Source organism: Leucoraja erinacea, chromosome 39, assembly GCF_028641065.1.
Source record: "Leucoraja erinacea ecotype New England chromosome 39, Leri_hhj_1, whole genome shotgun sequence".
Classification (NCBI taxonomy): domain Eukaryota; kingdom Metazoa; phylum Chordata; class Chondrichthyes; order Rajiformes; family Rajidae; genus Leucoraja; species Leucoraja erinaceus.
In genome coordinates this window covers 8,384,992-8,508,240 of record NC_073415.1, presented here as the reverse complement: position 1 = coordinate 8,508,240, position 123,249 = coordinate 8,384,992, and the positions used below count along the sequence as shown (strand labels likewise).

General features: G+C 44.2%; 4 protein-coding genes and 1 long non-coding RNA gene across 5 annotated transcripts; 2 read left to right on the top strand and 3 right to left on the bottom strand.

Annotated features, from left to right (window-relative positions):
- The first annotated feature begins 3,433 nt into the window (after window positions 1-3,433).
- On the top strand, window positions 3,434-37,185 carry ppan (peter pan homolog). The gene is made up of 13 exons (XM_055664005.1): window positions 3,434-3,522; window positions 4,679-4,849; window positions 5,960-6,067; window positions 7,014-7,076; window positions 8,424-8,615; window positions 9,635-9,711; window positions 12,113-12,220; window positions 13,405-13,528; window positions 14,719-14,797; window positions 15,184-15,313; window positions 16,478-16,650; window positions 18,964-19,566; window positions 34,892-37,185. Exons 1-13 carry the CDS (start codon window positions 3,505-3,507, stop codon window positions 35,881-35,883), a joined length of 2,838 nt encoding a protein of 945 aa, XP_055519980.1. The 5' UTR covers window positions 3,434-3,504; the 3' UTR covers window positions 35,884-37,185.
- Window positions 37,186-39,888: 2,703 nt separating this feature from the next.
- On the bottom strand, window positions 39,889-40,681 carry LOC129714530 (uncharacterized). Its single transcript, XR_008726360.1, has 2 exons — window positions 40,459-40,681; window positions 39,889-40,253 (listed from the first exon to the last, which is right to left on the bottom strand). It is a non-coding gene; the product is annotated as an uncharacterized LOC129714530 (long non-coding RNA).
- A 507-nt stretch (window positions 40,682-41,188) lies between these two features.
- eif3g (eukaryotic translation initiation factor 3, subunit G) lies at window positions 41,189-55,393 on the top strand. The gene is made up of 12 exons (XM_055664197.1): window positions 41,189-41,334; window positions 41,442-41,491; window positions 43,336-43,389; window positions 45,694-45,738; window positions 46,356-46,444; window positions 47,704-47,763; window positions 49,274-49,378; window positions 50,417-50,603; window positions 53,195-53,302; window positions 54,035-54,171; window positions 54,282-54,388; window positions 55,307-55,393. Exons 1-12 carry the CDS (start codon window positions 41,324-41,326, stop codon window positions 55,320-55,322), a joined length of 969 nt encoding a protein of 322 aa, XP_055520172.1. The 5' UTR covers window positions 41,189-41,323; the 3' UTR covers window positions 55,323-55,393.
- A 468-nt stretch (window positions 55,394-55,861) lies between these two features.
- dnmt1 (DNA (cytosine-5-)-methyltransferase 1) lies at window positions 55,862-99,956 on the bottom strand. The gene is made up of 34 exons (XM_055664187.1): window positions 99,800-99,956; window positions 92,813-92,852; window positions 92,001-92,108; window positions 90,912-91,164; window positions 90,420-90,495; window positions 89,314-89,392; window positions 88,349-88,389; window positions 87,184-87,241; window positions 86,415-86,498; window positions 85,864-85,976; window positions 85,509-85,627; window positions 83,217-83,309; window positions 81,605-81,756; window positions 80,841-81,028; window positions 79,876-80,053; window positions 78,852-78,949; window positions 78,181-78,334; window positions 76,634-76,749; window positions 75,500-75,701; window positions 74,805-74,944; window positions 72,864-73,040; window positions 72,238-72,462; window positions 71,042-71,234; window positions 69,667-69,757; window positions 67,982-68,113; window positions 66,865-67,147; window positions 65,574-65,715; window positions 63,372-63,538; window positions 62,165-62,342; window positions 60,821-61,016; window positions 59,495-59,658; window positions 58,562-58,678; window positions 57,428-57,515; window positions 55,862-56,255 (listed from the first exon to the last, which is right to left on the bottom strand). Exons 1-34 carry the CDS (start codon window positions 99,844-99,846, stop codon window positions 56,218-56,220), a joined length of 4,530 nt encoding a protein of 1,509 aa, XP_055520162.1. The 5' UTR covers window positions 99,847-99,956; the 3' UTR covers window positions 55,862-56,217.
- A 6,064-nt stretch (window positions 99,957-106,020) lies between these two features.
- LOC129714527 (surfeit locus protein 4-like) lies at window positions 106,021-117,943 on the bottom strand. The gene is made up of 6 exons (XM_055664201.1): window positions 117,786-117,943; window positions 112,646-112,832; window positions 111,549-111,625; window positions 110,434-110,477; window positions 109,989-110,175; window positions 106,021-107,855 (listed from the first exon to the last, which is right to left on the bottom strand). Exons 1-6 carry the CDS (start codon window positions 117,834-117,836, stop codon window positions 107,592-107,594), a joined length of 810 nt encoding a protein of 269 aa, XP_055520176.1. The 5' UTR covers window positions 117,837-117,943; the 3' UTR covers window positions 106,021-107,591.
- Window positions 117,944-123,249: the final 5,306 nt, after the last annotated feature.

Below are 123,249 nucleotides of genomic sequence, written 5' to 3'. Positions count from 1 at the left end.
GAGTTTATATGTTTTCAATGATCATGTGGCTTTCCTCTGTATTCATCCCCTGTTTGGGTTAGTTGGCTCTTGCAAGTTGCCTCGGTGTAGGTGGGTGATAGAAGAATCGGGGGAGAGTTGAGTATGTGAGAGAATAGGTCTGTGGAAAAACAAGTGTGGGAATGGGATTACTCTGACAACAATCTCTCATCAATCCAATAGGCTAAATGGCCTATGTTCTGAGAATGTGGGAATTGGAGTGTGCCTTGTAGCCTGTGCTTATCCCTCCACCAATGTCATTGCTAAAGCAGGTTATCTGGCCATTATCTCTCACTGACTTTAAAAAGACAAAGTACTGCAGTAGCTTAACGGGTCGGGTCCAATGCTGGAGAATATGAATAGGTGACCTTTCAGATGTGGACCTTTCTTCAGACTGACGGGTCCAGTCCCAAATCATCACCTATCCATGTTCTTTGGAGATGCTGTCTGACCTGATTTACTCCAGCACTTTTTTCTAAACCAGCATTTGTAATTCCTGTTTCTGTCTTGCTAGCAGCTGTGTTTCGTACATTACAAGAGCCTACACTTCAAAGTGCTGTTGACTGCTTTGGAATGACATGAAAGGTGTTATACTAATGCATGTTCTTTACTTTCCCCCGTAAGAACCAATTGCAAAATTATCAGTGCTGCTTTGGACAAGCAAATGTTTTAGCAGGCAGATCATAAAACGTGAGGCAAAATGGCTTGATGAATTCCTATTGCGGTTGATTGGCAGGCCAGTCATAGAGTACAGCATAGAAACAGGCCCTTCGGCCAAACTTGCCCACTTTGACAAAGATGCCCCGTCTACACCAGTACCAACTGCTTGCGTTTGGTCCATATCCCTCTAAAACCTATCCTATCCATGTACCTGAGTGACTGTTGGTGGAGTGGGATAATTCTGGGACTGTCTTAAAAAGATCTGCAACTAATGCTTCACTGAATATCTAAACATATCTGCTTATGAATAATTAACTTATTGTTCATTCTGTAATCAGATATGAAAATCAATATCCCCTGGAGACATCAGATGTTGTTAATGGTATTAATAAAATGAAGCCTCTACCTCCCTCTTCTGGCACAATGGTAGACTTCAGCCAAATAAATTATTTACTCATTATTAGGGCCTTGAAAATTTAATGAAAAAAAAACAGTTGAATATGTTAAGATTTTTTTTGTCTTGGTCTCATTTGACGTGTGGAATTTGGTCTGTGATCTGTTTAATTTAGTTTGGTCATAAATGCTCCTCAAAAGGTTTCCCCTGATTTCACAAGGTAGACAAAAATGCTGGAGAAACTCAGTGGGTGAGGCAGCATCCATGGAGCGAAGGAATATGTGATGTTTCGGGTTGAGACCCTTCTTCAGACACATTTCATAAGTTCAGTGTCAACTACGGCTCTGGGTGGGTGGATGGTCACGATCTCAACGGAATACAAAGGTTGGCTCTGCAGTGAGCGACACTCTACATGTGAGAGTCAAGAGTGTTTAATTGTCATGTACTGAAGTGGAGCAATTCAAATCTTACTTCCAAAAGCATAACAGGTCTGCAAACACAATATTCAATAGATAACACAATAAAACAAATCAATTAAAAAAACTAATATTAGTGTAAAACAAAACCCCCAAATCCCTAGTGCAATCAAGACAATTTATCGTTCAAATTTTCATAGGTGTTTGTAGTGTTCAAAACGGTTGTTGGGAAGATGTTGCTCCTGAACCTGGAGAACACATCTATATGTTCCTGCTCTTTTAGAAGCATTTCAAGTCTCTCGTGTAGCTCAGCTGCAAAAACTATTTGATGTGATGCCTCTGCTGGATTCCTGAATAGCAAATCAGGATAACAAGCAGGGAGTGTAGTTTGCAGTAGTGTCTTACAAAATGCTGTATGTTTCAGAAAGGTCCTGCAAATATAATGCTCCAAATCCAAGAAAGGAGGGAGCCAGAAATCGTGGAAGATAGACAGTTAATGCCTTATTTGCCATTGGCAAAATATTGGAATGCTTTATAAAGGAAACATCTGAATGTATGAATTATACTGTATTATCACATGTGACGTGTCAGAGTGCAATGCTTTGTTTTGGATACCATACACAAAGTAGGCAAAGAGTTGCCATGACAAAGTGTTCAATCTAGTCCCAATGGTCCCTCTGTTCTCGGCAACCCGCCCCCTTGCAGCCGGGTTCCACTTTGTTCTGTAGTTCAGATCTATGCTAATTAACTAATTCTAACTGATCTAAAATTAACCACAATTCTGCAGCTCATTAACCTACCAGTACAATTTGGAAATCTCAAGTGACATTGATCTCTATTGACATTGAAACATTGGATCATGAATAGTTGTCTGTGACTCAGAGGGAGTTGAGTAAGACACCCCCTCCAAGCTGATCCCATTTGCCTGAGTTTGGCCCATATCCCTCCAGTATAATCTATATATTCTAGGCAGGTAATTAGACAAAGGCCAGAAATGGGGGGGGAAATGAGACAAAAGGATAACATAGAAAATAGGTGCAGGAGTAGGCCATTCGGCCCTTCGAGACAACGATTGAAATAAACTAGGATCTTGTTGAATGGGCGAGTAGATTTGATGGGTTGCATGGCCTCTTAATAACTTATAATTGTACTTTCACACTGCTAGCTATGGGATCTTGTGCACATTTTGTCTAGAAATTGCATTTCCAGTAATGTTTATGTTCCAAATAGTAGTTTAACTATATAATAGACTGGAGAAACAAGGAACTGCAGATGCTGGTTTACAAACAAAAACCTCAATGTTTGTTGGAGCACCTGTGTGTGGGGGGGAATGGACAGGCGTCGGGACAGCGGGTGGGAAATGCTGATGTGGGATAGGAACTCGTGTCGGGGCCGGAACGTTTTTCCGATGCGGTGGCGCCGCGGCCGGAGCGTGAGATGGGTGCGCGGTTGGACACGTGGTTGAGGGGCTGGTAATGGCGGCGCCCAGGAGCGGCGTGTGAGGGCGGAGAGACCAGAGGCCAGAGGCCGGAGACCAGGGTCCAGGGGCCGGGGCCGCGGGTTACGAGAGGCCGAGGCCTGAGACCAGAGACCAGGGGCCGCAGACCCGGGACCGGAGCCGCGGCGGGGGGCCGAGCCCGGAGACCAGAGACCGGGGCCGCGAGTTACCAGAGACCGAGGCCGGAGACCAGGGTCCAGGGGCCGGGGCCGCGGGTTACGAGAGGCCGAGGCCTGAGACCAGAGACCAGGGGCCGCAGACCCGGGACCGGAGCCGCGGCGGGGGGCCGAGCCCGGAGACCAGAGACCAGAGGCCGCAGACCCGGGACCGGAGACCAGGGACCGGGGCCGCGGGTTACGAGAGGCCGAGGCCGGAGACCAGAGACCAGGGGCCGGGGCCGCGGGTTACGAGAGGACCGGGCCGCGGCGAGGACCGGGGCCGGGGCCGAGCCCGGAGACCAGGGGCCGGGGCCGCGGGTTACGAGAGGCCGGGGCCGAGGACCAGGCGGAGTCGGCGCCATGGGGAAACACAGCCGGGTGAGCGCGGCCGCCGACACCGCTGCGGACTCCACGCCCCGATCTACAGCGGGTGTCAGGGGTTATGGGGGAGAAGGCAGGAGAATGGGTTAGGAGGGGGAGATGGATCAGCCATGGTGGAGTAAACTAGATGGGCCGAATGGCCTAAATCTGCTCCACTCACTCACAGACCCGGGTTCGATCCTGACCTCGGGTGATCTCTCTCCCTCTCTCTCTCTGTGGGTGTAGTTTGTACATTCTCCCTGTGACCGCGTGGGTTTCATAGAAACATAGAAAATAGGTGCAGGAGTAGAGGCCATTCGGCCCTTCGAGCCTGCACCGCCATTCAATATGATCATGGCTAATCATCCAACTCAGTATCCCATCCCTGCCTTCTCTCCATACCCCCTGATCCCTTTAGCCACAAGGGCCACAGCTAACTCCCTCTTAAATATAGCCAATGAACTGTGTGGCCTCAACTACCTTCTGTGGCAGAGAATTCCACAGATTCACCACTCTCCGTGTGAAAAAAAAAAATTCTCATCTCGGTCCTAAAAGACTTCCCCCTTATCCTGAAACTGTGACCCCTTGTTCTGGACTTCCCCAACATCAGGATCAATCTTCCTGCATCTAGCCTGTCCAACCCCTTAAGAATTTTGTAAGTTTCTGTAAGATCCCCCCCTAAATCTTCCAAATTCTAGCGAGTACAAGCCGAGTCTATCCAGTCATTCTTCATATGAAAGAAATGGATGAGAAAGTGGGATTACATTGAACTAGTGTGAACAAGTGATCAGTGGTCGGCGTGGACTCGGTGGGCCGAAGGGTCTGTTTCCATGTGTAAAAAGGAACTGCAGATGCTGGTTTATTCTGACGATAGACACAGTGGGGCAGGCAGCATCTCTGGAGAGAAGTGTAGATAGATATTTTGGGTCAGTCTGAAGAAGGGTCTCGACCCATTGCTTCTCTCCAGATCTGTTTCCATGTGTCTTTAAACTAATCTCCAGTCTCCGTGTCTCCTGATTATAAAGTATTCTGATGGTGATTTTGTAGTTCTGGAAAAGTTCAGTGGAAGCTTTGCTAATTCCCCGATGATGGTAAATGCCAGCCTTTGTTGGGTGTTATTTTAAATGATTTGAACTTCTGTGTTAAAGATACGTTTCTTTGAATCTCTCTTCAGTCTAAGAACCAGAAGAAAGCCCGGGGGAATGCAATTCACCTCGCACAGGAGGAGTACACCAGCGTTCCGCATTCCTTTGTCTTCCACCGAGGTCAGATTGGACATAATGTGCTGCAGTTGATCGCAGACCTGAGACGGCTGTTGGAGCCCTTCACTGCTCGTTCACTGACGGTGAGTCTCAGCCTCCGAAGTCTCGTTACTGGGACACAGAGTCACAGACTCATACAGCACGAAAACAGGTCCGTCGGCCAAACTCGTTCATGCTAATCAAGATGCCCCATCCAAGCTAGTCTCATGTTCCTGCATTTACCCCTTATCGCTCTAAACCATTCCTATCCATGTACCATTCCAAATGTCTTTTAACTGTTGTTTTAAAAACTACAACTACCCCCTCTGGCAGCTCGTTCCATATACCCACTACCCTCGGCAAAAGTTGCCCATTGGATTGCTCTTAAATGTCCCCCCACCCCCATCTCAAACCTATTTCCTCAGGTTCTTGATTCCCCTACCTTGGAGAAAAGACTCTCTGCATTCACCCTATCAATTGTCCTCATGATTCTATCTCTATAATGTCACCCGTCAGCCTCCTACGTTCCAAGGAATAAAGTCCTAACTTCCATGAGGAAGAAACGAGTTATCGGCTTCCAACATAGCCTGAAGTGGATGGAGTAAAGGGAATTGCCTTAGGATATTTCAGAATGAAGTAAGAGGGAAGGCTTTGCCCTGTGGACAGAGCCCAAACCATCACGCAAACCACCCTCCCTTTCATGGACGCAATCTACACTTCACGCTGCCTCAACAAGGAGAGCAGCACACTCAAGGGCCAGTCTCACCCCGGTCACTCCCTCTTCTCCCCTCTAGCATGCACTCTACACTTTCACTGTACTTCTGTATAGAAACATAGAAAATAGGTGCAGGAGGAGGCCATTCGGCCCTTCGAGCCAGCACCGCCATTCATAGTGATCATGGCTGATCGTCCCCAATCAATAACCCGTGCCTGCATTCTCCCCATATCCCTCGATTCCACCAGCCCCTAGAGCTCTATCTAACTCTCTCTAAAATCCATCCAATGATTTGGCCTCCACTGCCCTCTGTGGCAGGGAATTCCATAAATTCACAACTCACTGGGTGAAAACGTTTTTTTCACACCTCAGTCTTAAATGACCTCCCCTTTATTTTAAGACTGTGGCCCCTGGTTGATATATGTATATGATAATAATAAACTTAACAAAAGTAAACAACAACTCAGGACTCATCTTTTGATATTAAATGATTTTTCAGGTGCGGAAGAAGAACATGCTGAAAGATTTTGTCTCGGTGGCCGGACCGCTAGGGGTGACGCATTTCTTAATCTTTACAAAATCATCGAACTGTGTCAATTTAGTAAGTAGATGAAGCTTCAAATCAATTTTCTGCGTGTCGATTCTTTTTGCAAACGTTACGCCCATTCTTTCTATCACCAGGAAAGTGACCTGACACGAGTCCGCTGGAGAGGCGGGCTTGTGAAGGTTTCTACAGTCCTGCGTTGTCCTCTGTTCTGCTTGCGCCGCGCCGCTGAATAGTTCCACTTGCCTTTACCCCTTGCACTCACACAGCACTGCGGATTGCAGCAACATCACTGCAATAGCTGTTATACATTGGGCATACAGTGTGGAAACAGGCCCTTCAGCCTAACGTGCCCACACCGACCAACATAGAAACATAGAAACATAGAAATTAGATGCAGGAGTAGGCCATTCGGCCCTTCGAGCCTGCACCGCCATTCAATATGTTCATGGTTCAAGATCATCCAACTCAGCTTGTTCCATATACCTACCATCCTTTGTATAAGAGAAAACCCTATTATCCCTTGCCTCCCCACTTAAACCTAGGGCCTCTGATCTAACTCCCTCTTAAAAGGCTCTAGACCCTATCATAGTCCTCCATCTTATGCACCTCTAAGATCACTAATCCTGCCTGCGTTTGGCCCATAAATCCACTCTCAACCTGTACCTATGGCTCAGGCCCTCGAGTCTGTCCCCATAATGTTCTTCACCCTTTCCAAACATAGTTCTATGAAAGAACTGCAGATCTTGGATAAAATCGCTTGTAGACCAAATATGGAGCCTACCATCCTTTGAGAGAAGGAATGGGTGAAGAAGGGACTCGACCAGAAACGTCACCTATTCCTTCTCTCCGGAGATGCTGCCTGTGCCGCTGAGTTACTCCAGCATTTTGTGTCTAACATCTTTCCTATAACAGAGTGACCAAAACTAAACACAATACTCTATGTGTCCTCATGACGTCTTATAGCACTGTAACAAGACTCACTCATACTCCTGTGACCTCCACCAAGAATAAAGCCGGCCCAGACCTGCTCAACCTCTACCTAGGAAGTCTCAGGCACCTCGAGGTCCTGGCAAGTTGTCTCTCCCTGTTTCATTGTAACTGGGAGCTTTACTGATAAACGAATACTATTGTTTTCAAAGCACATTTACATCTTTTTTATGAAAGAACTGCAGATTGGCTCGTTTAAAACCGGCCCCAGACTTTCAGAATTTGCCAGTGGAGTAACTCTGCATCTATGGAGAGCAGTGGAATGGGATTTGAAGATAGGGACTCGACCAGTTCAGAACGTCACCTATGCCACAATCTCTCCGGAGATGCTCATCGATGCCGCTGAGTTAGGATCCAACATTTTGTGTCTATACATCTTTCCAAAATAACAAACAGAAAAAACTGGAAACAACACAATACTCAGGAATGGGGCTTCGAACCCTTCGTCTTGTACAACTATTAACATGACCTCCCAACTTCTAAACTCAATACTCTGACTGATGAAGACCAAGATGAAAGCTGGCTTGAACACCCTGTCTACCTGTGACGCCACTTTCTAGGAAGTCACAGTACACGATTAGTGGAGGTCCTGGGATCAAGTTGTCTCTCACCTGTTTCATTGTAAGGGTTTGCTAGGAGCTAATAAACGAATACATTATTGTTTTCAAAGCTGCCCGCTCATTTTCTCCAGCAATTTTGTCTACCTTCGAGTTTCCAACATCCGCAGTTCCTTCTTGAACAGAGAAACAGGTGACGTTTCTTCAGACCTTTATTCAGAGCAAACTGTGTTTCTTTATCAGTTGTGAACAAAGGCTGACTTTCTGAATATTGCCAGGTGAGTGTTGCTGCTGTCCTTATTTCATGTGACAGTGAGATGCTTGGCTACAACATCTCAGTTGTAACAGGTTAAAAGTGCCAGTTTCTAAAGCAACATTGACAGATTGATGATAGGTCATAAAGGGATCAGAAACTGGAATTTTGAGCAAAAGTGCTTTTGACATAATAGACAGGAAATCCACAAATAGAAAACAGAAAAAACTGGTGACCACAAGAAGGTGCAGGAGTGGGCGCTGTGAACCCAGCAGCTCCACCTGCTGCGCCATTGTGCCGTTCCGTTTCCATGCTGTATGACGCCATGGTTCAAAATTAAAGGACATTCATTTAGGAAGGAGAAGAGGATGAATTTCTTCAGTCGGAGGGTGGTGAATCTGTGGAATCATTTGCCACAGAAGGCGGTGGAGGCCACGTTATTGGATATATTTAAGGCAGAGATAGATGGATTCTTAATTAGTTTGGGTGTCAGAGGCTATGGGGAGAAGGCAGGAGAATGGGGTTTGGACGGGGAGATAGATCAGCCATGATTGAATGGAATAGACTTGATGGGCTGAACGGCCTAATTCCGCTTCTTATGGCTCATTGGGAATGATCTTTCTGCCCGTGTGATTCCCAGTATTCCCTGGTGAAGGACATCGTCTCGTCGCTGAAGAGGCACCGGATGCATGAGAGCCAGTTCACCCACCACCCCCTGCTGGTGCTGAACAACTTTGGAGGGGACGGCATGCATGTCAAGCTCATGGCCACTATGTTCCAGAACCTGTTCCCGACAATCAACGTCTACAAGGTAGGTTCAGTTCAGTTTAGTGATACAGCGCGGAAACAGGCCCTTCAGCCCACCGAGTCCACGCCGACCAGCGATCCCCGCACACAAACACTATCCTACACACACACACACACACTAGGGACAATTTACACTTATGCCAAGCCAATTTTTACTCACATACCTGTATGTCTTTGGAGTGTGGGAGGAAACCGAAGATCTCTGAGAAAATCCACGCAGGTCACGGGGAGAACGTACAAACTCGGTCCAGACAGCACCCGTAGTCAGGATCGAACCCTGGTCTCCGATGCTGTGCCATCGTACCACACTGTAGGTGTTCGTGGAAAGGGTTGAGGAGGGGCTGGGGTTAGTTATGAGAGAGGTAGGGATTGGGGTTGGTTTTAATTTTTTTTTAGTTTAGAGATACAGCGCGGAAACAGGCCCTTCGGCCCATTGGGTCCGTGGCGACTAGCGATCCCCACACGTTAATACTATCCTACGCTGCAGGGACAATTTACAATTCTAACGAAGCCAATTAACCGACAAACCTGTACGATTTTGGAGTGTGGGAGGAAACCAGAGCACCCGGAGAAAACCCACACAGGTCACGGGGGGAGAACATACAAACTCCATACAGACAGCACCCGTAGTCAGGATGGAACCTGGGTCTTGCCATGCGGTGAGAACGGAGAGGTTGAGAAGGAGTTTCTTCCCAGGGGCCATTCGGACTGCAAACGCCTATCTCACCAGGGACTAACTCTACTGAACGTTTTTCCTTCCATTATTTATTATGTAAAATAATATGTGTGTTATGATTGTGTTTATAGTTTGTTTTGTTGTTTGTCTTTTGCACAAAAGTCCGCGAGCATTGCCACTTTTATTTCACTGCACATCTCGTATGTGTATGTGACAAATAAACTTGACTTGACTTGTCTTTGCCACTGTAGGCAGCAACTCTACCACCGTGCTGCCCAAGAGCGACTACTTTCTGCGTTTGCCGCTGCCATATCTTTTACGCTGCTGTTTTGCTCTTTCACTTCTAGGTTGGCCTGAACACCATCAAGCGCTGTGTCCTGATCAACTATAGCCCAGCCAGTCAGACCCTTGAGGTCCGCCACTAGTAAGTGAGCCCCCAGTGTCCGCACCCTGCAGATTGGTCGCGGGTTGTGAACAAGTGTGGGGGTGGGGTGGTTAGGGGCTGTATACCTCTCCAAACTCCAGAGCGTTTCGGCGACTTGGTCGGCCCAGTCAGCTGGCCAAGCAGTGACCGCTGCATCATCATCGCTGCACCAGTCATCGCTCGTGAGGTTAGGAACGATGGAGAGATCGGCGGGAGCGAGGGAGGCAGTGAGCAGTGATCTAGGGTTGTTGGAGGAGGCACCATGAGAAAAGTGAAGCAAAAGCAGCCACTATATTCAAAGATCTCTCCCACCCTGGTCATCCCTCCTCCCTGCACTGGTCAGACCGACGATAGAGAAGATAGCCAGAGAAAATAAAGATAGCCAGAGAAGATAGCAAAGCTTGAAAGCAAGCACCAGCAGATGTACAAACACCTTCCCCTTTGTGATCAGTCTTCTGGACGGTCCTGCTATAAGCTTGGGTATTGCCCTATTCACCTCTACCCCATCACAGACATTGGACCTTGTCTATGGAACTGTAACACTATAACGCTGAGAACTGTTCTGCACTCTGCATCTCCCCTTCACCCTAGCGATTGTACTTGAGTTGAGTATTTATGTATAGTATTATACCTTGATGAGATAGCATGAATGGAAAAACAGAGTTTTTCACTGTGGAAACAAGGAACAAGAAATGTTGACCTGTCGTGCTTTGCCCTGCTCCTCCACCCCCTAGCCCCTGCAATCATTCTGAAGAAGGTTCCCAACCAAAAACATCATCCATCCATGATCTCCAGAGATGCTGCCTGACCTGCTGAGTTACTCCAGCATTCAGTGTCAAAGTTTTTCAATGAACCTCAGCACACATGACAATAATAAAGATTGGTGACGTGATAATCCTGGGGGAGGAATGGGAATCAACTGGACAAGGGAGTGAGGTGATGTTGAGGGAGGATGGAACAGCTCCTGGCCGTCTCCACTCATTTGGCCTCTCCCTCTCCTCTCGGATTAATGAGAGTAGTTTGGGGATCTGATGCCTCTCAAAGAATCATAGAGAGCCCTACAGTGGCATAGAACCCACTGCTCTTGCTCTGCTGATGAAGATTGCAGGCTTGAAAGGTGATGTTGAAGTAGCTAATAATTAGGGATGGCGCAGCGGTAGAGTTGCTGCCCTACAGCGCCAGTGACCCGTGTTCCATCCCGACCTCGGGTGCTGTCTGTACGGAGTCTGTACGCTCTCCCTGTGACCGTGTAGGTTTTCTCCATTTCCTTCCACATACCAAAGATGTGCGGGTTTGTAGGTTAATTGGCTTCTGCAAATTGTCCCTAGCGTTGGGGATAGAACTCATGTGAACGGGATGATCACTGGTCGGCATGGAGTCAGTGGGCCGAAGGGCCTGTTTCCGCGCTGTATCTCAAAACTAATCTAAAGTCAAACATCACGGAAAAAGGCCCTTTGGCCCAATTCGTCCATGCCGACCGAGATTCCCATCTACGCTAGTTGTAATTCCTGAGCAAATCAGCAATCCCATCGACTCCCTGCATCCCCTGCATTGTACAGCAGAGGGTGCCACTGAGCCGCTCAGCGTGGGGTTGAAGGCTTGGTTAGTTAGGGTATGTTTAGATACAGCGTGAAAACAGGCCCTTCGGCCCATCAGGTCCACGCTGACCAGCGTTCCCCACACATTAGCGCAAGCCTACACACACACACACACACACACACACACACACACACACACACACACACACACACACACACACACACACACACACACACACACACACACACACACACACACACACACGGGACAATTTGCACTCATACCAAGTGTACAAACAAACCTGTACGTCTTTGGAGAAGGGTCCCAACCCGATACGTCACCTACCCATGTTCTCCAGAGATGCTGCCTCACCCGCTGAGTTTCTCCAGCCTGTACGGCTTTGGAGTGTGGGAGGAAACTAAAGATCTTGGAGAAAACCCACGCAGGTCACGGGGAGAACGTACAAACTCCGTACAGACAGCACCCGTAGTCGGGATCGAACCCGGGTCTCTGACGCTGTGAGGCAACAACTCTACCACTACGCCACCTTGCCGCCCTTATCTGAATAGTAATGATAAGTAAATGGAGAAACAACGAACTGCAGATGCTGGTCAATACACAAAAGCGGACACACAGAGTGCTGGAGTAACTCAGTGGGTCAGGCAGAATCTGTGGAGAACATAGATAGGTGACGTATCGGGTTGGGATCCTTCTTCAGACGGAGTGGTGCTAATGATCATTGCTGGTAAAGGAGTGGGTGGAAGGGCTGGATAATGTCCCTGGGTGGCGGGCTCAAGGGGTTGAATAGCCCCTTGCTGCTCTCCATGTGTAACGGAAGCAATAACGGCATTCTCCTCTCCAGCTCCATCAAGGTGGTTCCTGTCGGGATGAGCCGGGGGATAAAGAAGCTGCTGCAGGAAAAGTTCCCCAACATGAACAGGTTTGAAGACATCAGTGAGCTCCTGCAGAAGTAAGTCCTGCCTTTGCATTCCAGCGCCAGTCTGGCCCAGGGCATCAGTGTGCTTGGATTAGGGAGGAGTAGCTGCAAAGAGCAGTTGGACAAACTTGCTCCCACCCAGGAGCAGCTTTGTTGTGAAAGATTTGCACTGGGTCAGGGTGTTCCCTCATTGCCTTTATTTTACAAAGGACAGAGTGCTGGAGTAACTCAGCAGGTCAGGCAGCATCTGTGGAGAACATGGATAGGTGACGTTTCACAGAGTGCTGGAGTAACTCAGCAGGTCAGGCAGCATCTGTGGAGAACATGGTAAGGTGACGATTCACAAAGAGCTGGCGTGAACTCAGCAGGTCAGGCAGCATCTGTGGAGAACATGGATAGGTGACGTTTCACAGAGTGCTGGAGTAACTCAGTGGGTCAGGCAGCATCTGTGGAGAACATGGATAGGTGACGTTTCACAGAGTGCTGGAGTAACTCAGCAGGTCAGGCAGCATCTGTGAGAACATGGATAGGTGACGTTTCACATGGATAGGTGATAGGTGACGTTTCACAGAGTGCTGGAGTAACTCAGTGGGTCAGGCAGCATCTATGGAGAACATGGATAGGTGACATTTCGGGTTGGGACCCTTGTTTAGACTGACTGGAGGGGGGTGGTGGAGAAAGCTGGGAGAGGGATGGGCTGGGTCAAAGCTTGCAGAATGATGAATAGGTGGAGATAAGGTGTGTGAGGGGGGGGGGGGTTGACAGGCAAATGGTTTGACAAAGGCGAGAGATGTAAAGCCAAAAGGTGTGAGATAAGGGCTGAAGAAATTGTGAAGCTAGATGGAGGAATGTAGGTGAAGGAGAGGGGAGGAATGGGTGCGAGTCCAGGTGGGCTGAGGGAAGAGTGAGGGGTGCAAAATAAGTTAGTTACCAACAGTTGGAGAATTCTATGTTTATACTGCCCTGAAATGGGGGGGGGCTCTGTCTAAACACTGCTGTAATTTCTGCATAGTGAAACCAAAATGTATAAAAATGGCCTTTATCAAAATCTGACGTGATTTTTTTTCTATTACAAATCTCAAATTTTGGAGTATAAAGGCAAATAAATAAATGATGGGCCTTTGTCCCAAACATTATGAAGGGCACTGTATAAAGATGGAACCATCTTCCTCTCTGCGCACTAATGATCCTGTGTCGCTGCTTGCGTCTGTTTTCAGAGGAGCCAACCTGTCGGACAGTGAGGCTGAACAGGATGGAGACCACAACATAACCGAGCTGCCGCAGAACTACGCCGGCCGCGGCAACCTGAAGGCCCAGCAGAGTGCAATTCGGCTGACGGAGGTCAGTAGGTTCTAGACTCTAGAGAGACAGCGCTGAAACCACACCATCACCGCGCCCACCAGCGATCACCCTGTATACTAGCTGTTGAAACATATCAGATTGTTAAGGGCTTGGACACGCTAGAGGCAGGAAACATGTTCCCGATGTTTGGTGGAGTCCAGAGCCAGGGGCCACACACAGTTTAAGAATAAGGAGTAAGCCATTTAGAACGGAGACGAGGAAACACTTTTTCTCACAGAGAGTTGTGAGTCTGTGGAATTCTCTGCCTCAGAGGGCGGTGGAGGCAGGTTCTCTGGATGCTTTCAAGAGAGAGCTAGATAGGGCTCTTAAAAATAGCGGAGTCAGAGGATGTGGGGAGAAGGCAGGAACGGGGTACTGATTGGGGATGATCAGCGGTGCTGGTTCGAAGGGCCGAATGGCCTCCTCCTGCACCTATTGTCTATTGTCTATCCTACACACCAGGGATAATTTACAATCTTTACCGAAGCCAAGTAACCTGCACGTCTTTGGAGTGTGGGAGGAAACCCACGTCGTCACAGGGAGACTGTACAAACTCGACAGATAGTGTCTGTAGTCAGGATCGAACCCGGGTCTCTGGCGCTGTGCGGCAGCGGCTTCACCAGTTGCGCAACCTTGTCACCGTTTGGAAGATCACAAGCGATGCAACAAATGCTGAAGACCGTATATCGCTAGCCGTGGTGTCCCTGTGACCTGCCAGCCCCCAGCTTGCCCCTGTACCCACCCACATTGATCATGATTGTCTAGAAGATTACTGAGGTCTCGGAAGTTGAGTACCCTGATATCCCCCTCGAGAAGAAACAGACAGTGCCCGGTGGAAGAGGGCTCTACCTGAGCCGACTGCCCGCCCCTTTTCTGGTTTATGTCCGTGCCCGGGTGGTGTAGAGGGGGACTATGCGCTGTCTACGGGCACCCTGGGGATTTCTGTGAGTGTGGGGTGTGAAATCCATCTTTAATAAGGATGGAGATATAGTTGTTTTAGTGTATTTGACAATTAAGAATATTTGTTTAGATAATTGTGTGACTTTGTTTTATGGTGGTGTGTTTCTTTGGTGTTGTTTTGTATTTAATATTATTCTTGTAATAATTGATTACATTTATTTTTGTTAAAGAAAAACCCAGATGTTGCCATTAATCCCCGTGTGTCTATCTGTGTAATCCTCTTCTCACAGATTGGACCCCGCTTAACGCTGGAGTTGGTGAAGATTGAGGAAGGAATGTGCGATGGACAAGTGATGTATCATACATTTGGTGAGTGGAAGAATCTTTGTTATTGGCCATGATACGAGGGATGGTCTGACTTGTCTCTGTCTTCTTATTGAGTCAATTAGAAGTTGTCCAGCCAGAGCTGAACACATTTCTTGGCATCTGCACACAATGGTGTGTGCCTTGTAGCTTCTTGTGCATGGTGGTGGAAAGACTGGTGGAAACAGGGCCGCGATGTGAACACTCTTTCTTTTCTCTTTATCTCTGTAAAAGCCTCAAAATACTCGCAGTGAAAGAAGGCCAATAAGTAGTTGCGCCTTTGACAACCTCCCGTTGTCCAGCCAAAAGTCCAGTGAGAGTAATTTGGTGCTTTCAGTGACAATATATTAATTTTAGGAAAGTGGCATTGAGTGTCTGATCCTTCATTCCAGTTAAAAAGACAGCGGAGGAACTCCAGGAGTGGCTTGAGCATAAAGAGAAGCAACAGGCGCTGAAGAAGGAGAGACGGAAAAAGCAAGACGAAAATATTCGTCGCAAGACAAGACAAAGGAGCGGGAGCTGAACAAGTGAGTGTGTGATAGCATGCAACATGCATTACCTGCACGGGAGCTGAACAAGTGAGTGATAGCATGCAGCGTGCATTACCTGCACGGGGGCTGAACAAGTGAGTGTGATAGCATGCAGCGTGCATTACCTGCACGGGAGCTGAACAAACGAGTGCATGCAGCTTGCTTTATCTGCGCTCCCCTCCGCTCGCCGTTGTACATCCTCCTGTCTCATCCAGAGACACGGTGTGACTCTGCACAACAACGCCAACCCTGCCTGGGGCACTGAGGGGGTGACACGGTGGCGCAGCGGGTAGAGCAGCTTCCTCACAGCATCGGACACACTGGTTCGATCCCTGACCTCGGATGTGGAGTGGAGTTTGCACGTTCTCCCTGTGACCACGTGGGTTTCCTCCGGGTGCTCCAGTTTGCTTCCACATGCCAAAGACATGCGGGTTTGCAACTTAATCAGCCAGTGTAAAAATGTTCCTAGTGTGCAGGGAGTGGATGAGAAAGTGGGATAACATAGGACTAGTGTGAATGGGTGATGGACCTGTTTCCATGCTGGCCTCTGGAAAAAACGGAATTACACCAAACGCACATAGAACTGGGAAGGAAGAACAATTACAATGGTGGAGAGAGGAAGTTAGTTGTGCCGTTCACAGGGAAGGCGTGTATGTTTTTGAATATAGTAATATTAAGGAACTTGTTCATGTGTAGGGTTGTCCCAAATAAGGCATAAGCAACCTGGGCACGGCCTTGATACAAATGCAAACCTTTTAGAAGGCTTCACAGAGAATATTTCAGGGAAACATGGACCAGAATGTTACAACTTAGGCCAGGCAGCATCTCTGGAGATCTTGGAAAGGTGACGTTTCAGGTCTGGATCCTTCAGAGTGTATCTTTCAACCAGAATGAATGATACCTCATTGTCACACCACACGTGATATTCTTTGTTTTACATACCCAAGGTATGCCAAGAGTCACCACATAAAGGGCACCGACCAAGATGCAAAGTATCCCATTTTAACAGGGTCCCAACCGAACCGTCATGTGTCCATGTTCTCCAGAATTGCTGCCCGTCCCGCTGAGTTACTCGAGCAGTTTTTAGTGTAAATCAGCGTCTGCAGTTCCTTTCTCTCTCCAGCATGTTTACAATTTAATTTGTCCTTTATTCCAGGAAGAAGAGTTTGGATGGAATTAGGAGGAAGACACATCACGAGGGTGAGGACGAGGAGGACAGCGAGGCTGAAGACCCGGGCGCTGGGGAGAACGTGGATCGAAATGACAAGTCTGAGGATGAATCGGACCGGGAGTATTACAGGCAGCAAGTCGGAGTTGAACCAGACAACGGTAATCATCATATTTCATTTGAAGATAGACACAAAATGCTGGAGTAACTCAGACAGACAGGGACAGGCAGCATCTCTGGAGAAAAGGAATGGGTGACGTTTCGTGTCGAGATCCATCTCGATGCGCTGGCACCATCATATTTAGTTTAGTCGAGTTACTTTTATTGTCTGAAGAAGGCTCACAGCCTGAAATGTCATCACTTCCAGGAGCAGAATTAGGCCATTCGGCCCATCTAGTCTACACCGACATTCAATTGTGTCTGATCTATCTTCCTCTTTCACCCACATTCTCCTTCCTGCCTTCTCCCCATAACCCCTGACATCCGTACTAATCAAGAACCTGTCAATCTCCAGCGTAAAAATATCCATTTACTTGGCCTCCACAGCCTCCGGAGGCAATGAATTCCACAGATTCGCCACCCTCTGACTAAAGAAATTTCTCCTCATCTCCTTTCTAAAGGTACATCCTTTTATTCTGAGGCTGTGGACTCTGGTCCTAGACTCTCCAACTAGTGGAAACATCTTCTCCACATTTGCTCTATCTAGGCAACATGTACTGCTATTAAAATGTATTGTCTTGTGCATAAGTCTGGTGAGTTACAGGTACAATGAAAATCTTGCTTGCACCAGCATCAGAGGCACGTCGAAATATGAGAGACTGTCCTTTCAGCCACTTGAATCCATCTACCCCTCACTGAGGCTGATCTGTAACCTAGCCCCATATAAGCAGTTTAAACCCCAACAGTATGAACATTGACTTCTCTAACTTCAAGTAACCCTGGCTTTCCCTCTCTCTCCACCCCTTCCCCATCACAGTTCTCCGAGCAGTCATACTGTCTCCAGCTATCATTTTCGGGTCTGAAGAAGGGTTTCGGCCCGAAACGTCGCCTATTTCCTTCGCTCCATAGATGCTGCTGCACCCGCTGAGTTTCTCCAGCACTTTTGTCTACCTTACATTTTATCTCTGTTTGCTTTGTTGTTCACTTCTCCCAGCTAACAATGATCTATTCTACATTCCTTGATCTCATTCCCCTTGCTTGTTTTCACACCCTACACTTCCTTATCTATGCATCTCCCTCTCCCCTGACATCAGTCTGAAGAAGGGTCTCAACCCGAAGCATCGCCCATTCCTTCTCTCCAGAGATGCTGCCTATCCCGCTGAGTTACCCCAGCATCTTGTGTCTATCCCACATAAAGCAGGAATGCTGAAAGCTATAGAGTAAAACTCTGAAAGAGTAATCGTTTTGTATGTGAGTTCTGCAAAACCTGCCTCAGCCCTGGTTTCTACACTTTGTATTAGCCAAGCTGGAGAGGTTGGAGAGGCTAAGTGTTGTGCTTTAGTTTCGTGTTCGCTCTTGTGCGTGTAATATGAGATGTCAAGATTTGCATTATGTCGGTCTAATTTGCTCAGCGATGTCTCCTCCTCCCCCCACCCCCGCAGAGCTGACTGAAAGATATGATCTACTAGTTTATCTGACAATAACACTCAAATTACATTTGGAAGGAATACATTCTTGAGAAGATTTAATGTGAATTACTGTCACGCACACACAGGTGAAAGTGAACTATGTACAAGTCATTAGCTGGTGCATGTTCAAACAATCTCCCTACTTGTTCACAGTCATTACACAAATTCAAGAGCTTCTTTCAGGAAGTCACTTTGATTTATCTTACATAATTGGAATGATCCTGCCCATGGATCGACACAAAATGCTGGAGTTTGCGGGACAGGCAGCATCTCTGGAGAGAATTGAATGGGTGATGTTTCTGGTCGAGAACCTTCTTCTAACAGTTTCTCTGTTAGCTTACAATGGATGTCATTCATGATGGCAACCATTGTAAGCCGAGATGTATCTGCTGCTTCTCCAGTCCTGACGTATGCCCTTTCGTTTAATTAGAGATACAGCGTGGAGAAAGATTCTTCGGCCCAACGAACGGCCCGGATCGCTGGTCGTTCAGTCCACAATGACCAGTGATCCCTGTATATTAACCCTATCCTACACACACGCAAGGGACAATTTTACATTTAAACCAAGCCAATTAGCCTACAAACCTGTATGTCTTTGGAGTGAGGGAGGAAACCGGAGCACCCGGGAAAACCCAAGCAGGTTACGGGGAGAACATACAAACTCTGTACAGACGGCACCCGTAGTCAGGTTTGAACCTTGGTCTCTGGCGCTGTGAGGCATCAACTCTACTGCTGCGCCACCGTGCCGCCTTCTGATTGGTGTTGTTCATCCTGTTCTACTGATCGACAGCTGTTTGTGTCGTTTCGGCCCAAGTCTGTTTGCAACTTCTTCTTGTTTTCCGACAGATCTGTTCCCGGCAACTTCGTACAGAAAAAGGAAGAGAGACGGATCATCACAGTCATTTGGAAAAGCCAAGAGGTCCAAGGGCCGTGGGGAGTTTCCCAACAAGCAACGCACAACGCCAGAACATGAAAGGAACAACAGAAGGAAGACGATGCAAGGGAGGAAATCGCATCTTATTGGCACTTCCCTGGCTAATTCCAGATTCAGGAGCTCGGGGCTCGGGAGTAAAATGGCATTTAAGGGCAAAGGTCACCATCGTCCGGGTTCCAATGTCAAGGTTCAACGCCCGGGCTCCAGGGTCAAGGTTCAACGTCCGGGCTCCAGGTTCACGGATCAACGCCCAGGCTCCAGGGTCAAGGTTCAACACCCGGGTTCCAAGGGTCAACGTCCGGGTGCCAAGCCCAAGGGTCAACATCCGGGTGCCAAGGCCAAAGGTCAACGTCCGGGCGCCAAGGGTCAACGTCCGGGCGCCAAGGCCAAAGGTCAACATCCGGGCGCCAAAGGTCAACGTCCGGGCGCCAAGGCTAAGGGTCAACGCCCGGGTTTCAAGGCCAAAGGTCAACATCTAGGCTCCAAGGCCAAGGGCCAACGTCCAGGTTCCAGAGGCAAGGGTCGCTCTCATTAAACGTTACAAATGGAATATTAATTTGAACAAAATGAATGCAAGACCAGAAGAAGTCACATTCACAGAAAGACAATTTGAAATCAATGTTTCCCCACATTGAAACACTCACCCATAAGTGAAGCATGACAAATCTGTCAGTAAAATTCTCGTACCGAGTCAGTGCCTTTACGGTTCTCAACTTTATGCCAAGTAGCATAAAGCGCAGTCTCATGTAATGTCAATTGTGGAGGGAAAGGAGATTTGGTTAAAGATCACCTCAAAGCCGATGACTCCACTTGTGTTTCCCAGGTATTGTTGGACGTTGGTGCGGGTGGGATGTGACACCTGTGTTGGCTATCGGTTAAAATGGGGAACTACTCTGTACGTGTTGTGGGGCTACTGTTTATCCCTCAACCTACGTCACACAACCAGGTAACGACTTGTTGCTAATGATAGTTTGCTGTGCACAGCCTCATGGCTGTCTGAACCGAAAAGTAATTTGGCAGTAAAGTGCTTCTGGATGTGAAATCCTGTCACAGATGTGAAATGCAAGAGTCTCTTTCTTTCTGATCTCCTCCCCTGGAGCCCTGCAGGTTCCAGTGTTGAGAATTCCCTGAGACAGTAGGGTCCAGAGCAGTGAGAGAGGGCTGGGTCATTGACCCTGGTCCAAGAGTTCCCTGCAGAGCGTAAATCCCGACGTTCCATCATCGATGTTTCCACCCAGAGTCTGCGCTGAATCGGCCGCTTCATTGTAAATCCCAAGGTGCTTTTTCAGTCTGACCTGCTGAGTTACTCTGGCACTTACTGTCCTCTTTTGTACGTCATGAAAGGCTGCAAAGAGCAGGCAAATGTGGAAGCGAGTTGCTGGCATCTGTCCCCCTGCTGAGCGACTGGAATCACAAGATAGGTAAAAAATGCTGGAGAAACTCAGCGGGACAGGCAGCATCTATGGAGCGAAGGAATAGGCGACGTTTCGGGTCGAGACCCTTCTTCAGAATGTGTCGCTGTTCTCAATGTAACCTAGGCTAGCCTTTCTATGATAGACACAAAAAGCTGGAGTAACTCAGTGGGACAGGCAGCATGTCTGGAGAGAAGGTTTCTCTCCAGATAACGTTTCGGGTCGAGACCCTTCTTCAGACTGATACTTTCAATAGTCACATGCACCTGTGTATAGTGAAATGCTTTGTTTTGCATACAACCCGATAAAATCATATCATAGACCTCACCGAGGCAGTACACAAGTGTTGTTCCGCTGATGTGAGGGAACCTCTGCCCAGAGAGCAATGGTTTGAGTTCAATGCAATGCACAGGTCCCAGGCAGCAGGATGTTCGGTGGCTCGTGAGTGATGGAAGCGAATAACCAAGGATACAGTTGGGGTCAGGGGTGAGGGAGCAACCCTGTGGGAAGAGGAGGTGATTGTGACCATCTGTTTAGTTTAGAGACACAGCACGGAAACAGGCCCACTGGGTCGGCACCAACAGTGATCCCCGCATACTAACACTATCCAACACACACACACACACACTAGGGCCAATTTACAATTATACCAAGCCAATTAACCCACGAACCCGCACATTTTTGGAGCGTGGGAGGAAACTGGATAAAACTCACTCAGGTCACGGGGAGAAGGTACAAACTCCGTACAGACAGCACCCGTAGTCAGGATCGCACCCGGGTCTCTGGCGCTGTGAGGCAGCAACTCTACCGCTGTGCCACCGTGCTGCCTCATTAATTGCCTGACCAGACAGTCTAATCCGTGTGTGCATCCATTTGTAAGCTCGATGCTACTTGCTACTTGGATCACCTGTAAATGCATCATCTGGCACCTCGTGCAGAATCAGGCACTTGTGTTATACACCTCCAGTGTGAAATTCCATGTTTAATATTTCTGTGAGAACCACAACGCACCAATGTTCCCCCGTCAGCCAAAATGAAACAGAAGCTTGGGTGGAAATCCACCTTCTTGGAACCTCGTGCGTCTAAGAGCAGTGACCTTTCATTCTTCCTGATATTCTTGCCATGTTTTTAAACTGTGACTTCATTCTTTTGTTCCTTATCCTTCCTCTTTCCAACTTCCCTCATTTCCTTTCCCATTTTAGTCTTAACATCCGTCTTAACTTGCTCACATTGGAACCCAAAGCATGATGTTTCTGCGCCCTGGTAGGTCGATGCATGTTCTTGCTCCACATTCAACATCATTCCTTTGGTTTAGTTCATTGTCACGTGTACCGAGGAACAGTGAAAAGCTTTTGTTGCGTGCTAACCAGTCAGCGGAAAGACAATACATGATTACAATCGAGCCATTCACAGTGTAGATACATGAGAAGGGAATAATGTGTAGTGTAGATCCAATCAAAGTTAGTCCCAGGGTCTCCAATGAGATATTTAAGAAGGAACTGCAGATGCTGGAAAATCGAAGGTAGACAAAAATGCTGGAGAAACTCAGCGGGTGCAGCAGTATCTATGGAGCGAAGGAATTAGGCAACGTTTCAGTTTGAAGCAAAGTTCTGGAGGAAAGAGACTACAGAAGCTGGAACCCGAAGCAAAAAAATAAAATGCTGGAAGAACTCAGTGGGTCGGGCAGCATCTGTGGAGGCAAATGGAAGTCAACATTTCCAGATGAAACCATGCATCGTTCCTGAAACCTTGACCATCACCTTTTCCTCCACAGGTGCTGCCTGACCCACTGAGTTCCTCCGGCAGCTTTCCTTTTGTTCCAGAGCAAAGTTCTGTCCTGCTGCATTAGCGAATGGTGGTGAACTGTTAAACATATAATGGGGGAGAAGGTTCCAGGGATCCCGTGTAGTCTCCTCAGCAGTGGAGTTCACTGCATGGGCACAGTTCTCTGTAACAATCATTCAGCACTCTGGTTATTTTTCTCTTTGTATTCACCCTGTTGCACTTGTGCATGGCCTGACTGTATTCATGCATATTTTGATTTGACTGGATAGCACGGCAAAAAAGGTTGTCACTGTTTCTCAGATTAGGTGACCATAATGGAATAATACCAAGAGGCATGACAGAAAAGGTTTAGAAGGATATGAGTTAATGCAGGCAAGTGCGACCAGCTTAGAATGTCAGCTTGGTCAGCACGTGCGAGTAGGGTTGAAGGGCCTGTTTCCTGTTGGAGGGCTCTATAACCTTAGTCATTTTCACCACAACTGAAACCAACATTATCACCTCTTCAAGGCATTATACAACAACAGACACTGGCAGCAGCAAAGGGTGGCAACGCCCTGACTGTATTGTTCAGAAACTGCTCCAAAACTCAGAACCTGTTCACACAAAGGGTGGTGGGTGCACGGAACGAGCTGCCAGAGGAGGTAGTTGAGGCTGGGACCATCCCGATGTTAGACAGGTACATGGATAGGACAGGTTTGGAGGGATATGAACCTACCGCAGGTTGGTGGGACCAGTGTAGCAGGGACATGTTGGCCGTTTGTGGGCATGTTGGGCCGAAGGGCCTGTTTCCACGCTGTATCACTTACTCAATTAGGAAAAAGGGAAGTGCAACGAGACCTGGGTGTCCTTTTACACCAGTCACTGAAAGTAAACATGCAGGTAGAGCCGGCAGTGAAGAAAGCTAATGGCATATTGACCTTCATAACAAGAGGACACACAAAAATGCTGGAGAAACTCAGCGGGTGCAGCAGCATCTATGGAGCGAAGGAAATAGGCAACGTTTTGGGCCAAAACCCTTCAGACTCAGACTGATGGGGGGAGGCGGGGAGAAGAAAGGAAAAAGGAGGAGGAGGAGCCCGAGGGCTGAGCTGAGGGAGAGGTAGGAAGGGGAGGAGGCAGCAAGGGCTAACAGAATTGTGAGAATTCAATGTTCATGCCGGCAGGATGCAGATTGCCCAAGCGGAATATGAGGTGCTGTTCCTCCAATTTTCGGTGTTGCTCATTCTGCCCAGGACAGAGAGGTTGGATACGGAATGGGAGGGGGGGTTAAAGTGCTGAGCCACCATAACGAGAGGATTTGAGTATAGGAGTAAAGAGGTCCTTCTGCAGTTGTACAGGGCCCTGGTGAGATCTGACCCGCTGAGTTACTACAACCTTCATTTCACATTACTTTCACAAAATGCACTGCCCAGAAATCAACAAACTCTATACTTGGTTCAATTGATTTTTATTTAACAGCCACAAAGTGCTGGAGTAATTCATCAGGTCAGACAGGCAACATCTCCATAAAACATGGATGAGCGACCCGAGATGTCACCTATCCATTTTCTCCAGAAATGTCGTCTGACCCATTGAGTTACTCCAGCACATAGATTTTTTTTTGTAAGCCACCATCACCAGTTCCATTGACTTCATCACCTTTGCTTTTGTGCTCTGCCTCTAATTGGCAGCGGACCAGATATTTTACCAATTTATTTCTCAATCTGAACTGCACATTAAAGATTTCTGCATGAATGCGCCTTGTTTTCACTGCACCTGCACACCCTTAAATATCGACTTCCTCTGACTGATAGGCCAGTCATTGACTGAATGAGATTTCTCCTTTTGTGAACAAGACGTGGGAGCATTTGGTTGGATGCCAGTGCTGAGCATGTTCTGGGACTGCCAGAGGCACCGATAATTATATTCATAGAAGCATAGAAAATAGGTGCAGGAGGAGGCCATTTGGCCCTTCAAGCCTACACCACCATTCATTGTGATCATGGCTGATCATCCACAATTAGTAACCCGTGCCTGCCTTCTCCCCATATCCCTTGATTCCACTAGCCCCTAGACCTCTATCTAACCTTTTAAATTCATCCAGTGAATTGGCCTCCACTGTCTTCTGTGGCAGAGAATGCCACAAATTCACAACTCTAACTGAGATGAGAAAAAGTTTTTTCTCATCTCACTTTTAAATGGCCTCCCCTTTATTCTTAGACTGTGGCCCCCCTGGTTCTGGACTCCCCCAACATTGGGGAAAAAATCCTGCATCTAGCTTGTCCAATCCTTTTATAATTTTTCTGTAAGATCCCCTCACCTCCTAAATTCCAGTGAATGCAAGCCCAGTGTTTCCAATCTTTCCTCATATGACAGACTCGCCATCCCGGGGATTAACTTTGTGAACCTACGCTGCACTGCCTCAATCGCAAGGATGTCCTTCCTCAGATTATTCATGTACGTGTTGCCTTTCATCAAGTACTCCCTTTCCCAGATGCTGTTGTCACCTTACATCCCAGGACTCTACACTTCTGCTGATGAGCACACACCAACAACAGCCAGCACACCATCCTACTCTCTTGATCAGCACCAGCACCAGCACCACCAATTGAGCCATTCGGCCCGTCCACCACTGACAAACCTCGGGCTCAGGTTTATGATTGTCACATATACTGAAGTGCAGTAAAAAGCTTTATTCTGGTTGTTTTCCAAAGAGATCAGATTTACCATGCATAGATAGAACTAGTTTAAACTCGAGTACAATAGACAGAGCACAGGAGAAGACACAGAGTGCTTTATTTGTTTGTTTATTATTGTCACTTGTACCAAGATACAGTACAAGCTTTTGTTTGTGTGCTATCCAGTGAAGAAAAAGGCTATACATGAAGGCAATCAAGCCTTCCACACCGTAAACATAAAGGGTAAGGGTGCAGCATTTAGTGCAAAGATATAGCGTTGAAGTCCGATAAAGTCCAAGTGATGAAAGCTCATAGATCTCCAACGAGACAGATGGGAGGTCAGGACCACATTCCAGCTGTTGCAAAGAACCTGATAACATCTGGGAAGAAACTGTTCCTGAATCTGTGGAGGTATGTGTTTTCAAATAGTTCTCAGCATTGAGCACGTCAATGTTAGACAACGTCCTCAATGGGGTAGAGGTGAATCGAGCAGTGCCCTGGCTTATGGCAATTGTTTTAGTTTAGAGATACAGCAATGAAACAGGCCGATCATCGGTCTCCTCTACACTGGTTCTATCCCACACTCTAGGAACAATTTGCAGAAGTCAATTATCCTACAAACCTTCACATCTTTGGAATGTGAGAGAAAAACGGAGAACCCGGAGAAATCCCGTGTGGTCATAGGGAGAACGTACAAACTCCGTACAGACAGCACCCGAGATCAGGATCAAACCCGGGTCTACTGCGCTGTAAGGCAGCACCAATGTGCCATCCCTAATTACTTCAACATCACCTTTCAAGCCCGTGATCTTTACCAGCAGAGCAAGAGCAGTGGGCTCTATGTCAATTTGTGCAGCATTCTGACTTGAAAATAGCTCACCCTTCATCTCTCTTGGTTAACTCCCGTACCTCCCCATCCGATGTTGGGGGAGTCCAGAACCAGGCCACAGTTTAAGAATAAGGAGTAAGCCATTTAGAACGGAGACGACGAAACACTTTTTCTCACAGAGAGCGGTGAGTCTGTGGAATTCTCTGCCTCAGAGGGCGGTGGAGGCCGGTTCTCTGGATGCTTTCAAGAGAGAGGCTCTTAAAAATAGCGGAGTCAGGGGATGTGGGGAGAAGGCAGGAACGGGGTACTGATTGGGGATGATCAGCCATGATCACATTGAATGGCGATGCTGGCTCGAAGGGCCGAATGGCCTCCTCCTGCACCTATTGTCTATTGTCTAATGTGACAATCTTTTCCCACCTCCACAAAGCCAATTATGGATGATGGACAATAAGTGTGTGCCTTGCCGGAGACATGCACGTGAATAACTACATGTGTGTGTACACGGTGGGTGAAAGGTGGGGTTTGAAGAAATACGGAAGAAACACATCTGTCTGCAAAGGTGTTATTTACTGGAAACGTTCAAGCCTTTATTTTAAGACGGTTTCCTGTTACTCATGTGCAAGAAGGAACTGCAGGTGCTGGTTTCAAACCTCTTCACAAGGGTATCGACCCGAAACGTCGCCCATGGTCACGGCTGAGAACAAGTAACAAGTAACAAGTAGCAAGTAGCAACTAGCCTTTATTGTCATTCAGACCTTGAACGAAATTTAGTTGCCTTGCAGTCCTACATATGGTAAAAATGACAAAACACACAATAAACACAAATTGACATCCGCCACAGTGAGTTCACCAGGCACCTCCTCACTGTGGTGGAAGGCAAAAGTCTTAAGTCTTTGTCTCATCCCTTCTTATTCTCCCTCTGCGCCGAGGCCGCTGCCGCTGTCTCAGCCGCCGTTGTCGTTCCACTGGGCCCGCGGTCGGGTCGAGAGGCCGCTGCAACATAGCTCCAAGCAGCTACAATATAGAGGCTCAGCTCGGCAAAGAAATTGTAGTTGCAATGATTGTGTGCGTCTGCTTTGTTTTTTGCTTTTATCGTACTATTTTTCTTGAACCTGGCTGTGCTTGGACCTCTGCCTCATCCCACAACACTCTGACTATCACCTGTCGTTGCTCAGCCTTCCTAAATATCCCCCTCACCTACACCATTAACTCTTTATATCTTATGGAGGCCAAGTGCTGGAGTAGCTCAGCGGGTCAGGCAGCACCAGGAGAACATGAATAGGTGACGTTTTGGGACGGGACCCTTCCTCAGTTGCCTTTCCTTACAATGCAATGCAATACAATAATACTTTATTAGCCAAGTATGTTTTGCAACATAAGAGGAATTTCATTTGTCAAGTCAGTCATACAAATAAAAAGCAACAGAACACAGAAAACACATTTTAACATAAGCATCCATCACAGTGACTCCTCCACATTCCTCGCTGTGATGGAAGGCGAAAATAAGTCCAAACTGCCTGGTTCAGGTTCCCACGTTCATCTCTCCTCACCACAGATCTTCTTCAAAATCTCTCCAACTTCATTGGCAACAGCCGTTCACTGGGCCCAAAGAGCCTGTTTCCAAGTAGTATCTCTAAATTAAACTAAAGAGTTAATTACAATCAAATGAAAGGGCCAAGACTCACAAGTGAATGTTCAAGCATTTGGAACAGTGATGATGAGGAATGATTCAGAGGATCAGAGGGCTACGTTCATTGATTATGATCTAGGTTGAAATGGATGGGTTGACTCTGCTATTTTTAAGAGCCCTATCTAGCTCTCTCTTGAAAGCAAGCAGAGAACCTGCCTCCACCGCCCTCTGAGGCAGAGAATTCCACAGACTCACCACTCTCTGTGAGAAAAAATGTTTCCTCATCTCCGTTCTAAATGGCTTCCTCCTTATCCTTAAACGGTGTGGCGCCTGGTTCTGGACTCCCCCAACATCGGGAACATGTTTCCTGCCTCTAGCGTGTCCAAGCCCTTAACAATCTGGTTGCTGGCTCTGGGCTTTGGGGAAGCGTGAGTAATCAGGGTTTAGCTGTAGTGGCAGCTCTGATCATTGGCACAACTCGAAGGCTGGTAGGAGCTTCCTGCCATAATTCTTATCTAATATAAACAAGCTTCCTGGAGAATGCAATAAATATTTAAAATCCGAATAGTTTTCTGTTTCTTGTTTAGGAAACATTATTGAAATCTCGCCAGCAAATGCTGACAGCTTCTCCCCTTGTTTCAACACAGACCCAAGTCCTGTGTCAACTTGGTTGCATTTTTACCACAAAGTACAACGTTTGCAGGAAGGAATAGAAGAGTTACTTGAACGCAACAGCGGTCCCGGTTCGTAACAAGAGCTTTGCTGCAAAGAGGCAGATGAGTGAAGGAGATTATTCTATATCTGTAGTAAGGAACTGCAGATGCTGGTTTAAACCAAAAATGGGCACAACATGCTGGAGTAACTCAGTGGGACAGGGAGAGAAGGAATGGGCGATAGACACAATATGCTGGAGTAACTCAGCAAGACAGGCAGTATATTTGGAGAGAAGGAATGGGTGACGTTTCGGGTCGAGACCCTTCGACCTGAAACATCACCCATTCCTACTGTCCAGAGATGCACCCTGTCCCGCTGAGTTACTCCAGCATTTTGTGTCTATCTTATTCTACATGTGTTTGCACTTGATTACTATAGGAGACTTCATAATACACCCACTAAGGGTGTTGGAGAAACGTATCTAACCAGAAAGTGAAGAGAATATGAAACTATGTGCTTCCCATCTCCCTTTATATGGCAAGATTTTTATTGATGGTTTTACAGGATCAGTTGAACGTTTATACTTTTTCTCTGTAAGGGAGAAGCAGTCCATTTATTCGGACTTCAACAATCCTCAACAAAAGAAATCTGGACTGAACAACTTATTTCAATGTTGGTTGCATTAAGTCAGCAGCTCCACTCCTGAAATTGAAGCAGGTGTTCCATGCCAATGAACTGAGTGCAGTATAGCTGTAACTTGGATGCTGCCTTCCAGATGATATGTCAAAGCAAACCTGCACTCCGTGCTGAATGCATAAAATGTAATTTAAAGAGGAGCCAGGGGATTTCTTGCTGCCCCGAACAATGTTTACACTTCAGCCAAGATTATCAAACAGGTTAAGACACTAAGTGCTGGAGAAACCCAGCAAGCCAGACAGTATCTTCTCGCCCCCTGGGTCTCGACCCAAAACGTCACCTAACCATGTTCAGGTTCGAGTGTTATGAAGAAACCGAAGCACCTGGAGAAAACCCACGTGGTCACAGGGAGAACATACAAATACTGTACAGGCACCATCCATAGTCAGGATTGAACCCTGGTGCTGGCGGGCTGTGCCTCCCCATATTGTTCATTACAAAAAAATACTGTAAAGTGCTGGATTAATTCAGCAGGTCAACTGTATCTCTGAAGGACATGGATAAGTGATGTTTTGTGTCAGGACCATTCTTCTGAAAGGTTACACAAAAAAGCTGGAGAAACTCAGCGGGTGCAGCAGCATCTATGGAGCGAAGGAAATAGGCAACGTTTCGGGCCGAAACCCTTCTTCTCCTTCGCTCCATAGATGCTGCTGCACCCGCTGAGTTTCTCCAGCTTTTTTGTGTAACCTTCGATTCTCCAGCATCTGCAGTTCCCTCTTAAACACCATTCTTCTGAAACCCGGTTCCCGGGCCAAAACTCCTCAGCTGGCCTGCCAGCTGGCCTTTGTGTGCAGTCCAGCACCCGGGCCAACTCATCATGGCAGAGTCTGTCTACGAATTGCCGTCTGGAATTTGTCCCTTACTTTGACCTTTTTGTCCCTTATTTGGGAGTGGGAAAGTTGGCAAGCCTAGCTGCGATAGAGCATCAGGAAAAGACTGTGTGACTCAAGCGGTGAGGAGAGTGGGTGGGGAAAATACGCCTGGGGGTGGGGAAGGTGGCAGTGGGAGGGGAGAGTGAAATCTGAAGCACCAGATGTGCAGAGAGATTCATGCACGGCGCTGCCGTGGTACTTGAGGGCGGCGGTGGCTGATTCTCGGAAACGGTTGAGGTCAGTGTGCGTTTATGAAGGCTGCAAGGTAGTGCATTAAAGGTGAGATTCTCTTCCTCAAACTCACAGCGGGATATGTCGGCATCGTGTAAGAGATCAGAGAGAGCGTGCGGGTGGAGAATTATAGTAACTGAGTCACCAGTGCAGTGTGAACAGAGGCTCTTGCCCGATCTCCAACATCGATGATGCCGTCCAACACAGTAGACTGAATCGTACAAGTACAAGTGAGTTGTTGCTTCACCCACGAGTTTAGAGGCAGAGTTGCTGCCTTACAGCACCAGGCACCTGGGTTCGATTCCGACTACCGGTGCCGTCTGTAGGGTGTTTGTATGTCCTCCCTGTGACCGCGTGGGTTTTCTCCGGGTGCTCCAATGAATTTCACTGTGACTTGTCATATTAATAATCTATTCATTCATTCATTCCTCCCACATTCCAAAGATGTGCCGGTTTACAGGTTTTATTTGGCTTCTGTAAATTGTCCCAAATGTGTAGGGCAGAACTAGTTGTTTAAGAAAGAACAGCAGATGCTGGAAAAATCAAAGGTAGACAAAAATGCAGGAGAAACTCAGCTGGTGAGGCAGCATCTATGGAGCGAAGGAATAGGTGACGAGACCCTTCTTCTTGATATTGCTGGTCGGCGCGGACTCGGTAGCCCAAAGGACCTGTTTCCACGTTGTATCTCTAAACTAAACTAAGTGTTTGGATCCCTGATCCGTGGGGAAGAGGAGAGCTTTTAAGGCAGGCATTTTATCTCCTGTGGTTGGGTGGAAATGTGCTGTTGGAAAGGACATTGGTTGGAGTGGGTGAATGGGTGTTAGAGGGAGAGATACGTGAGTGTTTAAGAAGGAACTGCAAATGCTGGAAAATGGAAGGTAGACAAAAGTGCTGGAGAAACTCAGCGGGTGCAGCAGCATAAATGGAGCGAAGGAAATAGGCAACGTTTCGGGCCGAAACCCTTCTTCAGTGTGTTAGAGGGAGAGATAGGTGTGTGATTCAGGGAGTTGTAGCGAGAACAATCCCTACAAACTGCTGGAAGCAGAGGGAAGGGAAACGTGGAGAACTACAGATGCTGGAATCTTGAGTAAGAGACAAAGCGCTGGAGTTATTCAGCGGGTCAGGCAGTATCTGTGGAGGGAATGGATAGGTGGCATTTGGGTTGAGACCTTTCTTCAGGCTGATTCTAGAGGGGGGGGGGGCGACGACTATTGGAAAAGAGGTGATATCCAAGCAAGCGATAGGTGGATACAGGGGGTGGGAGGCTGGTGGTTTGATTGCCAGATGGGTGGAGAAAGGGTGAAGGCCGGGAGAGAAATGAAATATGAGGCCTGGGAGAGGGATATGGGTGGAAGCAGAGGGAGGGAACATGTTGCCCGGAAAGGAGCAATATTACTCCTCATTCACCTCTAAAGCAAGAGGCTCGGCCATTATAATTCGGAAGGGCATACCTTTTAAATTAAAGAATTCCATATCTGATAAAGAGGGAAGATATGTTATAGTCACAGGAGAAATTTACAATACACCATTAACTATGATAAATATTTATGCGCCTAATTTTGATAACCCAAAATTTTTTAGGAAAATAATTGATTGAATCGCAGAGCATAATCTTCAAAATATAATAATGGGGGGAGATTTCAACTGTGTTATAGATCCATACTTAGATAAATCAATAAAGCTAGGGAAGCGTCTTGTTAAAACTAAGACCTGTGAATTTTTAAATACTTATATAAAAAATAATAACATAGCTGATGTTTGGAGAATAGCAAATCCAAGTGGTAGGGAATACTCATTTTATTCATCAGTTCACAAAACTTATTCGCGAATTGACTATTTCTTATTGGACACAAAATTGATCCCATATACGAATAAACCATCATATCATAATAGTATTATTTCTGATCTCACCATTGACTTTTATACTTAAAATTGAGGGAATGCCGAGTATAAAACCTTTTTGGAGGTTCAATGCACACATATTAAATAACCCGCAGGGTTATGAGTATATAAAAAAACAAACAAAACTTTTTTTCGAAATAAATGGAAAAGAGCAATTTAGTTAAGAGGATAGGTTGGGTTTGTTTTCATTGTTGAGGTGAACCTGTATTTTAGTTTATAAAAATAGGAGGGGGCACAGCTTGGTAGATAGTCTTTTTCTTAGGTCCCGGGGAGGGGTTAAATTAGAGGGCACAGGTTTAAAACGAGAAAGGAAACATTTGAAGGAGCTCTGAGGGGCAGGTTTTCCCCACACACAGGGCAGTGGTTTTAATTAACAAACTGCCAGAGAATGTGGAGGCGGATAGGATTACAGTGTTTAAAATGCATTTCAACAGAAACTTGGACACGTAAGGAATAGAGGGATATAAGCCCACCGTGGGTGAATGGGATTAGCGTGGATAGACATTTTGGGCAGGTTGGGCCAAAGGGCCTGTTTCTGTGCTGTACAGCTCCACAACTCTGTGTGTCTGGTGAAAGCATTCCATTGAAGGTGGTGGGAATAGTGGAAGATGGAAGTTGAATGTGAGTCTTGGTGAGCAGTGGGGAAGGACACTGTCCTTGCAGGGGGTGTGCGGAGGGGTGACATTTTAACAGATGTCCCAGCTCTCAGTAAGGCACACCATGGTTGAGGATAAAAGGGGTCTCTGTGGAGAGGTGGGACTGGGAGGACAGAACCTGTAGGGAAACCTGTAGCCTTAGACAAAGATCCTATAGCGGAACAAGATGGACCACTCCTGCTAAATGCAATGGGCTGACATGTTGTACGCAACGGAGCGGAACGTGGACCTTTTTTTCATCCATTTCAGTAACCCGACCCGACTCACAGTGTAATCAACATTGCGGGGGAACAGTTTGTGTTAATAAATTATAATTCTGAAAATGAGAAGATTTTTACCAAATAACTTTTATTTTTACGAGGATGTTTCCGTAACCAGTTTCCGTCTCCGCACTAGTATCCTACGGGATCTTTGGTGCGGAGACGGAAGCCGGTTACGGAAATGGGGCCTTAAATTACCCATGACCGTACTATGTCTTTTTCGTTGAGTGGACCATCTTGCTCGCTATAGGATCTTTGGTTTTAGAGATGCAGCGTGGAAACAGGTTCATCCAGTCTGCACCGATTAGCGATCATGTGTACGCCTTTTCTATACAACACAACAGGAACAATTAATATAAGCCAATTAACCTACAAACCTGTACGTCTTTAGATTGTGGGAGGAAACAAGAGCACCCAGAGAAAACCCACAGGGGCGACACGGTTTTGTCCAGGATCTCCAGTTTTCTCTCACACTCCAGACGTACAGGTTTGTAAGGTATTGGCTTGGTATAATTGTAAATTGTTCCTAGTGTGTAGGATAGTGTTAGTGTACGGGGATTCCCTGTTGGCGCGGACTGGGTGGGCCACAGAGCCTGTTTCCGTGTTGTATCTCTAAAACTAAAACACAAGGAGAATGTACAAACTCCATACAGATGGCACCTGTAGTCAGGATCAAACCCAGGTCTCTAGTGCTGTGAGCCAGCAACTCTGTGCCACTGAGTCTCCCCAAGGCAGGTACTCAAGGCATCCGAAGAGTCTGTGAGTTTATCAAAGATATTGCTCACTAATTCATCTCCTGAAGGGGAAAAAGCAAAGATTCAATGAAGGAGTAGATGAAAGTAAAAGGTGGAGAGGAATGGGCCAGTCCCACTTGGGCGGATTTTTTTAGGCGACTGCCAGCAACTAGGACAATGGAATTCACCGAAGTCAGCACTGGGTGACAACCTACGACAGCCCAAGTTGTCGCCACTGTCTCCGAAGAATTTTCAACATGTTGAAAAATGTCACCTGTTGTTGCCTAAAAAATTGCCTAAGTGGGACAGGCCCTGAAGGATAGGCAAAAATAAGCTTTGTGGCTTCAGCCTCTTCCTTTTTCGGTCATTGATTATGTGAACCTTGTGTGAAATGTATACAGTGTTGGTTCATATTCACACAGATTGTAAAGTTTTATTCTTTTTCATGTAATAGAAATAAATTATTAATTCATTCAAGTGGTTAATGAATGCAACTGTAATGGTGGAGATAGATAGGAGGTATCACTGACATTGTCAGCGAGATGAGGAAGGCAATCCGGAAGAGACTGGGAGAACTGTTTTGGCTTTTCCACAATGTACAGGAGACTCTTGGACATATAATTTGGAGGGAGTGGATTTAAAGGAGGAAGTGTTCAATGTGTAAACGTGCAGCCGAGCAAGATGGAATTGTGGTGGAGAGACAGATTGTCACACGCACCAACAAAATTCTTACTTGCTGAAGCTTTAAGGTCATGGCTATAATATCAGATGGGGCAACATCTGAAGGAGATATTTTCCGCTCAATAAATTACAGGAAAGGTAGACAGGATCGTTGTGATTGGGAAACAAATAGTCCTTCTGCTTGCATGGAAACGACAATTACACAAAGCCACGGGGAGCAGAAAGAATGTTTTATTTTCAAAGTCCATTTCTGAGTAAACTCAATTTGGTTTGTTTGCAAAAGCGGTTGTTTGTTCAGACAACGGTGTGATTGCCATCTCTCACTACTTGCTGAGCATGTGTGGGCACTTCTACTAAACCTATTTATCGTGTAAGCGTTATTAGCAAAACTCGGTGCAATTTGTAGTTGGTCTCTCGAACCTGCTCATTTCCAGTTTGTCTTCCAGGAACTCTTGGAGCCCTCAATGAGCATCAAGAGGAGTGTAAAGCCTCGATATCTCCAGAAGATTAAAGCTGCAACATCTCTAGAAGAGTAAAGCCTCAGCATCTACAGCTACTTAAAGCCTTGATATCTCCAGAAGAGTAAAACCTTGATATCTGTGGAATAAACCCTCAACATCTTCATTAACTCGACATCTCCAGTTCTGTGAGACTTCTGAAGCCTTGTTATCTCGAGAAATTTAAAGCCTCGATATCTCCAAAAGATCAAAGCCGCAACATCTCCAGACCTTGCTATCTCTAGAACGGTAAAGCCTTGATATCTCCAACCCCACAGCAGTGGAAGAGGGGCCTACCTCAAGACTTGTGAGGGAAAGAGGCAGCTAACCGATGGGTGGAGACAGCAACAGCTCCGGCTTCAGCAACAGCAACAGAGCTTCGCATGCAGACATCCAGGGGACGTTCTTGCCGCCGCTGTTTGGGGTGGTGTTTGTCGTGGCATTTGTGGGCAACGCTCTGGCCATCTGCCTGTTCCTGAGGCAGAGGAAGACCTGGCACTCGGGCATCATCTACGCCTTCAGCCTGGCCATCTGCGACCTGCTCTATGTCATCACCCTGCCGCTGATGGTCGCCTACTACTCGTCCGGCAAGGACTGGGCGTTTGGGGCGGCCCTCTGCAAGTTGGAGCGTTTCCTCTTCACCTGCAACCTGTACGGCAGCGCCCTGCTCATCGCCTGCATCAGCCTCAACCGCTACGTGGCCATCGTGCACCCCATGTTCGCCCACAATCACCTCAGGCTGAAGCACGCCAAGATGGCGAGCCTGGCCGCCGTGCTGTTGGCCGCTTCCATCACCTCTCCCGCCTTGGCCTTCTCCCAGCTCAGGCCCAAGGGCAACCGCACCGAGTGCCTGGGCTCGGCCAGCGACGAGGCCTTGCCGTCTTACCTGGCCTACAGCCTGTTCCTGGCAGCGGTGGGCTGCGCCCTGCCTTTCATCGTCACTTTCCTCTCATACTTGTCCATCGTGCGGGTGGTGGCGGGCAGCCAGAGCACCGGAGAGTCGGAGCGCCGGCGGGTGTGGCTGCTGGTCTGCACCGTGGTTGTCCTCTACGCCGTCTCCTTCATCCCGTACACCGTGCTGCGCAACGTCAACCTCTACCGCCGGCTGCACCGGCTGGATGACGGCAACAGGTCCCGCACCATCTACACGGCCTACCAGCTGAGCAAGGGCCTGGTCTCCCTCAACGCCTGCATCCACCCGCTGCTCTACGCCACCCAGCTGGACAACCTGAAGGAGATGTGGGCGAGCTGTTGCTGCCGGCAGGTCAACACACAGGAATCACAAAGAAGAGACAAGGGACTGCAGGTTACAAATAAAGACACAGTGCTGTAGTAACTCAGCAGGGCAGGCAGAATCTCTGGAGAACATTAGCAGGCAGCACTTATGAGAACATTGACAGGCAGCAGCTCTGGAGAACATGTACAGATGGAATCTCTGGAGGCCATGGACAAGCAACATCTCTGGAGAACATTAGCAGGCAGCACTTATGAGAACATTGACAGACAGCTCCTCTGGGGGACATGGGCAGGCCAACTTTCAGGTCTGGACCCTTCTTCAGACTAATTGCAGTAAGAAGGAGAAAGCTGGAAGTGAGGTGGAGGTGGGACAAAGCCCAGCAAGTAATAGATGGATACAGGCGAGAGGGGGTTAGGTTGGAAGATGGTTGTACAAAGACTGGAGATGAGAAAATAAAAAGTGTGAGATAAGGAGACACAAAGTGCTTGAGTAACTCAGCGGGTCAGGCAGCAGCACTGGAGGATGGGGTAGGTGACATTTCGGGTTTGGACCCTTTTGCAGATTGATAAGGATGGAATTAGCAAAATATGAAGCCAGAGGAATAGGGAAAGGGGTAAAGAAGGAACGAGTGAGCATCCAGGTGGGGCAAAGAGAGCAGGTAAATGGGGGTTGTTTGTCAGTTGGTTAACTAAAATTGGAGAAATCAATGATCATACCGTTAGGTTGTAAACTACCCAAGTGGAATATGAGGTGCTATTCGGCCAGTTTAACTGGGGTCTCATTCTGGCAATAGAGCAAGCCCAGGATAGAAATATCAGTATGGGAATGGAAAGCGGAGTTAAAATGATTAGCAACCAGGCGATCCAGCAGGTCTTGGTAGACTGAGAACAAGGGTTCAGTGAAGGTGTCGCTTAGTCTAGGTCTTTCTCAAAGTCACAGTCCATTTGCTCTTTCTCTATGTCACATTCCTGTGAATTGCTGTAACGACATGGCTCTAAAACTCTTAGACAGCAAAGCACTTCTGAGCAAGGTGCCTCTGACTATAATAATGGATGTTGTGGTTCAGTCTTTTGCTAGTTTTAATTAGAGATAAGAGATAAGACATTTAATATAAGTTAGGGTTAGGTTAGTATGTCAGACCTCTCATGTTTATATATATCTGAGAAAGTAATTTTGCTCTGAAGCAACAGTGATTGGGTTAGTAATACTTAAGATAGTTAATTTTATTCTAACTATGTGAGTTGTAATAAGACCATCTGTGCTCTGGGTGCGAAGTATGTTGTGTTTGAATTAGGATTAGAAACTAATGTTTGTGTTTAGGTTTATAGTTTCAGAGATAACATTCTTCCCTGATAATGGGAACTGTGTATTATGTTTATATAAATTGTGTGACCACTGTATCATATGTATCTCTTATTTTGAGGAGTGGTCTCTGAGAATTGAGTCCACTTTTCCTTGGTTTCACTTTGTTAAAATGAAGCAACTATGAACAAAGAAGACAGAGCCACGAGGCTGGCAGAGGCCATATAGGGGAGACATGTGACTATAACTGTTGCAAACATGGAAATGTACTGGGAAGGATGACATAGGTGGGAATAACGGATTACCCGATGATAGGGGAACATCGCCAAATGATTGGATATGGAAATGCCCAGACTGGCCAGATCTCTGGGATTCCTGGACTGACTGAGACTGGTTGGATCTGGGGAGGGGTTGGGAGGCTAATGGTGAGTGAGTTCATTCAGTGTTAAATTTCTGGCTGGCATGAACCGACAGGACTGGTACCAACATTTAGTTTAGTTTATAAACACAGCACGGAAACAGGCCCTTCAGCCCATCGAGTCCGCGCCGACCAGCGATCCCCGTACATTTGCACTATCCTACACACACATGGGATAATTTACCATTTTATCGAAGCCAAGTAACGTACAAACCTGTACGGCTTTGGAGTATGGGAGGAAACAGGAGCTCCCAGAGAAAACCCATGCAGGTAGTGGTGAGAATGTACAAATTCCATACAGACAGCACTCGCAGTCAGGATCGAACCTGGGTGCCTGGCACTGTAAGTCAGAACCTCTACTGCTGCGTTGCCGTGCCACCCATTTCAAAGCTCTTCTAACCCCCGACAGAATGGGTCAGGTGAACAGGAAGCATCTAAACCACAACCGCATCCTCTGTTATGGCATCCAGGCATCTTCGCCCATATAATTCAAGAGTTCAAGAGAGTTTATAGTCATTAGTCCCCGATAGGACAATGAAATTCTTGCTTTGCTTCAGCACACCAGAACATAGTAGGCACAAATACAGAACAGATCAGTGTGTCCATATACCATTATATAAATATATACACGCATTAATAAATAAACTGATAAAGTGCAAATAAACAGATAATGGGCTATTAATGTTCAGAGTTTTGTCTGAGCCGAGTTTAATAGCCTGATGGCTGTGGGGAAGTAGCTATTCCTGAACCTGGTCGTTGCAGTCTTCAGGCTCCTGTACCTTCTACCTGAAGGTAGCGGGGAGTTGGGTTTGTGGCCAGGATGGTGTGGGTCCTTGATGATGCTGCCAGCCTTTTTGAGGCAGCGACTGCGATAGAAATCCCCTCGATGGAAGGTAGGTCAGAGCCGATGATGGACTGGGCAGTGTTTACTATTTTTTGTAGTCTTTTCCGCTCCAGGGCGCTCAAGTTGCCGAACCAAGCCACGATGCAACCGGTCAGCATGCTCTCTACTGTGCACCTGTAGAAGTTAGAGAGAGTCCTCCTTGATATGCCGACTCTCCGTAATCTTCTCAGGAAGTAGATGCGCTGATGTGCTTTTTTTATAATTGCATCAGTGGTCTCGGACCAGGAAAGATCTTCAGAGGTATGCACGCCCAGGAATATGAGGCTCTTGACCCTTTCCCCCATCGACCCATTGATATAAACTGGACTATGGGTCCCCATCCTACCCCTTCCAAAGTCCACAATCAGTTCCTTGGTTTTGCTGGTGTTGAGGGCCAGGTTATTGTGCTGGCACCATTTGGTCAATCGGTCGATCTCACTTCTATACTCTGACTCGTCCCCATCATTGATACATCCCACAACAGTGGTGTCATCAGCGAACTTGATGATGGAGTTTGCACTATGACCGGCTACGCAGTCATGAGTATAGAGTGAGTACAGCAGGGGGCTGAGCATGCAGCCTTGAGGCGCGCCCTTGCTGATTGTTATCGAGACTGACACATTTCCACCAATGCGAACAGTCTGTGGTCTGTGAATGAGGAATTCGAGGATCCAATTGCAGAGGGATGCGCAGAGACCCAGTTCAGCGCGTTTGGTCACCAGCTTGGAGGGGGTGATTGTATTGAATGCCGAGCTGTAATCAATGAATAACAGGCTGACATATGAGTTTTTGTTGTCCAAGTGGTCCAGAGCGGAGTGCAGAGCCCGCGAGATTGCATCCACCGTTGATCTGTTGTGGCGGTAGGCGAACTGCAGTGGGTCCAGGTTTTTGTCGAGGTAGGAGTTAATTTGGGCCATGATCAACCACTCAAAGCACTTCATCACCACCGACGTTAGTGCCACTGGTCGATTGTCATTGAGGCACGACACCTTGCTCTTCTTGGGCACCGGTATCATTGATGCCCTTTTAAAGCAGGTGAGAACTTCACTGAGAGGTTGAAAATGTCCGTAAAAACTCCAGCCAGTTGGTCCGCACAGGTTTTTAGTACACAACCGGGTATGCCATCAGGTCCAGGTGCTTTTCGAAGGTTCACCCCTCTGAAGGATTTTCTAACATCGGCCTCTGTGACTGTTCTTTGGAGAACCATATAGTGGTTGTCAAAGGGAATGTCACACTGCCCTCTCCATTACTGAATGAATTTACCCAATCATGTTGAAAATTGTGATTTTTGTTTAAATTTTCTATTTTCAAATAAAATATTTTGCTACAAAATCTCTTGGATAGTTACTATGCTCTGGTTCCTCCCTCCACAACATCATCGTGATGGAGTGAAGACATCAAGCGATTGTTGCTACTCACATGTGTTTCGGATCCTGAGATTCTTCACTTCCTCTCTCCTCCTTGTACTGTTTACTGCATAACCATCACAATCACAATATCAAACACAATAATACTTTATTAGGCAAGTACGTTTTGCAACATACGAGGAATTTCATTTGCCAAGTCAGTCATACAAATAAAAGTCAACAAAACATAAACATTTTAACATAAACATCCACCACAGTGACTCCTCCACATTCCGCACTGTGATGGAAGGTGAAAAAAAGTTCAAATCCCTTCTTTGTTGGGGGCCGAGCCCTCTGTTGAGGGGATGATCTTGACTCCTGTAGCCGGCGCTGGCCCCCCGCATCAGGGGGATGTCAGCTCCCCCGCGCCGGGCAATCGAACCCCGCGTCTGGGCTGGTCGACCCTCTGCGTTCCTTGGTTGACCATCATGTGAACAAGGAATTCCATGGCATCCTGCTGTCGATGACAATCAAATAATCTGAATCTTCATCTTTTGCAATATTTACTCTATCTGATATGACCCAGAAGGAGGCCATTTAGCCCATTGCTTCAAGACTGGCCCATCTGTGTAATCAGTTCCATTCCCCATCATCTCATTCCAGTGGACCCTACTGTGCCATCCTGTGGGAAATCTGTCCGGACAGAGTGGAAATTAATTTACCTGAAGCAGCCATGGATCAAATGGCCTCAATTAATGATCCTAAGCCTTCTGCACAACATTTGGTTCGGAACATCAGACCCAGCTCTACCTTGTTGCTCTGTAATCGGTCCTCCCACCGGCGGCGGCGCTGTACCCGGTCCTCCCACCATTGGCGGCGCTGTACGCCGGTCCTCCCACCACTGGCGGCGCTGTACTACCCGGTCCTCCCACTAGTAGCGACGCTGTACCCGGGTCCTCCCACCAGTGGCGGCGCTGTACTACCCGGTCCTCCTACTAGTAGCCAAAGATCTTAGAAGCTCTGCTGTAAGATCTTTGCTAGTAGCGACGCTGTACCGGGTCCTCCCATCACTGGCGAAAGTATACATGGTCCTCCCACCATTGGCGGCGCTGTACAACCCGGTCCTCCCACCAGTGGCGGCGCTGTACCGGGTCCTCCCACCGAAAGATCATGGCTCCGACCAGTGGCGGCGCTGTACAACCGGGTCCTCCCACCAGTGGCGGCGCTGTACAACCGGGTCCTCCCACCAGTGGCGGCGCTGTACCCGGTCCTCCCACTACTGGCGACTGTACAACCGGGTCCTCCCACCGGCGGCCGCGCTGTAAGCCGGTCCTCCCACCACTGGCGGCGCTATACTACCCGGTCCTCCCACTAGTAGCGACGCTGTACCCGGTCCTCCCACCGGTGGCGGCGCTGTACCGGGTCCTCCCACCGGTGGCGGCGCTGTACCGGGTCCTCCCACCAGTGGCGGCGCTGTACCGGGTCCTCCCACCAGTGGCGGCGCTGTGAGCCGCGGCCTCCTCCGTCCATTCTCTCCCCGAGCGGATCTCCGGTGCCGGGTGACGCCGCGCCTCGTGGATTCCGCCGATGGATTTCGAGTGAGTTTTACCCGAGCGGGGAGAGAGGGCGGGGGAGGGCGGGCGACGGGTCCCGTAAAGCCACGGCCTCACTAACCCCTGCTCTCTCTGTGTCTGTGTCTCTGCAGCTCGAAGCCCAGCTGGGCCGATCAGGTGGAGGAGGAGGGAGGAGACGAGGGTAAGTAAGGAGCAGGCCGCAGGCTGCAACATGGGGTAGAGGGGACTGTACATAGACTGTACATAGACTGTACATAAGACGCACAGACTATCGGTGCAGGAGGAGGACATTCGGCCCACCACCACCACCGCCATTTAATGTGATCATCCACAATCTACCCCGTTCCTGTTTTCTCCCCGTATCCCTCGATTCTGTTGGGCCTAAGAGCTAAATCTAACTCTCCCTCGAATACAATGCGTACATGGCACGAAAAGGGCTGTGCAAGGTTGTAAGGGCCTGTACATGGGACATAGGGGCGGTACATGGGTCATGTGGGGTTTACATGGGACATGGAGGCTGTAAATGAAATATAGGGGCTGTACATGGGACATGGGGGCTGTATATGGGACATGGGGGCTGTACATGGGACATGGGGGCTGTATATGGGACATGGGGGCTGTATATGGGACATGGGGGGCTGTATATGGGACATATATGGGACATGGGGGCTGTACATGGGACATGGGGGCTGTATATGGGACATGGGGGCTGTACATGGGACATGTGGGTTGTATATGGGACATGGGGGCTATACATGGGTCATGTGGGGTTTACATGGGGAATGTCCGCTTTACATGGGATACGGGACATTGGGAACCATACATGCGACATGGGCTGTATGCGGGACACGGTGTACATGGGATAAATGGACTGTTTATGGGACATTGGGGGTTTACATGGGATATAACGGCTGTAAATGAGATATAGGGGCTGTACAAGGGACGTAAGGGCAGTACAAGGGACAAAAGGATGGGGGAGGGAATGGTGTGACTGGTGGTGAGATCACATTACAGCTGGTAGAAATGTCAGAGAATGATTTGCTGGATGCGAAGATGGTGAGGTGAAATTTCCTCCCTGTTCTGTCTGGAGACTACATGGTACATGTACATAGTACATGATTTCTAGATATTAAAACAATCAAGAATTTAGGTGTTTGAGCTGACTGCTGAGATCATTGTGAGGCTGCTGGAGCTTTGCAGAAGTGGAGGATAGAGATGGGTAATTTGGGAATTTATACTGGACTGATAGACTAATAGTATAACCTCTGTGTATAGCATGGAAACAGGCCCTTTGACCCAACTCGTCCTTGCCGAGCAAAGTGCCATCCTGAGCGATTCCCATTCTTGTTTCTGTCAGCTTCCAGTGCTTGTCCTCGATTCCCAATGCCATGCCAAATGTTGCTTTTCTGGCTGATAACCAGAGAGTTCTAGGAGCCGAAGGATGGTTGTGTCATTTTTTTCGCCAAGGAGCTTTGAATTGTCTCTTGTCTCGAGCTGCTAATCTGCTTCTGTAACAGAGCTCGGAATGGGGTTTGTGACAATAGTGATGCCAGTGACCTGGGTACCCAGTGGATCAGACCGTGTTTAAAGTGGGCGGAGTAGGCTCGATGGGCTGAATGGCCAACTTCTAGCCCTATAACCTGTGAACACTGTGAAGTATTGGCCCGAGAGAGGCCAGTCACATGGTTCCCTTATTTTGTCAATGGGTTGGAGGGTTTTACAGAAGCAATGTTGGTGATATCTCTCCTGTGGTTTGATCACATGGAAATAGGAACAAGAGTAGACCAGTCAGCCCCTCAAGCCTGCCCAGGTTTATAGGCCAAATAGCTTTGGTAAAATTATGAAAAATTGTCCTTTGTGTGTGTAGGATAATGTTAATGTATGGGAATTGCAGGTTGGCGCGGACTTGGTGGGCTGAAGGGCCTGTTTCTGCACTTTACCCAGTGCAGTGCGCTGCTGAATGTCCCGGCACTTTTATCATCCTGCTGTTGTCCACTGGAATGTTTAACCACTTTGCCATTCTAGATAAAACTACTGGGGGTACATTTGAAGCGGTTGAGGATCGATCAACACAGAAAGGTAAAGCAGGTGGTATACAATTGTTCGTTAAGATAGTTATATTTTAAGTAATAGTGGCTGTTCCCTGCCACACATCCACGCACACCTTTTAGACCATAAAACATAGGAGCAGCATTAAGGCATTCTGCCGATCAAATCTGCTCTGCCATTTGATTATTACTGATTTATTTCTCCTCAACCCCATTCTACTGCCTTCTCCCATAACCTTTGACACCCTTACTAATCTAGAATCTATTACTGTCCAATTTTAAAATACCCAATGACTTGGCCTCCACAGCCGTTTGAGGCAATGAGTTCCACAGATTCACCACGCTCTGGGTAAAGAAATTCCGTCTCATCTCCATTCGAAAGACAAATCCTTTTATTCTAAGGCTGTGGCCTCTGTTCCTAGTCTCCCACGACTGGAACCATCCTCTCCACATCTACTCTATCTTGGCCTTTTATTATTTGGTAGGTTTCAATGAGATCCCCCTCATCTCTCTAAACTCCAGCAAATACAGGCCCAGAGCCGTCAAACACGCCTTGTATATTAGCCCAATTATCCCCGGGATTACCCTAGTAAATCTTCTCCAATCCCAGCATTTCCTTCCTCGGATATGGGACACAAATCTGCTCCCAATATTCTACAGGCGGCCTGACCTTATAAAGCCTCAACATTATACCCTTGCTTTTATATTCTAGCACTCTCGAAATGAATGCTAACATGTGACTGTAGAATTTAGTTTGTGTTCTCCTAACAGATAGAGGTACAGTCTGGTTTAGGAATGTTCCCAGTGTTGAGTGGGGTACCAGGTGTTGTTCACCTGAAGAGGTCAGGTGTGCTACACTGGTCTGCATCCTTGTCTCTCAGTCTCAAGGTTATGGGTTCAAGTTCCACATGTTTGACCAGGTTGATTCTATCTTGCAGCACCAACTGTCAGATGGGAGGTTAAACCGAATTGTTCTCGATTCCTTTGGTTTGACCTAAAACATTCTCATTGCCTGTCACTGCTGTGGTCTGAGAGGTATTTTCTCACAGGTCAGCTGAAACTTTGCACTGCCTTTAAACTTTAGAGATACAGCACGGATACAAGCCCTTGGCCCACTGAGTCCATGCCGACCAGCATTCACCTCGTGCACTAACACTATCCTGCACACATTAGGGACAACTTACACATATACCAAGCCAATTAACCTACATACCTGTACGTCTTTGGAGTGTGGGAGGAAACCAAAGATCTCAGAAAATCCACGCAGGTCACGGGGAGAACGGACAAACTCCGTACAGACAGCACCCGTAGGGATTGAACCTGGGTCTCCTCTCCGGCGCTGCAACTTTACCCCTGCGCCACCGTGCCCTAAGGTGTCTGACACGCATCCCTTCATTTGTCAGGTTCTTCACTACAATAATTGGGACATCGTATTACAAGACGTTGATAAGGCCGTTAATAAGATTATTGTGTGCAGTTCTGGTTACCCTGCTATAGGAAGGATGTCATCAAACTGGACAGGATAGAAAAAAAGATTCACGAGGTTGTTACCTGAAAGGTCTTGAGTTATAATGAGAGGCGGCAAAGGCTGGAACCTTTTTCCTGAAACATAGGAGGCTGAAGGGGTGACCTTATTGATGTAGGTAAAATCATAAGGGCCCTAGATACAGTGAATAGTCACAACCTGTTCCCAAGGATGGGTGAATCTAAAATGAGACCAAAGCTATAAGGTGAGAGGGGAAATGTATAAAAGGGACCTGAGGGGGAATCTTCTACACACAGAGGGTGGTGTGGAAGGAGATGCGAGGAAGTGGTATAGGTGGGTACAATTACTTGGCATGATATGGGTAGGAAAGATTGTGAGGATATGGGCAAGGCGCAGGCAAATGGGATCAAGCAGCTAGGCAGCCCATCACACATATCCCATTTGACTGCACTAGGTCCTTATCTTTCTATGCTTTGTTTATTATCCATGTCACTAGATGCTTGTATCTTGCGTAGTACACGGAACTCAGCAGGCTTGAGGTAAAGATAGATCACCCATGATTGAATATCGGAGTAGACGAGCTCCTGTGACATATGAACTTATGATACAGAACTCTGGGGAGAATGGACAGTGGGGATAATTTAAGGTTTGGACAGAGCAGGGTAAATGGGAATGAATGAATGCTTTATTGTCACATGTGACATTCTTTGCTTGCACACCCAAGGTGTTGCCACATTAGGGCTGTGACACAAAGCTATGGGGAGAGAATGGGATAAGCTTGGGATGGGTGGATAATGGAATGGCATACTTTATTGTCACATGGTGAAATTCTTTGCTTACATACCCAAGGTACACAAATTGCGGCCGCCTCCGACGCTGACAAAGTTACAACGGGTGAGTGATTGTAATTGATTTTATTAGCCAAGTATGAAAACAAAAACAAGTTCATACAAGGAATTTGATTTGCCACACAATCATAGCAAAAAAGCAACAAAACACGCAACTACATCAAAATTTAACATAAACATCCATCACAGCGGCTCCTCCACATTCCTCACTGTGATGGAAGGCAATAAAGTCTTATCTTCTTCCCTCACGGCAGTCTATGTTGCACTGGTGAAGGGTCTGTGTGTTGTCTACTCTTGCGCTGACCTGCTGAGTTGGGAAAGTGAAGCAGGAGGCTTCTTATTTATTGAAGAAGGAACTGCAGATGCTGGAAAATCGAAGGTACACAAAAATGCTGGAGAAACTCAGCGGGTGCAGCAGCATCTATGGAGCAAAGGAAATAGGCAACGTTTTTGGCCGAAACCCTTCTTCAGACTGATGGCAACGTTTCGGCCCGAAACGTTGCCTATTTCCTTCGCTCCATAGATGTTGCTGCACCCGCTGAGTTTCTCCAGCTTTTTTGTGTACCCAGGAGGCTTCTTAGTTTGATCCCGTGACCTCTTCCTCAATCCCTTCACAGCAGTGCAGCAAAGTGCTCTCATTAATATGTTTTTCTCAATCTTTAGGTGCTCCACCTTCACCTAAAGAATTGTTCAAAGGGAATCTTAAAACTGTCATCGATTACAAAGTTGATGAGGATGGGAAGAAATTCAAGGTAAGTTTTCTTCTGTGCTTGGAGAAATTATATCAAAAGATAATGTAGGAAGGAACTACAGATGCTGGTTTAAACTGAAGATGGACACAAAATGCTGGAGTAACTCAGCAGGGACAGGCAGCATCTCTGGAGAGAAGGAATGGGTGACTTTTCGGGTCGAGACCATTCTTCAGACTAGAGTCAGGGGAGAGGGAAACGAGATATAGACGAAGATGGAGAGAGATTTGGAACAAATGAATGAAAGATATGCAAAAAGGTAATGATGATAAAGGAAACGGGCCATTGTTAGCTGTTTGCTTTCAATTATTGATTTCTCTAACTTCAAGTAACCCCTGCATTCCCTCTCTCCATCCCTCCCCCACCCAAGTCGCAACAGCTTGCCGTTCTCACCTAGTTTGGCACAGACAGCAAGCACCCATGGTTATGATTGAACCTGGGTCTCTGGCGCTGTGAGGCAGCAGCTCTGCCACTGAGCTGCGCCATGTTGAAGCTGAGGGTTTAGTATTGAAACTGCTCCTGATAACTTTCAGCACACTGGTTGACCGTCATCTACCCACCAAGGGGTCAGTGGCTTAAGCAGAGGTTCACCACCATCTCTTGAGTTGACCAGCGATGGGTAGGAAATGCTGGGAAAGATCACACAGCTCAAGAATGTTTTAAGAAGGAACTGCAGCTGCTGGAAAATCAAAGGTAGACAAAAATGCTGGAGAAACTCAGCGGGTGAGGCAGCATCTATGGAGCGAAGGAAATAGGCGACGTTTCGTCCCGAAACGTCGCCTATTTCCTTCGCTCCATAGATGCTGCCTCGCCCGCTCAGTTTCTCCAGCATTTTTGTCTACCCAGCTCAAGAATTTATTCAGTTTAGTTTATCGTCACGTGTACCAATGTACAGTGAAAAGCTTTTGTTGCATGCTGTCCAGTCAGTGGAAAAACAATTCATGATTACAATTGAGCCATCCACAGTGTACAGATAGATGATAAAGGGAATAACGTTTAGTGCAAGATAAGGTCCGATTAATGATGGTGTGAGGGTCTTCAACGAGGTGGATAGTAGCTCAGGGCCACTCTCTAGTTGTTGGTAGAATAGGCACTACTTTCATTCAGCTGTGGAATAATATTGTGTATGATGTGATAATATCCTGTTCCTATCGTGCAGCAGCTGCGGGCAGTGCCACGGTTAGTTATTCTGCCGGAATCTCTGGTTCATAAGGAAGATGCACGGACACTTAAAAAAACGACAAACTTTTGTTTTTCCTCAGATTATCCGCACATTCCGAGTCGAGACCAGGAAAGCTTCGAAAGCTGTGGCCAGGAGAAAAGTGAGTGCCGTTTTGGAGCAAACGTTCTTGTAGGAAAAACCGTAACGAACAAAGAATTTAAAACACTTCACTCTTGCCAAAGGCTTTGCTTATTTGGTCAGAACAAACCTAGATACATGTGCGTGTGTGCACGCATGCCTGTGTCTGTTAGCACCCTCCTGTGCAGTGCGCATACTTGTGAGTTAGCACTCACCTATATGTGTGCGAGCGCCACACGTATGTTAGCACACGCGTGTGTCTGTAGGAAAGGACTGCAGATGCTGGTTTGAATCGTAGATATACACATAATGCTGGAGTAACTCAGCGGGACAGGCAGCATCTTGGAGTGAAGGAATAGGTGACGTTTTGGGTTGGGACCCTTCTTCAGAACTATATACAGGTGTCAGGGGTTATGGGGAGAAGACAGGCGAATGGGGTTAGGGGGGAGAGATAGATCAGCCATGATTGAATGGCATAGACTAGATGGGCTGAATGGCCTAATTCTATACCATATGAAGAGAAGCTATGCGGTGCCTGGTATGGGGCAGTTGCTCTCCAGGCTGGGATTTGGCCTGGACAGTCAATGCATAGGTTCGAAATACCTCTTTACAGCTGTCTTCCTCTGCCAAATGTAAACTGACAGGTGTCAATATGGGCAATGTTTATAAAATTGCCTCGGAGATTCGCGAACCATTTGTCAAATTCACGTTCTAGGATTTAGGCAAATAATCGTCAAAGTACCTGAGACACTTGGATCGACCGTCTGTAGTACGATCCAGGGGATTGCTCGTATCCACCTGATAACAGATTACGGTTAAGTTTCAGTTTACAGCTACTGGCCTTTTTCCTTTTAAGATAAATCAGCTACAAAGTTTGAAAAGTTTCACATTGGATTCACCTTGTCATTTAATTCACAAGCAAGTTGACAGCACATTTAAAATGATGGTCCCATGGCAGACTCGCGATTTAAAAGATAAATCTGTCAAGGCATTGAAGAGTACTGAAGTACGGTCGGCAATCTGTGTGGCCTCTCTTCGGGTTACGTCACCTCCAGCGGTGCAAGCTCCCTCAGTATCATGGCGGCACGATGGCGCAGCGGTAGAGTTGCTTCCTTACAGCGCAAGAAACCCAGGTTCAATCCTCACTGTGGGCGCTGTCTGTACAGAATTTGTACGTTCTCCCCGTGACCTAACTCAGTTTTCTCCGAGAACTTCAGTTTCCTCTCACACTCCAAAGGTGTACAGGTTTGTAGGTTAATTGGCTTGGTATAAATGTAAAAACAAAAGTCCCTAGTGTGTGTAGGGTGGTGTTAGTGTGCGGGGATCGCTGGTCGGTACGGACTGGGTGGACCGAAGGGCCTGTTTCCGCGCTGTGTCTCTAAACTAAAACTAAAATCAGCCACAACCCACGGGCGGTGAATCCGCTGGGTCAGAGGGAGGGTGTGACCCATCACCCTATACCTCTCTTGGTGCAGGAGGTGGATGTGTGCAACTGCACTCACATTGTGACTGACTTTTTTATCTGCTTACAGAACTGGAAGAAATTTGGAACCTCAGAATACGACTCGACAGGCCCTAATGTTGCCACGACAACCGTCAGCGACGACGTGTACATGACCTTCATCACCAGCAAAGAGGTGAGACACGGCGTTCATGACCCAAGCGGAAATTTGACAATGAACTATTTTAAAATCAAGTTTTTAACTTAACTGGTAGCGGGTGAACAGAGGCGACGGGGAGCGGAATAAGCTTCAAACATCCTCCCGTGCTTATACTCTTAGTGAGGGAATGTTGGGTGTGGTGGGATTCAAAAGTGAGCAGTATGTGGTGAAGATGAACAGGGTGAGAGACTGATGCAGGTGTTGGATGTGGATGGATAGTTCAGTGAAGGGTGCCGTGGCATAGGAAGCTTAAATCAGCCCCAATGTGTAGAATGGTTCAGTGTTTCTCACCCTCTCTCAGCCCCACTGAGAGTTTGCTTCATCCAGTGCAGTCAGAGAAGGACAATAAATGATGGCCCTGCCAGTGAAAACTGGATTCCTTCTGTAATTCATCGGTCCGAAGAAGGGTCTCGACCCGAAATGTCACCCATTCCTTCTCTCCAGAGATGCTGCTTGTCCCGCTGAGTTACTCCAGCATTTTGTGTCTATCTTCGGTTTAATCCAGCATCTGCAGTTCCTTCCCACAGATTCCTTCTGTAATTCCTTCAATGGATATTTTTACGGCAGAGATCGACAGTCTTGATTAATACGGGTGTCAGGTGTTATGGGGAGAAGGCAGGAGAATGGGTTTAGGAGGAAGTGATAGATCATCCATGATTGAATGGCGGAGTAGATGATGGGCCGAATGGCCTACTTCTGCTCCTATCGCTTATGACCTTATGTAACTGCATCAGGAGTGAGTTAGTTCTCTCAAGGTGTTTATGCTCCTATTTGCTGTAGTTGTTTTCTCTGACCCATCAGACTGGGTTGGTTTGTTTTAATATTGTCACATACCAAGATACTGCTTAGTGTGCCATCCAGGCAAATCATCCATTCACGAGTACAATCACACCAAGTGTTACAGCAGCAGAGAAAATTGAGATAAAGGTAGATTGGAGGATCGAGAATACACCCATAGCTTGTAGGAGGTCTGTTCATTAGTCGGATAAATTGACTCTATGTAACTTTCCATAGGATCTGTGCTGCACTGAAGAGGAAGACCCGATGGCCAAACTGAAGGGGCAGAAGATTGTGTCGTGCCGAATCTGTAAAGGCGACCACTGGACCACACGCTGCCCATACAAGGACACCCTGGGACCCATGCAGAAGGAGCTGGCCGAGCAGCTGGGGCTTACCACAGCCGATAAGGAGAAAGGATCAGGTACGTGGTCCTGGGGATGAGAAATGTCTGCACCCTTCATGCAACGTAATCCAGTGCAGGGAACCACACCAAAAGTCAGGAGACTTGTTCAAATCCCACCCATTGATATGAGAAGCCATTAGGAGATAGCATCGATATACATGGACTGTGAAGTTACTGTCATTTAAAAAATAATCGGGTTCACTGGTATACACCAGGGAAGGCAATCTGCTGTTCTAACCTGGTCTGACCTATTTGTGACTCCTGACCCTCCCCCCCACAGTGGGACAGCACGGAAGCAGGCCCTTCGGCCCATCAAGTCTGCACTGGCCATTAAACTCTCTACAAAAAACCTACATAATCTTGTTTTATTCTCCCACATCCTCATCAACCTCCTCCCATCTGCAGACAGAGAGCTAATTTACTGCAGCTGGTTAACCCACCAACCCGTCCTTCTTTAGGATATGGGAGGAGGTTGGAGCACCTGGGGGTCACAGGAAGAATGTGAAAACTCCCGAGGGATCAGATTAAACCTGGGTCTCTGCTGCTGTGAGGCAGCAACTCCACTAGCCGTGCCACTGCCCCATACCTGCTCTCTGACAGTCTTCTCTGAGAAGAACAATAAATGGTGGCCTTGCCAATGAAGCCTAGATTATTTCCGTAACTGCAACAGGAGTGATTTAGTCATCTCAAGGAGTTTATGATCCTATTTACTGTAGTTTCCTCTTGACATATCAGCCTGGTTAGTTTTGTTTTATTATTGTCACACTTACCAAGATACTACAAAAATACTTTGCTTTTTATGCTATCCAGGCAAAACATCTATTCACGAGTACCATCAAACCAAGCAGAATGTAGTGTTACGGTAACAGAGAAAGTGGAGATAAAATAAAGGGCTGCGGTAGATGAGGTAGATTGGAGGATGGGGAATACACCTGTTGCTTGTGAGGTCGGTTCAGTGGTCTAATGACAGCAGTGAAGGTGTTGCTAAATCTGGTGCTATGTGCATTCAGGCTTTTGTATCTTCTGGGAGAAGAGGGAATGACCAGAGCTGTTCTTCAACTTTTAGTAGTAGTGTGCTTGCAGGGAACCGTGCCTTCAGAGACACTGGCTGATTCCCACTCTCTGTCCCCAAGGACTGAAGATGGGCACAAATTGTTGGAGTAACTCAGCGGTGACAGGCAGCATCTCTAGAGAGAAGGAATGGGTGATGTTTCAGGTCGAGACCCTTCTTCAGTCTGAGACCCGAAATATCACCCATTCCTTCTCTCCAGACATGCTGCCTGCCCCCACTGAGTTACTCCAACGTTTTGTGTCTATCGTTGGTGTAAACCAGCATCTGCAGTTCCTTCCCACACATTTGGGAATCTTGTTTGGTCTGCCCTGCCAGCTTGGTCTCCACCAGCGAGCTAAATCCCTGATGCTTAGCATTATCCAGAGTGTGTAGATACATGTCAAAACATCTCCAGAGAGTACCTGTAGATCTCGTCTACTTTCCGTCTGTGAGTCAGCCCAGAATTGTTTTACATTCATTCCCATGAGAACTTTTGACAGCTGCCAATGTCAGGGAAAACTGCTGCAGTGCAGCCAGCAAACAGAAGATGGCAGCATTGCACCTTTGTGCACAGTGGATTTTCATTCTTTTAAAATTGTGTAAAAGAATGGTGGTGTTCTATGGCTGGGGTAGACTGAGAAAGGGATGAGAGTAAGGCAAAGCAAACTGCTGCCACTGTGCTGGCCTTTAGTGGACAGCAGTAATTTATCCTGGGTAGACAAAAATGCTGGCGAAACTCAGCGGGTGAGGGAAGGAAATAGGCGAATAGGAAATGGTCGAAACCCTTCTTCAGACTGACTTGAGGGCGGGAGTAAGAAAGCAAGAGGTGGAGCCAGTGGGCTGAGGGAGTGCTGAGATTTTAGCGTGTTGTATGCAAAAACAAAACATTTCACTGTACCTTGGTACATGTGACAAAGAATACACGTGCATCTTCCCCATTGCTCTGAAGATAAGACACAAAAAGCTGGAATAACTCAGTGGGACAGGCAGCATCTCTGGAGATCCCCTTTGCTCTACCTATTGTACTCAAGTTTGGCTTGATATAGCATTATCTGATATGACTGTATAGCGTGCAAAATAAAGCTTTTCACAGTATCAGCACAGGAGATGATAATAAACCTAAAAGTCATTTAAATTTGCAGAGGGTGGTGAATCTCTAGAATTCTATACCCCAGAGAATGTGGAGGCAGGATCACTCATTTGGTGGTGGATAAACCTTGAAAGATTGGTGAGTTGAGGGCTTCGTGGAGCTGGCACAAGAGTTCAGGCCTGGGGAAGATTGAGTGATCCTGTTGAATGGTGGGGCAGTCTGAGGGCCCTGCTCTTATTTTCTTGTGTACATCTCAGCAACTCAGATTCAGATTCAATTTTAATTGTCATTGTCAGTGTACAGTACAGAGACAACTCTCCCCTGAATCCTTGGGTTTATAAGTCGCTGAAATGGGACAAATCCAGAACCTTGCACCACGTCGAAGTCCTTTGAGCCACAGCCAATACGAGACGTTGTGATGTGTTGCACGTTGTTTTATTCATAAAGTTTTTTATTCCTTGTCCCCAGATCCTGAACCAGTCCAACCAGCTCAGAGCAAGACTGGCAAATATGTTCCACCCAGCCTGCGAGATGGAGCCAATCGCCGGGGAGAGTCTATGCAGACTAATCGCAGAGGTGAGAGCGCTTATGGTTAAACAACCCTGCGCTGTTTATCCAACACCTCACACCCACAACAGGCGGGTTAAACACGGTACAAACGCACTATTTGCTGCTCGTTCCACTGAAAATGTTGGCTGCCGGGACCTGGTGAGCATGTCTAATAACTGCACCGTGGATGGACCTGTAATTAATGGGGAGAGTGAGGTTGAGCAAGACAAAGCCTCTGACTGCTAGAGATTGCTGTATGAGGTTCAGGCTGACCTACAATACAATAGAACTTTATTTATCCCAGGACGAAAATGTATTCATCCCGGGGTTGAGGAATCTTCTGTTGGTGGCAGAACCTTTTCTGCTCTGTCGCCTAGGAACAAAATGATGCCACTTGGCCAATCGAGTCTACTCTCATTCCATTCAGTCATGGCTGATCTATCATGCCATCTCCCTCTGACACCTGTACTAATTAGGAATCTGTCAATAGTTTAGTTTGGAGATGCAGCGTGGAAACAGGCCCTTCTGCCCACTGTCCCTACAGTAGGGACAATTTGACATTTACACCAAGCCAATCAACCTGTAGCCTTTGGAGTGAACCAGAGATCTCAAACCACACACAGGTCACGGGAAGAACGTATAAACTCCATACGGACAGCACCCATAGTCAGGCTCAAACCCATGCCTCTGGCGCTGTAAGGAAGCAACTCTACCACTGTGATATCCACATTAAAAAAAATCTGCCTTCCTATTCTGCAGCGGATGACAATGCCACGATCCGAGTCACCAACCTCTCAGAGGACACACGAGAGACAGATCTGCAGGAACTCTTCAGACCTTTTGGTTCGATTTCTAGGATCTATCTGGCAAAGGACAAGAACACTGGCCAGTCCAAGGTAATGCCCTTAATGTCTCGATTTGGATTAGCATTGTGTTGTGGTGTTTCCTCCTTGAGGCTCGACAAGCCAGAGCCTATATTCCAGTAATTGGTTGTTTTCATTTGCAGGGTTTTGCCTTCATCAGCTTCCATCGGCGCGAGGATGCAGCCAGAGCCATTGCTGGCGTCTCTGGTTTTGGTTACGATCATTTAATCCTAAATGTGGAATGGGCCAAGTAAGTGTTTAAATGTTTGCTTTGCTACAAAGGTTTCCTGGCAGATGTTGCTAATGTCTAGTGTCAGTCTCTGTAGGTTAATTTTGTTATATGCACAAGTTCAGTGTAAATCTTACACGCACAGAATCAGATGCCCTGCAAGACAGTGAGGTATGTGCTCAGAAACCATGGTTGTGGATGAGGTGTTTTATTGCTGAGAGGGTTTTGCTTAGTTTAGAGATAGTGTGGAAACAGGCCCTTTACCCACCATCCTTGTACACTAGGGACCGTTTACAATTTTTACCAAAGCCAATTAACCTACAAACCTGCACGTCTTTGGAGTGTGGGAGGAAAGCCACAAACTCTGTACCAACGGCATTCTGGCACTGTAAGGCAGCAACTCTACTGCTGCCCCACCCTTGTGAGTGCGCAGGTTGGTCAAGAACCCAATAGTTGCAGGAAAGTAGCTGTTGTTGAACTTCACACTTCTGTACCTCCTGCCTAACAATCATTAAGAAGAGGGCATAGCCTTGATGAAGCTGCCTTAAGGCAATGATTCATGTAATTTGTTTTGATGGTCAGGGCTAGAAATGCCAACCACAATATACACTGGCGTTGCAGTCTTGTTCAAGAGTAGCAGCACACCAGACAATGCATGCCAACTCTTTGGCTACCATGCATAAAACCCTTTGTCTGGGATTTTTTTATCTAACTACTCCACTCAGGGTTTTAGCGTGACAGAAATAAGCTTTGTTGCCGTTTAAGTATTTTATTTAATTTATTTCTGTCATGCTCAAAGCTTGTGTGGAGTAAATATACTGTTTGTATGATGTATTGTTTTCTTCCTTTTACATTTAGACTGGGGTGATCCTGACCACTTTAAGAGTTGTGGAGGGTGTTTCATTAACTTTGTCTTATGATGCATACTTTCTTTTATAGGCCATCAACCAACTGAAAGGTCGCATCATCCGAGCTTCAACGTCAAATAAGTCAGTCATTAACATCAAATAAAATATTGAGATCAGACTTCTGCCTCCAACGCAGTTACTGGAAATAAGTGTCTAAGTTAATCTTCATACACAAAAGGCCTTACAGAAAGTTTCTATTCCTTCACCAAAAAAGCAGCTTAGTAGCCCAGTTAGTGCTACAGCCACACGCTTTGAGTGACTTGGGTACTTATATTTACCTAACGGGTTTCACATTCTTACTGACTGTAATACTGGTCAGTTAACACTATAATTACCATGGAGGCAATTGGTAAAAATAAAGACAGACATTGGTCCCGAGAGGAAGTGGTGCATCGGGATTGCCCGAGCTCTTGTCTTTATTGTAATAATCAGGTGAGCAGTTTGCTGCACTAAATATGTCCAAATTGAGAATTAAATGAGAATGAGGTTTACCTCTCCACATGTTGCCTGCCTTGACTATTTCCAGTATCGTGTGTACAAGCACTGCTTTGAAGAAATAAAATAACTTGCCAGATATAAACAGGTGTTCAGCATAATAGCATTCCACTTAAGATATTTATTGAAATATTACAACATATAAAAACTACAAGTTATTAAACATATGAATTACCACTGCAGAAAGTGGGCAATTATTCAAATACTGTGCATTTTAAAACCACATTAAAATCCACAATGCATGACAGCACTGCACAATCAAGAGAAAAATGTTCATTCATAACTAAAAACAATGTTACATCTTCATTGGCTGCCTCACATCAGCCAGTTTAAAAAAAGACATTAGTTCACCGAACAGTCACAGGAATCCCATCGTATTTTCTTTCCTCCTGCCCTTGAATGCAGTGCATGAAGATGTGGTGGGAACATCAAGCTGAAGGAGATGAATCAGGCGCTTGTGTCCATTGTCTCTAGTTTGATGTGCTCTACAGAAAGGAGTAAGAGTATTGATTGTGTGTAACCTTGGCCTGAGCCCTTACCTCCTCACTCTCCTCTATACTCTGATCCATCCCAAACCAAAAACCTCTCAAGCTGACAGGAGCCTTCTTGGACCTCTGTACAATATTCAACTGGGTATTCCAATTTTAAAGGCACAGCCTTGGTTATTACACACCCATTTACAGATTGTACCTCAGGATGGCAAGGAGTACTGGAGGTGCTCCTACACTGGAGGGGAGCAGAATCAGTTCCCCATCGCACTGCAGGAGTCTAGTACTTACTGTAAAGAGATCAAAGTCACATCTTTGAAAACCTCTGCACTTATATTTAATTCAATAATATTTGATATCCTGGAGAGTAGATTGAAATGGTAATACTCTCACAAAAAAGAGACTTTGACATTCCTAAAGTTACAAACATTTAACATCTCTCAAGTACTTTAATAAATTGCTTTGATGTGTAGAGAGATTGAGTGGCATCCATGCACCACGAGATTCCAAGTTAATTCCCCTGGACTAGATCGATTCATGATTATGTGGGTGTAAGGGATGAATGTTTACTTCAGACACTGGAATCAACCAGCATCATTAGATGGCGAACATCCACGCATCACTAGAGAGTTGGATATGAGCCCTGCAGATTTGGAATGGGCTTTTAATTTCCAACATGCTGTGCAACCAGTCCATCTGCTGCACATTTAGAAGCAGCATGTCAAGTATCAGATTCAAAAGTCATTTAGGCTACATAGAAAATAGGTGCAGGATTAGGCCATTCAATATGATCATGGCTGATCATCCATAATCAGTACCCCGTTCTGGGTTTCTCCCCATACCCCTCAATTATGTTAGCCCTAAGAGCTAAATCTAACATCCCTAACCCTACTCCGAACACTGTCAAAATATTCACTACAAAACTACAAGAGTTCATGACTGCTCACCACAGTCCTCTTCGCGAACGACTATAAATGCCAGCCTTGCCATCATCTCACAAGAATGGAAAATATTGGATTCCTCAAATGATGTTGAAGGAAGCAGTGAAGCAGACAACACTTCCTACCACAGGTGAAATTCTTGCTAGAGGCACCCAGGATCCAAAAATGGAATAACTAGACATCTAAAAGGTTTAAGTCAAATTATGAAATTGTTTTTGTCCCATTTACCTGTATTCCCTTTCTTCCTGTCAAGTGCGCAAAGTTTGATTTCCGTGCCGATAGCTTTAGCCAGTGGAGGTGGTACTGCATTGCCAACCTGAGAATTGTAAAAGCATTGCTGAGTTAAGAAATAAAATCCATAATAGAAAGTTTGCCAATACATAATAAATAAATGAGTCATTATTACTCTGGGGGAAGCACTGTGGCAGCCTGGCTCCCCCATGCATTTATATTCCCTATTGCCACTTGTGCAATGCAAGAGATACAGGATATGTGACCAGCCGATTGTACCTATGCAATGGCAGAAGACAGGCTCTCTCCAACACATTGCAGTCAAAGCAGCCAAATTGCTTACTGCTAAACTGCTGCCAACTTATTAACGTCAGCTTATTCTCTTCAATCCTGCCTGCTAGCAAACTTTGCTCCTGGATTCCTGCTAATAATGAGATCAAAGCTCAACGTCAGTAGTTTGGTTGGCATGGACTCAGCGGGTTGAGGGTCTGTCTCACGGTTGTATCTCCAAACAAAAAAAATAGAAATCTCGGAATACTACAGAAGCTTGGTGAGATGGTACCTAGAAGTGTACAGGTTGTGTACAAGAACGGATATAAATAATAATAATAAATCTTATTTATATAGTACATTTTTAGTCAACTTGCATTGACCCCAAAGTGCTTCACATAATTACATTACATTTACACACAGGCAAAAGGTGGGTGAAGTGTCTTGCCCCAAGGACACAACGACAGTATGCACTCCAAGCGGGATTCGAACCGGCTACCTTCCGGTCGCCAGCCGAACACTTAGCCCATTGCGCCATCTGTAAATGCAACAGAATGTGAAGATTCACAAATTCATAACATTGAATACTGGAATGGAGCAATGGGGGGGGGGGGGGGGGGGGGAAAACTGAAGATCTTGGAGAAAACCCACGCTGTCACGGGGTGAACGTACAAACTCTGTACAGACAGCACCCATAGTCAGGATGGAACCCGGGTCTCTGATGCTGTAAGGCAGCAACTCTACCGTTGCACCACCATGGTACTGTGACACACAGTTCTACCGGGTGAAGGTTGCCATGTATAATGACACCGACTCTTCAACTACAGATACAGTATGAAAGCAAGAATCCGTTGCACCCACCTGCCTGTGCTTGTCCAAAACGTTCCCAAAGAGCCTGTAGGTGTCTGGGAACCCCTGGGAGCGTGCACACTCTCGCACACTCACCACACGGTGCTGCTCAGGATGTAGAACACGACCCTAAAAAATGGCAAGTCACATTTGTTCATAAATATCATTTAGTTCTTGCCCCTCTTGACAGTGGCCACCATGCCCATCAAACAACCTCTCGGGAAGCTGTAGCGATTAAAAGCCAACACAGGAAGCATTCCACAGCAGGAATATCCCTTCAACCGTAGAATCAAAGAATGGTGGGTATTTGGCAGTAAAAGTTGTTCATGGATTGAGGACTAGGCTAAATAGCTGTCATCTGATTCTACATTAGTAAAAATAACAGCCGACTTCCCTTTCGGCAACAGCTCCACCGATATCTTGTAACAAGAGGCAGTTAACGCACCAGGAATAAGCATTTACTAAATATTCTCCTCTTCCAAAGTTGCACCCCAAGTACAGCAGCCTTACTCTGCTGCCTGGTCAAGTCAGCCACCAAATCCAGGATCTTGCTGGTCTTTACAACATGTGCTGTCTACCCAAGCAAAAGCAGTTCAATACATTCACTTGACAGAAATGGACCAGGTGCTAAAACAGCAAGTGGCAGATCACAAAGTGATTATGAAGAGGTCGATGCCGCTGTCCCTAAATTTCTTGAGTATGGTGTAGATAAACCATAATACAGTAGTCTTCAAAACTGGGGTGTTCAAAACAGAATGGTTGACCAATGGTGGATTCAGGCGTTGTACAAACCAGCTCATCTTAAGATACTACGTCCATTTTCCCTCCTGAATTCCCAACCCTCCTCGAACACCCCCTCATATTTAAGGTGGCAACAAATGTTCACGTGCGATTAGTAATTTCACTTTTGCGATGTCCGCAGCAGCAGCAGCAGTATTCTCTTACCTGTTTTCCCATCGGCTCAGGGTTGGTGACGGTGGTGCTGAAGAATCCATCCCATTCCAGCCTGCCATACAGACCGGCCCAGTGATTGTGTCTGTTTCCAGTGTGGGGCAGGCACCAGGGAATGAGTGTGTTGAACTGTCTGTCAGCCGGCTCACACTGCTTCACTGTAAACCAAAACACCAGCAATACATTACTGTGGTCCTGGACACTTACTGCAACCAAAATCTCCTTCCAATTGACATTAAAGTCAGCAATGTAGTGGTCACCAATGGGCTCATTTAAAGACAGAACACATTTTTTGTGCAATGTCGATTTGAGAAATTTAAGCTGATTAAATGTTGCACCTTATACCTGCCCGTTGATGAGAATGCCATAATTATCAAATTCAAGAAATCTAAGGCAATGAGAGATTACTAGTCAGCTTCGTCACAATAAAAAGCTAACTTCTTGCTGATTTTTTTATTTCTATCGGACCTGGCAAGTAAACCCAATCACAGATGCTTAGCATTGTGCAGCTCTGATTCTCTCTTTTTTTTTAAATCATCATAGGGTCACCAGATTATCAAATGCTATTACAGCTGCGCATGCAACCCCACAAGAGCACCAGTAGTTAAGGCTTCTGCTCTTGAACCTGGCTCATCATTCATAAAATCTTGTCCAAACAAACATTTTGGAAAGGCTCTTTACTCGGCATTCTTTACTGAATGGTATCTTACTCAGAGAGTGGTGGCTGTGTGGAATGAGCTTCCAGTGAAGGTGGTGGAGGCAGGTTCGTTTTTATCATTTAAAAACTAATTGGATAGTTATATGGACGAGAAGGGAATGGAGGGTTATGGTCTGAGCGCAGGTATATGGGACTAGGGGAGATTATGTGTTTGGCACGGACTAGAAGGGTCGAGATGTAATTGTTATATGGTTATATTATATGGTTAACTGGTTATCAAACTTCACAACTCCTCCCTTCTGTCGTGGGGTAGACCAAGACTGACCCCTCCCCCCACCCCACGCCCCCAATCTTTGCACATCCCCCAAGCCTTTCCACTCATCACTTTAATTTCATGTATTTTGTGTTTTTATGGCTGCTGGGATTTTATTTCCTTCCTGGAATAAATAGTTATTATTGTATCGCATCGTACCGTTCTTCGTGTTTGTTAAACTGCCTTGGGACTTTTGAGGTATTGCTCCTTCTTATGAAATTATACTAGTTGATTTATATAGCCTTTTTATTCAACCTTGGCAAATGTGTTAAGGTGCAAACATTAGCATTAGCATGGGCAGAGAGTTTCACGACAGCATATGGAAACACAAAGTACATTGGGCACTAACCGTCTGCGCAAGAACACACTCCACGTAGCGCACCAGTGCTGCTATGCCCGTTCTTTTTATCGTGGTGTGTGTACCTCAGCTTCTTGGTCATGGTGCCATCGGAAAGGCGCACCTCAATATTTGGAAGATCACGCCAGTCAGACCCCGGGGCGAGGGGAATGTGGCGCATTCTGCCTGCCACCAAGGCACTCATATCCTGAGAAGGGAAGGGGAAAAAACAAGGGAGAGGTTTGGGGGGGTCAAGTCAAGTCAGTTTATTTGTCACATACCATACGGGGCGAAATGAAAGGGCAATCGCGGACTTTTGGCGCATTCTAAACACCTAACACCATATTCTTTTACATAATAAATAATAGAAGGAAAAACGTTCTGTAGAGTTAGTCCCTGGTGAGAAGGCGTTACAGGAAAGGGGGAAAAAACAACCTCTCCGTTCTCACTACATGGCAACGGAGGCGTTTGCCTGACCGTAGCGGCTGGAACAGTCCGTTGCAGGGGTGGAAGAGGTCTCTCATGATTTTGTTTGCTCTGGAGTTGCACCTCCTGTTGTATAGTTCCTGCAGGGGGGTGAGTGAAGTTCCCATAGTGCGTTCGGCCGCTATTTACCCTTCAATATCATAAGGTCATAAGTGATAGGAGCAGAATTAGGCCACCTGGCTCGTTAAGTCTACTCTGCCATTCAATCGTGGCTGATCAATCTCTCCAACCTTATTCTCCTGCCTTGTCACCATATATCAGGGGAGGTCTTTAAGAGTGTAGGAAACTAGATATTAGAAATGACCGAGGTCACCACAACTGGAGTATTACTTAGATTAATGTTTGCAATATAGATTCATAATTGGCTGCATCAATTTGGACGCAGGTTTTACAAAAAAATGGCTACATTTCTACAGCGCTTTTCAGAACACGCCTGAACTTAGTTTGAAATTTCATTGTTGGAATGACTTAAATGCAGCTAAATGTTTGCACCCAGAAACCCCCCATAAAATGCAATTGAATGATCATCTCTGGATGAGGAAATGTCTTGCAACATTACACTGTGGTGTGACTGGACATCTGTGGACAGAACTTGGAGCCAAAGTTGACACTACAACCATGAGACTCAGAGGTGACGATGTCATGCATGAAACCACAATTACACTGAAGTCTATGGGTTAGTCAGCCAGGTTAAACTAGACGAACTAAGCAAAGAAAGAAAATTCAGCGAATGGACGACTATAAAAGCTAAATTGATTGTGAGTGTTTATTGAGACTAATTCTTTGTTCATCTATAAGTATTAGCAGGTTCTAAAATGAGGACAGTTTTGCACAGAGCTATGGGATCACATCCATGCTGTAAAACCTTACCTTACAGACATGATCCCGCAGGATAGGCTGGTACTGTGTGCCTCGAATCTGCCGCTGGAACCAGGACTGAGGTTCACCATTGTACGAGATTTCCAGCGCCGATGCTCCATTGCGAATTTCAGGCAGATCGGACATGGTATCTCTTACAGTGATGGTTCTGTACGGAGCAGACTTTGTCCTGTGGCAGATTGAAGGGTTTTCAATTTCATTTAATGCCACTTTGCATCAATATAATCTCTGGTGCTGAGGCAGCAACTCTACTGCTGCGCCACCGGGCTGCCTAATCAGGAGGCTTTAATTGACACCTGCACTTCTCAAGTTGAAAATAAGAATGAGAATGACAAGATGTTCTCCTGCAGATTGTTTTAAGAGGAAAGATGTAGCAGAAGGGAGCTTGTCTCTGCAGTATAGATTACGGCAAAGTTATCTCAAATAGGTCTGAGACAGGTAATAGGAACTCAATGGGTCAGGTAGCATCAGTCTGAGGGGTCCAGACCTGAAACTCTGACTGCCCATTTCCCTCCACAGGTGCTGCCTGACTAGCAGAGTTCCTCCAGCAGTCTGGTTTGTTTGCTTGTGGGTTATGGAGATTGTGCAAGAAAGTGGAGTTGGTGCCAAAGATCAGAACAACTATCTTATTGAAAAGCAGAACATGCTTGAGGTCATATGATTTTCCTCTGCTCTTAATTTCTTACATTTGGCCATTAGCTCCTTTGGAAAAAGAGCATGGGTGACTTCCACCTGGCCAAATGTGGTTAAACCACCATTAATGGTCACCATTAAGGCCAGAGCAAATAAAAATAGCTAGTTGTGGAAGTCAATGGAGGGGGGAATACCACTGGAGGGCTTTGGACTCAAATACCACTGCAAGCCTAATCCAACAGCTTGTCCAAAGACAAAGATTCTGTGTAGTTTGCAAGCGTGTGGATCAAAGGGATGGATTATTTTAACAGGGTACAAGTCTGGATATCATTACTTTGGAATAGAATCAGCTAAAGGGCAAAGTCATTAATAAAATCATGAGATCATGTGTAAAAATATATGTTATCGTGAGAATGTATGGTGGTGGTCTGTATTACCCTGAAGAAGGGAAAAAATCACATTTAATTTGTATATTCCAAAGTACACATTTAAAGAATTGAGTATTTGTGGGTAGTTCTGCAAGAGGAGTATGAAGATTGGTCCCGCTACAGCTGAATGGATTTACCTGGTGACATTGCTGACAAACTTCTTGTCATCCACTGCCACACTGAGCTGGCAGGCTCTGGGTGCGAAGACGTGCAGGGGCTCTGGGAAGAGCGGCAGCTTCTCTCCAGGGGCTGCGGCCAGAACGATAGCTCTCCGGCGGGTCTGGGCAACTCCGTACTGACCAGCCTGTCCAAACAACAGCGTGTTAATCCAGCAATTACATATGCTTGTTAGTGGCTGAAGTGAACCATTTCCAATATCTGAAAATGCCCAGCGTTATTGCCTTTCACCCATTGTATTCACCGCAATGGGGATTAATACACCTCCTCCTATTACACAGAAAAGACAAGCAGCTGCCACATAAACTCATACCATACGAACAGCTCTGAATGTGAAGAATGGGCAGGGGGTTGTACATAAATAGTCCCGAACCTGAACCCAACATCTAAGTATCTCAATGTTCAGGCAGGCCCAGGTTTCACAAGTGTTCCGTTCCTCAGAACAGTCCACAAGCTGATTTCTTAAAGTCATAAATGGCTTTTTCCCCATAGTAACCTCAACAGTATTGTTGCTAGAATTATTTCATTTCATTGAATGAACACATTAACACTAGCCGCAATTAAACTAATGAAGCATATATCGTCATTAATAAATATCATGAAGTATTTTATTATCTTTATTATAGGGAAAAAGTTTCAAAAATGTACTGGAGAATTTGTGTAAAACTGGACTTTTGGTCATTCCTAGACTGGGGAGCCCTGTACATTTGTTCAGAGAATGTAGGTGCTGGCAGCACAGGCAGAATTTATTGCCCATCCCTAATTGAAAGAGATAATTGCCTGGTTGGATCATTTCAGAAGCAGTTAAGAATCAATTACATTGCTCTGACTGGCGTCAGAGTAAAAGGCACGAGTGAACATGATGGGTTTCAATCTGGTTGTTTCATACATGCCACAGCATCTAATTAGTTCTAATGAAATCCCAGGGGATGCAGTGGTATTGTGATTAAGTCACAAACGTGTTACTTTAATGCACTTAAAGTTCTTAGCTGCTACAATAGGGTTTGAACACGTGCCTGCAGTGAATAACTCTTGAATTACATCTCTGTAATGTGACCAGCAATTCTGGCAACAACCTCTCCTCTCCGTATGCACCCACGGGTGCACCCACGGGTGCAGGCAGGGCAAGGGTGCATATGGAGAGGTTGTCCCCAGAATTCTTGCTGTTCCTCACTATTCATGGTCATACTGGAAAACAACGGACCATCCTCACACCATGAGAGAAATCTCTTGCTACATCGAGGATTAACAAATGATGGTGGTGTCAGCGGTGGAGGAAATGTAACTCAACAGGAGTCTGGGGAATGCGAAAAACATTGCCATTGTGGACTCCACCCTTCCTGAAACCATCTGTTGCCGGCCCTGTTTTGTTTTGGCCTTCTCTATCTTTCAGTCTGAAGGGTTCTGGCCCAAAATGTCACCTCTTCATTTACTCCAGAGATGCTGCCTGACCCACTGAGTTACTCCAGAATTTTGCATCTATCTTCGGTATAAACCAGCATCTGAGGTTCCTTCCTATGCAATAGTTTCATTGTCAGTGTAATCTTTCTCAAACAGTACACCAGATCATTTAAACTATCTTATTCAATAACAAATCTCAGAATAATTTAAGAATATGTGTATTAAGTCCCTGGTTTCATAGTCTAGTTCTGCTAGCTGCGTTCCCAAGAAACCTCATGTTATAGAAGATAGTTTAGTTTAGAGACAGTCCAAAACATGGCCTTCGGCCCACCGAGTCCACGCCGACCAGCGATGCCTGCACACTAACTTTATCTCACTCACACACACACGGGACAATTTTAAATTATACCAAGCCAATTAACTTACAATCCTGTATGTCTTTGGGGTGTGGGAGGAAACTGGAGATACTGCAGAAATCCCACGCACATAACAGGGAGAATGCATAAACTCCGTACCGACAAGCACCCGTAGTCAGGATTGAACCTGGGTCCCTGGCACTGCAAGGCAGCAACTTTACCGTTGTGCCACCGTGCCGATTGTGTTGCAAGAATAAGTGTATCAATAGGGGGGGGGGCTTTGAGGACAGAATTTCAGACTCGCAATAAAGGTTTCATCCCCTGAGAACATCATATCAAGGTTACTTGGTGTGGATACGTTTGACGAGTACACATGTCTGCATCATAAGGGAAGCAGAAGCTTACCTGCAAGACACCAAATGTGCACTGGTAGCCCATTCGAACAAGGCAGCGAAGAGTTAGCTTCAGGACCATGGAGCGCTTGAATGAGACAAAGTTCCTTACGTTTTCCAGGAGGAAAAACCGGGGCCGGTAATAGTCACAATAGCTGCAAGGCACAATAATACACAACTTGAATATTGTAAGCGAAAAACAAGTCTCAAAGTAAATCATCACTGTAACCAAACAGAATTAAAGGAGAGACTATGGAACAAAGTAAATAGGTGACGTTTCGGGTCGAGGCCCTTCTTCAGAGAAGAGTCTCGACCCGAAACGTCACCTATTTCCTTCGCTCCATAGATGCTGCCTCACCCGCTGAGTTTCTCCAGCATTTTTGTCCACCTTCGATTTTCCAGCATCTGCAGTTCCTTCTTAAGAATTAAAAGGGAAGTGATTTCCAGGCCCTCAGTTTCTAACACTGAAAATCAGCAAAAAGCCTTTTTCTTAGAAAATGTTGTCTTGCTGACAATCAAGATTGGAAAAAAAAACCAGACGCTGAATATCCTCAGTAATGTATTCTGCAATGCAGCAAAAATATAGCCAGCAATCCAAGCATTTATGCACGATCACTGTTTGACCCAAAAAGTGCTCCTTCTGAGGAAGCAGAGCACACACAGTAACAAAGTGTAGCCAAAAAAACCTTCAACTGGGCGCCAGTTTCACCAAACCAACCCTTGAATAACTTGTCGGTTCTACAAAAGCCTCGTCTCTGACTTGCACGTTGATATTTGTGCCGAGATGAGACCATTTATATTCTGTAATTAATAAAAAAAGAAAAATAGCTACTCCTACAGCTTAAGAGATACCAAAGTATTTTACAGCTAATTCATTAATTTTGAAATGTGGTCAAGAAACAGAATTTCTACTGCGAATTCAAACATTTAGCAAATGACAATGGCCAAGTGATCTACTTTCATAATATGCTGCAAGGAATAAATTGGGGACATTGGAGATAAATATGCTACTCCTTGAAACTGTTATGTGGGATCCTTCATGTCCAGAGATCAGAGGGGATTTGGTTTAATGTGTCTCATGAAAGACACCTCCTTCAGGACTGGCAAGATTGAGGGCCTGGATGTTTGCTCAGGTACCCACAATAGAACTTGACTTCAACTCCGACTCTGCCTAGGAATACTCATTACTGAGCCATTATTTACACTGACCTGCCTGACGGGTTAATCAGTGGACAATACAGATTACCCAAGCAGCAAGCATCCCTTTGCATGCACAAGTAGAATGCAGCAACCTGCGCACTGACCTGAGATAAGAGACCACAAGGGAGTTCTTGAATTTGGAGTAGGTGCGGGAATTGAACCGATTCATCCCGCTAAAGCCCTGGCACGGAGGGCCACCACAGAGCATTTCCACATCACCCTTCTGTGGCAGTTTCTGTCCAAGTGAATTGGTCTTCTCTCCAGCCATGACAAGTTTCAAGAGAACGTTGCAGTCCTCAGTGAAGACAGTGGCACCGGGATTATTCAAACGGAACGCCTGGGCTGCTGGATCCCACATCTCAATGGCCCACATGGTTTCTGAAAGATCTGTGCAAGAAGACACTTATTTTTATGCTCTGCCTTCCAACTAAAGTGCACACGAGGTAGACATTTGGCTTATTGTATCAGTATTTGTAAAGAACTAACTAATTCACGAGCATTTAAAGCTAAAAGATCACCAATGCAGTAGATCAATATTAAATTACTCATTGTTGGATAAAGGGCATACATGAAAATGGGTGACAGACAAAAGGATGGAAGAGTTGTGAATTGGGAAGCCAGAGGAAGGAATACAAGACTGCTCCTCATAATAATGCCTGCCCAGGTACGTCATGCAATTGGGAATGCCAAAGATATGTTCATCCTATTTGATGAAGGGTTTGATTACAAGAGCAGAGATATCTTGCTCCAATTATATAAGGCCTTGGTAAGACCGTCTCTGTAAGTGTTGTGCACAGGCCTTGTCTCTCTCCTTACTTTACGATAGATAAACTTGCAATAAACTGAATGCAGCCAAGGCTGGTTCCTGGATTGTGAATTTGTCAAAGAGAGCTCACTAGCCTTGTATGCTCGAGATTAGGAGAATGAGAGATTATCTCATTGAGGCGTACAAATATCCTTATGAAATTGACATTTCTCCTGGTTAGGATGTCTAAAACCAGGTTCTCAAATTAAAGTTGAAGTCTCAAAGTTAGACCATTCAGGACAGAGGTTAGAAATTTCTGCACCTAAGCAAGTCTTTGAAATTTGATAAAGTGTACCGTGGTGATCAGTTTTCGTGTATGTTCTAGAGAGATTGAAAAACCTTTAGATATAAAGGGAATCAAGAAACATGGGTTTAATACAAAGTATTAGCAGAGATAGGATCCATGCAAAACGAACCTGCCTGATGGAATCCTTCAGACAGACCCCCACAGCCTGAAAATACATCAAGGCTGCGAAGTTTCTCGAATTTGTCCGAAACCTCTGGCTCTGTTTGTTCAGGTTCAGTAGCAGACTTCCCCTTTCCTTTGCCTGCAGGTAAACAAAACTCATTATTTGATAAAACCTACATGTGATCTTAATCAACCCTGATTTCTGAGCTCAATCTGAATAAATAGCGATTTCCCCTCTCTCCACAACCTATCACGATTCATCCATTTAATCTTTGTTGCTCTAACCAAATCACTATTCCCAGTACGAGCCTCTCCTGCAAATACTGTTAGATTAGTTAATTACAGGGCTATTGAGCAGAGGCGTTGCACACATGACAATGTCTTCAATGCACACACAGGCAGAACAGTGTTTCTTAGCTTGGGTGACCTTTAAACTGTATTCCATGATACAATATCCAACCATCAGATTAAAATTAACACCCAAGAAGATTATCCAATAGCACAGAAAAAACCTAGACATTCTACGCTTCATTCCACATCCCAGTGAAGACCCAGGGCAAACTAGAAATTTGTAAAGCCAAAAGGAAAATAATGCAGATGTATAAAGCGTGAAAGAGAAGGAGAAAATGAAATAAATATTTAGGTCATGGAGTGATGAAACTTTTGACCCAGCTTCACCTTCTTCTCCTCCCCGTCCCGTTATTCTGCAGGGAGTGCCTCTTCCATAGCACTCTGTTCCACTCTCCCATCTCCACATCATTCCCCACTCTCCTCCTCATGGCACCTCGCCATGCAAGAGAACATGTACTACTTGTCCTTAAGCTTCATCCTTTACCACCATAACCCAAACACTCGTTCCAATTTAGGGTAATACAGTTGATTCCAATAGCGTGGTCTCCACTACAATAGGATAAACGAATGCAGATCAGGCAACTACTTCGACAGAAGTTTTCTGCTCAGTTTGCAAGAGTGAACCCAAACTTCAGTGGTCGATCACTTCAACTCCCAAGTGCACTTCAACGTGTCAGAACCAAAAGATCTCATCTGTTCTAAGACGCTTCAATGCTATTTTGAGGAACGGCAACTCGTACTCCAACCTGAACAATCACATGTGTAGGAAGGAACTGCAGATGCTGGTTCAAACCAGTAGACACAAAATGCTGGAGTGACTCAGCTGCTCAGACAGTATCTCTGGAAAAAAGGAATAGGTAACGTTTTGGGTCAAGACCCTTCTTCAGACTGAAGAAGGGTGTCAACGTAAAACGTCTGCTATTCCTTTTCTCCAGGGATGCTGTCTGACCCACTGAGTTACTCCAGCTTTGAGTCTATCTTCTGGATAATCACATCCATGAGGATTCAGCAACAAATCCAGAATTGTATATCTCCAGCATTATTTTCTTTCTGTCCTCGTCCAGTATTTGATTCATACTTCCTGCAAACATACCTTTACTAACCCCTCAATCAGCACCAGCATCAGTTTAGTTTATTGTTATGTGTACCGAGGGACAGTGAAAAACAACCAATATCACTTCATTCTCCTGGTCTTTGCCCCTTCAGTGCAACTTAATTTATTCCTCATCTTTTTCTAGTTTGGATGATAGCTCACCATCCGGAAACATTACATTTGTAAAGTTGCATTAGCACTACTTAGTCACATTGTAATGACACGCAAGCTCTAAGCATCGTACATACCTTTGCCTTTCCCTTTACCCTTGCCTTTGTTGGCTGAACTGCGTGCACGGTTGGGAGGGTCTTCAAAGGATTTTGTCTTTGCATTGTAGGCCTGTGAATTAGAGACAAGCTACAGTGCATGGATCCAAACACAGAAGTTGCAAAGTGTATGTTAAAATTAGATCTTTAGCTGCATTGTTTTGGCATCCATTGCGTACCTAAGATGGACCAGTTTTGATTATATTTGATTAATAAGGATTTATGAGGGAGAAGGCAGGGGAATGGGATTGAGAGGGAAAGGTTGATTACCCATGATTGAATTGCGGAGTAGATTTGATGGTTTAAATGGCCTTATTCTGCTTCTAAAACTTGTGAACTATCTTAGTAACATAGAAAAAAGGTGCAGGAGTAGGCCATTCGGCCCTTCGAGCCTGCACCACCATTCAATATGATCATGGCTGTTCATCCAACTCTGTTTCCTGTACCTGCCTTCTCTCCATACCCCTCTTAGCCACATCTAACTCCCTCTTAAATATAGCCAATTAACTGGACTCAACTACCTTCTGTGGCAGAGAATTCCACAGATTCACCACTCTCTGTGTGAAGAATGTTTTTCTCATCTTGGTCCTTGTGTGTCTAGCCTTGATAATAAGACATTAACTGGCATGATATTGAACTTGGAAAGTAAACTCCAATCTGCTAAAATAAATCACCGAGATAGTAGCGGGACCTATTGCATTATGTATATCGGGGGGGGGATTCAGTCATTAGCAATATGAAGGAAGCAATTAGGAAGGTGAGTGCTAACTATGCAATCACTCAGCATAGTCCATTGTAAAATGACTCTTGGTGATTATAGACTCGTAGTTATATAGCACCTAGCCGGCCCTTGGCACCTTACAGCCAATCCATAAATTCTGAAATATGTTTAATGGTCTAATGTGGGATAGATGCGAGCCACTTTACTCACGGCAAGTCCTCACCAACAATTAAATAGAAACAAAAATGATAATTTATTTCTTAACAAACACATCTTTAGAAGTTACTGAAATGGCAGCTGTAGATTTTTATTCTCTAATAACCTGAAATTTCTAATAGCCAGACATTAGTTTGCCTCGTTTATGAAAGCCAGTTAGTGGCTAAGATAATGAGGACACTGCACAATGGGAAGGAAACAATACTACGAAGCAGGTGTTTAAATACAAGAGCAATTCTGCTCCCTACTGCTGAATGAATTATGGAATCCAACAGAACCCTAAATATAAGGATCAATTCGACAAAAAGATTATTAAAAATGGCAATATTATTTGTACAGTTTTCCTGCCACTTATTACATACAAAAAAACAAAATTAATTATTATAAGTCAAAACAAAAATGCTTTCTTAAAGATCTTACCTCTAGGAAATAGAATCTGTCTGGGCTTCCAGCACAGTATTCCTGAACGCATACAGTCAGATCTTCACCATATTCCACAGTACAGCGGCCTTGGATGTCTTTGAAGTCCACGGTCACTTCTTCATCGCTCCAATATAGCAAATTGATGTCAGTGTGGTAACTGCCTTTCAGGCCTTTGTGCGTATTCTCAGCTCTGAAAGGAACATTTTCCATCAGTTGCACTTAGAGGAGCGTAGCCGACACCTTCCATGCAGTGCAAAATGCAACAATTGCCAATGGCATGAATATCAAATGCCTTTAAGTAGAGGCATGTCTAGCATAAAGATTTGGCCCATCAGCTTGGTGGCTTAAGCTATCACTCTGGTGTGGTATGGAGATAGCTTCCCAATGCAGTACAGAGGGAAAATACAAGTTAAACTGACGAATAGAAAAGCAGGCCATCTCATATCGTGGAAAACTATTAAATGCCGGTATTCAGATGCATCCGAGATCTCAAAAGAAACAAAGTAATCGGGGCAGAAAATGGCACAGAAGGTTGAATGATGTTTTGATACAATTGTACAATTGATACTTATCGTGTGTATGAAAGAACTGCAGATGCTGGTTTAAACCAAAGATAGACACAAAATGCTGGAGTAACTCAGTGGGAGGGAAGGAAATGCTTGTCTTAAAGGCAGTGCAAAAAGGTTCACAAGATTAATAACATTCAAAAAGTAAGAGATACTGGAATTCTGAAATAAAAACAGAAAATACTAGATATCGTCAACAAGTTTGTCTGGAGCAGGTCCGAAGTGCATCACCCACCTACTCAGTTTCTCAACGGTAATACATTTTGTCTGGAGCAGGCCCTAAGTGCATCACCCACCTACTCAGTTTCTCACCGGCAATACATTTTAATTTATTTAAAGTCTATGTATTTTTGCTTTCCTGTGCTGGGAACGTGACTACAAGCCAGTGGCCAGGCTATTGCAAATTTTTAACTTAGCAATTGTAAGATCTTACACTGACAAGTATGAGATTCCCCTTTCTCTGCGGGAGAAATATAGTCTGCCTCAACTCTTTTTACCCCTAAAGTTCAGATAAAGTGGAGGGACTATAAACCAACATAACATGAACTCTGGTTAATTAGCAACGAGTACAGCGGACAAAATCCCAGGAATTCTTGTTGCAGGATGGTATCAAGGAATTCAACTCACCTGTAGAATTTATTGATTCGTAGCTTAATATCTGCTTCATTGGGTTTGCCATTGCTACGCTTGTGACAGAAGATTTCATGAATGCGGCCAATTCGGAATGGTTCAGGAATATCAAGGTTGCTCCCTTTGATGTAATCAGATGACTTGCGATAGTACTCGGGGTACAGGTCTTCATCCACGTCATCTTTCTTCACTGGTCGTTTGCCAGGACTAGATGGTTTAACGCTGAAGACAAGACACCCATGGGAAAGGTTATTACACAACAATCATTGAGGAGACAGGGAATGGGGAGACATTCTTGTATGAAATTCTTTCCTGATCAGATGGAGCAGGTGGGGGTGGAGCTATGGGAAAGTCACAGATAGAGGTTCCAAGATGGCAAGTAGAACCAGATAAAGAAGGAACTGCAGGTGCCGGTTTAAACCGAAGATAGACACAAAAACCTGGAGTAACTCAGCGGGACAGGCAGCATCTCTGGAGAGAGGAATGGGTCACGGGTCAATCCTTCCTCTTCAGAAGGGTTTCTACCTGAAACGTCACCCATTCCTTCTCTCCAGAGATGCAGCCTGTCCCGCTGAGTTACTCCAGCTTTTTGTGTCTTTCTTCAGATAGAGGAAGCACATTACCTGAATGAGAATGCATCTTGCAGGAGGTAAATGCCATCTCCAACTTTATACTGCGTTCCATTCTTAGTAGCCAATGCGTAGAAAACCTTTGAATCATCCTTTAGCTCCAGTGGCTCCAGCACCCGTGGCATCTCTCGCTGTCTGATTTCAGCCAACCGAGTGCAACTGTCACAGAACCTAGAAAAGCAGTGGCCCAAAGAACAGTTACGATGAGTACTGTTGAAAAAGATGCAATCGTACTTGCATTGCAGGATATTTGCAATTAGTAAATCTTTAAAAAAAAACACTTAAAATTCTGACTAGCCATACAATTTGAGTACAACAATTTGATGCCAAATACTCGAGAACAAAGTGCTGTCTCCACATCACATCAACACGAGGGCAGAGGTTTAAGATGACTGAAGGAGCTTTAAAGGGGATCCAAGGTTTTTTTTGAGACAGATGGCGATTGATATTTGGAAATGAGCTGCTTGGTGGAAGCAGATACGACTACACAGGCGTTTCAATGCAACAATGTCATCATGGATGTGGCGAGCAAAAGGTTTATTTCGGTGTTGTATAATTCTTTGACTCTAAGAGAATTGGAGATATCAGTTATATAAAAGGCAAATGCTTTAACTCAGAAGATGTAAATTATTCATACAAGAACTAAGCAAATTGAAGTTGTACTGTTTTGGTTACTCAATAGATCTCTTCACATCTTGAAATTGACATGACATTTTGTAAAATTTCACAACTCTGCTCTTTTGATTTGAATGCCAAAAACCTTGAGACAAGGGAGACAGTGATCCAAAGAAAGGAAAAATGAGTTGTTGAAGGATTAAACAGTGTCAACCCTGGGAATTCAGATCTTTTGAGCCATTTGGCCAAATAGTGCTCAGCCATTAAGCACATCGAGCAGATGAGTAAGAGTGAGCATCTTCAAGGATTCTTCAGTGTCCTTGCATCCGAACAAATGCAGTATACAGATTAGATTTTTGAAAAGCAAAGATGTTGGCCTTTACAACAAGGGAAATGGTGTACAAACATAGGGAACCTTTCCTGCAAATGCAGTGATTTTAGCAAGACCATGCTTAATGTGCTGCACACAGCTTTGTCTTATTTAAGGAAGGATATATTTGCCTTGGAGGTAATGCATGGAAGGGTCACTCAATTGCTTCCAAGGATTAATGACTTATCTAAAATGGATGATTACACAGACTGGGCTCATGCCTTCTGGAGTTTATTAGGTTGAAACGAGTTTATTGAAAACAAGATCCTTAGAGAGCAGTTGTCATCAGGATACATGCTGTGAATTAGGGATAATAAACTCAGGTTAAAGGGCTACTCATTGGAGGCTTTGTGCAAAGGGAAATTTCTCCTTTCAATCTATTGCGAATCTGCGAGAAACTAATTCCAGAAGGCCATGGAATCAGGCAGCAAACTAGCGTGAATGCCGATTTGACGTCAAACATCAGATCAATCATGTTCTTACAGTGACATATGTTCACCTTCTGCTCCTATTTGTCATGTTCAATGGAACTGTAATCTTTGTACACCCAGTGATGTACTAAAAAGATCCTAATGGACTACACAAACTCTTGTCTTTGAAGCTCCGTGATATATCCTTATTGATTTTCTAATTATTTTCAATAAAGCACTCTTAGAGAATTAACTTTCAACGCGGGACCCAACCTGTATCTATGTTTTAACCAAACATAAGTGTTGCAGGGATTTGAAAGACCAAAGTCATAACTAATTTATATTTAATGATCCTGAAAGAACAATTTTCCCCAACAACGTTGTGGAGTCCACAAAACTGGACTGCATGTAGATTGGCACCAGTGTGCCTTGAATTACAACAGTGAATACATTTCAAAAGGATGATCGACTAGGAAGTATTTTCAGATGCAATGATGGGGACATGAAAGTGACTGCGGAATTACATCTCCCTTTACTCACTTGTGCTTGTTCTCCTCCGTTGATTCACATGGGTGAGGAATTTGGAATCGGGAATACTCTGGATCATACCACATCTGGTAGAAGTAGGTCTTTCCATCATCTTCAACCATTTTTAACTCAAACTCATCATCCATTCCACCCTAGGATGTACAAGAATAAAATTTGTACTTCACAAACTGTACAAGTGTTATTTAGTACATGTTGTGTATATATACACACACACACACACACACATAGTAAAGGCTGACAGTCCTGCCTGAAATATCAAAGCATTGCAAGGCCAAAAAAGAAAGATAAACATACAAATCACTTTGTCTTTTCTTTCACAATACTGCAGTGAGGATGTGCTTAGACTGAGGAGGTAATGGCACTTCTAACTAGCAGTAAAACCATGATTTTACCTCAGGCAATTACAGGCACAGCAGACTGTTTCATTTCATGCCTTCAAGATGCTCAAGGTCAGAGATATAAATTAAAAAAAAAAAATCAGGAAACATACTGAAGTAGTACTTGAAATAGTCCAATGGCAGCTTGAAAGTCAGTCAGGTACTTGGAAATCACATTAGCAAGGTTTGAAATGCTAACCATGAAGTTACATATTTATGCATTAGATTCATTAGTGAAACAACTTGTGTATGTGACTTGGTTACATGAAAGCAATTAGAGAGGAAGGTAATGATTTAGTAAGCTCTCACCTCCAGTGCCCAGCTCTCCGAGGCAGCCTTGTGAATAACCTTTACTTTGCTGTCTACATAAGATAACTGCATGTCTTCACACTCATCCACTAGAAAGAGCTCAAGTGGATCAGAGGTTTCACCCAGTACAGTGTCTGTGCCACGGCAGAACCAATTTGCATGGAACATCTTCCCACCGACTTCTTCCCACATTGATGTGATTCTGTAAAAAATACAGAGGCCATTACAAAATACTGTTACATTATTAAACTATGCAGAAAAACTCGAGTATAACCTTTTTCACAACATCCAGACACTGAAGATAACACATAAAGTCAGTATTACATCATGGAGACAGGCCATTCGCCCCAAGTTACCCATGCTGACCAAGATGCCCCATCTACACTAGTCCCACATGCCTGTATTGGCCCATATCCCTCTAAACCTTTCCTTATCCAAGTATGTGTAGGAAGGAACTGCAGATGCTGCTTTAATTTGAAGGTAGACACAAAATGCTGGAGTAACTCAGCGGGACAAGCAACATCTCTGGAGAGAATGAATGGGTGACGTTTCGGGTCGAGACCCTTCTTCAGGCAAGTACTTGTCCAAATGTCTTGTTATAGTAATTGCTCTGGCAGCTAGTTCCAAGAGCTAAACATGTATCAAAATAGCTAATCTGTAATATAATCACAGGATGAACCACCAGAGGCCTTAAAAAGCCTGAATAAAGTGAATTTGGAAGTTCTCCAACATGGATGCAACAAATCTGAGTCAATCCACAGGAATTAGAGATCTTAATCTTTCCTTTCCAATCATTTTCGTGGATCTCCAAGAGATTCATTCTGAAAACTCAAATTACAACTCATTCTCTCTGCCCAGAAAATCCTAATTTTTTTTAAACAGTCCCATGGAATTGCAGGCAGTCATTACCATTACCCCAAATATAACTGAACACAGACATACACATTTTAAATGCATAAAACAAGAAACCACAAAGATTTGTGGAGACCCAACACTATCTCAACCCGAAATGTCGCCAATTCATTCTCTCCGCAGATGCTGCCTCACCCGCTGATTTTCTCCAGCATTTTGTGTCTACCTTCAGTTTTCTCTCTGGGTTTATTATAAAGAACTATTATTTAGATAGATACTAACCTTGCTAAGTAAAGCGGTTTGGTGGGGTCGTCCGGGCTGACTGCCACACAATCATTGATCGCCAGAATTTCATCGTCAACAGACACTTTCTGGTAATAGGTCTTCCGTCCGTCAGACTGAAAGCAAGTATCAAAGGAGTTTACTGTGTTGATTCAGTCCAATTACACTTTCAAAAATGTTCTGCTAAATTAGATACAAACATTTTTTAAATAATTGATTTAAATGTGAAGAACGAATCCCAACATTACAAGCAGTTGCACGGAGAAGGTACAAAGGAGGAAACTTGCAATCATTAATTTGGCACATTGTTTCCATGTATAGTGCAAACAAATGGAGAAAACACCATTTCCCCAAAGGGGCAAGGATGTGAACTAAGGCGAGATACTTTCTTTCCAAACATAAATGTGTACATTGGGGTTGGGCTGGGAAGGAGAATGTAAACACATGTATTTAAATAATTAAAATTACTTTTCAGCATCCAAATCTACACATCCCCAAATTTTGTACTGCCTTCACTCCAGATTAAATTCATGTCTAGGTCACAAAAGTCAAAGAGTAACATCAAATATACTGTGATTTGATTCTAGCACCATCTAAACTGATACCTTGCTGCTACCTGAAGAAATCGACTGCATTGTCAAAGGTGTTATTGTTTCAATGATTCATGAAATCAAGGTTCAAAGTACTTAAATGCGTTAAGATGAATAACATTGTATGGTGCAACTTGATCCAGGGAATTCTGCCTGAACTGGTCAATATTTGTCCTCTAACGTTGCCACAAATTAATTATTAGTTCAGTGATCTGATTGTTCATTATGTTGTTATTTTGGTGTTTTGACCATTATCTGTTTATTTATTCATGTGTGTATATATTTATATAATGGTATATGGACACACTGATCTGTTCTGTAGTCATGCCTACTATATTCTGTTGTGCTGAAGCAAAGCAAGAATTTCAATGTCCTATCTGGGACGCATGACAATAAACTCTCGACTTGACTTGACTCTTGATTTTGATCATAACAAAAGCTGCAAAACTCCATTATTACATTAAGACTACCGTAAACCTCTGCAAGGGCATTTAAATGTGAACATTTAGTGACTGCCAAGTGATCATGTGCATTAATGCAGCATTCATAGATGCAATTAACTAACAAGTGATCTAATATTCATTATCTATTTGCACACTTCTGTCATTGTAAACAAAAATGTAGGAAGGAACTGCAGACGCTGGTTTACACCAAAGATGGACACAAAATGCTTGAATAACTCAGCAGGTCAGACAGCATCTCTGGAGAGAATGAATAGATGAACTATTGGGTCTAGACCCGTCTTCCAACTGAGAGAAGGGTCTCTCCCCAAAACGACACTTATTCGTTTCTCCGGAGATGCTGCCTGACCCACTTACTCCAGAATTTTGCGTCTCTTTGGTTTCAAAATGTACACCAAAAGACAGAGCTTCACACTTGAAAGGAACAGAATTGATAGTTCAGAATTAACCAGCTCCAAGCCCAACCGACCATTATTGTGAACTTCATCTTTATTACCTTCATAGCCTCTCCAATCCAAGAGATGCGGCTCTTCGATTGCTTTTTTTTCCGACCCTGCAACATTCTTTTAGGAGATGCTTTGTCAATTAGATCAGAGTCATCCTCATCGTTCTCATCGTCATCAGCCTCCTTCACAGCCAGATTTGGACACCTTCAGGAAAATGTACAACAATTAATTGTATCATGCATGGTATATGGCCAGGCAGAGTAATGGTCTGTAAATGAAGGATTTGAAATACACCCTTTACAAGATGCATCACCTATTATTTGATTGAATAAATTTATCTCTGGTGCTCCAATGCCCATCCCTAGACTTCATAATCCCAAACATATATACCCACCAATAGCTCCAAAACCAGTAAAGAAAGTGCACAAACAGAATCCTTGCTGGTGATTTCATCTTGCAACCTGCCCATTCCTTTTGACCATTTATAGACACAAAAGTACACTTGAAGGGTAGAAGCAATGTTATGGCCACATCATCAATTCTATGAAAACAGTTGTACGCGATGATTTTGTTCTTGTTTTAATTATGTTTTCAAATCATTAATGGTTTATATTAATCATTACCCAATGAAAAAATATTACAATCTTTGGTAGAAAGATGTTCTTGTAATCATTCAACAACATTTTGACATCCTATAATGAAACAGGACAGTTAATTTTACCTTCTCTGTAAGCAGGCTTGTTTGTTACGACCCAAGCCCCCAAACTTCACCATGTCCTTACAAGCATTGCACTTCCCACAGTCAGGCTGTTGACAAACCTATTACAAAATAACAACAATGCTGTGTGTGGAGCAAAATAATATTTGTTCATCCTTCTAGTCCCCTTCCCTTAATTCTTTATTGAAGTAACAGCCTCATACATCAGCTTCATATTAATGAAAAGGGATTCCTTCCAGTCACACATCATATATGATGCTATCGTATATTCACATAAATGCTTCATTAACCATAATCATAAACTACAATTGAAAATGGTGGAGCAATGGTCAGGCAGCATGTAGCGAGAGAAGCAGTTAGTATATCAGGTCAATGAAAGGATGTGCTATCAATCTATAACATTAATCAGACCTCTCTCCACTAGTACTACCTGATCTGCTGCGTATTCCCATCATTTCCTGTTTTAATTCCAAATTTCTAGTATCTGCTTTTTGCTTTTAGAAACTAAATTAAGTTGACTTGTAGCCAATGGGTTAACAGACTATATAAATCTAGTAACAAGAAGTTCTCACCAATAAAATTGGGCAGAAAAGTCTTGAGAACAGGATGACTAATTTACAATGCAGCCTTAAATCACAGCTCAAGTATTAAAGAGAATGCATAAACTTAGAATACAGCCGCACCCAATGAATTCTGTGATCAAAAATATAAACTGCAGTGCAATGCAAAGCCATGACTTTGTCAATGACATCTGCAATTCCTTCTTAAGCACTTTGTCAAGGAAGCCTTGTTGCTCTACAGATGTGGAGCAAGATCAACCTGCAAAGGCTTGTTCTGTAACTAGCATTCATTGGCCAACTGATAGCAGTGATATTTCAGGCACCAAACTTCCTACATCATAATTACTAGTGAAATGTGCCTTTTAATGCAGCTTGATTTTCCATTTGAACACTGCGTAAATACTGCCACCTTGTAAAATGCTCATAAATATATCTTCCAAGCAACAGTTAATTCACATAGTACATACCTCACACACTCCACAGCGCCTACGCTTTGATCCATTCTCTTTGTCATTCTGATCAATTTCCTCAGAGAAGAAAGTATCAAAAATCTGATATACCAACTTAGTGGTAGTGGCTTTAGTGGGTCCCTTGTCCTTATCGATCTTGGTAGGGTGACGTATTGCTTGTCGCCTTGCAGCTCGTCTAAAAACAGCCAAAGTGAAGGTAGTTCTCAAACAAAGGCTCACGTATCCGAGAATTCTTTACAAAATAACATGATTATACAAGGTTGTCGGAAAAGCTTGTGATATACTGGTCAAATGCTCCTCTTTTGAAGAGCAAGTAAAGGCACAATGGAATAACTGAGATCTACCTGTCATATTTAACAGTTGTCCCAATGGCAATAAATAGAGAAGGCAACACGGTGGGGCAGCTGGTAGAGCTTCTGCCTCACAGCGCCCGAGACCCAGATTGGATGCTATCTGTGTGGAGTTCTCGCTGTGACCGTGTGGGTTTCCTCCCACATCCCAAAGATGTTTGGGCTATAGGTTAATTGGCCTCTAAATTGCCCCTAGTGTACAGGGAGTGATGAGAAAGTGGAATAACATAGAACTGGTGTGAACACGTGATCCATGGTTGCGACATGGACTCAATGGGCCGAATGATCTGCCTCCACGCTGTATCTCTTAAAAAGTTTACTGTCAAGTGCAGTAATTCCACAAAATTACCATCAATACAGACCTAACGAGGTAAGTCAACGAATCTGCAGTACCTGGGAGCATCCGTCCATAGGGGAGGGTGGAAGAAAGGAAAATGGAGTGAGGGTCTAAATTCTGCATGGAATATATCTTGTCTCTACATTCATGTGTCTTGCTAATGTGTCCGACTGTTTTTTGTTTCTCCAGCACAAGAAATCAGAATGCAAGAACACCAGATAGGACCTCTCCATTAGGATTTTTTCTCCCCCCCCCCCCATATCCAAAGTACTTACCTTTTCCCAAGAGTGACACCAGCCAGCTTGATCAGATCCCTCATACAGGGAGTTATAATGATAGGCTGTTCATCAACATCACCAGCTTCATCATAACTCTCCACTTGTTCCAAGACAAACTGGGCATGTCTCAGCAGCGAATCCTCCGTGAAGCGAGAGAAACTCAGTCCAGCAGGAGGTACTGTAGTCTGTCAGTGACAAATATATTATGGTTAAAGCTTACATTGTAAAGTTGCCACCATTATGAAAGCTCATACTCATACAAGGAAGAGTTTGTAAACACTGGTGCATTAATTTACAAAGAAGAGAAAATTCTCAGATTATGTTACTGGCTGAGTTAAGTGATCTGACCTAGGGCAAAAACTGTTTTGAAAAACTTGTGTTTGTAACTAAAGGGTTGGCTTGAGGTCACTTTCTTTGAAACAGCAGAAGCTGAGAGTATATTTAATTAAAAGAAGCCTGGATGGAATTCACAGAATGGATGTATTTTAGGAGCGATCATTAGAAGACATGGATTCACAATAACACAGCTCAAGAGGAAGAACATTTGTTTGGGGATTCTGCAACACAACATATGAAATGGTTGTTGCTGGCAAGTTTCCGCTTAATTTTAAAAGTTTTGAATGAGCACTTCATGAAGTATAACTCGTAGGAGTTAGGAACTAGGAAGAGATTGGACACTTCTCTGGTATAGTTGCAGTGAGTCCAGCAGCATAATTTTTGTGTTACAGATTTGATTCAGGTTAAGTTAGTGCAGTATTTACCTCTATCTTGTTTAGCAAGTCTTCATAAGTGGAATCAAGATTATTTTGTAGAAATTCAATGACAATTTTGCTTATGTGGATTTTCTCTTGCATCACAGCAAAGATGGTTGCATATTCGTCACTGGGATCCATCAATATATAATCAGCAAACGCTAGAGATGAAATAAACCATTTCAATGTCACCCAATTACATAAAATACTGTCCCACTGCTAGTGCCCATTATTAATGGAGACACTTGGTACAAGCTAAATTGTACCCTTCAGCTAGCTGTTCAGCAACATCTATGTTGGACCCTTCCTCTCCCAACTTGGGGTTGAAGCTCTGAACACAAAAATTCATCTACCAAGTTGGATTTCATAGAACAAAAATAAGGTGGCAGTGAAGATGCAGGCTCAGGTTCAGCAATACATAAAGAGCATGTGCCATTGCACTCTAACACTGAAAATATTATGAAAGGAGTTCAAGACATCGCAAAGAGAATTATATTATTCAATGCATGCAAATTTGAAGTTCCAGAGATCTGCAGAGAAGATCAGAAATGTAATCAATTACTAGCTGAAGCCCACACCTAGGTTTAATGTCCATTTACACCATATTCATGTCTTTGGCAGGGCAGCACATCCACAAGCAACTCCAATTCACACGGGTTAGGGTAGACAAAAATGCTGGAGAAACTCAGCGGGTGCGGTAGCATCTATGGAGTGAAGGAAATAGGCAACGTTTCGGGCCGAAGCCCTTCTTCAGACTGATGCAGGGTGGGGGCGCGGGAAGGAGAAAGGAAGAGGAGGACCCAGAGGGCTGAGGGAGAGCTGAGAAGGGGAGCAGACAGTAAGGGCTACCGGAAATTGGAGAAGTCAATGTTCAGGCCACTGGGGTGAAGGCTGCCCAAGTGGAATGCGAGGTGCTGCTCCTCCAGTTTCTGGTGGTGCTCACTCTGGCAATGGAGGAGGCACAGCAATGGTCAACAATCAAGCCAGGGATCACCATTCTTCATTCCAATGAGCTGAATTATTCTCTACACATATAAAGCACTGCTGGGCTATGGCACTTTCACTGCCAACATCCTGGCAAGGGTTCACATATAATGATTGATATAATACCAATTCATTCAATGCTCTTCAAAGGCTCATTTTTGATGCATGGCGAAAAGTTACGTTTGCAAGTCAGAAGTCCATAATTTTGATGTCCCTTGTGAAAAACCTAGTCCACTACCAATTGTTTGATAATGGGTCAGGGAAGTTGGAATCACTAACTCCACAAGAGGAATTTGAAGACCCAGCTATGATTACAGCCACACTAATCAGGTGGCAACATGCATCATGAATTCTTGCTCTGGTAGCCCTTGTGACAGCATTTGTTCTGAACCCCCGCACCTGAACTCACTTGAGTGGATCCACAACCCTGACATACAATTCTAACCTGCGACATAAATAACTACACACAAGACATGGAAGTCATACCGGGGTCCAAGAGAATATTCAAGCAAAATTCATCGCAAATTCATTTTGGAACTGCTGCACAACATCAATACAAGACAGCACTGCACAACTCAAATACACACTTGAGACCAGAACAGGAATTGACACTTTAATAGCCTTAATGGTTCCGTACCTGTTGTAAATCCAATCAAAGCTTTTTCTCCACCATCAAAACCAGTTATCCACCAGGCATTTATTGGCCCCAGTTTTTTAGCTCTGACTCCACCTGTTTAAAAGAGATCAAAGAAATTAAATTCCTCACTAAACATTGTCACGACACTACCTACTAAAGCAAACGCTCGAATAAACCCAGACAAAAAAAACAGCCAATAAATAACTGGTTGTTTAAGAAGGAACTGCAGATACTGGAAAATCAAAGGTAGACAAAAATGCTGGAGAAACTCAGCGGGTGAGGCAGCATCTATGGAGCGAAGGAAATTGGCAACGTTTTGGGTCGAGTAGGAGTAAACAGATCCTTTTCAGAATGGCAGGCAGTGACTAGTGGGGTACCGCAAGGCTCAGTGCTGGGAATCCAGCTATTTACAATATACATTAATGATTTGGACGAGGGAATTGAATGCAACATCTCCAAGTTTGTGGATGACACGAAGCTGGGGGGCAGTGTTAGCTGTGAGGAGGATGCTAGGAGGCTGCAAGGTGACTTGGATAGGCTGGATGAGTGGGCAAATGCATGGCAGATGCAGTATAATGTGAATAAATGTGAAGTTATCCACTTTGGTGGCAAAAACAGGAAAGTAGACTATTATCCAAATGGTGGCCGATTAGGAAAAGGGGAGATGCAACGAGACCTGGGTGTCATGGTACACCGGTAATTGAAAGTGGGCATGCAGGTGCAGCAGGCAGTGAAGAAAGCGAATGGTATGTTAGCATTCATAGCAAAAGGATTTGAGTATAGGAGCAGGGAGGTTCTACTGCAGTTGTACAGGGTATTGGTGAGACCACACCTGGAGTATTGTGTACAGTTTTGGTCTTCAAATCCGAGGAAAGACATTCTTGCCATAGAGGGAGTACAGAGAAGGTTCACCAGACTGATTCCTGGGATGTCAGGACTTTCATATGAAGAAAGACTGTATAGACTCGGCTTGTACTTGCTAGAATTTAGAAGATTGAGGGGGGATCTTATAGAAACTTACAAAATTCTTAAGGGGTTGGACAGGCTAGATGCAGGAAGATTGTTCCCGATGTTGGGGAAGTCCAGGACAAGGGGTCACAGTTTAACGATAAAGGGGAAATACTTTAGGACTGAGATGAGAAAAACATTTTTCACACAGAGAGTGGTGAATCTGTGGAACTCTCTGCCACAGAAGGTAGTTGAGGCCAGTTCATTGGCTATATTTAGGAGGGAGTTAGATGTGGCCCTTGTGGCTAAAGAGATCAGGGAGTATGGAGAGAATGCCGGTACAGGATACTGAGTTGGATGATCAGCCATGATCATATCGAATGGCGGTGCAGGCTCGAAGGGCCGAATGGCCTACTCCTGCATCTATTGTCTATGTTTCTATGCCTCACCCGCTGAGTTTCTCCAGCATTTATGTCTACCTTCAATAAATAACTGGTGGTGACAAGCAAACGGAAACAAGTTACAGGCAAAATAAAAATACATTTTCAACAACTCCAAAGAGGTACAACACTCCCAGTGTAATTGTTCATTCACTCATATTAGTAATATTGCTTATTGACCAGTCACCTTACGAAAAAGACCATTATACAAGAACAAGATAATGGTGTCCAACATTTAGTTGAGCATAGAGTTTAATTTGAAATAGAAAGAACACTTCCCAGAAAGTATTATGCACAGCACTGCTCTGTGGCGTGTTTGCTCTTGCGGAGTATTATCATCAACTCAAAGTATGCCATCTGTAATAATGACTAAACTGTTGGATTCGTAATCCAGAGAATCACACACACACACACACACAGCTACCACTATGATTTCTGGAAGAAAAAAAAATTGAAATATGCCTTTAGAAAGGAAATCCAACATCTTTACTTAAGCCTGGCCTATATTGAACTCCAAATTACAGCACTATGGTTGAATATTAATTGCCCTCAGACAAGATACAGACGGCAAAGTTGCAACAAGCCACCATGATTTGGGAGAGCCCGCAGAACACAGGCTCATGTGGTTAACAGCTCATAATCCCAAGGGCAATTAATATCAAAAGGGCATTAGACCATTCATCTTATCTGTGACCAGTGAGAACAAAATAAAGCTAAAATAGTGATAAGGAAATGTACTTCATAGCAAAAATATTGCAAAAGAGGGATTCGGATCAACATTTCCCCCAGTTCTGCGGATGGCATAAGTAGGCCTATTTTGGAGTTTGTGCTCAAGTATACAAAACAAGTCTTTATCTTGCAATGCTGCCTTAGGTACCAAGTATCTGAAAGGAAACTCACTCACCATCCAGGCTTGGGTTATCATCATAGATTGGCTTCACCACACCACTGAAGCACAATTCCACATTCTTTTCGATGAGGCCAGTATCAAAAGCACACAAGTGGCCTTTCCGATCATAAATACTGAAAAGACAATAGTCACTTTTTTTAAACCCGTTTACTAAAAAGAGATTAATTTGTGGGATTTCTTTTTTCACTTTCATACTATATGCAATACTATGCTATTTTTAAACTAGTTTTTTAAAAATAATTCAACCCTCACTAGATCATCCAGTGAAATTTAACCTCAGTAGTTTGAGGTAATACTATGGGATGATCTTTGAGTGTTACATTATACCACTGCAACCACACTTACTGACCTGAAGAATGTAACTTTATGTTGAGGCAAGTCATCATAACTTTCAAACCCTTCATCGTTCGTTCCTTCAAAGAGTGACAACCGCTCATTAGTCAACATCTCAGGCTCTTCTAACTGTTGAAGCAATAAACATTTGTGAGGCATTTTCTCATCAATTCAGTGGAACTTACCACCACTCTGGAGTGAGGAACCAACCCAGGTGTGCATCTCCCCCCCCCTATTGATTGTCTGGTGATCTTGAATGCATTTGAAGTTAGTAATTTGCACCGCTTTATCCACGATAAAATGCATCAGGATTAATATGCATCAATGTCGTCATCAACTACCAGTATTCATCACTGGACTGAAAAACTAAGCTGGTCCACATTGCTGCCCAATGACTCTTGATAGAAAATATCTGCTTATGGAATTTAGATAATGCTAACCTGTAGCTTTCCAGAGAACATCTTCCTGATATATGGGAGTGGAAAGTGAAGAACACAGACGGAGAATATTCCCGATACTACGATTCAGGTCAACTTCAGGATAAAATTGCTAAACAAAATTACTTACTGCATTATCAGGGTCGCCCTGGAAGTATTTGAGATCTGGGTCATCCAAGAACTGCTTGCAATCTGTGCACTTGGGAGGTGGCGTCTGTAAAAGTAAACAATATGAACATAAGAAACAGAAGCAGAAATAGGCTATTCAACCCCTCAAGACTGCTGGCATTCAGTGAGTTCATGTCTGACCCTTTATGTCAGCACCAATTTCACATGCCTCAATTACTTCAACGTATGCAAGGGCAAGTACATAGGTGGGGCGATCGTAATCTGGGAGGATCTATATAGGAGAATCAAGATATATGGGATTAGTACAGAGAAGTGGTGCTGAGGTAAAGGGTCAACCATGATCTCACTGAACAATGGAAAAAGGCACATGATGGCGTGGGGCCGAATCACATTCTATTTCTAATGCAACCTAAAATGGCCCATATTTTCCCCATTAACAGTTTCTCAATTTACACCTGTCTGTACCCAATTTCATGTGCTCCAGTTCAATAATCGAGTAAAAGTTCAAATATACTGCATCAACTGCTTTCATCTTGTCCATTCTAACAATACATGACCTCCACAAACCAAATCCCTGGGATTTATGAGCTATGTTCTCCAATAGTTTTCTTTCAACACAAATGCATTTAGCTACTTTATCGCTGCAACCCTGCAATTCTCTACTCTGAACTCAGAGTTTTCTATGCCATCTTCCCCAAGGAAAAAATATTAGTCTCACTGCCATATCCTTATTCATCTTCATTACTAAACTCATCACTGATCCCACTTACCTTAGGAGTTTGTTCACTTTTGGGTTTACAGTTAGAGGTAGCTTCGGCTCCACTAAGCCTGCAAAACAAATACTTGTTAAAGCTCCCAAAAAGAGATAAAATTCCCCACCATCGTATCCTACCATTAATACAAATTTCATCTGCTTTACTGCAAAGATAAATGAATACGTCAAAGATGATCCCAGTTCCAACTTCAGTCTGTTTTAAACTTGTTTATGGAGTAGGAGACTCAGGACATTATGTCATTGGCTTTCAAATCCACCTCAGCTATTTCTCTCTGCTTCCGACTATCCAATTCTCGCCCCAACCATACTTCACCGCCCCCTCCCTCGATCTGACTAAATGAGCCGTTTGTCAGTGCATGAACTACATCAAACATCATCGCTCTCATAATCAAGCTGCCTACTACTCCATCCTAACTAGAGAGGGAAAGATAATCCCAGACCTACTCTCCCTACACCTCCTCCACCTCAACTGTCTCGTTGATCTTCCATGAAGTATGAGGGTATATTGGTTAGTTTTAGGTTTCTTTCGCAATAACACCGTCTTCTGATCAGACACTCTACTACCTTTAAAACTTACATTTCATCAATATCAGATAATCAACCGACCCAGACGTTAATTTAATTTCTACCATTTACTGTTTATTCTTCCTCCTGGTGCCATCAGATTATATTCATCTCCTCCTCGTATGTCTCTCCTGAAATAACTTGGTATTCACTAGTATTTTACCACATTCTTCAAATTGGTTAATTTAACCATACAATCCAAACCCTCTAACATCCCTCTAACTTAACACAGAACATCCCATGTTTTCTCCTTACTGTCCCCATGCCCATTTTTCAAAATTTTAAACCTTTCACCCTTAACTGGCTCTGATGAAACATTAATTTTGTTGAGACCTTTCTTCGACCCGAAACATCACCTATTCCTTTTCTCCAAAGATGCTGTCTGACCCACTGAGTTACTCCAGATGGTCTATCTTCAGTTTAAACCAGCACCTGCAGTTCCTTCCAACAGGTTAATTTGGCTCTCTGCAGATACTGAGTGACTAGCATTTAGAAAGTATAATCGAAATAAATCATTGTTGAATGATGAAAGGCAAAGGTGGAATGTGTAGTTTAATTCTTAATGCATTATAAAGTAATAATGAAAAGAAACTCACGTTTGTTCAGATTCAATTTTGATTTTCTTTTCATCTTGCTCCTAAAAATGGAAAACACCTCAAATCAGCAAGATTTTTCACAAGATTTTTTTTGAACATTTTCATTAACATGCTATATATTCAATTGGTCGTTTGACCAAAAAATGAAATGAAATCACATTTGGAAGTCAAACGAGATAACGTTTCAACAGTGACTCCTTAAACACACAACTAACTTTGCTAAACCTATGCAGGAAACTTACTTTTACATATAAAGGGGGTCGAAGGGATTTGATTAACTGTTGAATAATACACTGTGATACTCAATCTAACTAGTTTAACCTTCATTGTCAGTCTTCTTAATTTAAAATAATTCTACCTGACCTACCACCAGCTAAATATATTAGATTGTTTTTAAATTAGCAAGGAAAAAAGGGAAAAATGTGTTTTGTGGAAGGATTCTGCACAAGATACTGCAGTGACATATTTTATGTTAAAAATGTACTTCAGCAACTTTGAATTCCATAGCAATGGCTAATGTTGTACGTACAGTACCAGCCACTTGCTAATAGCAAAGGAGTAGCTTGTGTGGAACAGTGTCAACAATAATAAAATCTGGTTAACATGGAGATGGGCTTTGAAACAAGTGCTAATGAGTTTCTATTCACACCTAAATGCACTAATACACACCTAAGTGGCAAAATACTAAACCTTACAGATGCGCAGCCAAGGTTCAAATTGTCATTTATACTCAGTAACTGACCATCTATTGCTGAGAGAATAACAATTTGCACTGATCTTGAATCAAGTAAAGTTCTCAAGATTAACTAGGATATTGAATGAAGAAAACAAGATGAGATGTGGATGTGATTTTCCTCAAACTTCCCCAGCATTCAACCCTATTGATTAACTCTACAACAGACTCCCAGCATGAAACAGCGGGCAAGTGAAGAGGATGAGAAGGGAAATCAAATTAATGCCATTACCTGTTCAGCATTACATTCATCGGTCTCATTCTTCTTTGATTCTGGTTCATTTAGGTCATCTGACTTGCGTTTGTTTGCTCTAGAAAAAAACAATATTAAAAACCCATGTTTAAGAAATTAATTTCCCCTCCAATTTCATGCATTTCTGACTTGATTGAAGTAATATAAGAGTCAATGGCAAAGCCAGCATTTATTGCTCAAGCCTATCTGGCACTGAAAGGAATGGGATTCGAAGATATTTCAGCAAGATGCGGGACTGAAGTCACAAATTTCAGATTAGGTAAGAATAGTTGTTTTTCTCCACCGATGGTAATTAATTAACCAGATGATTTTTAACAATAATCTACAGGCTTCATGGACATTAACATGAGCTTTACAATTCCAGATTTTTTCTTAATTAAACTGATGTTATTATTTCCCAATTATGGTGTGAGAATCATGCTTTTAACTCAGCATCTAAAATTCTGGATTATTAATCCAATTACAAGAGCACCATGCCATCATGTCATAACAGCCAAAATATCAGCAATTAGTTCATCATGTGGTCTCTGAGAAGGCAATCTCTAATATATTTAAACATGTTAAAAATCAAATTATCGTCCCCAAGATCAAATAGAACTAAATGTTGTTACCGTCTTCAAACCCCAATCCTTTCCTGTTTGGCAAGGTGCTCCTGAAGCTTCCCAAGTACAATTTAACATTTTTCTCGCAGTAGCCCTTTACTCTTTCCTATACTTATCATCATATAGTGATAGTGTGGAAAAGGGCCCAGTGTGGAAAAACTGGATAGCTAGATTTGAGTGAAGAATACACTACCTTAAAAACAAAATAATCCAGCATTTGATTCAGTTACACACAAAAATCTCCTGTTAAATGGTGAAGTTATTTTTTATTGGCCAAACTAAGTGCTCATATCATTCATCAACTTGACATAACATAACTCGCGGTTCATAGCAATAACGGCCAACAATAATAAAAAGTAGTAAACTGATCTCATAACAAGAAAATCTAGTCAGCAAATCACGAGCTTTACTGCTTCCATGTGTCACCCTACCCAACTTTTATTTCCCTATGATCTATCAACCAGGAACAGTCAGAATACTCACACTTTAGCAAACATGGATGTAATTGTGGCTTGCTGCTTTGCCGAGTTCCTGGTGAACCTTGGACTTCCTGATAGTCCTAGGATGGATAATACAGAAATTGTTAAGTGCTTCCAAATTAACAAGGCACCTCAAAATCAGCAGGATGTGGAGAAATGACACATAAAGAACGATAGTAAACTCATTCAATCCTTGGCATAAAGTATCTTGCATTTATACAACATCTCCCACATGGCATAAAACATCCTGAAGTGTTTTCGAGATACCGAAGGATCTGAACCGCAATTATTGTAATATGGGAAATCCAGCAAACAACTTGCACACATCAAGGTACCACAAACAGCAATTTGATTTTGGGCCAGATTTTATTTTACAAAATAATACTAAATGGAAGATTAACGAAAGATTCTGCAACCACTGCTACAGAAACTACAATATCATCCAGCAGCAAGAGAAGACAACACAAGCAACACAGGTTAAAGAACTCAAACGTACTTTTGTTATCTCCATTGGATTTACTTAGTCGCTTCCCACGACTCTTTGCTGTTGGGAAAACCACAGCTTCTGTTTCCATATTGCTCTCCTCTTGGCCATTTGGCTCATCAGATACACCATTGGTGTCACTTTTATCACTGTCAGTGGCTCCATTTTCTGTGCAACCATTTGAATTCACACCAAGCTCAGAATTTCCATTCCCTACGGAAAGCTCCTGGCTGAGCAATGCTTTCACTTTGGCCAGATAACCCTCCTGGGAAGAAAAATAGTTGCATCAGGGTAAATTTTCCGGGCAAACAGTGAGCAATGAATATCCCAAATGTCAACCTTAAATCAGATTAACAAAGCTCCTCTACCTTGCTGTCAAGTGGGGATAACTATCATCTGTTCTAGCCATAATCTCACAAATGTATGACCTCTCCTAGAAAAGGAAGCACACCATGGGAGCACCACCTACAAATTCCATTACACTGCCTTGGAAGTGCATTGCCATTCATCATCAGTGTCTAAAATCCTGGAACGCCCTAGCCAACGGCACCATCAAAGTATCTTCAGTATATGGGCTCAGTGAGTGAAGGCGATGGCTCACTACCTCCTTCTCAATAGTAGTTACCATGAACAATCAGTGTGAGCAATGTGCTCAGAACTTAAATAAAATAACTCATTGTCCTTTTTGGGAGCCCAAGATTCACAATCAAGACCAAGCTGACTGAAGATACAAGCGCTCTTACATGCAAGCTGCTCAGGGCAGGGAAATAAATATTAATCTGGAACATTGAGAAACAAGATGAGACTTTACTTGTACATTTCCCATAGGTCAGAACAAGTCACCACTTTCTGCAAACAGAACAGCAAATGAAGGAGCTCAGATAGGCATTAATCTGGCGACAGGATTGTTTGACAGGCTCCACAGACAGAAAGCAGTCAATTCCAACAATTATTGTTTTCAAACTGCAAGTTATATTTCAAGGCCATTGGTATCTCATTGCAGAACAAGAAGCAAAATATTTCTCCACAACGTCTTGGGCGTTGCATTCTAAAAGACAGGCATGATCCCCAGTACCTATTTAATCCACTACACCAATTTACCTCCGAGAGCTCTTCTTTTTTAAATTTTGTTTCCAGCTCGCTGAGGTCATTTTGTGCATCTGCTTGTAAGAAGCCATGCAGCAAACTCAGCTTTTCTTTCACACATTCCTGAAAGAGAATTTTTTAAAGTTGTTATTTTTTGCAATTATAACCATGAAAAATACTGAACATTCACAAAGGACAAAGCAGAACATAGCAAGGAAATGACAATTGCTAATCTCTTTTATGTCACCAAAAACTAAGTAGATTTGCTTTATTTAGTAACATTCATGATTCAATAATTTATACAATGTAACTTAGAACAGCAAACCACACACCACAAGCATGCGAGAAAAATATTTCACTTCACAAAGGACAAAAGGCCCAAAAATGAAACAGAATGGAGTGCTTACTGAAATGTAGAAAGCATTAGGTAAAGAAAAAACATTTTATAATGATAACTTTGTTAACAAAAGATTGCAGAAGCCTGGAATGGTCAATGAAATACTTTAGAAAAGCTATTGATTGATCTTGTACTCAGGCAACCACTATTCAACGCAATAAACTGCTGGAGGAACCGATGAAGATTCTTGGCTTGTATCGTCGACTATGCTTTTGACTCCACAGATGCTACCTGACCTGCTGTGAGCTCCTCCAGCAGTTTATTTTTGCTCTACATTATAGCATCTGCAGTCTCTTGCGTCAACCAGTTACAAATGCTATTTAATGTGTTAAGAAAATTCAAACTTTTGTTTTGTGAATTACCACCTCATGTACAAGGATTTTGTTAAAAGCATTACAATACAGAATATAAGACAATATTTCAAACACACCTTCTCTGATAGACCGGCTTTATCCTCAAGTGCTTGAAGCCTGAAAAAAAGTTGATGATGATCAAAAAGTTGATGATCAAAGCCATATACAAAGTGTCTCCTCAATATTCAGGCTGTTTGTTTTTCTTACTGTGTCAATCATACATTTAGGCCATATTAAATTATACATTAAAAGACGAACAGTCTCAGAGTCAGAAAGCTTGACGTTAAAACTTGGACAAGCCATTCAACACAGCTCAATGCCCCCTCCCCCCTTTTTGTCAGACAATTCATTTTGTGCCAAGAAATTTGTTATTATCTACATAATTTTCAAACTGCCTTTGTAAGTTGTAATCAGACCTTAGCAAATGGCAGTAGCTCCCAACTGCGAGGTTATTATAGCGAGCCATTTTTCTGAAATATATTATGCGTAAGAATTTATAGTGGAAATAACTACCAGGAATTGGGACCAGAATGAATAAATAATACAAAGTATATTCCTATTCCTTTAGGCAATGGCTGCTTCAAAATTGCTGTTGATATTTTACAAGAAAAATCAAACAGGTCTGAGCCTTGAAATTTTCAACTGACCCAGGGAAAGAATTCCTAATTAATCCTCCCTTTTGGAGAAACATATCCTCATGTCAATGATTGGCAAGGCTCTCATTTTTATCTTATGTTTCTTACTCCCAAATTCTCTAAGCAGAAGGAAAGTTTCTCTTATCTGGAACTGATTATTATTTCAAGTGCCCCAATCATCAGATTATCAAGACAAATGGGAGATGGGACTGAACAGCCTGCTCTTCAATTAGTTAACATTGATTTGACAACCTGAAGTGCAGCCCCCTAGTGCTAGTTTACAAATAAAGACAAAGTTCTGGAGTAATTGTGGGTCAGACAACATCTCTAGAGCACATGAAAAGGTGATGTTTCGGGTTGGGACCTTTCTTCTGACTGATTGTGGTTGGGGGTGGGAGAAGTTGGAAGAGAAGAGTCATAGAGTTGCAACAAATGGGAAAATACTGACTAATAGAAAAAATCAAGATTAAGGGACAGAGGTTTAGGGGTAACATGAGGGGGAACTTCTTTACTCGGAGCATGGTAGCGGTGTGGAATGAGCTTCCAGTGGAAGTGGTGGAGGCAGGTTCGTTGGTATCATTTAAAAATAAATTGGATAGGCATATGGATGAGAAGAGAATGGAGGGTTATGGTATGAGTGCAGGCAGGTGGGACTAAGGGAAAAAAGTTGTTCGGCACGGACTTGTAGGGTCGAGATGGCCTGTTTCCGTGCTGTCATTGTTATATGGTTATAAGTCCTGTGGACCATTTCTCCTCCCATCCCATTTCAGCTTTCTAAATAAGACAGTTCCCAGCTACACCAACACTAGGTCCTTCTCATTCCAACATGGACCATTTACACCACAGGCATTCTCTCTTCTCCCCTCACAGAAGATAATAAATCAATGCCAATACCAATGCCAATGTTAGCTCCCATTTTCTTTCTGCAGAAATGCTGCCTAACTTATTAGACATTTTCATGCCAGGAAATAGATGAAGACAGATACACCCCCCCTCGCCTATATCCATGCTTTGTCCCGTCCCCACCTCTCGTACAGCTTATGCCCCCCCCCCCCAATCACAATCAGTCCGAAGAAGGGTCAAAACACGAAATGTCACCCATCCATGTTCTCAAATGATGCTGCCTGACTCGCTGAGTTACTCCATTACTGTGTCTTTTTTAGATAAGAGTTTTTCTTGCCATCACATGACACAGACATTTAAGGCCAAAGGTCCCGTTCCCGTGCTGCACTGTTACATTTCCAGCATTTTCTTTCCATCCCGATTTCATGCAATAAGAGTTTTGTATCTTAGTTCCAAGCTGGTTTTGAATTTTGTCCACAATCATGATTTCCTATTGATATCTCCAGACCTGCAACCAACAAATGATACCATCCTCTCAATCAGCACCACCTTTGTCATTCACACTCACTTGATCTCCACCTCATTCCCTTCAGATCAATTTAAAATAGGTAGGGTTTCGGCCCAAAACGTTGCCCATTTCCTTCGCTCCATAGATGCTGCTTCACCCGCTGAGTTTCTCTAGCATTTTTGTCTACCTTTGATTTTACAGCATCTGCAGTTCCTTCTTAAACAATTTAAAATAGGCCTCCGGTATTTGCAAATTCCCCCCCCCCCAAGCACGTAAATGCTTTCCCACGATAAAAAAAAGACCCACAGAGCCAATATCATGCTGGATTAAAAATTGACTGTCAAATGTATGCCTTACCGCACACTTTTCTCAGCAGACAGCACTTAAAGGACAGCGACGGTCTCAATTTGTGATTACATAGGTTGTTCAGATTGGCAATAGGGAAATAAGAGTATAAACCAAGCTTGCCGCATAACTTTGAATGCAGGCAGATTTATACCACAGTAGTCAAATCTGGCTAATTTCAATGGTCACGAGACAAATGTTGGTGTTTTATTATAACATCCCTTTGAAACAGAAACTATTAAACTGTTTACTTATGAAGAAACAATAATAGTGAATACACAATACTTTTAGATCAGCTACTCAAATTGTTCACAGGCAGCAATGCGCGTGGGTTGCTTTAACTAGCCTCGCCATTTTGACACAGCTCAACAGCACCACCAGGAAATCCAGCACTATTTTTAAATCAAAAATACTTCCATTTTCTACAGTTCAAAAGTAGAATATATGCTCATTGGTGCTATATCGCACAAAAAATAACTTTCATCTTGACACAAACAATAACCAAATATTCTCCATGTTTTTATAAAGATGCCCCTGCACTTCAGGGTGCAAGCTCACTAAATCATGTGGTTGAAGCTAGAAAAACAAACAATGGAGAACAAAATAAATAAATTAACTGACTACCATGTACATGAATGAAAAGTAAATTTGCAGGACCACAGAAAGAGCCAGGAAATAGGACTTTCTTACACAGGCTCAATAGACCAAATAATATGCGGTGCAACAACAATTCTGATTCTACTTTATCTGTTTTTGAAAAGGGAACAGTCATAATTAAGTTTTATTTGTTCAGCATTGCAAATTTAGTGCAAGTCCAAACACTGGAATACACCTATACTTTGTGGTGTATGTGGAACAATTTTTGTTTCAGTTCTACTCAGCCCCTCGTTCTTTTTCCAGTAAGTCGATAACTACAGAAGTGTTTTGTTACTTTTGCTGCCACTTTCTTCCCTGCCGACCATCACATGGTCTTCCACTCTTCCCTCTGAATTTCAGTGATAAGCTAGCAATAAACATTCATTTCAAGCTTACATATTCCCAGCTGTCTGGACTTTGCTTCTGCCCATTCCATTCTATCTGTCAAATTTGCTCTGATGACCAGACTTTCTGCACAGCAGCACATAATGTATTCCTTCCTGAACTTTGGCTTCCCCTCTGCCAGTTAACTGCCTGTTCCGACCAAAGGACCACTAGAAATGGTCCTTCATTCATTACTTTCATAGTTTTTCAGATTCTCTCTAATGCCCCCCATTGAACTCATTCATGGGAATGGCCTCAGCATCCCCTGCCCTCGTGAGCATTTGAGAAACTTAAAACCTTTCAACGTTGGCCTGTCACATTCTGCACCCCACTGGGGAGTGTGACTTCACCTGCCAAGGATGTAATGTTTCAAATTCTTTACCTCACCCTCGGACCCATTAAAGTTGTAACTTAATACCTACCCGCTTGACCATACACGTGGCCATTTGACCCAAGGTGGTTTTCTCCCAGATAAACTTTGTGTGAAATGACTTGGGACAGGTCATTATGTCAAGGGCACTATGCAAATGAAAGTCATTGATATGATGTAACAATCAACAATTCATTTTGTTTGTAATGATTGCAGATAGCTGATGCACAGAATAAAATCCATACAAAAACAAGTTACATTAAGTCAACTCCGCTCCTTCCAACCGAGGGCACTTTTCAATTGTTAGGTAATATGTTCTCATGTGGACATTTGCAAAGTACTGTTGCACAGAATCTAACATCCAACTCTTGTGCCTTACAATTAACACACCAAAGAGGGTGTAGAAACGATTCACAGGAAGGTTGCTTCGACTGGACGGCTTGAGTTATAAAGAGAGATTTGATAGCCTGAGACTATTTTCTCCGGGGAGGGGTGGGAGAAAGGAGAGCAAAGTGAAGCAGGTTTTAAAAAAAACCCCAAAACAGGTGCATAGATAGGGTATAGTCTTTTTTGCAGGACATAGATAAAGCCGAGTTTATTATTATACACAAATGTGCAATGAGAGTTCAACAGCAGTGGAGAATAAGCCGTTCAAGTCGTGACGTTACAGCCTTGCCTGGAGTAGATGGAAGGAATTAACTAGACTGCATTCTCTAATATGGGGATGCCAAGGTGTTGATCACCTCTATTGGTGAGGATAGGGTTAAGTTTGCCTGCCTGCCCCCCTCCCTCCCCCCTCCTAGGATCAACAACCACCTCATTCACCTTGCTAACATTAAGGGCAAGGATATTGCTCTGACAACCAAATTCCCCATCTGCTTTCCTGTACTCCATCTCATCATTGTTGATATTTAAAATGTATGGGGAAGGAGTAAATGGAATCCAAGAGGCAGTTTTCTCCATACAGAGGGAGGTGGGTATATGAAGCAAGCTGCTTGAGGCAGAGCCAAGTACACTTACAAAATTTGAAACATATTTGGACGTACTGTTTAGGAATGGTTTAGAACATTATGTGCCAAATGCAGGCAAATGGGATTAGCAGTTAGACATCTTGAACAGCCTGGGCATGTTGGGCGAAAGGGAAAAGGTCTGGGCAGTATCACTATTAATACACAACTTCCCATATTATTTAAGGCACAAAATCCCATCACGCTCTTACATAGGTCCTAATCAATGGTCATTAAGAAAGCAAGCTGCTTAAACATTCCGCACCAAAGTGTAAATACGATAGAAGAAATTGTATTCACAAATGATTCTTTTTTTTTTTTTTTTTAAAAAAGGTAACAATATTTTCTGAAGACAAATTAGTCATACGGTAGTAAAGCGCCCCTCCCCGTCCTTTTTCCCCATCGTCCAATGTTCCCCACCTGGATGCACACCCATTTCTCCCTTCTCCCGCCAGACTTTCTTCAGACTGACTTGCCACTACAATTGGTCTGAAGAGTCTTGAACCAAAACGTCACCTGTCCATTCCTTCCACAGATGCTCGATTCCTGATTCACTGTTCCTCCAGCTCAAGATTCCAGTGACTGCAGTTCCAATGTCACCAAAACAATCATGTTCAGAATAGCATCTTGCTCCCATCTCCTCTTTACTTTGTCGTAAACCTATATCTTTAACATAAAGATGGAGCATACTCTCTGTACCCTACCATAACAAAAAAACTCACTGCCTGAATTTTGCATTAGAGTGCCAATCTAGATTTGTCCAGTCTGTGTTTTGAACCCACTACAAGCAATTGTTTGACTGTGTTCCATTCAAGATCAACTTAGATATCGGTGCAACAAATCAAAACATTTGATGTCTGATGAAGGGTCTTGACCCGAAACATCACCTATTTATTTTCCCTCCCATTTATTACATTTTTTAATGTGTACTATGTTTACATATTCTGTTGTGCTGCAGCAAGTCAGAATGTCATTGTTCTATCTGGGACATATGACAATAAAACACTCATGACTTCTTTTCTCCAGATATGTTGCTTGACCCACTGAATTACCCCAGCATTTTGTATATATATTCTTTTAAACATTTACCTTCCTGCACACCAGGTGGCTCACACTCTCACCCGCGTGTGAGAAATGTTCCTAATGACTCAAGCATAAAATTCAGCCCACGTGCTACTATGACTCCCAGAGTCCCCACCATTGACTCCATCTACACCATGCAATTTCAGGAAATAGGGACTTTTCCTACCCCATCATTCCTCCTTCTCACTGCTCATGTGCAGCAGAAAGTACAGGAGCTTTAAGAATAGTTATTCTGTTATCAAATTACTTTTTTTGGATCCTTCCAGAAGTTAGGGTAAAGTCCCGATTCTCCAACAGGTTACTGGAACAGTTATAATGCCAGGAACTACATTTGACACTCTAATATCATTCTCTCTCACTACCTTTCAGACTTGGGTTTAGCTTGACTGTATTAATGTATAGTATTCTCCCATTTGACTGGATGGCATGCAAATGTTTTTCACTGTACAAGTGACAATAATTAATTAATTGAAAGATACAGCAGGCCCTTCAACCCAGCGAGTCCATGCCATCCATCGATCACCATTTCCCACTTTGCCACCCACTCCCTGCACACGAGTGGGGGCAATTTAGAGTCCAATTAAGCTACAAACCCAGAGGCAGAACAAGCAAACTCCAGACAGATAGTAGTCAAGGTGAGATTTCAACCCAAATCTCAGGCACTGTGAGGTGGTAGCTCTACCAGTTGCACCACTGTGCCACCCAAAGTGATAAATAACCCACTGTTGGGATTACATCACTATCAGATGTGGAGTATATCAGAGTGAACCACTAGCCCTGCCTACCAAAGATCCTTTGCTGCCTAATCTGTCGGCTGAGACGCCATTAGATGGGAGAGACAGAAACAGGGAGAGACATTTGCACCCCAGCTGTGTTTGGGACCTTACTGTGTTCACCAAGCGGAGTCTGGGGCTCTGGAGAACCCTTTGGCGGCGGTGAGACGCGCGTTGCTGTGAAAGGGACGGGAAAGGCGCTATGGCAATGCAACTACGTCCTTCTCTTCCTCTATCCCTCCCGCGCGGAACCGTTTGGCGCCAAAATGCTCTGGAGATGGAGGAGTGGAGATGAGACGTTGTTGTTAAGACGAGGGGGTGAGGAAAGTAATTGGGGGGGTGACCGGGACACGACGGGCGGAATAAAAAAAAACAAACACACACATACACTACTACTACTACAACAACAACAACAACAAATCCGGTCGAGTGGGCCCGAAACCAAGTGGAGGGGACGGGAGGGGAGGGGAGCAGACTCACCGCTTCTTGACGTCGTCGGGCAGCGAGCAGCGGGTAGCGCCCGGCATTGTATTGTATTGTTGTCGGTGGTTCTGCAGCTGAGGTGAAGCACAAGGAGGAGGGGGGCGGGGAGAAACGAGCGGCCGCCGGCGCCGAGGACCAACGGACAGCGGGGCGCGCGCACGCGAGGCGGGGACGGGCACGAGCGCGGGGTTTGGCGCGCGGGCCCAAAGATCCCGGGACTGAACCACTCGGCTGCAGGGGGGGGGACGACGACACCAAACCCCGTCCCGCCCTCTCAACAAACAACACCCCTCAATCTTCCAAAAAAAAAACATCACCATAATAAAACCCTATAAACAAAAAAGACCCCCAATTCCTTCTGCATTCACATATCGTAAATGTTCCCGAATCTACTATTTCCTCTCCACCCCCACCAGCCGATTTTTCAGACTTCCAACCCATTCATCTCAGACTCCCACAGTGACAACAGGGGGGGGGGGGATTTTAACATTAAGCTGTGCATTTTTTAATTGGGTCATTTTTTTCAGAAGGTGCTTTATTTAAGATTGTTTAACTTTATAGTACAAGGGTGAAATTATTGGACAAAATCGCAAAGGTTTTTAATAAAACCTCTAAGAGTTGAAGTTGTTATTTGCGCATCCCCCTTCAATTAATTGGATTCACCCAAAGAAAAGATGAATGGGACTCGGGAGGGAACGACCATGAGGAGATCTAGAGGGGTCACAAATGTTTATCGTCGTGATTACCCGCCTCAAGTGCTCCAATCGGTGTAATGTTCCGACCTGTTTCATATAATATTGTTGTATATTGTTCCCGTTCGTGCACACCGGTCTTATTTCGGTTTATGATTGAGTTTCGAGGTTGTTCTTCAGCAAGCCCCCCCTGTGTGGTGTTTGGGAAAGTCCACGAGTTGGGATCCTCCTTGGTCACCCAATGACGTCAGACGGGAAGCTACAACCCCCCCCCCCTTGTATCTTTCATAAGTGTCACATTCGCTGTAACTCATTCACCCAAACAAAACAATATTAATGTCCCTGCAACCAGTTCTTTTATTTTGCATTTTCTCTCCTCGTGCATAATAAACGTGCTCGTTCGCGACCCATCACGTTACTTAATTCTTTTAATTTCCCAACTTCAGAGCAAAACAATACTTCTCCCATTAGTCAGGATGAAACTCAATTTGGTTGGTATTTTTGTTTATAAGCAAGGCTTATTAAATCGTAGATAGACACTAATGCTGAATTCCTTCTCTCCAGAGATGCTGCCTGCCCCGCTGAGTTACTCCAGCACTTTGTGTCGATCATCGGTTTAAACTAGCATCTGCAGTTCCTTCCTACTTATTACATCGTGGTCGACCGAAGCTGTGGCCGCCGATTCACTCTCCTTTTCTCCACGTGCTGCCCGGGCGCATGTTGTCCAAATATAAAATGGATGATAGTTTTGATTGTGCTGCGGTGAGCCGGGGCCGCCTGGTCTGCAAGAGAGTCAACTTTAGAGATAGAAAGCTGCCACAAGTTCTTTGCTTGATCACGTTATAACGATAATGGAAAGGAAAAGTGCTTATCAGCACTCTAGAATGTCACTGCTCAGGACCAGTCTTAAACTGAATGTATCTGCACTATGAGGAGGATATCAACAAAGGTTAATAACACATGTATGAATCCTCACACGCCCTGTCAAATATTAATCATTCTACAACAAAAAAGTGAAAGGCATCAGCAGTAATTAAAAAAAAGGTGGCAGCAGAAATATGACTGCATAGTGTTGAATAAATCCAACACTATGCAGTCAGTAACAAACATCTGCACTTCTGACAATGAAACCATTAGCTACACCATCAGTTTCACTCATGTTTCCTATCTTCATCTGCACATTATTGTGAAACTATAACCATAGAAATGTTCTTGATTCTTAACTATTCATGTTCATAGGTTATAGGGTGATTTCACGAAAGGTCACTGGAGCGTAGATCCGCACCCACGTGACCGAAAATCTCAAGTGGAGGACATGCTAGACATCCGGTACATGTTAGTGGATGGGACAACACGCACGTTCCCACCCCTTAAAAACATAGAAAACGGCCAGGTTTTGATCTGCAATTTATTGTGCCAGTCGGGGTGACCGTGAGGCACAGCTACCTTGATTTACAGTTTAAAAAAAAGATAGAAACTAAGGTAAATTAAAGAGGGAGCTGAAGGTGCCAATCCAGCGGAAGTGAACAGCCGACATTTGCCGTGGAGATTTAAAGGTCCAAAATATCGGGAATTATCGCGTTTGCTCGCTGAATTTCATCAAAAGTATTTCCCCACCCCGACTGGCACAATAAATTGCAGATCAAAACCTGGCCGTTTTCTATGTTTTTAAGGGGTGGGAAAGTGCGTGTTGTCCCATCCACTAACATGTACCGGATGTCTAGCATGTCCTCGGAAATGAGCCTCGCCTGAGCAGTTGGGGGCTATGGGTGAGTGGTGGAATATTGCGTTGGGGGAACGGGACCCAACCAGTCCCACTTAGTCTAGTAGAATATAAAAGCTAGGACATTAGTCTAGAAATGTTACAATGCTAGTTAAGCCACAACGTGCACAATGTATCATTCCAGTCATCACATTGTGCAACTGTTCTGGAGAGAACACAAAGATAATTTGCAAAAATGTTTCCAGGAATAGAAAATTGTAGCCTTAAGGAAAGATTAGATATGCTTTTCTTTGGAACAGAGGGCTATGGGAAGACTTCATAGGGGTTATAAAATTACTAGATTGAATGGATACGAAGACCAGTCAGAGGCTGAGGGGAGATGCATATCCAATAATGAAAGGTCTGGATAGAGTGGATGTGGAGAGGATGTTTCCACTAGTGGGGGAGTCTGGGACCAGAGGCCATTGCCTCAGAATAAAATAATGTACCAAACGAAAAGAAACAAGAAGGAATTTCTTTAGTCAGAGGGTGGTGAATCTGTGGAATTCATCACCACAGAGGGCTGTGGAGGCCAAGTCAATGGTTATTTTAAGGCGGAGATTGACAGATTCGTGATTAGTACGGGTGTCCGGGGTTATGGGGAGCAGGAAGGAGAGCGAAAGATAGGTCAGCCATGAATGAATGGTGGAGTAGACTTGATAGGCCAAATGGCTTAATTTTGCTCCTATAACTTATGAACACATAAAATTATGAGAGGCATAGATATATACAGTTAATGGCACAACCCTTAACATCATTGACATACAGGGGGATCTTAGGGTCCAAGTCCATAGCTCTCTGAAAGTGGCAACACAATTAGAAAGAATACTAAAGAAAGCATATGGTAGCTTGCTTTTATAGGTTGGGACATTGAGTATAAGAGTCAGCAAGTCATGACACAGCACAAGACTTTGACTAGGCCGTGTTTGGAATATTGTGTGCAGTTCTGGTCACCCTATGCCAGGAAGGATGTGAAGGCTTTGGAGAAGGTTATGTTACCAGAACATTGCCTGAATTAGTGGGTATAAGTTATAAGGGGAAGTTGGATAACTTGGATTCGTTTTTTTTTAATGCTGGAGATTGAGGGGGACACTTGATAGAAGTATATATTATGAGAGGCTTAGAGGCAGATAGTCTGAACTTTTTTCCCCCAGGGTGGAAATGTCAAAGACTAGAGGGATAAAATTTAAAGGAGATATGCAGGGGAACATTTTTTTTATGGGGGAAGTAGGTTTACGAGAATGATCCTGTATACTGGAGTTTAGAAGGATGAGGGGTATCTCATTCTTCTTCTTGACTATGGCATGCACAGCCTAACTAGGACAACTTGTTCTATTTGATCTTATTTGATTGTGCACACCAGCTTGATTGCATTCGTCAAAACAGGGCGGACCACGTGAAGGTTGCAATCTCCCATCCCGGGGATCTCATTGAAACCTACTGAATGAGGCCCAGATAGAATGGATGTGGAGAGGATGTTTCTAGTAGTGAGAGAATCTAGGCACAACTTCAGAATAAAAGGATGTGCCTTTAGAATGGAGATGAGGAGGAATTTCTTTAGCCTGAGTGTGGTGAATCTGTGGAATTGATTACCACAGACGGTGGTGGAAGCCAAGTCATTGGGTATTTTTAAAGCGAAGATAGATTCTTAAATCTGAAGAAGGGTCTCGACCCAAAACGTCACCCATTCCTTCTCCCCAGAGATGCTGCCTGAACTGTAGTTTCTCCAGCATTTTGTGGCTACCTTCCATTTAAACCAGCATCTGCAGTTCTTTCCTGCACAATGATAGATTTTTGATTAGTTTGAACATCAAAGGTTAAAGGGTGAAGACAAAAGTTGGGGTTGAGAGGAAAAAATAGATCGAATGGGGGAGCAGACTCGATGGGCCGAATGGCCTAATTCTGCTCCTATGTCTCATAGTAATTTATGTAACTTAACTTTCTGTGACTCAGTATCATGATTTAAATTGATACTGTGCAGACAATTTATATTATACAAATTCTTCAGCTCATGTATTCATATCAACTTACGTTCAATTATCAATGCTGCAACAAAAAAAATAATTGGTGGTATAAATCTTTACTGCGTGAGTTGCGCGCAAAATTGGTCAGGCAGACACTCTTTTGTTCTTTATCGGCACACAAGATGGCAGTGTTCCCCATAAATGTAATGTTTCAGTTGTACTCACCCTCAGTACCGTGACCAGGGTTTAGGAATTAGACAAGATGGATTGACAACTGGCCCCATGCAACTACAAATGTCACTACACTCAAGGATATGATCCAGACTCAAAAGGTACTGATTAAAGGCATTAGAAAGAACAATAGGAAATGTACTGAACCTCAAACAGTGGGAGCCCTGTAGGAAAGTCAACAACTACATAAGAGAGAGAGAGAAAGAGGTAGGTAACTAAAGGCTGAGCAGAACACAAGTGTCTTGATTAGTACGGGTGTCAGGAGTAATGGGGAGAAGGCTGGAGAATGGGAATAGGAGGGAGAGATACAGTACATCAGCCTGATTGCATGATGGAGTCGAATGGCCTAATTCTGCCATTAGCCGAATGGCCCAATTAAGGGTAACATGAGGGGGAACTTCTTTACTCAGAGAGTGGTAGCTGTGTGGAATGAGCTTCCAGTGGAAGTGGTGGAGGCAGTTCGATTTTATCATTTAAAAATAAATTGGATAGGTATATGGACGGGAAAGGAATGGAGGGTTATGGTCCGAGTGCAGGTAGATGGGACTAGGGGAGAATAAGTGTTCGGCAAGGACTAGAAGGGCCGAGATGGCCTGTTTCCGTGCTGTAATTGTCATATGGTTATATGATGGGCCGAATGGCCTAATTCTGCTCCTATTACTTAAGATCTTACGAAGTGCTGGAGGAACTTAATGCGTAAGGCAGCTGTCCAATCCCTCCACAAATGCTGCCAGACTCATTGAGTTCCTCCAGCACTTTGTGTTTTGCGCATGATCCCAGCATCTGCAGTTCCTTGTGCCTCCAGGTTACTAAAGGTCGATTAACCCGAGGTCACCCTAGATAGCCAATAATGCAAAGTTACAATACATGGTATTGGGGGCAATGGGGCTAAATAGTTTCTGCTCCACTTTAATCAAGATGTTGTAACACCTTGATACAGGATTAACAGAGTGTGGCTAATAACCAGACAATCTATAGAACACAGAGTTGGAGTAACTCAGTGGGTCAGACAGCATCATCTCGAGCGGACTTTTGGGGTTGGGACCCTTCTTCAGATTGATGGCAGTAGGGGGAAGAAAGCTGCAAAGAGATGGGATGGTGGGGGTGGTGACAAAGCATGTGTTGTGACAGGTGAGGGGATTTTGATTTGTAGATGGGTGGACAAAGGCAAGAGATGATAAGGAAGCAAAAGGGTGACAAAAGTGTATCCGATAAGGAGAGACGAGGAGTGAAAAAGATTTGAGAGGAAACAGTGAGAGGTGTTCAGAAGCATGACAGATTTGGGTGGTGTAAATAGAGACTGTTCTCATTAGTGCATGTTTCAGAAACTAGGACATGATGGCCCAAAGATACAAGGGAATATAAGGAATATTTGTGTGCAGGAAGTATTAATGATTTGGAGTTTACTGCCTGAAATCAAAGCTTTCAGAAGTAAATTGGATCAATAGATAAAAGGAAAAAATATACTTTCAGAGCTACTGAGAGAAAAGTGTGCGTGGGAGGTGCAGATGCCGTGTCCAAAGGAAGCATCCTGAGCTGCACAATTAGATTCCATATAGAACAAACCAGAGTTTTTCAATGCATTTAATGTCATCCGGCAGAATTGTAAATACAGCCACAATGTCAAGACATTCAATAGTCAGAAATGCCTACACTTATTGCCGCAGAATCTTCAGACACTTTCATACTAAACATATTAAAATCTATTTATAAAACAGTGAAGTGTCTGCATAAAATGGTTTTGGCAAATTGTGTACCAGTCGTACTGCAATGTTTAGAGGCTTCGGAGAGTGAAACCGTTGAATTTTTGCACGTCTCGCAACTTTGATTTTGTACACGTGTAAGGTACGGCCTCCTCTTCCTCTCCCCCTGAATCTTTCTCAATGCAACTCCAGTCAGAAAGCCACTGCAACAGGGGGAGTGGTCACCAGAAAAAATTGAGGAACAAAATATATTTTAATTACTGCCATGTCCCTCACTGGTCAAAACATGGTTACATTTCCCCCCAATGAGCATCTAATTTGTATTCTTCTTGTTCAATCTTCTTGTGCTGTCGTGGAATGACACCTAACGCAATGTAGGCACCTCCAAAACAACATGGGGGAGAAGAGGAGGAAGGCTGCGATGCACCAGTCCATGGTACTTGCTTGTTGCCTGATAGCACTGGAAATAATATTGAAACATGGGACTTCTGAAATATGACCAATAAATATAATTGGTGCTCCAACACATGGAAAAGAGAGCTTGGCTTTAGCCAAGGAGCTAATAAAGGACAAGCAAAACATTGTCAATAAGAAGCTTTTTAGGTACAGTGTCTGTTAAAAGATTGTTTACGAGTTACACAGAGTTTGGCTCAAATTGATTGTTTGACTGCTCGTTCAGCCAGTCACAGTGTATAGGTTGTGCCCACCCTTTCTTCCTCCCTCGGGTGCTGGCTTGCCAAAGGCATTGAATTAAAGACAATAAAACAAACATTTGGTCTTCAGTCTGGCCAGGAAAGGAAAGCAGATATCTTCCCAGCGTTGCCTTCGTGAAAGAACTAAGTTGAAATTCAAAACAATAACACATTGCTGTGCAAGGCACTTCAATTTGTAATCAGGTAGCTGTATAATGTTTTAAGATTTATAGTTTCTGAATATTCATTTTATTTAAATGGCAGGATATTCAAGATAAACTGATCAGGTGTTTTCGTATGAAACCAGTTGAGATGGAGGACTGAGTTTAAGGAATGTGTGTGAGCCACTTGTTTAGATAAAGCATTTGAGACACGGTGCCTCCCATGACCATTCTTTACCATTAAACCTAACAGAATTGTCTAATTGCCCATGAAGTCATCTTGCTCATAGAATTTGTTAGATTATCTGAAACATTTAAAGGGCAGAAAATACCTCCCAGCCAATCATCCTCCGGTACTGAATGTTCTGTGAAGAAAGATTGTACCAGGACTGACTGCCTGGTAAATGTTGGCACAGATTTTAACATGACTTAATACCCAAACACTGGAAGGGAAGGAAAAATGGATGTGATTTTTAAGTTTCATTTGATGCCTGAGGGAATAAAATCCAGCTTCAGACAGAGAAACTTTACGGTAGTAGAAACAATTTAAAAAATGAAACATTTCCCCTTCTCACAATCCCCAATCACCACTTCTTTTTATGTTCGTCCATGGAGACTCCACCAGGCCCCAGTGATACAACTAAGAGAAGGCCTCCGATTACAGACATGGTTTGGAAAAAGTCATACTTTAAGAAGTCATGCACGGCGTAAGCTGAAACGCTCCAGAAAGGATTCTGAATCACATTCAACACGAAGAGCCAAATGACCAGTGTGAGAGCAGCCAGCTTTGTCTTGAAACCAACAGCCACGAGGATTATCAAGGTAGTGCCAACAATATCTTGAAATATCTTAGGAAGAGAAAGAAAAGGTACATTTAGGGAATTTTCCATCTTTAAAAAAAACCTCTTACAACCCTGCTTCCTACATATGTGTCTTCAGACTCACATCAACGCTTCTGAAGCGGCCCAATAAGCTACTCTAGTCAAGGGCCATTGGTGCTGATGCTGCTAGTTACACGGTGGGGCAGTGGTAGAGATGTTACTTCACAGCACCAGACATCCAGGTTTGATCCCGACTATGGGTGCGGTCTGTACGGAGTTTGTACGTTCTCCCCGTGTGGTTTCTCCTAGATCTTCGGTTTCCTCCCACACTCCAAAGACGTTAAGGTATGTAGGTAAATTGGCTTGGCGTAAAATGTAAAATTGTTCCTAGTGTGAGTAGGATAGTGTTAATGTGTGGGGATCGCTGGTCAGTGTAGACTCAGTGGGTAGAATGGCATGTTTCCGCACGGTATCTCTAACCTAGGCTAAACTAAACTAATGCCCACTTCCCAGGAATGAATAAAAGAACCACGGACAACACACTTTGCATGGTCTTTTGGAATATGACACATCCTTGAGAGGTACAAATACATAAGCAGCCCATCAACCCTGTAAAACATTCAATTCATTTAGAGCTGCTTTGTATCTCAACTATCCACCGACTTACTCCAGAAACCATCAATACCTTTGGCTGATAAAACAATTGGTGTTTTTAGAGTATTAATTTACAAGCATCAAGAGCACTTTTGAGTAGGAAGATTCAGACTACAACTCTGAAGAAGTGCTTCCTGATCAGTCAAGATACAAGTTTGTTGTTCCTTCTTGTTCTGGACTAACCGAGGTCCTTTTTTATACATGTGGTCAAACCTTAAATCATATTAAAACACTTCATTTATGTTGCACTTTATCTTCTAAGCTCAAGGATCTTTTCAGACAAAATAGCTCGTTATCCTCAGACAGCCTTCTCAAGCTTTAAGTATTATTCACAGCAAGTCAAATACCAATGTAAAACAAGACTATTTTACTGTGATTCACTGCTGAGCTGTATTAACTAGTGTGAACACGTGTACTTCTAGGTTGACAGGATAAACTTGATGGCCAAGAGTTGATAAGTGTGGCACAAAAAGCTGGGGTAATTCAGCAGGTCAGGCAGCATCTTTGGAGAAAAGGAATAGGTGACGTTTCGGATCGAGACCTGAATATGGGTTAAACCAGCATCTTCCTCCACAGTTGATAAGTGTGGATTGGTAGTAGCATCTAACAGCATAGAGTTTATAACAACATCATCTATTTATTCATGCCTTTAACAATGCAAAATGTTCTAAGGTAATTCGCAAGAGCAACAACAAAAATAAATTGAGCCACGTAAAGATGAAAGGGAAGCAGACCATAAGTTATGACTCCCCCAACCATCAAAAGGATCTATAGAAAGCAATGCCTCAAAAAGGCAGCCACGCCACCCTCTCATTACACTCCTGCTATTGGGAAGAAGGTATAGGAGTCTGAAAACTGTAACCTCCAGGTTCAAGCACAGCTTCTTTCCAATAATCATCAGACTATTGACGTAATCAGGATCCAGTGTAGTCCCATGAGCACAATGGCCGATAGGTGAATGGTTATCTGGTGTGAGTTTTTAGATGACCTGAAGTTTACAGATAGTAGTACTTAGAAGGTTGGCAAGTGAATCAGGAAGCAATAACTGCTTTGGTGATTGATGAAAGGAACACATCCTCTGACTGGGATCTGTTACAGGTTTCCCAGATATTTTAGGAACTCAAATGTTATCACTCACACATTTGAATGAAATCAAATATATCTGAAGCTTTGCATCCACTTTTGCCTGCGATGCTGAGCTAAGCAAAGTTTGATTTGATAGGAGTGAGAAGTTGCTATCAGTCAGTCAGCGGCTGGAGTAACTCAGCAGGACTGGCATCTCTGGAGAGAAGGAATGGGTGAAGTTTCGGGACTAAAGAAGGGTCTCGACCTGAAACGTCACCAATTTTCTCACCAACATTGTTATGCAATTGTACAGTGAGGTAGAATATTCCTGCTTACGATATTGAGAAGACCTTCCTTTTAAAGTTTATCACAGCACAAGGTCTTGTATCAAATTAATATGTATTGGGCATTTTAAATAGAGGTAGGTTTTAAATCACTCACCATAAGTGCATTGAAAGAGAAGTGCAACAAAGTCATAAACATCAGGACCAGTAGGACACGACCACCCAGTTGCATGTACTGACGCGGGGAATTAGTGCCCATTGTCGGCACACCTGCAAACATGGTTTTCCCTTCAGATCGAGATTCAGCCATCAGCAGCAGCAAGCCACCTCCAAGTGCAAGATTCCTACACAAAAAAATCAAACAGGATTCTTTGTCAATAAAAGCGATGGCTAAAATTTGCAAAACAAAATATAGTACTTCTTGTAACTTATGCTTAATGTCAACATTTCCTCATCACATGAGGTTTTGAGAAAAACATTAGCAGGATTAGAATTTTTTTTTTTAAACTGGATTTTCAGCTTCAACAACACAAGGAATCATAAGCATATTATTTCACATTTAGAGGCAAATCGTTAGTTACTGTCAAGCTTGCAAAAATTACCTCATAAGGAAATGAATATCCCAGAGAATACTGTATGCAAGAGTCTGGAAAAAAACAACAAGGTTGCGTTATTGCCTCAAAACCCTAACAATCGAGGCAAGTGGCAAATACATTCATCTTGGAATCACTAAATGTTAGAGGAATGGTGAACTTATTACACAAGTACCAATCTCTCCTGTTCTTTCTTCATCCCTTCCCCTTCCTCTTCCCCCATCAAGTCAATTTCCACATTATAAATTCTGCTGAAATGTAGAAACAGGAAACTGCAGATATTGAAGATAGACACAAAGTGCTGGAGTAACTCAGCGGGACAGGCAGTATCTCTGGTTATTTTGGGTTGGGACCCTTCGGCAGAACCTGAAATTTTGCGACTGTGTTTCAAGTAAAAAGAATAAATCTCTTAAGTTTCCCTTTCCTTTTATTGGTCTCAGATTTATGGATCTCAAAACTGATTGTTGCTTGTCATATCCCCCAAAACTGAAGGCTGACCTCAGTATGCTTTTAAAATAAATTGCACGTACAAAGACCAGGTACAAAGGATGTCAAAAAAAGTAAAACTGCTAAAGAAACTCATCAGGTCAGGCAGCATCTGCATAGGTTACATGAAGAACATGCAAACTCCATACAGACAGCACCTAGGCAGTATCGAACCCGGGTCTCTGGAGCTGTAAGGCAGCAGCTCTACCGCTGCGCCACCGGATAAGACTTAACATGGAAAAACTTGTCAAGCATACATATAATCAATCCCAAAGAGGAAGCAAAGTTTAGGAACCATGTAAAAGTCCCTGTTTGATAACAGGTTAGACTTATTTCCACATGGCACAATGGAGGGGATAATTTGACATTAAATTATCAAAATCGAAGGTTAAATTTGACACTTGTCTGCGCCCCCATCTTGTATTTCTAAACCAGAAGGGATAATTTATTTAGTAAAGCACTGCATCCTCCTGAAGGAACATCAGATTAATAAAACTGAATATACTCAGAGGGTATATTAAACAGGAATTACTATGTTTTTTTTTACATAAACAAGGCAATATCTTTCACAGAGGCAGCCACAAGATTAATTCTATCAGCACTATAGACTTGTCCATAAAATAAAATGTGTTACTTACCTGCATGACAATGAGTAAAAATAGACCACCACATGCATAAGGCACAAACCTCCGGGTCAGTACGAGGATGCAACCAGCTGTTTAAAAAAAAAAACATGACTTAAAAAACAAATTTCACATGAACAAAATCACCAAACACTGCCTGCATTAGCTTATCAGAAAAACTATCTTTGTCAGAAATTGTCAAAAGACTGAAAAATTCAAAAACTATTCACAATCTCATACCACATCTCTCATTTCTATTAATTTCTTTAAAGTGAACATGATGATTATACATCCAAGTAAGATACAAAACACGTACAATTTTCGATGACTGCAAATACAAATAATTAATTATTGATTTTTCGTGTACGATTTCACATATTTTGGCAAAAAGAAGTAATCAGGCAAACTCAACGTTTTTACGAAAATAAAATTTGTTTGACCAAGTTTTTGGTGTTCCCTGAAGTAGTAATATGTCATAAGAGTCATGGAGTGATACAGTGTGGAAACAAGCCCATTGGCCCAACTTGCCCACACCGGCCAACATGTCCCAGCTTTAGTCCCACCTGCCATAATTTAGTCCATATCCCTCCAAACCTGTCCTATCCATATACCTGTCGCACTGTTCCTTATATGTTGGGATAGTCCCAGCCTTAACTACCTCCTCTGGCAGCTTGTTCCATACACCCACCACCCTTTGTGTGCTGTGGATAAAGGTGCACCAGTGGAAGTACTGTATTGAGTTGAGAATGCATTGGATAAGGTGATGCATCAAAGGTTATCGTGGACAATGGAACTGGATGGTTCTGTACTGATTCACTGAGGGAGACTAAATTCCTGGCATGATAGCCACTGCGATAGGTGACAGCAAGAGTTCGCACCAGGTTCCCAGCACAACAGCATATTTATAAATGCATTAATAAACCATTTAATGATAAATTCCACCAGCAGACATCCCTGGGCATAAATACTGAGCATTAAGTAGGGTTCCAATGTACCTTTTACGAATGGGTGGTAGTGTACAATACAAAGTTTCATACCCATTGTCTGATAAGACCAAATTACTCAGAGCTGAACATGCTATGAATTTCTTCACAACTATTCCAATGACTCACCAAGCTGCCCCATCATGTTAAGCAAAACAAACAAAGTGCCAAAGAAGGCCCCACAATGCCAGCTTGAGTTGATATATTCCCGCTGCTCATTCCACTGGAACCACATGCGAATCCCATCTTCCAGGAATGTGCTGATTAGACACAAGTGTGCAACGTGAGGCAGGAAACGCTTCGTAACCCGCAGGAACTGGAAAATGAACAGAGGTGTAACAATTCTAAAAGCAAGATACAAACATGATATTGGAAAACACCTATTAATGAGCTACGACTGAATTGCTTGCACTTGGCCGGGACAATCACATTTTGTTGCACCAGGTGGTTTGTTATTAACATTGTCCTTGGAACAAGAAACAAGAATATTGGAAAGGAGCAAAACGCAGAAAATGGAACGCATGGGATTCATTAATGAAATGCCTTAACCAAGGAACAAATTGTTTTCCTGAATCTACATCCCTCAGGACATTCAATCATAAAAGGTTAACAAGATAGTATTAAAATGCAGTTGTTTTGGCTTTAGGAATCAATTTACAGAGGTTCATGAAAGATAATTAAACGCGAGATAGAACGGCCCACACAATTCTGGGCCGATAAAGGCACATAGAGAGAAATATTCATCAAGGGAACATAACACACACACACATCTGTGAGTTGTAAAATGAGATTTTTGTCCTTCAAATAATCTGTTGGATACTTGGGTGTTCAGAATTTGGAGGTCACGCTGATAATTTTTACATGCCTGTTAAAAAAAACCCAAGAATCATTGAACACTTAAACCAAGAAAAATTTGTCCTTGTGTAAAAATATACGGTACATATCAAACCATCTGGGTCCTGGGTGATCATGTAGCTAAGAGGCAGTAGTGTTACAATTAATTAATCTCATAATGAAAGGTTTCAGTAGTTTTCAATAAATCCAATCACCTTTCAGACACAGTCCATAAGGTATCGTAAACACAGTGAACCATTCAGACTATTGCATCAGTTGCTGCTCAACCAACCACATCTTTCAGTCCTTTAAGTTTATTCTGCAAATATTTATCTGTCTTTAAAATAAAAGATTATGGATAGAATTGCTCACAAGGGGAATCATATTATCATTATACGTTACTACACACACGTTATCATATTATCATAGAAAGACACAAAATGCTGGAGTAACTCAGTGGGACAGGCAGCTTCTCGGAGTAAAGGGACAGTGGGGATAGAAACAATGGTCTGTGGGATCCTTATCACCTCTGGAAATAAAACATGTGAGTGAGAGAGGATGGACACAAAATGCCTGAGTAACTCAACGGACAGGCAGCAATAGAAGGAATGGGTGACGTTTCGGGTTGAGACCCTCTTCAGATAGAGCCTCGACCAGAAACATCACCCATTCCTTCTATCCAGAGATGCTGCCTGTTCCACCAAGCAGCGCCAGCATTTTGTGTCTATCTTCAGTGTAAACCAGCAATGCAGTTCCTTCCTACTCATGAGTGAGAGGACCAGGATACATAGGAAAAAAGAGAAAAGGACAGAGAGCAGGTTACCTGAAAATGGGAGATTTCAATGTCATGCGGTTGTGTTGTAGCCCACCCAAGGGCTACAACATTCTTGCATTTGAGGTGCATTCTTGCATTTGGCATTGCTCTGGCAATGGAAGAGGCTGAAGACGGCAGGTAATTATGGGAATGGGAAATTAAATGGCTTGAAACTGGGAGCACCGGCTGGCCCTGGTGGACAGACTGCATGTGCTCATCGACGAGGTTGCGCACATTGGGTCTAACTGATAGAGGGGAGAGCATATCAAGATCAAGAACATTGAATGCAATGGACTAGGTTGGGTGATTCTGTCTCACCTGGAAGGGCTATTTAGTTCCCTGAAGGGAGGTGGTACAGGAAACAGGTGTTGCACCTCTTATGGTTGTAGGGGAAAATGCTGGTGGATGAATGAACCAGGGAGTCAGAGAGAGGTCCCTGTGGAAAACAAAACGAGATGGGGATGGGAAGATGTGGCTGCCGACAGAAATGTTGAAGAATGATTGCCTGTATGCTGAGGCTGGTAGGGTTTAAGGCAAGAACTAAGGGAGGGATGGTGGTGGAGTAATAGCAGAAGTGCAGGATTACATTTTAACACAGTAAGTGGTTAAGGGTCTGGAATACACTGCCTGGGGTGTTTAATTCAATTGGCAGATTCAATTGTGCTCATAAAGGAGCGGGAGTAGTATCTGGAATGGAGAGAATGCGAGGACCATGGCAGAGTGAGAGGGGATGTGGAAATGGATGGATTACTCCTACATACAGCCACTAAAGACTCAATGGGCCAAATAACTAGTTCCTTTTTGTAATCATTCTCTAATTCTAAGAAGCAGTCATTTCATGTACTGAATGTTATACATGGAGTTCCTCAAAAGTTGGCAAACCTGATCAAACAATGTTCCACATGACAACACCCTGTCACTTTCAAACTCATGCCCTGAAGAAATGATATTTATCTCAGTAATAGTTCACCTCAAAATGGACCTTTTATTGGTGCTACAAAATAGCCTTAAAAGTTGATGACCCAGAATAATCTGCATGGATCCAATCTGACATGGTAAAGGTGGCTGTTCGTATGCTTAACAACCAAATACAACAAGGTATGCAATATACTTCAACATCTGTTTGAATGCATCTTTCCGTATCACGAGCTATTGAATGACTAACTTTTGAGCCAACACACAAGCATTTATACTCTCTCAAGAACAGACATCAATCTCCAAGATCTCTTCAATCTTCTGACCCACAACTCCCATCTCATGCTCCTTTGACCCTATTCTGTCCAAAATGCTGGCAAGCAAACTTCGCATCCTGGCTTTCCAGGCACGTTACTGTCAGCAGACACCCCCTCTCAGAGCATCCCCGTTTCCTTGCAATCTGCTATCATGATTCTGTTAAAAGTTAAAAAAAAATCCCACCTATGTCATACTGGCAAACTGCCAAATCTTCTTCAAAATCCTTCAATATGTTAGAGCCTCCCATCCTGGGACAGTTTTCCACAACCTACTCTTTTAATCCTTTTCCCACAATACCTGAAAGTCAACCTGACATGTTATGACGATTACAAAAGGTTTCTACGCCTATCACTGCCTCATCATCAATCTGCCAGGAGCCTTCGACACCAATGATCACACCATGCTCCTCAAACTTCTCTCCACTATCATCCAATCGTGTGGGATCACCTGTCTGAATCTAGTTGCCATCTAGCGCAGCACGGTGGCACAGTGGTAGAGTTGCTGCCTTACAGCGCTCGAAACCAGGGTTCAATCCCGACTATGGGTGCTGTCTGTACGGAGTTGGTACCCCATGACTGCGTGGGTTTGCTCCGAGATCTTCGTTTTCCTCCCACACAAAAAAGTACAGGTTTTTAGGTTAATTGGCTTGGTATAAATGTAAATTGTCCCTAATGTGTAAGATAGTGTTAATGTGCGGGGATTGCTGGTCGGTGCGGACTCGGTGGGCCGAAGGGCCTGTTTCCAAGCTGTATCTCTAAACTATAAACTAAAATTGTTATTTATTGAACAATGGTCCAACAACAATCTGTTACCTTTCTTCCCATATCCCACAATCATATTCCACCATAAATGTCAGTTGCTTCCTCCTATTTTCCAACTACATCCAAATCTCAGCAATATGATCGAAAAAATATAGTCACATATGCCGATAATACCTAGGTCTATCTAACCATAACTTTCTGTTGTGATGGGAGCTTTTCAGTATGAAACAGTAGCCATTTCTTCCTCCAAAGGTTCTGCCTTTCAACATTTGTGTTATCACCTCACCACAACCACTCCTACACTATCTCTAAACTATCCTGTCTCTAATTAAAATGTTCTTGAAAATAATTATCAGGAAGGCCAAAAGCATTTCTTTGGTCCCTTTTACCATTTCCATTCCCTGTTCGAAGTGTCATTCCACTCTCAAACACCCTTTTGTTATGGACAGATGAAAGAGATAAACATAATTATCAGTAAAGATGTACTGTGTTTTCACAGTATTGAAAATATTGAAAATCGATTAATTCCCAGGACCTGATGACCTGTTTCCTAAGATTTAGAAATGAAAGGTTGTAGAGATAGTGAATGTATTGGTTGTCATTTTCCAAAAATTCATATACTGTTGAACAGGACCTAGAGATTGTAAAGTAAGCAGACATAACCTCAATGTTGAAAGGTAGAAGATAGAAAATTATGTCATATGTCATAGAAACATTGTGAAGGAACTAAAAGTAGTACATCCATGTATGATCCATGTATGTCCCATGTCCCTTGTCCCATGTCTTGTCCCTTGTCCCTTGTCCCATGTCCCATGTCCCATGTCTCTTGTCCCATGTCCCTTGTCCCATGTCCCTTGTCCCATGTCCCTTGTCCCATGTCCCTTGTCCCGTGTCCCATGTCTCTTGTCCCATGTCCCTTGTCCCGTGGTGCCATGTCCCATGTCCCATGTCCCTTGTCTCATGTCCCTTGTCCCATGTCCCGTGTCCCATGTCCCCTTGTCCCATGTCCCGTGTCCCATGTCCCTTGTCCCATGTCCCATGTCCCATGTCCCATGTCCCATGTCCCTTGTCCCATGTCCCTTGTCCATGTCCCTTGTCCCATGTCCCATGTCCCATGTCCCATGTCCCTTGTCCCATGTCCCTTGTCCCATGTCCCTTGTCCCTTGTCCCTTGTCCCATGTCCCATGTCCCCCTTGTCCCATGTCCCATGCCCCTTGTCCCATGTCCCTTGTCCCTTGTCGCATGTCCCTTGTCCCATGTCCCCTTGTCCCATGTCCTTGTCCCTTGTCCCTTGTGTCCCTTGTCCCATGTCCCTTGTCCCACGTCTGTCCCTTGTCCCATGTCCCGCATGTCCCATGTCCCTTGTCCCATGTCCCTTGTTGTCCCCCATGTCCCTTGTCCCGTGTGCCCCCTTGCCCCATGTTGCCCCATGTCCCTTGTCTCATGTCCCTTGTCCCGTGTCCCTTGTCCCATGTCCCATGTCCCTTGCCCCCCCCCTTCAGGCAGACGACGTGGGGCTCCTGAGTTTATACCCCCCTCCCCTCCACCCAGCGGCTGCAGCACCGTGACTAGGCCGGAGCTGTGGTAGTAGGAGGTGATCTCTCTCTCTCTCTCTCTCCTCACGTACCTTGTCGGCGAGGTCCTCGGCGGTCCCCATTATGTCGGTCGGAGCCGCCATGTCTGTGCCCGTGTCTGTCTGTCCGCCCTCTCTGTCTCTCTCACGGCGCTCGTGAAAGCGCGGGGCGGGGCGGGGCCCGAGGCGCGCGCCCGCGCGGGGCGGGGCTTCGCACCCAATGCCACGTCAGTGGTGGGGAGCGCGGGCGCGCGCGCCGGGGGTAGGTGTGTGGGTGTGGGGGGGGTGGGAGGACGACGCACGCGCGCGCCTTGACATATAAGGGAAAGCGGACCCAATAGAGCGAATGTGACAGGGCAGGGGGGAATCAAAGCGGACGCAAAAGAGAGAGATATTATCACTTTTTCTCACAGAGTTGTTTTGTGAGTCTGTGGATTTCTCTGCCCCAGAGGGCGGTGGAGGCCGATTCTCTGGATGCTTCAAGAGAGAGCTAGATAGGGTTCTTATAGCAGAGTTAGGGGATTATGGGGAGAAGATTGGGGATGATCAGCCTGCTGATCACATTGAACGTGTTAATGTTTTATTATTAATGTTTAATGTTTTATGTGTCATTCTCACTGTATGTCAAGTTGTCACTTAAATTTACTTACTTGTCCCTTTTACACGCGGGGCTGGGCGGGAGGGGAGAAAGCCAAGATGCTGCCTGTCCCGCTGAGTTTATTCAAGCAGTTTGTGTCTATCTTTGCTGCAAACCAGGATTAGCGGTTGCTGAGAGCGACACTGCCCCATCACAGGCGGGCTGAATAGACGGGCTGAATCACCTAGATGTTGCCTGTCCTGATGTTGCTGAGTTACTCCAGCACTTTGTGTCCCAATAGGTCTGAGTTGGGAATCAAAAGAAATAAATCCAAGCGGACGTGAAAGAAGGAGGCAAGAGGTCGGGCTGTTTAGGGAGGGGGAAGCTGACCTGATAGAGAACATAGATAGGCGAAGGTAATTGGTGGGGGGCCCCTACCAATGGGCACGGACTGAATAGGAGGGAAAGCGGACGCAAAAGAGAAAAGAAATGCGGACGCAATAGAGAAAGAAATGCGGACGCAATAGAGAAATAAAGTCACTAAGTAACGCCGCTGGTAGCATCTCTGGAGAGAAGGAATGTGTGGGTTGGGGTGGGAGGGAAAGCGGTCCCACTTGGGAGCATATGAACATATGATCTTTGCTTGGGAGGAGGAGGAAAGATTTTGTCTGTAGGAAGGAACTTGGTTACAACACAAAGATGTTTGGTTTAAGAAGGAACTGCAGATGCTGGAAAATCGAAGGTGGACAACAGTGCTGGAGAAACTCAGCGGGTGAGGCAGCATCTATGGAGCGAAGGAAGAAGTTCGGCCCGAAACGTTGCCTTTTTCCTTCGCTCTATAGATGCTGCCGCACCCGTTGAGTTTCTCCAGCATTTTGTCTACCAAAGTAGATACAAACATTGGGTTTCGGCCCGAAACGTTGCTTGCACCCGCTGAGTTGGTTTCTCCAGCTTTTTTGTGTACCTTAGATACAAACATTGCTGGAGTAACCTCAGACTTCAGGTGTTGCCCGAGAACCGGAGAGAAGTCAATGGATAGGGGACGGTTATTGGGTGGGGACCCTTGTTTCTACCAATAGAGAAAGAACGCAAAGCAATGGACACGGACTGAATGGGCGGGAAAGCGGACGCAAAAGAGAAAGAAATGCGGACGCAATATAGAGAAAGAAACGCGGACGCAATAGAGAAAGAAATGCGGACGCAATAGAGAAAGAAATGCGGACGCAATAGAGAAAGAAATGCGGGTGAAAGCGGCCGCAAAAAGGGACTCTGTCCAATGATTGGCAACGCGGGTACGCGCAAGCGGGAGCGCGCGTTGGAGGCGGGAGCGCGCATTGCTCGGCACGCGTCCCTAACCGTTGGGAGATTAACACGTGGCGTAGATTGAGGTCAGTCTAAAGTTGAGCCAAGTCAATGTGGCTTTGCTTTACACCGTCGTTCCCCAAAGCATATTCCAAGCTGTTTTTCTGCAATGTGGTTACTTTTGCAATATCAGAAATCAATCAGGAATCAATGTGTATCAAGGAAGCTATCACAATAAATCTATCCACTAAGGAATATTGGGAAACTAGGGTGCACACCAACAATACTACTCCATTAGAAGACTTAGGAAGCATGTCCCCAACAACTCTGACCAACTTCTACAGAAGCATCTTTTCAAAAAGCATCAAAACTTGGTTTGGGAACATCCAAGACCAGGAGAAATTGCAACGAATTGTGGACCCAGCCCAAACCATCACACAAACCAGCCTCCCTTCCATTGACTCCATTTGTACCTCACGATGCCTGGGCAAGGCCAGCAGCATAATCGAGCCAGGAAGTCGTACCCTGACTCCCTCTTTTCCCCTCTCCCATCAGGCAAAAGGTATAGGTGTGAAAATGCATGTCTCTTTGAGGGACGATAGTTCTTTCTTTAGACCTACTCAAGCTTTGTCCCATTCCAGACTGCAGATGGACAGGGTCCTTCCTCTGCGAGGCATTTAAGGGCTAAGTCTGGAGGAGACACCCCTCAAACAAGGGAAGGGATATCACGGGGGAGGGGGGGGGAGGGGGGGGGGGGGGGGGGGGGGGCACATATTTATAGATTGCTTTAAAGAAGTTTCCCAAACTGAAATCACCTATCTTGTGCCTTTTTTTGTAAACCAGCATCTGCAGTTTCTTGTATCCTAATGTGAACATTACTGAGTCTGACTCTGAGAATGTATGAAGAATTTTTGCATAGTTTTATTTATTTATATATTCGTTATTTTGAATGAATAAAATTTTAATAGCTCCCTCCCTCCCCCTCTTGTCCAATGCATTCTTGACGAGAACTCAACCATTTCATTAATTATTTGCCGATTCCCACTCTGCCCTAGTTTTGCATTTCCCTGAGACAGATAAGATCTGACTACGAACCAAACACATGACAAGAAAAAAGACCAATCAGCCTCTTGAGCCTGCTTTCATGTTTAAATGAGATAATGACTGATCCAATTGTAGCCCTACCAGTCACCTTCTCATTCTCTTCCCATACCCCTTAACCACATTGTAGTTCAAATATCTGTCACTCTTCGATATTCATCAAATAAAGCAAACACATGCTGGCATTTATTTCAAGAGGGCTTGTATACAAAAACAGGAATGTAATGTTGAGTCTCAATAAGGTGCTGGTAAGGTCGCAAATGTGAGCAATTTTGGGCACCATAACTGAGGATGTGCTTGCTCTGGAGAGGGTCCAGAGGAGGTTTACAAGATGACCCCAGGAATGAGTAGGTTAACCTATGATGACCATTTGTCGGCACTGGGCCTGTACTCGTTGGAGTTGAGAAGAATGAGGAAGGACCTCATTGAAACTTACAGAATAGTGAAAGGCTTGGAGAAGTCTAGGATGAGAGGTCATAGCCTCAGAATTAAAGTAGGTTCTTTAGGAAATAGATGAGGGGAAATGTCTTTCGTCAGAGGTTGAATATGTGGAATTCTTTGCCATAGTAGTCTGTGGAGGCCATGTCAGAGGATATATTTAAGGCAGAGATAGATAGATTCTTGATTAGTACGGGTGTCAGAGGTTATGGGCAGAAGACAGGAGAATGGGGTTAGGAGGGAGGGATAGATCGGCATTGATTGAATGGTGGAGTAGACTTGATGGGCCGAATGGCCTAATTCTACTCCTATCACTTATAAAGAAATTCAACAATTCACGAGCTGAATTTGTTGAGCCTGCTGATATGTTCTGAGTTATCAAGTCCATTTCAGATGTGGATTCTGATAAAACATTTGCATTTGGGTGGGGCAGTGGTGAACTCTATCCAAGCTCAGGTAATTTGCTTAGATCTGGACCATGTTAATCGTTACAAATTATTTTTTTCCATCCTTTGCAAGTTATTCTGGTTTAGGTTGGAACGGGTAAAGAACATGTTCTAAGTACTCAAGCATGGTTTGAATCAAAGACCTTATAGCGCTATAAGATCTTTGGTTTGAATTCAGATTTGTTGGGGGTTAGGTCAGATTTTAATCATGCTTGAAGAGATTTACCGTTGAAGTGGCCCAGCAAACAGCTGAAATCAGCACTTAAAGAAGGTATTGTCCTTGGAGAATAAATTTAAAACTAACGTCAAAGGATTTCTCCAGATTGCTTCTTGATCAGCAAGGGTGTCAAAGGTTACGGGGAGAAAGCAGGAGAATGTGATTGAGAGTGGAAAATAAATCAGCCTTGATCGAATAGTGGAGCAGACTCATTGGGCTTAATGGTCTTATGTCTTGTGGTCTTATTTGAAAGCTGGAGTTTTCTGTTTGAGATCATTTATCAGTTTGGCAGGAGCAGTATTGGTTTTGTTGGTGCTTTTCCTGTTAATGAGTTGTGGGTTACCTGCATTAGTTCCCCAGGCTGAGTGAGGTAAGTGCAGCGCTTCCACAGGAGATCCCATTCTATTTATTCATGGGCGTGTTACAGGCGTGAAGTAATTTGAGATGAGCAACGAGCCAAGACAGATCCATAAATCTCTTGCTACTGATTAACTTACCCAGACTGCACGGGACTTTCCAACCGACAGAGAGCAACAAGCATAATAACACGAGGAGACTCTACCCCACAATTCGCATTTATGTTAAAAAAAAGATGTGCAATTTATTTCTGGACTATTTAAACAATTTGATGAAATCCCTTTGCCTTACAACTCCAGAGACCCGGGTTCAATCCTGACTACGGGTGCTGTCAGTACGGAGTTTGCACGTTCTCCCCGTGAATGCGTGTGTTTTCCCCGGGTGCTCTGCCTTCCTCCCTCACTCCAAAGACGGACAGATTTGTAGGTTTTTAAGAAGGAACTGCGGATGCTGGAAAATCGAAGGTACACAAAAATGCTGGAGAAACTCAGCGGGTGCCGCAGCATCTATGGAGCGAAGGAAATAGGCAACGTTTCGGGCCGAAACCCTTCTTCAGACTGATGGGGGGTGGCGGGGAGAAGAAAGGAAAAAGGAGGAGGAGGAGCCCGAGGGCTGAGGCACAGGAGAAGACAACCCGAGGGCTGGGAAGGGGAGGAGACAGCAAGGGCTAACAAAATTGGGAGAATTCAATGTTCATGCCCGCAGGATGCAGACTCCCCAAGCGGAATATGAGGTGTTGTTCCTCCAATTTCCGGTGTTGCTTGCTCTGGCCATGGAGGAGATCCAGGACAGAGAGGTCGGATGGGGAGTGGGAGGGGGAGTTGAAGTGCTGAGCCACAGGGAGGTCAGGTTGGTTATTGCGGACCGAGCGGAGGTGTTCGGCGAAACGATCGCCCAGCCTCCACTTGGTCTCACCGATATAGATCAGCTGACATCTAGAGCAGCGGATGCAATAGATGAGGTTGGAGGAGATGCAGATGAACCTCTGTCGCACCTGGAACGACTGCTTGGGTCCTTGAATTGAGTCGAGGGGGGAGGTAAAGGGACAAGTGGGTTAATTGGCTTTGGTAAATATTGTAA

Bases quoted from the DNA above. Each gene is read 5' to 3' on its own strand.
- ppan (XM_055664005.1), top strand. The intron at 15,314-16,477 runs AACAAGTGAGTG...CCTTTATTCCAG, and splicing joins AGACAAAGGAGCGGGAGCTG to GAAGAAGAGTTTGGATGGAA. The intron at 16,651-18,963 runs GTAATCATCATA...GTTTTCCGACAG, and splicing joins CGGAGTTGAACCAGACAACG to ATCTGTTCCCGGCAACTTCG.
- eif3g (XM_055664197.1), top strand. The intron at 41,492-43,335 runs GTAAGTAAGGAG...TTGCCATTCTAG, and splicing joins GGAGGAGGGAGGAGACGAGG to ATAAAACTACTGGGGGTACA. The intron at 53,303-54,034 runs GTGAGAGCGCTT...CCTATTCTGCAG, and splicing joins TATGCAGACTAATCGCAGAG to CGGATGACAATGCCACGATC.
- dnmt1 (XM_055664187.1), bottom strand. From the start codon at position 99,846: ATGCCGGGCGCTACCCGCTGCTCGCTGCCCGACGACGTCAAGAAGCG. The intron at 78,950-79,875 runs GTATGTACTATG...ATTTTGTAATAG, and splicing joins GGCGCTGTGGAGTGTGTGAG to GTTTGTCAACAGCCTGACTG. The intron at 74,945-75,499 runs GTGAGAGCTTAC...TGTACATCCTAG, and splicing joins CGGAGAGCTGGGCACTGGAG to GGTGGAATGGATGATGAGTT.
- LOC129714527 (XM_055664201.1), bottom strand. From the start codon at position 117,836: ATGGCGGCTCCGACCGACATAATGGGGACCGCCGAGGACCTCGCCGAC. The intron at 110,478-111,548 runs GTAAGTAACACA...GTTTTTTTCCAG, and splicing joins TTTTACTCATTGTCATGCAG to ACTCTTGCATACAGTATTCT. The intron at 107,856-109,988 runs GTGAGTGATTTA...TCTCTTCCTAAG, and splicing joins TCTCTTTCAATGCACTTATG to ATATTTCAAGATATTGTTGG.